The 127,475-nt window shown below is 43.0% G+C and overlaps 6 protein-coding genes across 16 annotated transcripts in view; 5 read left to right on the top strand and 1 right to left on the bottom strand.

Annotated features, from left to right (window-relative positions):
- The window catches only part of LOC120806717 (huntingtin-interacting protein 1-related protein-like), an 18,823-nt gene extending 13,266 nt beyond the window's left edge, over window positions 1-5,557 (top strand). The window contains exons 22-32 of the mRNA XM_040158095.1: window positions 112-140; window positions 513-623; window positions 717-775; window positions 876-906; window positions 993-1,055; window positions 2,478-2,578; window positions 2,685-2,790; window positions 3,605-3,728; window positions 4,091-4,152; window positions 4,256-4,867; window positions 4,959-5,557. Coding sequence (XP_040014029.1) covers window positions 112-140; window positions 513-623; window positions 717-775; window positions 876-906; window positions 993-1,055; window positions 2,478-2,578; window positions 2,685-2,790; window positions 3,605-3,728; window positions 4,091-4,152; window positions 4,256-4,867; window positions 4,959-4,994 — 1,334 coding nt within the window. The 3' untranslated portion in view covers window positions 4,995-5,557. The remainder of the gene's footprint in view (window positions 1-111; window positions 141-512; window positions 624-716; window positions 776-875; window positions 907-992; window positions 1,056-2,477; window positions 2,579-2,684; window positions 2,791-3,604; window positions 3,729-4,090; window positions 4,153-4,255; window positions 4,868-4,958) is intronic.
- Window positions 5,558-8,599: 3,042 nt separating this feature from the next.
- On the top strand, window positions 8,600-28,047 carry rilpl1 (Rab interacting lysosomal protein-like 1). Of its 5 annotated transcripts, XM_040157637.1 has the most exons (10): window positions 8,600-9,143; window positions 13,412-13,559; window positions 15,152-15,270; window positions 15,757-16,002; window positions 17,012-17,188; window positions 18,309-18,359; window positions 18,470-18,624; window positions 19,672-19,776; window positions 21,613-21,700; window positions 25,337-25,425. In XM_040157637.1, exons 1-10 carry the CDS (start codon window positions 8,856-8,858, stop codon window positions 25,340-25,342), a joined length of 1,383 nt encoding a protein of 460 aa, XP_040013571.1. In that variant the 5' UTR covers window positions 8,600-8,855; the 3' UTR covers window positions 25,343-25,425. The 5 variants fall into 5 exon arrangements, with proteins under 5 accessions (XP_040013571.1, XP_040013570.1, XP_040013572.1 ...); XM_040157636.1 differs by lacking the exon at window positions 21,613-21,700 and having other exon boundaries at window positions 25,337-28,047; XM_040157638.1 differs by lacking the exon at window positions 25,337-25,425 and having other exon boundaries at window positions 21,613-21,706.
- A 5,058-nt stretch (window positions 28,048-33,105) lies between these two features.
- kmt5aa (lysine methyltransferase 5Aa) lies at window positions 33,106-45,944 on the bottom strand. The gene is made up of 7 exons (XM_040158230.1): window positions 45,692-45,944; window positions 40,808-40,952; window positions 40,325-40,604; window positions 39,853-39,940; window positions 38,596-38,655; window positions 37,395-37,585; window positions 33,106-36,737 (listed from the first exon to the last, which is right to left on the bottom strand). Exons 1-7 carry the CDS (start codon window positions 45,758-45,760, stop codon window positions 36,527-36,529), a joined length of 1,044 nt encoding a protein of 347 aa, XP_040014164.1. The 5' UTR covers window positions 45,761-45,944; the 3' UTR covers window positions 33,106-36,526.
- Window positions 45,945-49,933: 3,989 nt separating this feature from the next.
- Window positions 49,934-68,177, top strand: sbno1 (strawberry notch homolog 1 (Drosophila)). 3 transcript variants are annotated; one of them, XM_040157290.1, is made up of 33 exons: window positions 49,934-50,055; window positions 52,858-52,977; window positions 53,076-53,174; window positions 53,296-53,523; window positions 53,605-53,743; window positions 54,784-54,884; window positions 55,038-55,134; window positions 55,517-55,677; window positions 56,187-56,320; window positions 56,446-56,536; window positions 56,634-56,795; window positions 56,998-57,133; window positions 57,264-57,369; window positions 57,460-57,613; window positions 57,712-57,894; window positions 59,128-59,225; window positions 59,316-59,467; window positions 59,659-59,871; window positions 59,964-60,134; window positions 60,226-60,395; window positions 60,512-60,643; window positions 61,636-61,771; window positions 61,883-61,995; window positions 62,115-62,186; window positions 62,274-62,373; window positions 62,584-62,658; window positions 62,792-62,938; window positions 63,173-63,267; window positions 63,359-63,445; window positions 64,705-64,842; window positions 64,946-65,022; window positions 65,488-65,681; window positions 67,449-68,177. In XM_040157290.1, the coding sequence occupies exons 2-33, from the start codon at window positions 52,858-52,860 to the stop codon at window positions 67,589-67,591; spliced, it is 4,224 nt and encodes a 1,407-aa protein (XP_040013224.1). In that variant the 5' UTR covers window positions 49,934-50,055; the 3' UTR covers window positions 67,592-68,177. The 3 variants fall into 3 exon arrangements, with proteins under 3 accessions (XP_040013224.1, XP_040013221.1, XP_040013223.1); XM_040157287.1 differs by having other exon boundaries at window positions 49,935-50,055; window positions 53,602-53,743; XM_040157289.1 differs by lacking the exon at window positions 49,934-50,055 and adding an exon at window positions 51,025-51,209 and having other exon boundaries at window positions 53,602-53,743.
- A 3,552-nt stretch (window positions 68,178-71,729) lies between these two features.
- On the top strand, window positions 71,730-76,105 carry LOC120806427 (cyclin-dependent kinase 2-associated protein 1). 2 transcript variants are annotated; one of them, XM_040157614.1, is made up of 4 exons: window positions 71,730-71,897; window positions 74,340-74,440; window positions 75,659-75,785; window positions 75,865-76,105. In XM_040157614.1, exons 1-4 carry the CDS (start codon window positions 71,870-71,872, stop codon window positions 75,930-75,932), a joined length of 324 nt encoding a protein of 107 aa, XP_040013548.1. In that variant the 5' UTR covers window positions 71,730-71,869; the 3' UTR covers window positions 75,933-76,105. The 2 variants fall into 2 exon arrangements, with proteins under 2 accessions (XP_040013548.1, XP_040013547.1); XM_040157613.1 differs by lacking the exon at window positions 71,730-71,897 and adding an exon at window positions 72,471-72,646.
- A 2,152-nt stretch (window positions 76,106-78,257) lies between these two features.
- LOC120806527 (M-phase phosphoprotein 9) lies at window positions 78,258-104,064 on the top strand. Of its 4 annotated transcripts, none has more exons than XM_040157803.1 (24): window positions 78,258-78,366; window positions 79,813-80,084; window positions 80,884-81,031; window positions 83,366-83,455; window positions 83,549-84,057; window positions 84,290-84,455; window positions 84,669-84,741; window positions 86,036-86,139; window positions 87,163-87,279; window positions 87,882-88,339; window positions 88,838-88,987; window positions 89,438-89,525; window positions 90,423-90,638; window positions 91,530-91,577; window positions 91,739-91,803; window positions 95,299-95,400; window positions 95,532-95,765; window positions 95,847-96,010; window positions 96,797-97,060; window positions 98,499-98,619; window positions 99,517-99,608; window positions 101,365-101,564; window positions 102,086-102,154; window positions 102,748-104,064. In XM_040157803.1, the coding sequence occupies exons 2-24, from the start codon at window positions 79,849-79,851 to the stop codon at window positions 102,847-102,849; spliced, it is 3,816 nt and encodes a 1,271-aa protein (XP_040013737.1). In that variant the 5' UTR covers window positions 78,258-78,366; window positions 79,813-79,848; the 3' UTR covers window positions 102,850-104,064. The 4 variants fall into 4 exon arrangements, with proteins under 4 accessions (XP_040013737.1, XP_040013734.1, XP_040013736.1 ...); XM_040157800.1 differs by having other exon boundaries at window positions 95,847-96,034; XM_040157802.1 differs by having other exon boundaries at window positions 84,663-84,741.
- Window positions 104,065-127,475: the final 23,411 nt, after the last annotated feature.

The following is a 127,475-nucleotide window of genomic DNA, read 5'->3' as shown; positions in this document are numbered from 1 at the left end:
GCAGTGATACGCACAGATATAGCGGCCAAATTGAAGACTTGGTTTCAAAACCTCTAAAACATTAAATAATCATATTTAACAATCAAATGTAATGTTCCCGGGTGTTTCCAGCGTGGACAAAAAGGAAAAACAGAAATTCTGTGAGTGGGTGTGTTGACAGTTATGTTGAAGGACGCTGTCGTGCAAAGAAAGCCAGGCCTTTAAGTAAAATGTTCAAACCCTAATTGGAGACGTAAACGACCAGAGTAAACACAAAACACTGCAGCAGCAGTTATCGTTATCATTTCTATCAAATTTTTCTTGTTTTTTCCTTTCCCCCTCTCTTTGTTTCACTCACAACCAGCCCACATCTAATGAATTTGTACCCGTGTTGTACTCATAAATTAAAATACATAAATATGTATATTTTTTTTATCCGTTGGACACACTTTTGAAACGGGTTTCTGCAAGTCCCCGACCTGGTGTCAGACTCCAGCTCTGACGTGTACTGGAACTGTGTGTTTCTTGTTTAGGATTTGCGTCCAAAGGGGCAGGACGTGCTGAAAGAGGAGCTGGGAAGCATGGTGGATAAAGAGATGATCGCTACGTCTACCGCCATCGAGGAGGCCGTGCTGCGAATGGACGTAAGGACCCGCGCATCGCGGCGGACACAAGCGTGACAAACGCGCCTACGCCGAGTGACGCTTAACGTTTCTGTTTCCGTTTTTGTTCCACAGGAGATAATGAATCAGGCAAAGAGAGACGCTACTGGTGTTAAGCTGGAGGTCAACCAGAGGTAAGACGAAAACTGTAGATCGTGCTGCGTGTTTTAAATCTCTCTCCTTCACTGTCTTATTTGCAGCCCGTAATTTTTCCTTGCTTCCGTCTCATCACAGTATCCTGGGGTCCTGTTCAGACCTGATGAAGGTAAGAAGTCCGTCTAAGCTGCGACTCATTTTCTGCGCGCTCATGACTCATTTTCATTTTCTTCTGCCCTGCTCTCTCCTCTGCAGGCTGTTCATATGCTGGTGACAGCCGCCACGGACTTACAAAAAGACATTGTGGAAGGAGGCAGGGTGAGTTACCGTTCCTCTGTCAGGCCATTTCAGAATTACACCCAAGAGCCAGTTTAGGAATTAAAAAAAAAAAAAAGTTCTTTGCTGAAAGTGACCACTAAGTCACATTTGTCAAGGAACCTATTCCTACTCACAGCCAAGTGTCAGATCGATCTCATACTGAATATGCTCAGAGCAGGAATAACCAACCAGAATCGAGTTTTTAACCTAAATTATTCATCCTAGATAAAAAAAAAAATCTTGACATTTTAGTCAATGATGCGATTGTAATTTTTTTTGAAAAGTTCAACTTTATTTGAATGAAATCCTTCTTATCTCCAGTAGCGATTTAACAATCTGAAATATTTAAATTCTATTTTAGACGGAGACATTTTCTTTTGTACTGTGGAAATGACGATGATATAAGAGTTAATTTTCAATGAAATGGCCTGAAAAATCCCTGAAGTCTTCTGGTCCACAGTCATCAAAGATTAGAATGGTTATTGGAATAGTGTAATTTTAATGTGTTTTAAGTTTGCGTTAACTTTATCTCGGAAGCCTAAAAGAACGGCAAGATGGATGATTTAATTAGTCTTTACTCTTGATTTCTCCACTTGATAGTCAATGTTTTCGTCAGCAATTTTTTAAATTTTGATGGATGAAATGAAGATCTGATGTGGTGACTTCTCTATTTTTGGACTTTATTTGTTTGAAAACGTATGTGCAGCCCTCTGCTACTGGCTTACATGAATTCATGGTGTCTTCTTATTCAGTCATATAAATATATTCATCAGGATGAAATATTAGGACATCGGCCGAGATGGAAAGGAAACCAAACTGGAGGAGCAAAGAGATTCGGCTCCTGTTTGACAGTGTTCATCAGAGAAATCGTATAATACGGAGCATCTAGTTACCACAGTGAGCACGCATGGAAGGTGCCGTTTGGAAAAGAAAAATCAATCTTTAGCCCCGATAAATCTGATCAGTTCTTTTGTCTGTGGAGTTTCAGTCGGCGCCATCAGACCCGCAGCAAACACTGCTTCAGTAGCAGAGGAAGCTCATTAACTTGTAATGAGCAAGTGTTCATTTATGCAAAAAATTTGATTAACTTAAATTGATCCATCCATCAATTCTCTGCTGCTTATCTGGGCCCAGGTCCCATTAAATGATTAACTATATTACTGGAGGTTATTGGAATAATAATGAGATATATATATATATATATGAAATAACGTGATATAAATGTCAATGAATTTATGTACGTAATAAATAATTGTCGGCCTTTTCCGTCAGTCTTTGACGGGTATGACCATAAAAAAGGCATTAAATAGCATTTTATGTGGCTCATAAAAGGGTCTTAAATTTAATGTGGTTGAGACTAAGGAAACATTGCTTTAACACGTGTTGCATATAGTCACGCATTTGTAATTGCTCTTCTCGCAGGGAGCAGCGTCTGTCACAGAGTTTTATGCCAAAAACTCTCGCTGGACAGAAGGACTCATCTCAGCCTCTAAGGCTGTGGGCTGGGGCGCCACACAGCTGCTGTAAGCACCAACACAAACGCATGCGTCGCTAGTTACGTGAGACCTCGTGCTGAATGTCAGACCGCGTAACGGACTTGTGCTTGCCTGTTTGCCCCTCTGCTGCCAGAGACTCAGCTGACCGGGCGGTGGGCGAGAGCGGAACCTACGAGGAGCTCATCGCCTGTTCGCACGAGATCGCCGCCAGCACGGCCCAGCTGGTTGCCGCCTCCAAGGTACAGTCCCAGGTCGACACCTTCTCCGGGGGGGTCTGTGAAGCTGTTTGATCACCTCAAAGGCCCCCGGCGGGGTTTCCCGCCAGGAGCGATGCTGTGGGACGAGGCTTTTATGAGCGTCTCCCGTTGCTGTCTGTACATTTGGACACGCATCCACGTCGGCAAGCGTGGGCGCGGCGTGCTGCACATTTAGTGATGGAAAGTAACTAAGTATATTTACTCGTGTACTGTACTGTACAACTGTGACTCACTTGTACGTTTTTCCGTTTCAAGCTACCCTAGACTTCTGCTCAGCTACATTTTGGAGGGGGGTCAACACATTCATTTGAGAGCTATAGTTACCTACCTCTCAGATTCAGATTTGACACAAAAACACAGGAGATGATGACGACTTGTGACCCCTTACAGGAGAAACTGTGTCTAGCTAGGGACCCCCCCTTTTTCACATTTCCGTTGCCTATGAGGTGTTGGTCGCTCCACCAGAGACACATTTCTCCCCTGAACTTGGGAGATGGTTTTCATTTCTTCAACTCTTTTGAGTCTCAAAGAGGCAAAAATCTAGTATTTCACAAAAACGACAAAGCTCAGGGAGAAGTGTGATGCGGCGACTGCACCAGGGTTGGGTTATTTTATTTTGGGTGAACCGACCCTTTGAGAACATTTAGTCCACGGTGTGTTTTGGTGAGAAATCCTGAATGCAAAAGACAAGATGGCAACTCCACAAGCTATCTATAAATGGGGTTTAATGACCACCACAGCGGGTTAAATATTCTGAAATTCGGTCAAGTGCTGATGCGATTTGGTCTCATTTCAGGTGAAGGCCGACCGCAACAACAGGAAGCTGTACACGCTGCAGCAGGCCTCGCGACACGTAAATGACATGGCCGCCGTGGTCGTCACCTCCACCAAACACGGGCAGCAGCAGATCTCGGACCACGGTGAGAGGAGGAAGTAGATACGGCATTCTAGAGTCTTTTTATAGTCCCGGTAACAATTCGTCCCGAGGGGAACGTGAACGTCTGAACCAAATGTCAGAACCATCCATCAACTATATTTCAACACATTTAAGTAAAAACCACAAATGTCAGCCCAGTGGTGTGGCTAAAGGAAAAGTCAGTGCATCACCGAAACCAGCTGGATTCATCCTCCGGGGACCCTGAATGTCTGCACAAAAAGCAAAAGTTGCTGAGATTTTTCAGTCTGGACCAAAGTGGTTGTCGGACCGAGCAGCATTTCCATCCCTAGAGCCATGTGACTAAAAATATAGATTATAGCAGCTTTAACTCTGATGTCTTCCCAGGTGTAATGGACTTCTCTGGCCTGTCTCTGATCAAGCTGAAAAAAGAGGAGATGGAAGCTCAGGTGAGCCTCGTAATGTGGCGGCATTTATGGTCTCATTTCGTCTGGTGTCTGTTGATGGCGAGTGCGTAGCCGACGAGGATGTCCTGCTCTCTGAATCCCTCAGGTGAAGGTGCTGCAGCTGGAGAGCCAGCTGGAGCAGGAGCGGGTCCGTCTGGGGGAGCTGAGGAAGAGGCACTACGAGCTGGGCGTCTCCGGGGCCGACGACGACGCCGAGGGCGCGCCCGACGACTTCCCGCCGCCGCCGCCGCCCACGCTGCTCGACTCCACGCCGTTGCCTCAGTCCTTTTCGCAAGCGCAGCCTTACCTGAACACTCAGACCTTTGCACACACCAATCCGTTCGCTCCGGCTCAAGCGCAACCCTCCCCGCTGCCTCAGTCGTACGCGCCAGCAAACACTTACTCACAGGCCCAAAGCTACACACCCTCGCAGGCCTACACACCCTCGCAGGCCTCGCAGGCCTACACACCCTCGCAGACCTACATCCCGCCTCAGCCTTTCACACCAGCTCAGCCCTACACACCCAACCCAGCGCAAAGCTACCTAAAACCTCAGTCTTATTCACTGCCACAGACCCCGTCGCACGCACCCAGCCTCCCGCAGCCTCGGCCTCCCTCTCAGCCCCCGGCGGCCCCTCAGAGCAACGCCGAGACCACCAGACCGGCCTCGAAGAAACCAAACATCTTTATCAAATCTGGGAACTTGCTGAAGAACGCGGTGAGTGCCGACCCTCATCTGCTAAAGGTGAATATTCATCTCCTGTGCATAATAAGAGGATCAATGATCTGTTATTTTTTCCCAATCGCAGTTCAAACGAGGTGAAACCGGAACAGGCGAATCCTGAAGCGCGACTGAAAAAGGAGACGTGATGATTTCGCTTCCACAGCCGCTTCCAACTAAAACGTCCTTTTAATATGTTGAAAACATGAATTTTATCTCCGGCCAGGTAACAAGCTGGTGTAGAAGCAGCATACGTGACGCATGCAGTTTGTGTTTTTTGTATTAGTGTTTTATAGCAGCTGCAGTAAAAGTGCAAATGAAACCATTATTATTTACTGCATAAGTATTTTCCCACTTGTCTTTGTGATCATATATTCTTATATTCTCTCACTAAGTGATATTGCATACAAAGGTAAAACGACAAATTCCTGCTCACTGTCAACACTGAGTCATTTATAAATACAACGTTTCGGACATGGACGTCAGTCAGGCAACGAATCAGTGCATTTGCAATGAACTCGGTGTCGACAGTGTCCGAGAATTCAGCTCTTTCTTACGCATGTTCTCATTTTCCTGTTCACCTGCCCACCGGGTGTAAGATACACACCGAGTCTGATGTTGTACCGAGAAGAAATGTGTTAAAGATCATAAAAGCACCTGAACCCAGCAGCATTTTCTCCGATTGTTCTAAATTCTGCTTTGTTTTCCTTCTGAAGTACGCCGTCGCACTACCCCACGGTATCCCCGAGAGCAAGCTGAACGGCCTCTCTGAACGAGTGCCGGGTTTACTTCAGGTACGCACGAGCGACAAGACTGACGAGAAAAAGAAACAAAAGAAAAATGGTGTGTGTGTGTGTGTGTGTGTGCGCGCGACAGATGGGTCAGAGTCTCGGTTTACGAGGATGAACAGTTCTCGGAAAGTAGGACTGTGTTGCTCATTCTCTGACAAAAACCTGGTACGTCTCTGAATATATAGGTTATGTACAGAACTTACTTTCACATCAGATCGGTATTTTTCACCAAGTATAAGCTAGAAATTCACTGAGATCTCGCTCCTATCTTTATAGGGCTCATAGGATTGGGTTAATGTATTATCTCTCTGCAAAGGCGCCATCTTTTTCCTTAAGTTACACACAGTAACCGTGTATAGGTGAACTCTTGGTGAATGATTTACTATTTTAACACAGGACACAACATTCATTATGTGATACAGTATCATGTAACATTCATAACCATAACAATACCTTTGCATTTCATATTCATGTGAATTTGAAAGTATTTATTGAGTTTAAAAAAAAAAAAAAAAAGAATACTACTTTATCTCAGTGACAACTGAAGCAAACCTGTTGATGAAGGCCATGAGAAGCAGATGAAAGCTCAAGTTAAAGACTCTGTGTCAAACTAAACTCAACCTTGAGGCTTCGTGAGTCTTCGTGAGTCTTCGTGAGGGTTGAACGCGTCTAAAAACGGTTGCGAAAACCTTCCTGCGAGCGATTTTGACATTCACATAAACAAGAAACGTTTTACGAAACAAATCTCTTGTGATATAATGTGTTCATTGTTCCTTGTCTGTCCGTGCACCGGTCGGGGATCCTTCATACAAGTTGATGACTAATGCGCTTAACATGTCCTCACATCTGTTTACAGCCGCATTATATTGTTTGCATCCTGCTTCTAAAGGCTAAACGGGGGCCCTAAATAGAAGTGTGGGCCCTGGTCTGGCGCTCTTTTGGGGAGGGGGGCAGGTGTCGGATCACGGGCTAATTAAAGGCCTGCACGTCCCCGGGTTGTGGTCGAACCGTGGTCGTAGAGCCCGTGTCGCTCAGAACAAGGGACGGTCTCTTCGTGCCGTAATAAATTCTCACAGCGACCTCATCCGTCTGTTATTTCTGACATGCGCAATGCAAACTGCAATCTCACCACCATGGAAGTGAGCGCCGCAGACTCCCACGGGGACCGGGGAAGAGGTCCGTCAAGCTCGACGCGGTCGGGGAAGAGGGGAGCACCGGAATCAGACGGCGCTCCCTTCAAAGTAAGAGCTTAACACGGATTGGGTAGGAGATGCTCACCGTGGGAGATCACACGAACTGATGAGACCTGGGACAAGTTCATCTGCAGAGAGGACAAAACGGAAGGTCCGGTGTGACCGGATTAACCTTTGGCAATATTTTAATAGCTTTATTTATATATATACACTCGTTCTTATGTATTGATTATTTTTTTAAATAAAATTTTAATCTGAAATGTAATAAGTGACCCCAGCTGTCCGGTAAATGTAATGGAGTAGGAGTATAAAGTAGCGAAGACTGGAAATACTCGAGTAAAGTACAAGTACTTGGTGACTGGAGTCGACCACAGTACTGGCACTGTAGATATACTCTGCACTAAAAATGTGTGTACAGCACAAGCAGGGAGTGTGGACACTCACAACCTCATTGTTGTGATTATTATTCAATATTGAGGAGGCAGATGTAGCGAATATGTCTAATGACGAGTCTCACACACACACACACACACACACACACACACACCCCGTTTGCCCCCATACAGTATTAAGATCCGGGACTAATCTCCAGCCATGGAGACCAAACCGTCTACAGATCAGTTGCACTGGTGTCGCAGGACATCTGATCAAATTTAACGCAATAATATAATATGATAGTGATTATAACAATAAATCAAGCTGTCAGATAAATGTAATTGAGTAAAAAGTGCAATATTTGCCTCTGAAATACTGGAGTAGCAGTACAAAGCAGCATAAACTGTAACATACGGCAGCATCTCAAAACTGTACTTAAGTACGGCCCCTGACGAAATGTACAGAATGACTGTCCCTTGGCCGGATTAACCTCCTGGGGCCCAGATGTTAGTTACTGGGGCCAGTAGACCCACATGGCAGTTTCGTTATTTCCCAAGGGGTCTAGAGCTGAGATGATGGATTGATGAATTGATTAGTCAACTGGGAAAAACGGGCAACGGTTTTCTAATCGATTCATTGCTTGAAACATTTCTAAACCAAAAAGGCCCAAGATTCGCTGAGACTGTTTCCTGTTTTTCTAGTTTTCTGTGGTAAATTCAGCAGTTTGGGGTTTTCTGTTGGACTGTTGGATATGTCAACTTTGACGGGCGTTTTTCACTATTTTCTATTTTCTATTGATGTCTTGATAATGAAAACGACTGGTTGGTTGCAGTCTCTCACTTCTCCCGTGATGGAATGACACTTCTTTGTCCTTAATACTTGACACACTGAAAAATGAAGAGGCCCTTTGGTGAAACCAGGACATTAAAACAAACGAGCACAGTGTAAAATGAAGCAATCGAGGTCTTAAAACTGGATTTTAAACCTTCTGCACGACAAGCTGGATGGAGGACGCGTCCGAGTTCACTTGAGACTTGGGAGGCCCATCCACTAGAAAACACTCTGACAGCTTCCTGTAAACGAGGTTTGTGCTGTAACACGGTTCTGCCATTCCCCAAATCAGTCCGGTTATTCTGCAAAAGCTTGAGCTGGACACCAGCAAAACCGGCCAGTGGTCTGAAGGGGCAGTCGCGATTAATCGAATTATGTGGACAGAAATGATGGGGAGTCATTGGCCCCTGGAGTTCTGCCCCCCCCGCATGCCTTTTCAAACGCTGCTTGACATCTCGACGCGTGGAAGCGCTCGGCGACTGCGTTTTACTGTGAAAGGCCTGGCCGGAAGTGCGAAGTTTTATTCTGGAGAAGTTGGAGCGGCGCAGGGAGGACAGCGATGGGACGCAGCCGATATTTACCCCGAATAAATCAAACTAAAGCCCGGACTCAGGCGCTAGTGATAGACGAGCGGTAGTCCCGGCGCCTCCGTGCCGCCTCACCCGCGTGTTTGCTCCGGGTTTCGCACGCAGACAGGTGCAGGGGAACTTCCCAGAGTTGTTCTTCCAGGGGGAGGAAGTTTGCGGCGGCGAAGGAAACATAATAGGAAACCGGGGAGGGCCAAAATATCCCGACATGGAGGACTCCGGGTCGGCCCTGGAGAAGAATGTGGCCGACCTCACGGTGATGGACGTGTACGACATCGCCGCGGTGGTGGGCCAGGAGTTCGAGCGGATCATAGACCAGTACGGCTGCGAGGCTCTGTCCAGGCTCATGCCCAAAGTGGTGCGGGTGTTGGAGATCCTGGAGGTGATGGTGAGCCGGAGCAGCATCAGCCCGGAGACCGAGGAGCTGCGGCTGGAGCTGGACAAGCTGCGGCTGGAGAGGCTGGACCGGCTGGAGAAGGAGAAGAGGCACAGAAAGGTCTGGAGCCGGTCTCCGCCGCACGGATTAACGCTGCTCCGCCTCAAAACCGGTCGCCGGCCGGTTGGTGGCCCGTTAGGGAACGAATCCACAGAGCGGGTTTCCCGGGGCCGCGCAGTTCCCTGCCGAACTGGGATTCAGGCGGGGGTGGAGCGAGCGCTCACGTTGTTTTTGTAAAAGTAAAAGTACGGATACTGCTGCCATGAAATAATACTCCATTACAAGTAAAAGTAACGATACTACCGCCATGAAATAATACTCCATTACAAGTAAAAGTAACGATACTGCTGCCATGAAATAATACTCCATTACAAGTAAAAGTAACGATACTGCTGCCATGAAATAATACTCCATTACAAGTAAAAGTAACGATACTACCGCCATGAAATAATACTCCATTACAAGTAAAAGTACGGATACTGCTGCCATGAAATATAATCCATTACAAGTAAAAAAGTACGGATACTGCTGCCATGAAATAATACTCCATTACAAGTAAAAGTAACGATACTGCTGCCATGAAATAATAATCCATTACAAGTAAAAGTAACGATACTACCGCCATGAAATAATACTCCATTACAAGTAAAAGTAACGATACTGCTGCCATGAAATAATACTCCATTACAAGTAAAAGTATGGATACTGCTGCCATGAAATAATACTCCATTACAAGTAAAAGTAACGATACTGCTGCCATGAAATAATACTCCATTACAAGTAAAAGTAACGATACTACTGCCATGAAATAATACTCCATTACAAGTAAAAGTACGGATACCAATGTAAAAATAATCCATTACAAGTAAAAGTACGGATACTGCTGCCATGAAATAATACTCCATTACAAGTAAATGTAGGGATACCACTGCCATGAAATAATACTCCATTACAAGTAAAAGTACTGATACCAATGTAAAAATAATCCATTACAAGTAAAAGTACGGATACTACTGCCATGAAATAATACTCCATTACAAGTAAAAGTAACATACTGCTGCCATGAAATAATACTCCATTACAAGTAAAAGTGCTGATACCAATGTAAAAATAATCCATTACAAGTAAAAGTATTGATACTACTGCCATGAAATAATACTCCATTACAAGTAAAAGTACCGATGCTACTGCCATGAAATATAATCCATTACAAGTAAAAGTATTGATACTACTTTCATAAAATATAATCCATTACAAGTAAAAGTACCAATAATACTGTAAAAATAATCCATCACTAGTAAAAGTATTGATACTACTGCCATGAAATATAATCCATTACAAGTAAAAGTATTGATACTACTGCCATGAAATAATACTCCATTACAAGTAAAAGTACCGATACTACTGCTATGAAATATAATCCATTAAGAGTAAAAGTATGGATACTACTGCCATGAAATAATACTCCATTACAAGTAAAAGTACCAATAATACTGTAAAAGTAATCCATCACTAGTAAAAGTATTGATACTACTGCCACAGACCGGACTCACGTCGTAAGAGCTTGACAGGAAGAGAAGAAAGAGAAAGAAACCGTACGGGGTTCAGTGAAGAGCGACAGTGTCCCTGAACTAAACGTCACAGTTAGAGGGCTACGAAAATACTCTAGCGGCCTTAAGTAGTGGGAGGTAAAGCTACGGTTACTGCCAGTGGTAAGACAAAAAAGTTAAAGTACCAATACAACAATCTAAAACTACTCTATTACCTGCAAAAGACCCGTACTTAAAGTATCAAAAGTAAAAGTACTCAGTGGTCAGGAAAATGTCCCCCGTGACTGACGCGCGTTTTTTTTCACTGGGTTCTCTTCACCTCACATGTCAGTTAGAGAGCGTGGTGCCCAACCCGGGGGTCGGGCCCCTCCAGAGGGTCACCAGTGTAAACCAGTCAGGGGTTCGTGAGAGGATTAATGGGAGGGGAAACTGCAACTGATGATCATTATTGATTAATCTGTCAGGCACCCTCTCAGTCAATCGGTTAATCGCTCGGTCTTCAAAAGCATCTGGTAAGAGTGGGGAAAAAAAAACAAAAAACGCCCGTCACAGTCTCCATCTTAGCGTCGCCGTGTTAACATCCTAAGACAGAGAAAAGCAGCAAATCCTCCAAACTAAGAAACTGGAAACAACAAATGCTTTTGAGATTTTTGCTAAAACAAGTAAACAAATAAACAATTAATTGATTATCGAAATAATTGGTGACTAATTTTCTGACAAGGTACGCTGCTTTTTTTTTTTTTGTAAAGGGTTTACGTGCCCGGAAGGTTGAAAACCACTGGTTTCATCGTGCATTCTATTACGCTTCTTATGCGAAAGCTTAAAGAGAAACCTTTTAAAACGCGAAAAGTAGCTGTATGGCGCAGGTGTCGGATAAATCCAGTGGAGCACAAGAGCACGACGTTCGGGAAACGCGGTGGAGCGGAAGTATAAGGCAGCAGGGAAATGGAAATTCACAAGGTGGGAGGCAGCGCCCGGAACACTTGAAATGATCAGACTGCCGTGTAGACACACTGCGGGAATCTTGCACTGGCTTTGTATCAGTCCGACAGTCAGGCTGCTCGGTGCTATTAAAAAAAAGAAAAAAAGAAAAAGGAATGTCACATGTCAGATTCTCGTGACAGTGACTGAGCCGCGTTGAACTCAGTCGCGGGTTCGCTGACTAACTGTGTCTCATGACCGTGATAAAGCGGGCGTTTCTGTGGGTGACGCCTGGTCGCTGCTGTGACTGAGACGGGCCGGGAGGGAAGAAGTGTCACAACTACTGCAAAACCCCTCGGTGCTGGGGAAAAAAAAAAAAACCAATGTGGAATTCTGGGACCGTTTTTTTTTTTTCTCCTCCTCTCTGTTCATGTATTTATTGATTTGAGATCCAGAGGTTTTTATATGCGACGTGATCAGAAGGATGCCGAGGCCTTCACGGTCACCAGAACCAGACCCAGCTTCCCGACACCTACGAGAGTGTTTTATCTGGTCTGGTGCGGGGGGGGGGTTTCAAACTGTGAGGCGGTCCTGTCAAAGGGGGCCACGGAGGGACGGATGTGAGGTCAAAGACACGGGTGCACGTCTGCGCAATTAAGTTACTCTCAAACATTTAGCGCCTTTTACACCGTACTCTTCCCCGGAGTCATGACTCCGTCAAATCTGATGCACCTGATGCACATATTTTTAGATTCAGTGAGACTTGCACTTCCTGAGGATATGATTATCCGTGATGTCCAAAAAATAAAAATTAAAATAAACATTATTTTAAATAAACATTTAAAAAAATCTCCTTAGAAATAATAGAAAAAAAGATGACCATCATAACTCCAGAACTTGCCTGAGAATCATCACTTTTTTATGTTTTCTTCAGTAACAAATTAATCCAGTGACAACTTTATGTACATCAGCGGGTAAACTGCAAACAGGAACTTATAATAGTAAATTCGGCATAATTTTAATGGTCTTAATTTGCTAAAATGTAAACATATATAGGCCAAGAAAAAAAAAAGTGGGCTCAAGTTGAAGTAGAGTTGACCCCATGGCAACATTATACTTCCTGTTTACATCCCCAAAAACCCCCAAATTATGGGAACTATAATATTAAATGTTTTATTTCACAGTGTCAGACTTTGAAAACCATTGCTCACCTTTCTAAGACACTTTATCTTGTTAATTATTATCAATTTTTTTTTTTCCACCCATTTAAAGTGTGACAGCAAAGGCTGATGGGAATGTCATTAGTTTGTCAGGTATTCGATGATAATGATGGCCAGAGGATGGCGCTCTATAAAGAGTCAGAGGATCACGTCGTCTGTACCAAATTTCATGGAAATCCATCCGGTAGTTGTTTAAAAAATATAGATATATTTCCAAAAAAAACCCCCAAATAACGTAAATAATGTGAACCCCACGGTGGGGTAAATGAATAAGTCAGAGGACCAGCAACGTCTTTATGATTCATCCTCTGGGGACCGCGAACGTCTGCTCAAAATATCCCGTGGCAATCCATCAAACAGTTGTTGAGATATTTCGGCTTGGACCGAAGTAGTGAACTCAGAGACAGAGTCATCAGTAGATGCTGTAGTAGCACAGAAGTACGTAAAGATGAGCCGGGAAGAGTTGAGGAGCCAACAGAAGGGAAAAGTCACATAGAATAACAGGCGGTTGGAGCCGGGCGACACCCTGAAAGAAGGTGTCGTCCTCTTAACACGGCCACGTGCAATAGATGTGGTCAGCAGCGTATTATAATGTTTAATATGACTGCGCGTGTGTTTTGTCGTCGTCTGTGTGCAGGAGCTGGAGCTGGTGGAGGACGTGTGGCGAGGGGAAGCTCAGGATCTGCTCTCCCAGATCGCTCAGCTGCAGGAGGAGAACAAAGCGCTCCTCACCAACATGTCCATCAAAGACCCCATGAGCGAGGAGGACCTGCAGAGGCACGAGGGTGAGGGCGTGGGCTCAGAAAGCGCACACAGGCGCACACACACACACACACACACACACACACATTCACGGACAGCATTCAAAGCTAATGCACCGTAGATGCTAGAAAATCAGAAAACGTTAAGTATTCTTTGGTGAGAAGACAGGAAATGTTACAGGTGTATTATAACACACACACACACACACACATACATATATATATATATATATATATATATATATATATATATATCTATATTATAATCTAACTCTCGGCAGGAAGGCAAATAAGTGTATTTCCCAAAATGACAAACTATTCCTTTAAGTAGTAAAAGAAAATGGAGGGAATTGTTTGCTACCTGCTGTTTTGTGTTCTGGTTTTGCACAAAACTTTCACTAAATATGTCTGCACCCACCTGCTTTTATGTGCATTTTCAATTGGCTCATTTAAAAAAAAAAAAAATTGTGATTAAACCGGTGGATTTGAAAAAAATGTCTTAAGTGTCGAAAAACATTTATACGCTCGGCTGAGGTGGAAAACTCGGTGTATCGATGAAAAGAAAACGCAAAAAAGTGCAGTGGAAACAGACTTGGCGAATAACTGACGACGTACATGAAGCGCGTGACTTCTATGTTTCTCAGGCCTCCGGTGAACGGCGAGTTTGTTCATTTCTAACTTCGGCAAACACTCAAACACACCACACAACAAACACATCCAGGCTTCGTCGACCACGGAAACTTAAAAACTAACACAAAACGCAAAGAACAAGCTGCTTCTCAGACACCAAACGGCCTTTTCATAGGTCAGTAATTCCCAATAGACCATATTTAAACATAGTATAAAATTAACTATCAAACAACGTTTCACTCAACTTCACATAATTACTGTCGAGAGAGTTTCACCCAAAAACACGCTGCAAGGTTTACACAGAGAGGAGCACCCTCCTCCTCTTCGTCAGCTGTCCGGTCCCTTCGCTTCTCAAAAGCACTAAATGGTCCCCGACCGGAGCTCTTGCACTGACGTCACCCCGTCGCGTCCTCTTCTTCTGCGGTGGTTTGACGGCACCGACGGGAGAATTAGCGCCACCGGCCGTTTATCTCGACGGGTCAGCTCCTGATATTCACACAGCAGCAGTTGATAGAAAAGCACATCCGTTCGTATTTTATTTGACGATTTTAGATTATTTCCGTTACATTTTGATGGAAACCTGACTGCTGACACCGGCTATGTCTCACATTAACATCCCTCTCTGTTATGCACACACACACACACACACACACACACACACACACACACACACACACACACAAAGGAAGCCTTCTCTGTGTCTGACGTCGAGCCAGTCTTGTCTCCGACTCAGAGGCTCTTTCGTGGTTCCACACAGAGGCCACAGTCACCCTGACACGCTGTGGACAGACCAGCCTCAGTGCACGAGCGCACACCTGCTGGACTCGCGCACACACCAGGGTTCCCTCTGCACAGCTCTGTCCCGTGGCTTTTTTTCTCTGACGGTGAAGACAAATGACCAAAAAAATCCAAACGTTCCCGCGTGCGCACTCCCTCACCGTCACTGCTCTGCTCTGCTCTTCTCTTCTCTCTCCCGCGGCCTCCAGGTATGACGGAGCGGGAGAAGCAGGTGATGAAGAAGCTTAAAGAAGTGGTGGACAAGCAGAGGGACGAGATCCGAGCCAAGGACCGCGAGCTCACGCTGAAGAGCGAGGACATAGAGGCAGTAAGACGACAGGACCGGGCTCCTGTTCTCTACTTACAGCTGCAGTTGAGGAAACTGTGCACGCACACTGTTTGAATTCATTACATTTGTTGATCCTGTAAAACGACCGACGTCACGTTACCTGCATATCAAGCACCAGAGGTGTAGACGAATTCAAACCCAGTGGTTAGTCAGAGGAGAGCGACAACACCGCGTTGCTGTTTCAACTGAACTACACGCAATCTGCCATTTTTAGCATCAGATAGCTAGAAACAGCAACCTCTGACTGTGAAGGAACCATGATGTACCGTGATGTTTTCCCGGGTCATAGCAGGAAAAACACAGGTGTAATTAACGACGCTAACCACGGCCGTAGTGCAGCTTTAACGGGACTGTGTTGCTCACACTCTGCATGGATTCCTACCCCTCACCCCCTTTGTCTGGTCGTACCTCCCGTTCCGCTGTCGTATCCACCCCGTCTCTGTCGCGTCTGTGCTCTTTCCGCAGCTCCAGCAGCAGCAGTCCCGCCTTATGAAGATCAACCACGACCTGCGTCACAAAATCTCCGTGGTGGAGGCCCAGGGGAAAGCACTGATCGAACAGAAGGTGGAACTGGAGGCCGGCGCTCAGGCTCGGGGGCAGGAGGTCGGCGCCCTTCGGCAGGAAGTCGCGCGCTTAAGGGAGCGGCTTCAAGGAGAGCTGCCCGCCCAGAATCCAGAGGAGCCCCCACCGCAGCCCCCCTCACCTGCAGAGGTAACACAGCTCACAAAACCACTAAAACCAGCTCGAATGTAACGCTGGAATGAGTTTGACGGTCTCAGCTCGTGCAAGAAAAATATCCGTTTTAAAAGATTGTGTCATTGTTTTAAATCATATATCAACTGTGCTGATCTTTAGCCTCTGGCCGTCCTCACTTTCAGAGCACCTGAGTTTAACTACAGTGATGGACAAAACAGTAGAATGACCTCATGCTGAAGGACTTTCATGGCGTCCTGTTAAGTCAGTGGTTTTATGTAAGTAAAGTGCACTGTGGGTTAAAGCCTGGCCCCGGACCTCTGTCCATTGCTGTCACTTTCTGTCTCAAGTCTTTCCTTACAGGCCTCTTCTCACAGCCGAGGTTTTTTTATCTAGTCGCGGCAGGAAAAGCCCAGGTGCTACTGCTACACGCGAACGATGGCTCCGTGACATTTAAGTGTCCCGGTAAATCCCGGCAGTGTGACGCTGAGCCAGCTTGCACGACAGCGGGACCCTGACACCGGAGCAGCTAAATCTGATTCGGCCATCGTTCGCTCTATTATTTCCTCCGGTGCTTTTCCTACCTGTCACCAAAAAGAAATTAAAAAACGGCCCATTGCATCTCTTCTAAAAAAGGTTAAACTGCCAAAAAACGCTGCTAAAGGGTCTTTACAGGAACAGCTCTTCCCATCTCAAGTATATTACCCAGAACGCCAAACTGCTCCTTTAAGTAATAAGCACTTAAATCACAATTATTGATGCAGCTTCACCGGCCAGTCGCATTAACTTGAATGCCAAGTAGCTGTAACAGTGTGTTCCCATTTTAAAAGAAGTCAGCTCTTCAAACCATTAAATATGATTGATAACCATTCATTTTCCACTTAAAGCCATAAGGGTCATGGCCAAATTGTAGGTGCATGAATCACCGGAACAGTTCGACGTCTGTACGACCAGCTTCTTAAGTGATATGCAGGCGTTTACTAAAAGGCTGAGTAAACAGAAAATAAACTGTCTTCTACTCCACCAGCGTGGCAAAGCTGCTACAGTGGTGGCGGCGGCTGGGGGCTGGTCAGACAGGCCTGACCTCCCTGGGCTGATGTCGGTCGGGTCTGACCCCGCCCCGCGGCCCCCGCCTGGTTCCCTCAGCCCGGGGGGACACGAGGACGGGGACGAGGAGGCTGAGGACGAGGCGGTGTTGCTCTGGGTAATGCAGAGGTGCTAGTTGGCAAGTGAGCGTGCTGTGATTGTCCCGACTCTCTAACTCCGAACCTGCACTCCTCCCAGAGGAAGAACGACCTTATAGGTGGAAACGAAACAAGAAAAGACCCCCAGTAGACTAACATTTGTCTGACACATGAGAAGTGCTGAAATGACTCTGCACGGGTGTTTGTGAACTAACAGAGTGTCGGTAGGACTCTCTTGCTCCTCAGCCAACTGGGTGAGACTGTCGGGACGACTGCACTGACGACCCTCCTAAATATAGACGAGTCTGACCGGCTCGGCCTCTAACAGCACTTGAAGTTTTCCGTTCATGTGCCTTAACCCTGAAACGCACTGACGACGACAGCGGTAGTTTAAAGTCCAGCTGAAATTAAATGGCTTTTTCTTGCCTGCTGCAGCCACACATCCGCTCTGTAAATCACTTGTCCCGTCTTCTCCTTTGAGGAAAAAAAAAAATCACAAACCAAAAAGGGAGAAATTCGATACGTTAGGGTTTCACCTTTGTATCAGTCCGTCAGGATATCGGAGAACTTGTTTCAACCAGTCAAACTGCTTGATTTTAATCCGTATTTGCAAAAAGCCCAAACGTCGGCGTCGTCTTGTCCTGCACCTCCGCTTGTCAGTAAATTAGCTGCTAGGCTGCAGGACATTAAACCGCAGGGGAACTTGAAAATGAACGTGTCACTTGGGTGCGTCCAGATTCTGGCGTGGGCCTTGTCCTTCGGCACCACTGCCCACGACAGGCTGCCGTCAGTGCTCCTCGCAAAGACCCTTTTCCTTCTGTTTAATAATAAAAAACTGTTCACAATAAATAAAAAAAACACAGACGTTATTTTGGACCACAAAAGGGATGACTAAATGTGATTTCAGTTGGACTTTGCTGTATAGAATACATATTAATAAGAGCTGTGGTCTGGCTTTTTTTTTGTTTTGCTCAGTGCATGAGAGACTTAAGTCGGCTGCATGCGGTGTTGAAATCTCTCAGAGTTTGAGAAAAACCAAAACGGTTGGGTTTAGTTCAGAGGCTGGAGGGAAGGGCGAACTAAACAGATGTATTGGAACAAGGCTCGAAGTCTGACTTAGAGTTCAATGTTTGCCACCAGGAGGCGATGTGCGATGAGGACATGCCTGCCGTGTTCCAATATTTCACCAAGGTATCCTCACTTCCTTGCTGCCCTCCCTCCTTCCTTCCTTCCTTCCTTCCTACCTTCCTTCCTCCTCTCTGGTTCGGTTTCCCGGGTGTGATGCGACTCTCTCTCGGCAGGAGGCGCTGTGCGAGGAGGAGACGGGAGGCCTGGACCCGAAGGACCCCAGCCGGCCCCGGTTCACCCTGCAGGAGCTGAGGGACGTCCTCCACGAGAGGAACGAGCTCAAGGCCAAAGTCTTCCTGCTGCAGGAGGAGCTGGCCTACTACAAAAGGTACTGAGAGACACGGGAACGGACCGCTACAGTAGCACAGCGACGGCAACGTTAACGAGGATTTCTCTCTGTGTGCTGTGCTCTGTGCGGAGTTGAATAAGCTGCCTCCCAAATATGTTTTTGATGTTTTACATTTTATTTCATTGATAACTGCATCTTGAGCTGGGCCCCACAACCATTTTCCACATCTTTTTTTTACCTGTTGGACCTTCCTGCGCGTTCGTATGGTTTCTTAGTTCACAGCCTTCTGGTCTGTCTTAGTTCCTGTTTTCTATTATTTGTCAGTGTCACACAGTGAAGGCTCCTCTCCGTCCTGTGACTTGGTCATGATTAATAATAAGTTAGCAGAAGTAATATGTATAAATCAGAATATCACCTTCTGGACTCGACAGGAATGATATTAAATTCTCTTTAAATCTCTGATGTACCTCGTCTACCGGCAGCAGAATTTCTTTCCTGCTCCATATTTTTTCTTTTCCATTCCAGCCAGTGTCCTATTATTTCATTCCAATTTATTAATCACCATTAGTCCCTCGATTGTTGTTAATTGCAACCGTAGACGAGTAGACGGTATTTCAAACAGTTATCGATTTCAAAATAAGATAAATGATAGTTTAGTTTATTTGATTGAATTTAAATTTAAAAGCTTCCCTGTAGAGTTTTCTCGTAAACAAACAAGAGACGTTTACATCAGTGTTACTCACCAAAACGCAGTGTGTGTGTCCTTGAGTTCTACTAAACGTGTTGAATGCGTTTTCTTCCTTATTAATGGTTTTAAGTGATAATATTTTTGACCATATCACGCAGCCCTTGTGTTTAGTATACTCTCAGACTTCGCTGTCAGCAGGAGGAAGTCGCTCGAACCGTTCATAGGTTGGTTCTCAAGTGTCATTCTTAGAGGTTAAATAAATACCAGCCCACGACCTTATTGTTCTTTCCCTGAAAAAGTCTGCTGTGCTGTATTTTATAACTGTGGTGGCATGTCGTCAGCAAACCAGACTGAGCTCGGCATGTCGATGGTGACAATGATTGCTCTGTCTTTCGCAGCGATGAGACGGAAGACGAGATCGCTACTCCCTCTCCGTCTCCCTCGCCCGAACTGAGGACTCGCTCCCGATCTTCTGCCCAGCCAGAGTCAGGAATCAGACGCCTGTATGTTGTGCTCACACGCCTGCACGTGCACTCACACACGCACTCACTCACTCAGACACATCTGCTCGGGAAAGAAACACACGGACTCCCTTCGTGAAGTCGCAGCTGAGTTAAAAGTCAAAAGGTTGCTTGCTTTGCATGCGCTGAGTAAAGGCTGACTATTGGGTCTCTGCATGCTCAAACATTTACATGTTATTCTTCAAGAAATACGCAAATGAAATCTTCACCAGCAGGACTAAACACCTGTCTCTATTTCAGGCTGGTAACATTAGCTTCTTGCCTGGTTTACTGTCATCGGATTATATTTTAATATTAATTTTCCAGTTAGTGGCGAAAGCAGCCGAGCAAAATGTCGTCGCACATTAGCACCAAATTTGGAATTTGGAATATAAGCAGGAGGACAGTTGTGTTTCAGCCGTACCCACACACGCCCACATCCTGTGTTTGTCCGGCCTGTAAAAACAAACGAAGAGAGATAAAACAGCGGCTCGGTGATATGTGTCGGCTCCCGGCCCGTCCTCCGTGCCAACACGCTGCTCGGGCTCATGCGAGGGATCAGAGGTGTGTGCACGTGAAAGTCAGAATTCCCCAGAAACTGAAGTAAAAGTGCTGAATTATTGTCAGCTAAATGTAGTTATAGTATCGAAGGTAAAACAGAGCTGATTAGACCGTTTTTAGATCGTTAAATACTGAGGCATCAGTGTGTGAAAATGGCATTTCACCCCTCCGAAGGGTCCCGGGTAAATCCGAGAGACGATTAGCGGGGGAGGAAAGACAGCGATCTTTGCGTTTTCATGAAATACTTTATAATCGCGCCTCTGTGAGCCTCGACCGGTTGTTTAAATGAAACCATGAGGGAAGTTCAGGGGGGAAGTGTCTCCGTGGTTGAACTAAACTAAACTAAACTGGATAAAATGAAATAATTTGCTGATTTTTGGAGTGAAAGGAAATAAATAAATACAAGTCCTGCGGCAAACAGACATTTAAAATGTCAATGCACTTTTACTTATTGTATGAACTTAAAAAAAAGGGAAAAAAATGACAGTAATTGTGGCGTGTGCAGAAGTTTGGGCACCTTTTTTTAAAAATTTTAAGTTCGTGAAATAAAAAGTAACAGCGCATTAACATTTGAAGAACGGCTCCTTTTTACTGTCTGTTTGCTGCAGGGGTTGGATTTACTTCTGTTCACTTAAAAAAAAATCAACCAAATATGTAATTAGCCCAAATCTTTGAATACAACTGTATGTAAAAACTTAATATTAAAAATAAATAGTAACTATAGCTGTTATGTAAATAAAGTGCAGTAAAAAGTTCAATGTTTCCCTTTGAAGTGTTGCTGAGTAGAAGCATAAAGTGGCATAAAGTGGAAATGCTCAAGTCCAGTGGAAGCGTCTCATCACTGTGTGTTAAGTAGAGTCATTTCCGCCTCTGTGCATGAGAAGCGCCTTGCTTGACTTTTTCTTTCAGCTCTATCAGACACACTCGCCGCTCTCTGTGCACGGCTAACGACGAGCGGGGTCGTGGGTCGGGCACAGCACTTGACCCACAGGACGCACGATCACCACGCGGCAAGCGAGGGAGAGTGTGTTTTCACGTGCCCGGCACCCGTTTGTCTTCTCTGTCTAGAATCAGACTTCTTCTTTTGGTTTGATTTTGTTTGGGAACTTTACATGAGGTCAAACAGAGGTCAAAGTTTGATGTGGTCCCTGTCTCCCCCTGTTCGTCCCTCCCCTCCCCTCCCCTCTCTGTGTATCTCTTCCTGTTCGTTTGTGTGCGTGTGTGCGCGCGTGTGTACGTGTGTGTGTGTGTGTGTGTGTGTCTACCTCTGTGTAACAGGATCTTCACAGCCATTATGCCGATGGTGGCGGCTGGTTTGATCCCAGATGACCCCACTTTACAGCCAATCAGACGTCTCATATCGCTTGTATGACTCTATATTTGGTTGGCTTCAGAGTCTGTCCCTCTTTCTCGCTTAACAGCCTCGACCCCCTTTGCATGTGCTGGCTTTTCCGAGCCACCTCCCCTTCCACCTTTGTAGTATTCTGATTGGCTGATCGTGGGGCTGTCTCATTGTCATCGTCCGCCGGGATGATCGCGGATCATGAACATCAGCCAGTCAGAATAGACACGTAGTCTGTTGTCGTCTTGTCTCGTCTTTTCCTTCACTGACCACAGTAACTACCTGTCCACCCATGCGCCTGCGCTGTAAACTCACAAAAAATAATTCAGTGGAATTTACACACTAAAGCGCCTTTAGCTCTCCTGCAGCAGTGATTTAAAAGAACATGTGAAAGACAGCAACAAGTCGGCTCATCGTTTTTTTAGCTGAGTTAATCCTAAAATCTGTTCAAATTCAATTACAATCTGTTGCATTTCTCTGGAAAGCACTTAGCTGACAAAACAAAAACTATTACTATCAAGGCCTAAGTTTTGCTAGGTGCTCTGTGTGGCAAAGGAACAATCGCTGCATGAATTTTGAGACGTTACTATCATTATTACCGACAAATGGGAACATCCTCCCACCGGCTTTGTATTCGTGCCTCAACCCTGAGAGCGAGATGAGACATTCTGAACGCAGAAAAAAAAAATTTTTTTTTTTCTTCCCCGGCACATAAATTTTATTTTCCGTAAAGTAAAGTAAAATACTTTTCATGCAAAAGGATCATTTGATTTTTTGCCCCCGATGAGTGTGTCAACCACGTGCAGTGAGTGCCGAGTAATAACCTCTCTTCGGCTCTTCGGGTGCAATCGGACGGAGGGCGTGGCGACGTTTTTCGCCTGGCGTCATTCACACGCGTTTTTCGCCGCTGTACCGACCGGCGCGCTGGCCGCGTCTGCGCCCGCGTGTTCGGCTCGGCGTCCGACCGGACTCGAGAGAACCGCAAGCTCCGGTTCCTTCTCCGGTTCCACATTTGCCTTGTTCCGTGTAAACAGCAGCTGGGCTGCCTGGTTCCCCGGATGGTTTCAGCTACACGGCCAAAGCATTACCATCGTCAATGCAGTTTATCTCCCTGCAGTTTACTCACGTTTATTTTAGACAAAACTACATCTAAGATATGATTTTGTCGGACAGAGCGCTACATCTAAAAGCATATAGCATTGAAAAAAAGCCGTGCTATAAGGTGGTTAGTACTAATTAGTAAGCCAGCTATATAAATATTACACCCGCCCCAGGGCTCTGCTAAAGGTCAGTTATTAGTGTAATGCCTTGGCCGTGTAGCCGGCGACTGTCACGTTAGCCAGTTAGCTTAGTTAGCTTAGCTAACTACTGCTTACGTGACAAAAATGAGCAAGCTATCCACCGAGGTAGCTAGGTTGCTACGGGGGTCATGTTGTGTCTTTACAGCGCTGTCAAATACAACAGGTTTGAGATTTAAAAAACCCTCGGCAGACATCTTAACTGCCACTGTAGGTCACCTGGACGCTGTTTCCGCCCCCTGGAAAGGCCACAGACGCTCGGCCAAGATCGTTGACCTCTCGCACTGTCGCTCCGAGGTCAACTGGCCAGTAGCGAAGCTTCACTTGATCACGTGACTGACACGCAACCCCCCCCCCCCCAAAAAAAACCCCCCCAAAAAAACATTTTGAATCGCAAAAGTTTTAGGTCTCGCGACATAACGCTTAACACTCGCCCTTCAAAACTACAAACTACTCACCCGTTTGCTCAAATTAAATTATTCTCTGCATCTTAATAATTTCAAAGTTCAATTTTTGTGCCCAAAAAAATAAAATTAAATTAAAAAAAATCTTTTTCCTATCCTCGAAATGTCCCATCGCATGTTCCGGATTGTGGCCCAAATATAATCCCATACTGGCCTCCTCGCTGCAGTTTAAAATATTTGCTCCGGGTCAGATCCTTTTACAGCAGAGAATCGCACCGCAAACAGTCTCGGGCAAAAGTATCCTGAAAATACTTATCTGCCTCCTCCTCAGAGCCAAAAAGCCCGTAACAGTCAAGAAAAACCATCACCGTTGCCACAGGTGACAATAGGAGGGTTTATGGGAAATGCGGTTCGTAAATGCCAGAGACAGACACTCCAGACAACACCACTGATGCCAGATAAAGGCTGCAGCCCTTGTCAACTGTGTTTTCATTAATTTACACTAATTATACCTGGGTAGTAATAGGACACAATAGTTGTGATGTACAGTCCGGACCGTAAGCGTTTGGACGGTTACACATCTTTTGTTCTTCAGACTCCGAGCTTCAGCGCACTCGATCTGAAATAAAATAACGGAGTCTACATTAAAGCGCCAGGCCTCCGCTTTAATTCGAGTGGGTTTACATCAGTATGGAAATAGCTGTGTGGGAGATAAAGCCCTTTAAACACATAGCGCCCAAATTTTAGGGGAAAGTAATCGGACGCTTGGCTACTAAAGGCTTCTTGGGCAGCGGTGTGTCGTCTCAGTGATAGTTCAGGAAAGAAAAAAAACCCCTTTAGGACTGCTCAGCAAGTCAAGAACGCTGCCCAGGTTCTGGGCGGACGTGTTTCCTTGTCAACGATCAACAGAAGACGCCATGACCAGAGCCTGGGAGGATTCCCCGCGAGACGCAAACCCCTGGTGAACCTCTAAAAACAGAAAAGGCCGGGCTGCAGTTCACAAAAAACACACAAAACGGAACCGGGGGAGTTCTGGAGCAAAAGTCTACGGACCGATGGAACAAAAATCCACCTCTGTCAAAATGATGGAAAGAGGACATTGTGGAGAAAAGCGGAACAGCTCATCTGACAACACAGTGGTTCTGCTATGGCTCGGGCCAATGGAACTGGACCACTGGCGTTTATTGATGATTTCCCTGCTGACGGAAACAACAGGATGGATGTAGACGTATACATGGGCGCTCTGTGAGCTCAGATTCAGTGGCACCGAACGACGTTTCATCATTCAGCGGGACGACGATCCCAAACATGCGGCCCAAGCAGCCCCAGAGCTTTTCGGGGGGGGGGTGGAGCATCCTCGACTGGCCGAGTCAAGTCACCCGGTGTCAGGAGGACCAGACCAGAGGCAGAGAGACCCCGCAACAAGCCGAAGAGCCGAAGGAGGCTGCGGCGAAGCTCTGGGAGGGCGACACCAAGGAAGATACAAAGAGTCTGCTGACGTCTGTGGGTCAAAGTCTTCAGGCCGTCGTTGACGGCAAAAGGATTTCCTCCAAAGCATTATGATGATTTTTTTTTTTTTTTTGACTTAATGTGTATCTGTCCAATTACTTCTGAGCCCCTAAACTCCGGGCATCATGTGTTTAAGCGGCTTTATCTCCTGCACGGTTCTTTCTATGTTGATGTACAACCTACTCAAATTAAAGCTGAGACTCTGCACTTTAATTGTAAAGAACAAAACAAAAACAAAAAAGTGTACCCGTCCGAATACTTAAGGTCCGGACTATATTTTTTTTGTCGTTTTTGTTTTAAATGGTAGTTTGCCGTAACTCTTAACACTGCTTCACACATAACTGTTTTATATCCACTGCAAACACCGCATATGTTATGTCCGACCCCTGCTTGACACGTCCACTTAAGACGCTGCCTCTGTCTCCTCTCTCCACGCTCTTTTCCCTCAGGTTTAGCTTCTTCTCACGTGACAAACAGCGGACTTCGCAGCGGAGCGCGCAGTTTGACGGCGGCTTCGGCTCGTGGGCGGGGAAAGACGACGTGTACACGGAGCAAGCCCAGGAGGCGCTGCAGCACATGTAGTGGCTGGACACCAGGCCCGTCGAGGTTACTCAAACTCCGAAACTCTTTAACACGCCATGTTCGTCGCCCGGGGCCGCCGGCTTGTGGAACCATCGACCGCGCAGCGAACCGCCGCTAGTGACTCACACTGCAGCCGAAATATCATGTGCTTGAGGTGAGAGGACTGACGGGGAAAAAAAAAAAAAAAAAAAAAAAAAGGTTTATTTAAGCACATGGGAATTATATATCTCAGTCAGTGATAGCACATGCAGACTGTTCAGCTTCAAATATGACAGAAAGAATTTTGGTGCCTGGAGGTTTTTTGCAGAAATCAGACCGATTCGTGTGATTCGACAGTGGGGAGAGTAAACTCAAGTTGTTGGATGGAAAGAGGAAGGTTGTTGCAATTCAAGTGGTTAATGATGTGTTGCTGAAGGTCCAGAGGAAACGGCGGGCGAACGCTTCTACGCAGATGAGGGTTTGGGACACAAAAGTGTGCGGTAAGTTTCTCTGTCTGGAGCTACACAACTCCAGATGCGGACTTCATCGCTTTAGTAGAAAAGTGAAGTTGAGTTTTCAAGGGTTTGCCGTGAAGGATGAGCGTTTTGTATCACAGCTCCCACAGAGACAAAAGGCAAACCTGCAAAGAAAACATACATTCGCTGTATTTTGTAACTTTCTGATCTGGAGTTTTGTTCTTTTTGTTATGTTTTTTTTTTTTGAAAACGAAAGCAACACTTTTGTGTCCCTTTTTAAATTAAATTTCTGTCCTTGTTCGTGTGGGCAGCTAGTGGGTCCGTCACCAGCATTCTGCCAATTCGGACTGTGCAGCTCTGCAAATTTAAAAAACAAAAAACAAAAAAAAAAACGGGGGCCTGTTCATGAAATGTTGCATAGAATCAAAAACCCAAAAGCTGTGTACAGAAGAAGATAAAAGCACTTACAGATGCTTTTAATATAATAGACTTACAATGTACTATACACCATGCAACAACAGCAACAGTAGGTATGGAAGCCCATTTCTGCCAAGACGATTAAAAAAAATGGCTTAGTTTAAGAATGGTGAAAATACTCATCGCAAGTCAAACCGTTGACCCAATTTAGTCCCACTCAATCCTCATAATCTTGATTTACTAAATCAACATTACGGCCTATTTACCAAGCCTTTTTGGACTTAGTGTCCCATAATGTTGACTTGGTAAGGATTCATGGTTTTAACTTACCGTCTCGTAGTTTTGATTTAGTGTCTCACACGTTGTACTTACCAGGACTTGTTTAAGACTTATTTACCAGGCCTGCCTAATTCTGACCTTCAGAGTATCTCGTAATTTTGATTCACTAATTTTTACTTAGCAAGTCATTATAATTTTGACTCGGCGTCCCACAGTCTGAACTTAGTATTTCATTATTTTGACTCGGTGTATAAAAAAATTTGAATAATCATAACGTTGACTTTGTGCCATCAGTTTTGAACGATAGGTCATAAAAATTCTGACTCACTAACTCATGATATTGACTTAGTTTCTCATCATAGTTTTGGTTCAGAAAGTGAAAATTATGAGATATTAAGCCAAAACTTATGCAAAATTTTAAATTCCCAAATAGCAAACAAAACATCAGTAATGTTAATACAGTTTACAGAGTTATATGTATTTCATTTTTATGTATATGGTTACATTTGTCATAATTAAACGAAGAACATACTGTCTGTTAAAAGGACAGTTGTTTCGCTTTTTGTCATTAATAACTGAATGAATTCTTTTTTTACATTTTTTTTTTATTGTGACATGAACTTTCCACATTACCACATTAAAAAAAACAAAAGCAAATCAAAACACAGCAAACAGAGCGAAAAGGTTTGTTTTATTTCAGCGGTGTCCAGCTGAGGACATGGTTCTGGCAATAATGAATTCAAAGTGTTATTATTAGTTTCCAAGGAGAAGTGCAAAGGAGCTTTAAAAGGTGCTTTTTAAACAATTGCGCTAAAGAATTAATTCAGTTATTAAAGACAAAAAGCTGAACGACTGTCATTTTAACATGTTTTTTATTTAGTTATGACACAGCAAACGCATACATAAAAACGAAATACATATGACTACGCATGTTGTATTTCAGTTTATTTCTTTGATTTTTTTTTTTTTGTTGGGGCATTTTAACTCTTCCCTAAGTTTTGGCTGAGTATCTCACACTTTTACTCACTAAGTCAAAATTTTAAGATGCTCACCGTCACATAATTTTGACCTCTGAGTGGGTAATTTTGACTTAGTTACTCATAATTTTGACCGTTAATGTTGTTTCGTTTATCATACCTCATCTATTCGTTATCCTTTCCTGGCAGAAATGGGGCTTCCACGATTGTAAGGCGCGCTCCTCTCTCTTACTCGCCGTCGTTATGAAATGAACACAACTGTCCGCTCAGTGCCAGAGCGACGGAATGCAATGTGCGAATTCTAATAAAATCCACCACTAACGGTGCCAGATCTGCCGCTGTTCAGAGATTACAGCAATTTCTAGTATCACCAGCCGAACCAAAGCAGGTTGTAATAAAATAACCTTCCTCTTTGGTGATTAAGAAAAAAGATGCAGTACATTGAAAAAGGAAAAAAAAAAAAAAAAGATATTCATTCTACATTTTACTCACTTTTGATTTTTAAAAAAATGCAGTAATCTGTGCAGATTCCTCACAGCCTTTGAGCACCCCAGGACACAGTAGAACTAGAGTTTACAAAAGCAGAATAGTCAGTATTAAACTTCAGAAGCTCGCTGCCTGTACGAGACTTTACCTCTTATTTAAGTTTCTAATACAACGGAGGAGGAATGCATTGATTGTAATCGTCCTGTCCCGAGAAACTGAGTTAAACCTGAACAGAGATTAAGATATAAATCTGGTAATAATAAAATATAAGTCTGGTGGTATTCTTTAGTACCTTTTCCTTAGTGTCAACGAATCCCATCACTATGAACACACACACACACACTGTGGTTTATTTTGACCCAGCCCCCCCCCACACACACACACACACACACACACACACACACATATGTGGTGATTAAACCGCCGCTGGAAATAGTCCCAGACACATGCACTGTTTCCTCCTGTCTGAGTAACGTTTCTCAAAAGCAGCAGAGCCCAGAAGTTTTAAGGAATTATTTTAATGCTTTTAGAAAATTAAACACAATATTTGTAAAGTGTTTTTAAAGATTTAGATATTCAGAAGGAACCAACAGGCCTGGAGCTGAGAGCCACAGACAGGATTGAGAGATGGACTAAAACATGGCTTTTGGTCTTGCCATCATTGGATTCGTTGACATTAACAAACATATATAATATCACCAGCCTTATCCTTTAAAATCACCAGCGTCAGTTAGTTTAGCATGTATATGAGCTACTGTTCTGACTTTTTGTTTTAAAATACAGCTCCATTTTTTTTTTTTTTTTCAGAAAAAGGGCAGTTGAAAAAAAAAAATGCACTGCTTGCGACTAAAAGGAAAAGTAAAACTGAACCAAAGACCTTTTGGAAAAAACAGTAATGTTCTGCGAGATAATACGGAGCTATCACCAAGTGAGGCAACATCAAACCTACCGTTTTTTAATATTCTACACCCCCAGCAACGGCTAACCTGAGGCTCAGATCATGTAGAAAATACTCAGCCATGTGCACTCGCAAATTTAGGTTTGTTAAGTACCTACTAGAAGGGTGAAGTACACGGTGGCTCGTGCTTTTATGCATCATTTGTACGAGGTCTCAAATATGAACCTGGATTCCAAGCTAAGGAAAACAGTTTGTTATTTTATACACGGTGGAAAAATCAGGAAGTTACTTTACAAGTATCATTTGAATATTCTTCAGATTGTGTTTAGGAGATTGCTGTGAAAGTAAGAGCATCAGAAAAAGCTCCAGCCTGGTTCCAAAAATGGTTAAAACAAAGTCATTCAAGCTGAAGTGCCGAGTGTGTTTTTAAATGCTAATCGATGGTTGATGCTTCTGCGTTTCTGGCTCGCCTTCACACTTAACACTGACTGGTGTTTTCACGCCCGAGAGGCCGCGAACGGCTCCGGTGGGACCGGTTGTGTTTTAACAGTAGCGGCGCTTCGTCTTCATTTGTGTTCACCCAGCGAGGTGGAACGAATGAATGTGAAACGCCACGACGAGGATCGTGATACTCGTCGCGTTAGAGTATCACGTTCCAGACTAAGTCTGGGGGTCAAAGGGATCCGGACGATTTACACACGAGGAATTAAAAATAATGAAACGTTTAAAGGGAAATACATTTTTAAAAAAAGGCAAATGCTCTCTCTGGTTCTTCGGTTATTTAAGTCAGTGTTGATCACCATCGCCCATGTGTTTCCTTGAGTCTTCTATGAACCCAATTAAAATGGATATTTAAAATATATAACAAATGGAACAGTGCTTTATGAAATAAACTGGATTTTATTCAAACGTGTCTCCTCAATAATAAAATCTCTGTAATGTTTGGAGCGTTTGTCTGTTTTTTTTTTTTTTTTTAATATGTTATGTCAGAGACGACGTGTAAGAGATAAAGCTGCGTTCCCCAACTCGACGGCACGTTTCCCTCTGCATCATCCTGTCAGAACCGTTAAACACACCAACTTGGAGGGTATTACCCCGCTCATACCATGGTCGCTTAACAAAATGCCACGTGTGTCGTTAATTCACACATAAAACTAATTTCATCTCGTTTTCGTGTTGTAAAGGTTCTAAAATATACGTTTTTTATTCAAAGGTTCGGGCAAATTACATATTTTGTTGATTTTAGAAGTGAAAAAACAAACGAATTAAAATGAGCCTTTCTTTGAACGTTAATGACTTTTGGGAATCGCAAGTGACAGGTGAAAAAAAAACAAAAGGTCAAAATCAGACCAACGGAGGTTGAGGTACTCTGATGGCTGTAGTTTTTTTACCCACCCTGAGCACTTTATTAGGAACACCACACTAGTACTGGGTAGTTCCTCCCTTTTGCTCTCAAAACAGCCTCAGATCTTCGTGGCCTGGATTCAACAAGATGTTGGAAACGTTCCTCTGAGATTCTGGACCATGTTGACATGATTACATCACATCATTTCTGCAGATTTGTCAGCTGCACGTTCATGCTGCCAATCTCCTGTTCTAACCACATCCCCAAAGGTGTTCTACTGGACTCGGATCTGTTATGTTCATAAAACCACCTTGAGACGGCCTTTGCTTTGTGACGTGGTCCAGTATCCTGCTGGAAGTAGCCATTAGAAGGTGGTAAAATGTGGCCATAAACCTGATGCACATGGTCAGCACCAACACTCAGATAGGCTGTGGCATTCAAACCATGAAAGACTGGTGTTAAGGGGCCCAAAGTGTGCCAAAAAAACATTCCCCACCATTACACCAACACCACCAGCCTGGACTGTTGACACAAGGCAGGTTGGGTCCATGGATCCATGCTGTTGATGCCAAGTTCTGACCCTACCGTCTGCTTTCTCAGCAGAAATCCATATTCATCAGACCAGGCTACGTGTTTCCAGTCTTCAACTCCCCAGTTCTGGTGAGCCTGTGTCCACTGCAGCCTCAGATTTCTTCTCTTGGCTGAGCAGGAGTGGAACCTGACCTGGTCTTCTGCTGTTGTAGTTCATCCACCTCAAGGTTGGACGTGTTGTTCATCCTGAGCTGCTGTTTTGCTCACCACAGTTGTAAAGAGCGGTTACCTGAGTCACCGCAGCCTTTCTTTCAGCTCCAACCGGCCCGGCCGGTCTCCTCTGACCTCTCTCATCAACAAGGCGTTTCTGTCCACAGAACTGCTGCTCACTGGAGGTTTTATGTTTTTTCCACTGGTCTGAGTAAGAACTCCAGAGACTGTTGTGCTTGAAAATCCCAGGAGATCAGCAGTTTCAGATAAACTCAAACCAGCCCGTCTGGCGCCAACGATCCTGCCGCGGTCAGAGATCACATTTTCACCCCATTCTGATGTTAACAGTGAACATTAACTGAAGCTCTTGACCTGTATCTCCATGATTTTATGAACTGCATTGCCGCCACATGATTGGCCGATTGGATAACTGCACGAATAAGCAGGTGTACAGGTGTTCCTAATAAAGTGCTCGGTGAGTGTATAATAATTTAGCATGTTTTATCCCACTATCCATCCCTTGGGTACAACAATGACAAAATGAAATGATGCTTGAGTTACACCGTGATCTTTAAAATGTGTCTGGTGGATTTTGCACTCATTCAAAACAATTTAACACTTGTAAAGGTAATGTAAGAACAAATCAGATGGCCACTCCTGTTACTTGCATATTACATCTTTATTCATCGATGCCTAAACCCCAGCATTAAGATTTATTCAACGCTACAACAGCAAAGATCTATTAAGTCCTAAAATGGCTAACAGGTCAGTTTTGCCCCTCAGGTATTATTGCATTAGTTCTACATAAAAATGGAATAATCCAAAATTTAACATTTATTTAAGAAAGGCTCATATGAAAACATTTCACACTTGTAACACAATGCTACTGTTAGAGGTGGCGGGGGAAGTGTTGGGAAGGAGGGTCCAAATGTATTTGTATGTTTTACACACAGTATTTTTCCTGGAACTTACTTTCTCACATGGGCTCTTTGTATTAGCACTGATGATACTGTTTCCTTAGTATTTGAATGAAATTAAGAAACGTGGAGTCAAATCAAACCTGGAATTCAATAATATACTGAATATTTGGGAAACTTTTAGGAACCGGGGCTGTCGTCCTTCAACGATTTTTCAAACACTTTCGTGGAAAAATCTCCTCGACGCAGCCAAAGAGATGTATCAAAAGAGGATGGATGACATTTGGTCAGGTTCCCGAGTTAGTTTTTAAGTTTGAAACAAAGCTGCTACAAGTAAGTTTAAAAAAAGAAAGAAATTCAGGAGTCTCAAAGAGATAATCTTCTCATCTACTGTCAACAAGAAAGCAAATAAGTATGTCCCTAAAATTTAACCTGTTCCTTTTAGACAGAGCCCCCAAGATCCCATGAAATAATTACACCAGATTCATAATTTAAAAAAAAAAAAAACTATTAAATATTAGCAATAATACAAACAGCACTTACGAGAAGAGAAAGTACTGTACATCGTAATTAATTTAAATGCGTTATCCTGCTAGAAAAAGCGCACAAAATGCATATCATGTGTAAACTGTTAAAACATTCGTTTTAAACTGCTACTTCATTGGGAGACACAAAAAATAAATAAATAGTGCCGGCACAGATACATCTGAATTCATCATGCTCCTGCCAAGAACTTTCAATAATGATTTTGCCGAACAAATGCTGATGAACTCTGGTGATGTTCAATATTATTTGGACTGTCAACAAATCACATGAAGAGACCACAGACAGCAATGAGTTATCTCCTATCAAGGTGTGTGTGTGTGTGTGTGTGTGTGTGTGTGTGTGTGTGTGTGTGTGTGTGTGTGTGTGTGTGTGTGTGTGTGTGTGTGTGTGTGTGTGTGTGTGTGTGTGTGTGTGTTTGTGTCCAAAGCCTGATATATCTTCTTCCTCTGTGCCAGTTTTAGGAAACAGTGGAGCTCTATTAAAAACACATCAGTGAGTCACACTGTTGCACTGGGTGACATGTTCCTTCATCACCATGAACACACACTGTAGTCTATTCTGACTCAGCCCCCACACACACACACACACACACCATCCTGCTGCACCAGATACTCACCAAAGCACCAAATGTGGATTAATCCGTCACTAAAAATAGTCCCGGACAAATGTACCGTTTACCCCCGTTTTGTTCGATGAAAACTACAGTGATCAGCTGTTTTAGGGAATTTTAGTGTCAGGAGACCAACTAACACATTGTTGGTTCGGGTCTTTTGTGTTTGATTTGTTGACAGTAACAAAAATATGTAACATCACCAGACTTATCCTTCAAAACGGATTTTTTATTCTGCTCTCAACACTCCAAGGTGGCAAAATAGAAGAGGATTCCACTGTTGCCTGGCAAGGATCAAAACCACAACTGCTGAACTGAATGTGGCCATTTTTCTGTGGTACAATCATTTATACCTAGCGGTCCGACCAAAGTAGCATGATTATTCAATGTAAATACTATAAATGAGAATATTAGATTCTGTATTATTAGACAAAAATATAATCGCTTACTATTTTGATAATCGAATAATCATTTCAATAATTTTTCAAGCATAAATAGTGAAAAATGTCAGATGTTTTCTAGTTCCAGCCTTTCAGATGAGAAGAGCTGATATTTTTCCCTGTTTTATATCATGTTAAACTGAAAATCTTTGGGTTTTGGAGCGTTGGTCGGACAAAAACAAGACATTTGAGGCTGTTACCTTGACATTTTTAAACAACATTTTAAGTAAGTGACCGGAGCACTGCCAGAACTCTTGCACCTTCTGGCTACAAAAACACACATGACCTGTCGGTAGTCCAGCTGTTAAATACTTTTCACATCGAGTGTCTGGTTGTGAACAGCGTGAGGAACAGATGTGTAGAAAATCTGCACGGATCTACAGTATTACAGCGGGAGTGTAACAGCTCACCGAACCCATGGTGGCAGAGACTGCGCTGGCGTGTGCACGTGTGCATGAACAGGGTATTTATGTGACATGTTCGAGACAAAATACTGCTCACAAGCGGTTTTCCGGCAGATGCTTTAGCCGGTTTGATTTTAAAGGAGTAATTGTACATTTTGGGAAAATCGCTTCTTACTGGAAACGGGGGGCAGCAAACCTGGCTCTGTCCGGAGGCAACAAAACCTGCCTACCGGCCAGAGATGCCAGATTGGATGCGTTTACTTCTGGACCGTTCGGGCAGTTTCCCTTGATAAAAAAAGTTAAGACTATATTCCAATGAATCTGCCCCTGCTCTCCTCCAGCGAATTAATAGTAATAATAATAATAATAATAATACACCCACCGGAAGAGTGAGCTTGGCTTCGTTCAATAAGCCCAACACGCAGTGGCAGACAGGAAAAAAAAACAGCTCGTTACCACTAGGCTCAAACTACACCCCCTGGCTGCTTCATCAGGTAGACCTACGTATAGCATTTGATTCGTTTGTTTCAAGCTTTAAGTTACAAAAGCAAGACAAAAAAAAAAAAACGTCATGCAACCTTGTACGACTGGTCTGCCATAAATTCTACATTTCGATTATAGATTATAATGTTGAGTTTTTGTTGATACGGTCAGAAAGGTGATAATTCAGCTATAAGTTTTTTTATAAAAGTTGTAGTTTGCAGGGGTGATGAACTGGATTGCATCATGCTGAAATGTTTTTCTAATGTTCTTCCCCCCTCGCGTTTGTAAAGGGGGTGGGCAACACATTAGGAGACACCTCTGGATGTACTGCAGTTCAACCCCACTGCAAACTACAACCTCAGCAATAAACATGTAGTTAAGCTAACACCTCTCAGTGTTGACTGTCAACAAACACTGAACATCAGTACCTTTGTAAAGGCTGAATTTATGGCTGAGCTGTTGAACCGGATTTGCATTAGAGATTACAGGTGTACCTAATAAAGCGAACACTGAGCGTATTTTTCCTATTTAAATTATTATTTGGTCGTAGCTTTGTGACGAAAGGCTTATAAAAAGTTTGAATCAGTTCATATTAGAGAAGACTTGTAACATTTAGCGCATGCGTTCCTGGTCAGTGGTTTTGTGTTTGCCCACATGTGTAACGAACAGACGACTGGAGGATTTGGATTTTCGGACTGAGACCTTAATTTTTTCCTCTTTCCCTTTCCTCTAAACGTCATTCAGCCACAGAACAGAACGGCAAGGCTGTGAGGGGACTGAAGTCCTTCCCAGGACCACGGGGGCAAACACAACAATGACCATTACTGACAAGTATGTTAAACTGAATCTCAGGAGAATTCACCATCGAATCCTCCTACCTGGAAATTAATTAATTAAACTAAAGCTTATTTCGCAAAAATTGTCTATTAAACTATTTCTTTAAACCAACCCCTGACTTTGCAACAGCAATTGCATAAATATATATTTACATAGTGCAGTAATACAGGCAGTGTCACCAGTTGAAGAATTTATGTTTAACTGAAATCAAAAGCAAGACTTGACTGCTGAAAACACTGACTGGATAATAATGTAACTTGTAGAAATTTAAATTATTAAATTCTTGAGTCTGTTTATATTACTGTATCATTCATTTGTTTATAACAAACCGTCGTATACATTTGCCTTTAAAGAAACGTTACAGAATATAAAATTACCTGCAGTTATCTGCATTATTTGAACATTTACGACATAATTCAAATATATTTTGCATCTTAAATATTAAAAAATACGTTCTGTACTAAAGACTAAAAAAAGGCATGAAAACGGGGAAGTTACTCATTTGAGTAATGTCTGCATTCCTGTGTAATCTTCGAAGTCTGTGTGTTGTGTCACACTCTAAAAAGTGTAATACTTCAATCCGGTGTCAAATAGGGGTTTTTTTTTTTGTAAATCAATACCCAAAACGCCGACCGAACCATGAATGTGGTAAACTATTACACTCCCACTAAACAATGGCAGATGGTGCCAGTTTTAATGGCTGAAATTAAATTCCACTCCGACAGAATATGTTGTTCTTTTAAAAAAAAAAAAAAAAAAAAAGGGTTTGTAATTTGCATCTCGTGATTCTTGTTGATCCCAAAGGGCTCCGGGGCCATAAATAGAAGTATTGCTAAGTATCTAACCACTAATTAAGAAAAAGCAGTATAAAAATGCAGAGCATTAACTACCACCTGCATGCTGTAGAAGCACTGGTCTATAGGTAATACAAAAATGTACAAAATAAATGTGCTGCAAAACAACCAGAATGTTTCATATACGCATATAAATAAAAGTACAGATGTCATCTGACAAGGCAGATGGACCTACCTCAATTGAAATGTGATAAGTACCCGATCAACCCCCCCCCCCAGCCCAATTAACAGTTACTAAACCCATCCAGCACCCTTAATATCGGAACAATAGGGTACACATTCTGTTTCTAAGGCATTTTGTACACTAGCAAACGAGAAACACAAGCGTTACTGTATGTTTCCCTTTTCTTTTCTGGAGGTCCCCTCGATCAGTATTTGAGCCATGGGTGAGCTGCGATGGAGGCTTTGCTGCGGTCTCCATAGTCATACAGCAGCTCCTCGCCCTCGTCTATGTCCCGGGAGGCGACGAGGATGAGGTGAGGGACGCCGTTGATGTCGTGGAGTTTGGTTTGGCAGTTTCCGTTTTTACTGTGATTTATCAACCTACCCATTCGACCAGTCTCTTTTGTGGCGTCCACACTGTTGAAAAACAAAACAAAGACGTCGTTCACGTCGGCCTCTATCATGGGAAACACAACATGATCAACTAAACAGCAACTCGTGAGTGTACTGCTGAATGGCCTGAAACCTTAGAGCAGCCCGTGTTGTTCCTCTTCTGCTCTTTTCCAAAAATGTTATGCACTTTTTAAAAAAGGTTAAAAAAAAAGTAGCTGCAAACTAAAACAATGTCAGAAATGTTTCAGGACACTTTTACTTGACATGTCAAAGTAGTTAGTCACTCTTTGTTAGCTTACTGGTTCCTGGTTAACTCAATATGAAACAGCTTCAAAAAACTTTGAGGACATTTTTTTGACAGGTGTCTTTATCATGAAGTATGAACTCCACAGATAAAGGTCTCCTTTGAGAGAACTGTTTTTTTATTTCTGAGGTTTTGTAACCGTCTGACTGACAGAATATTTTGATTTGTCAACATTGTATGTCAGCTGTCAACATTTAAACGTTTACCAGTGGAAGCCATTTAAGTGCCACATCTTTGTCTGCGTTTGAATTCCTGGTACTTACTAAACATCTCTGTAATTTCCACAACCAGACAGTTGAGTCCAGTAATTCAATGGCGTACGTTTAAAATGTTGAGGTAATGAAAAGCCAAAGCGGAAACGCATTGGTTCAGCCTACCAGTAGGTTTTGCAGAGGTACTGGAAGTAGTACATGTAGCAGCCAGTGGCAGGGTTTTGAGCGTATTCGGCCTCCCTCTTTTTGGCGTCGGTGATCTGCAGCAGGTCTCCGTGGTACTCCACCACATACTCGCCCTTCTGGAAACACCGCGTGGCAAACACCGCTCTCCCCTTTCCTTCTATATACTGCACCTGTAGAAAAGTGGGAGAGGTTCCCTGTAAGGACTTACAAGCTGGGAAAAAAAGTTTGTCCCTTTGCTGCGGCACACCTGTAGAACACTGCTGGACTACACAGCTGATCTTTATATAGAAAAGGCTCGTTTATATCGTGTCTCCGTTTTATTTTCAGAAAAGCAGGGTTTATTGTAAAAGCCTGAAATGCTTGACAATGTAAAGCCAATTTCACAAGTGTGATCGGACCAACTGCAGCCTGGTTGAAGAAGCTGCACGTGCATGACTTTATAAGCCAGCTGCCACACATGAAGCATAGATCACGTCGACTCACAAAGGAGGAGGTGTAAAGGGGCAGCACATGTTACACGTTACAAGATCCAGACAACACTATGTAAGAGAAAACTGACGCGTTGGAGACCGCCGATGGTCAGAATATGACACAGGTAGAGATGAACCCGTCATTGTTGGCCCCTCTTTTGGCTCAGTTCGCTGCTCTGCCTTAGTCGTGTCGCCATGGGATTGTATTTAAGCCTTAATACTGTGATATTTTCTCGGTATCATTAAGTGCTAAAATTGAGATACATGTAGGATGCAACATGGCATGACTTTAAAGTATCAAATTGGACCCTAGCTACCTTTTTTTTTTTTTTAAGCAAGATTTTAAATCATTTTAATTATTTGTTAATGGGACATAAAATGTTTTTTGTCTGGGTCTGTTGCCAGTGCACGTGTACATATGTACTAGGTAATGAATTCCACCATTACTGGTTCCGTGCCTGATAAAATAAAGTACCAAGTATACTGATTAAATACCCTTCCTAAGCCTGAGGTAAGGCTTGGCCTGAAGCCTACTTAACCAGGACACGGTTAGTCTGGAGGGAGACATTTCCATGGCTGCCACAGTCAAGACTTAATTAAACCTGCATTATTAAAAAGAGTTTCCTGAAAATAAACTGGGCTCAGTGGTTAGTGCTGCTTTATGAAAGAACCCTCAGATGTTAGAGATGGAAGCAGAAAACTCAGTGTACCTCCATTCCTTCCTCTATTCCCTTTGTGATGAGATCGTCGATGAGCTTCTTTTGTTCGCACTGGTAACAAAATGAACATGAGGTGGCATTACTGAAAAACAGCAGACAGGATTTCTCTCTCACACTCACACTCACACACAGACACACACAGACACACACACACTATGTGAACTTCACACAAAAATCAGAGTACTGTATTGGCCTGAATATAAAATAACCTGGATTATAAACAAATCCCTTTTCCAACACCTGTTTCTGAAAAAAGACTGAAGACAATAAAGTCTGTATCGGGCCAACTGGGAAAGTATCCCCAACATCCTATTAGTCCAAGGATGAGGTCAGTTTCCATCCGTGCAGCTTTGCCTTTTGCTACAAAAGTGAAAGATGTAAAACTTCAAATGACACAAAAAAATCCCACACTTGTGTAGGTTGTCCACGCAGGTTTAAAAGTGCAGCCAATTCATCATTATTTTTAATCACTGACATACTCACACACTCTTTAGTCAGGCTCATTGAAGTGGTCAGAATAATATTTTCTGGCTGTTAGCATTTTTCAGACGATCTTTTTCAGCTCCTCATTATGACATCCATCGCTCTTTCTTGACTGACTGACAGATGATTCTGTCTTGACCTCGTGGTCAAAGTGTTTTTCCCCTTTGAACGGTGTTTCGAGGGAGTCTCAGGGAAGGTTATGGTTACATGTCACCAGCTGAGGTAAGGTCGGGTCAGGCATCGCGAAAGACGACTGATTGTCGTTATTGGGCTTAGGGAGGGCTCAGGTTAAAGTAGGGTGGAAAAAAAAATAAAAAATACTTTGACACAACCCCAGTCTGTTTCTGCAGTAAAGACGTCTGGAGACGCTTTCGACTTGTTTCCACTCGTCAGAACTTTATTTCCTCGGTGGCAATAAAACACGTAATAAAATCTGTCAGAAATTTCACTCGGTTGAACTGGGAAAAATAAGGGTCAGGCGCACATTTTCAGACGGTCTCTCCTGGAAGAAACCCATAGGGTTGCATTCGGTCGTATGGATGAAAAGTGTCAGAAATAATGGCGCCAAGAAAGAGCCAGAGAGAGAAGATCAAACTCTGGCTCCTCTCTTGCCTCCACACATGTGCCTCAAAACAAAAAAAAAAAAACAAAACAAAAAAGTATGTTCAAGCCAATACAGTAACATCTGTTCCAACTATATTTTGAACAGCTCTCCCAAATTCATACAATATGCTTTCGTATATAAGAAAAATGATTTCGTCTTACCTTCAGCACTGTTTTACTTTTTCTTGAGCTTCGTCGTATTGGATAGTAGTCAGTAACTTTTCGGTTTTGGGAGTTTTTCCCGGCTGCACTTTAGTGGAAAAAGAGAATGCAACAACAAAAATTATGTTAATTTCATTCATTTAACAGGGGGCACTTGGACTGCTTTATGTCCCTTCATGATCTCCATGACAGAAGAACGCGAATCTCGGTGCGAGTAGTTTGTCAACAAGAATGCTAACAGTAGTTTTTTTAATAATCTGTTTTACCTCATTAATATGCCAATGTATGCAGAAAGGCGCACCAAGATCTACTCAGATCATCTACTCCATATGAGAACCTGTAGTGTACGTAAGTTCCTGCTCTCTATCATTCTTGGGTTATCATGTTCAAAAGAGTCATAGATGCCGGCATGACGACATTGTGCCATGGCGGCGGGGGCATAAATACACATCAGCAGTGGGGGCGTGCGTACATTCTTCGAGCTGGTTTCTTTCCTTCGACCTTGGGGCGGACCTCTCTCCTCGGGTGGCGGACTTCCCTCCTCTGGTGGCTGCGGAGAGCGCTGCTGTTGCCGGTGAGGAGAAGACTGTGACAGAGCCCGTTGCTGAGAGGCAGGGAGGGTTCGGCAGGGGAACGGAGGCAGGTCTGAGCGCAGTAGAGCTGCGGAGGTGACGGCTGTTCATCCGGCCAGCAGGGGGAGCACTGGCTCTTTGAGTCTTTTGGCGTAGCGCTGATGGTATTTGTTCTCCTAGCTGGGACGAATGAGGAAAGGGTGAATGTTAAAAAAAGAGTATATCATTCACGTGTTTCTAGTTCTCCTCACCCCCTACTCTTACATAATCTGCTGAAATATAAAAATAAATGGTGCTCTGTTTGCTTTCCTGTGGAGTGACAACAGACTAAAACCACTCTCCTCAGCTGGACGTCAGGCCGCAGAGCTGCAGCTGATACTTACCCTCTCCCTGCCTCTGAGCATCAGTTTGCTGGTAGCTTATTGGAGGGCACCTCCCCTCCTGTGTCAGCTTGATCATCTTTTCATCCTGACCTGGTGATGTGGACCTGGTGCAGCTGAATACGGTGACTGAATTGCATACAATATCCTGTGAATGAGGAGAGGAAAAAAAAAACCTCCTTAGTTCAAGTTTTCCCATATGCACAAACATTTGGTCCCTGCGCAACTTGGCTGTGCACTACGCACTTCAGAGGTCACTTTTTATGGGAAATATGCTTATTCAGTTTCCTGCTGAGAGTTCGATGAGAAGACCGACACCACTCTCATGTCTGTCTGTTAAATGTGAAGCATCAGTTAGCCTGGCCTCTGTCCAAAGGTGACAGAAAAGCTGACATTTCTGCTTTCGTACGCCGTCAAAGTCACTACATTCGCAATTCTGCCGTCAACCAGCTAATGGCTTTACTCCACCACCGACAGTGTTGAGACGCCGGGGGATCCTATCCTGTCTCCCGTCGTCATGTGGGCCTTCACCGAACATAGATGCTTCACAACGATGGATCTCTGCTAACTGGAATATATTTATTAACTGATCATTTCTATGTGTATCAGTGTATTTTTCCAGGTGTAGTTGAGACATCAATTCATAGACTAAAAATTAAATCTCTAATAACTGATTTTTTTTTTTTTTGGCCACTTAGGGGCAGTGGAAACAAGTTGGAAGGGTGTTTTTGCATTAATATCGGATAGTAGTATCCTAAATATAGTTGTCAGTGGATTGGAAAAGATTCGTGTATTACAAAAAACAGAAAATCTAACACGTAGTAAAGGACAAAAGTTACCTAACAGAGGACAGGACCAATTCATTTGACCAACTTAAACCAAATCGCTACATGTGGGACAAAGGAGTCACAGAAGGCCATGTTTTAGCCAACTGGAGTAATGGAGTTTTGAACTGGTTGAACCGGTTCATACTGTGCCTAACACAAATGGAGGACAGGTGTGATTGCCAAGATACAATAGTTTCAATAAAGTTTTAAACCCCAATATAACTTTCCTAGGCTTTTCTGCTTCTAGTACTTGTTGGTGGGTCAATATTTGGAAAAGTGACGTGTTTTTGACATGAAACCTATTTCAAATGGATTCAAATGTAATATACTATGACTAGAACCCACTGATGTAAAATACAGGTTTGATTCTACTCGTAACCCCCTAAATCCATTTGGATTTCTGCTTCAGCTTTCAGGATTTCTCTCCATTTTTCCAGTTAAAATAAAGTAAAGTCATAACTGGTGATGGCAAAAGCATTTGTTGACCAACCTCTACTGTGCAGCCAACATCCGAAAAGTGATGAGCACCCAGACACTGTATGTGATGTAGATACATTAACACATGTCCTGTTTTCATCTAGCTATTACACTGCTGCTTCTGTCATTGGGTTTTATGTTTGATCCCTTTGTCACTGCTTTTTATATGAGGTTTTTCTACGGTGATGTTCAGAATTGAATTTACCCGTCACATTTTCGTGCCCTGAAAGATCAACCGAATCAACTTTTGATCACTGAGACTGTAAAGTGATGAATTTGGATTGCTTCTGACTGTGTCGTACATCAGCTACATTCACTTTGTTGTGTCTTGAGACAGAGTTTTAAATTTAGAAATGTAAAATTAAATGCAACACACTTCTAATTAAAAGAACCTTACATGCCTAACTTCAATCTTTCCACTGGGGTTTTAAACTGAGGCTTATTTAAAGGCCACTTACACACTGTGTAAACAGTGATCTTACAGGTCAAATGCATCTTACACTATACAGAAGAAATAACAGCCAAATGTACTCAAAAATATCAAAAGGCAAAAGTACTTACTCTACAGCTACATGTCCCCTGTGACTGATATAAATTTATAATACTGTGTATATTATTTTCCAGTTGAAGACTGGAAAAAACCTCGCCTGGTCTGATGAATCTGGATTTCTGCTGAGGCAGCAGACGGTAGGGTCAGAACTTGGCATCAACAGCATGAATCCATGGACCCAACCTGCCTTGTGTCAACAGTCCAGGCTGGTGGTGGTGGTGTAATGGTGGGGAATGTTTTCTTGACATACTTTGGGCCCCTTAATACCAGTCAACCATGGTTTGAATGCCACAGCCTATCTGAGTGTTGGTGCTGACCATGTGCATCCGTTTATAGCCACATTTTACCACCATCTAATGGCTACTTCCAGCAGGATACTGGACCACGTCACAAAGCAAAGGTCGTCTCAAGGTGGTTTTATGATCATAACAGATCTGAATCCAATAGAACACCTTTGGGGATGTGGTTAGAACAGGAGATTGGCAGCATGAACGTGCAGCTGACAAATCTGCAGAAATGATGTGATGCAATCATGTCAACATGGTCCAGAATCTCAGAGGAAAGTTTCCAACATCTTGTTGAATCCAGGCCACGAAGATCTGAGGCTTTTTTGAGAGCAGAGGGAGGAACTACCCGGTACTAGTGTGGATCACGTAATAAAATGCTCCGTGAGAGTGTGTGTAACCACTCTTCCTCTGTTACAGTTATCGTAAGGTGGTACAGGTTTGGAATATTTCAGTGGTGCTCAGAGCGCGCCGTGTGTTCAGATACTTTGAGTTTTACAATAGCGGGACACTCTACTTTCGGATGTCCTAAGAAGTGCCAAGCTGGGTTAGGGGGAGCATGCTGGCTGGACGCCGACTGCCTTTTTCCCTGGGGCATCGAGTGGTTTGGCATTAAACGGTATGTGGTAAATGAGTTATGTGGGGAGAAGGGCTGTTGGGGTAAGTGTGTAAAAGGCTGATTGTGTTGTATGTACGTTTATAGTGCATTCAGAAAGTATTCAGATCCCTTCACCTTTTTCACATTTTGTTATGTTGCAGCCTAATGCTTAAATCCTTTAAATTCATTTTTTCATTTTCATCAATCTACACTCAATATCGCATAGTGGCACAGCAAAACCAGAATTTTAGAAATTTTTACACATTTATTAAAAAGGAAAAACTGAAATATCACCACATGGACATAAGTATTCAGAACCGTTTCCTATGACACTTTAAATTTAGCTCAGACGTCTCCCATTTCTCTTGATGGTCTTTGAGATGTTTCTACAACTTGACTGGAGTCCACCTGTGGTAAAGTCAATTGATTGGAAATGATTTGGAAAGGCACACACTTGTCTATGTAAAGGTCTCACAGCTGACAGTGGAAATCAGAGCAAAAACCAAACCATGAGGTCAAAGGAACTGCCTACAGAGGAGGCTACAAAAAAAAATTTCCGCTGCATTGAAGATTCCCAAGAGCAGAGTGGCCTCCATAATTCTTCAATGGAAGAAGTCTGGAACAATCAGGACTATTCCTAGAGCTGGCTGCCTGGCCAAACTGAGCAATAAGGGGAGAAAGGGCTTTGGTAAGAGAGTTGACCTGACGGTCATTCTGGCTGAGCTCCAGAGATCCTGCGTGGAGACGCGAGAAACTTCCAGAAGGGCATCCATCACTGCAGCGCTCCACTGGTCTGGGATGCGGTCGAAAAGTCTTTTTTGCTCAGGAAGGTTCCTAACTGAGTGAAATTAAGTATCTAAGTGGCAGCCACGTTAAGAGCTGGTGGAATTCTCTAAATGCTAAGCAAAGGTGCTCCAATGCGTCCTCTCTTATCTCCTTTAGCATAGGGTACACTGGACCACCCTTGACAAAAGGACAGGAGATAATGCCGCCCCACAATTCCTTGCAGCAGCAACATTTAAAAGCGACCCATGTCAATAACACCCGCAGTCGCATAATTACGTGGTCACGCATAAATGCAGTCAGATTCTCTTAGCACTGTGGTTGTCCTTTCCTAAGTCCTTATGAATTGTCCTTCATATCTTTCTTTGACCTCGTGACATTTTCCATCGATGTCGAGGAAAAGTGGTCAGGAAAGGAAATTATTTTGACTTTTCGACCACAGCTCTGGGCTTTATGGCAGAGTGGCCAGATCGAAGCCTCTCTTCAGTGACAGACACTTGAAAGCCGCTTGGAGTTTGCAAAAAAAAAAAAAAAAAAAGCACCTAAAGGACTCTCAGACTGTGAGAAACAAGAGTCTCTGGTCTGATGAAACCAAAGGTTGAGCTGTTTGGCCTCAATTCTAAGCGGCATGTCTGGAGGAAACCAGGCATCGCTCACCACCTCATCAACCTGCGACGATATTATCTTTTTTTTGGGGGGGGGGCTTCCTTTTGCCACAGAGCTGTAACATTATTTGTGGGTTGTGTTATGACAAAAGAAAAACCAATCCAATAAAGTAAACATAAAAATAAACATAGTCGGGCAATGTACGAGAACCTGGAAACGGTGCGTAAATGCGGTACATGATGAACGCATTATCCACCGGTGGTGTGGGAGGGGCACGGAGGAGGGGACCATGCTGGCTCCACACCCACATCCACTCTCCAGTCAGTCCCTTTAAATCCGGAGCCGAGGCAGAGGCAGACAGGCCTCTTCATCTACTGACCGAACTAAAACACGCTAAAACAGCTGCTTTTGAACCACAACCCCTTCTTTTAAAAAGGCCACATCCATGTGTTTGTTTGCGCCGTCTAAGCTCAGGAAATACTGTTTTATTATTGTGTCCTCAGCAGGCGGACACATGTAACGTTCATTACTAGCTAATGTTAGCAAAGCACTTCCCAACAAAAAAAAAGGCTCATTTGCAGCGACTGTAACTACACTAACTTACAGTAAAGCGTGAAATAACTGTGGCATTAATTTCTTTAACGTAGGTTGGAAACATAGACATGTTAGTCTCATTCTCAAATAGAGTAATAATCCACTTTAGCTGGCTTTCGATTGAGCTACTTCACCGATGTTCGGCGATGCCATAACAAGCAAACTTACCCCGTTCATGACTTGTTTTCGTGGCTCGTCGCTCGGCTCTAGCTTCTCGTTTCGTGGGTAAAAAAACATAGGTGAAGTTCTCCGCCGGTTCGGAGACCAACCTTGCCCGTGCTCCTACGGAAGCGCCCTCCCTACGCGGTGGCCCCCCGTCCGCGGGTCCCGTGTGCTCGTGTGTGTGTGCTGCGTTCAAACTGCCAGCAGCTCAGCCGATGCAGCCTCCGCAGCCCCGCAGCTCCGCCATTTCTCTCTACATGTCAGTGAAGGACGAGGGGCGGGGTAATGTCGCCCTCTGCAGGCCGGCGGCGGTGGCGCCTCAGTATGCGTGTGCTGTGTGTATGCAGGTGAACGGAGGTGTGTTTACATTCAGATGTGTGTCTGCTGCGTGTGGATATGAATGCGTGTTTGTATATATTTGTACATAATGTGTATATAATCTGTGTTTGTTTATACTCGCCTTACAAAAATATTGTCTAGGTCTGCACATATTTGCTTCAGATGACACCAATCTTCTTTTTTTATTTAATTTAATTTTTTATTTATCATTATTTTTTTAATTCTCTTTAACCTCTTAGTTTCTGGTATAATCTCGTTTGATACAATAAGTGACGGCATCAGGGCAGAGAGACAGCGAACTCAGAGTTTCATTGCGTTGACAACATGTTTAGCTCCGCATGTGACGGTAAAGCCTTTGAATCTTTGAATCTTTGAATCTTGAATCTTTGAATGTGCGGTAAAGAAACACTGGCACTGGCATGGCAATGTGGCTTTTTTCCATCTCATAATTAGAAATACGTTAAGTATTAGTAATCACTGTATGTGATTATATGAATAGATGAATGTATACTGTAAATACCATATGTATATTTAGTTTACATACTTATATAGTAAAATGAGATAAATAGGAAAAACATACTACATACATGCAAATCAAAGAGAGGTGCAAATAGTCATTGTCATAGAAATTGTCAGTGTCAGTTCTAGACATGCCAAGCGGCGCCATCTGTAGGCAAGGAAAGCAACAGCAGCAATGTAGACCAGCGAAAAGAAAATGAAAGGCCGCCACACTGGCGCCACCTACAGGCAATGAGTGTTACAGCTGCAGTTTTTTATTTTTTTTTTTTTTTAATAGCTGCTGTTTTCTTCGTATGTGTGTTTTTAAGATTTTATATTCAGTGCATGAAACACCTGACAGCAAAAATAGCAAGTAATTTTTAAAAAATGAAACGTCACATCACGCTAGCCTTCAGTTGATATCAAATTCTCTAACAGAAATCGAGTTCAGCTTATGGCTGTAAAACGCCGGATTTTACCTTTTCAAACCTTTTTCAATAAATTACTAATTTATTTCCCTTTCTAAACCTTTCCAAACCTTAAAGTTACTCTTATCTTAACACTGATTAAATACTCTTCCAGGTAATTGACCAGCAAGTGACATAAGTAAGTCAAAGTATGTGTTTGCAGAAATAGTCATGAGTCCAGAGTCAACTATTCTAAAATTAAATCAAAGAATCCTAGTGAATGTGAATACCAGTTTAATCTTGTTTTATTTTAGCTTCTGCTTCCTCCTTTATCGAAAGCTGGTGAGGACCCTTCCCAAACTCATCACTAGAAGAGTCTTGGAGGACAGAGGACACAAAATGACTCTGAGCAATTTGAACTCTGTACTCTTCCCAGTGTCCAGCAGACATTATGCTCCAGTTAGCCGTTACATTTTGCAGGTTTAGATATAAAACGTCAAACATAAACACGCTCTATCGCTCTCTCTCACATACACACACACATGGTCGAGAAGGGAGATACTCTGCTTAAAGCAACCGGTGCTTCAGTGCTTGAAAGAAACTCACATGACTTCTGGACTAGTATTTAATACAGGGCATGTAGTAGATTTTGAAGCAGAGGAGAATGGATTCGATTGTTTGACGAGACCACAGTTGAGCTTTTAAGCCTTCATACTAAACACTCTTGCACTGCACATCAGCATGGTGGTATCGGGTTGTTTCTCCAGTAGGCTCTGTTCAGCTTGTGAAGGCAAAGGGTAACATGAATGCAGCAAAACACAGAGACATTGCGGGGAAAAATCCGGTGCAGTCTCCGAGATAACTGCAATTTGGGAGCTTCATGTTTTTCTATATCACGTTTACATGCACTCATGAAAACCAGGTCACTTGTTGCTCTCGCAACTTGACAGAGTTTGATCAGTTTTGCTCGAAAGAATAAAAATAAAAAAATCTGCAATGCCCAGATGTACAAAGCTGACACAGACCTAATCATGTACAGCAGACTCAAGACTGTAATTACTGATAAATTATTTGACATGTTTCCATTCAGCTTTGCATAACACACAATTTCAAGATTTTTTTTTCACATTGACATGAAGCAGTTTTTCCGGTGACATATATTTTTTTTAAATCCTAATTGGTACGTCCATTGTTACAAAAAAAGTCCAGAGTAGTTTTTCCCATTTTATTTTGCAAAATTCAAGTGTAACTGATAAAGACACTTCAGGAATTATACAATTTCATAGAACATTCATGTGGAGCAGTACAATACAAGATGAGGAAACACATTTAAAAACAAATGCTCACCCCATAATCAGTATATATTAACTAAAAATGAGGATCCAGTCCAGAAAAAACAAAGTTTTTTAGAGCATTTCTGTCCCTCATACACTGAAGAGATTTTCTATATAAATGGAATTAATTCCTCCATTTGTTTTTGAAGACTATTTGAAAACAACACTCACGGGCCAATATGTACATTAAAAGGGTTATTGGTCGCAGTAATGATTCCTCCTCGCCTCGACCTATTGTGTAATCTAGGTTTCAATCAGTTCACTGATAAATTTATTGGAAATGTTTTACCGACAGAATATTATCCAAAAAAGCTGAAAAAGAAAAATGTGTTAAACAAGAATACAGAGACAAAGAGGCAAGGGAATTTAATAATTAAAAAAAAAATATATTATTATCTGTTGTATCCAATTCCATCGAGTTGAATTTTAAAATTTAGTCTTGAAGTCTTGAATGACATTTATCCATCCAGTGAATTCTTACATAAAAAACTGAATTGGGATAATAACACCTGAGGAGTCTTTATTATATTAGTAATGCTGTACACACTGAAAGTAATGTCTAATAAAGCTGGAATATTCATGAACGAAAAGAAAAAATGCGAAAATGTGACCCATCAGGTTAAAGTAATACCTTAATGCAGAACATATTACAAGACGTATGGTGTATTGTTGTGATACCAAATTAGAGCGCTCCTAAAAATCTGTTGTATCTTATTGTTCTGAGGGGCAATTACATGCACATATACTACATCATCTACTGTAGCTAATACTAATTAAAACAATAATAGAAAATTTAAAAATATTAAAAAAAACTAATAATATTCATAATAATGGTAGTATACCCCCCAAAAAAGGTATGTACACCGCTGCATTTTTAATGTGCTAGCCCTATAATAATTTCTTTAATGGTAGACCTAATACTTTACTTGACTTTAATACTTTACGATAAAGTTGTAAATGTTATAAATGTTTAGCAAGAAAATTCCATTTCCAAAGTTAACAATGAAAATTTAAACTCAATAAACAATGTTATATTTCCATCTGCACTGACGAAGCAAACAAAAAACAACAATAGCTCTGTCCTTTGCTGTACTTCCTTGGAATGATGGCCGGTTCTAGCGTCTTTTTAGGAGAATTATCTGTAAATAAAAACTGAATAATCATTTTTTTTTAACCCAAACTTTTTGCACATGCTGGAATCCCTACAGTTTAGTCATTTAAGTTCGTGAAATAAAAAGTAGCAGCGCCTTAACATTTGACGAGAGACTCATATCTATATAAATTTTATTTTTTTTTATTTTTCTTTAAGTCTGTTTGCTGCAGGGGTTGGATTTATTTCTTTTCCCTTCACAAATCGGCAAAGCATGTTTTTTTTTTTTTCCCCCCGTCGCTCCCAGCTGCAGGGGTCGTGTTATTTAACAGGGGCAGCAACAGAGGAAGAGGACGACGAAGAAGAATCTGTCATCGTCATTTCCGACGAAGCCCTGGCGGGGTCACGTGACGTTGCGTTAGCTCGGTGACTCTGCTATGTTTGTCGTTTGCGTTAACGTTTTAAATATGCCACATTTCTCGCTTTTGTCGGTTCGCCGTGGTCGAGGGGCCCCCCGCGGCCGCTCTGAGACCCGTTTTCAGCGACGCAGGGGACGGAGTCGGAGCGAGAAAACGGCCGCTGTGGGGCCGCGCGTCACGTGACCAGCATGCGGCGGAGCGTTTGATAAAAAGATGGCGTGAGCGCGGCGGAGCGGAGAGGACAACAACCCGCCGACAGACCGACCACCTAACCGACCGTCAGGTAACATCACCTCTGCGGGGGAATCGTTCGTTTAACACCGACTGAACACCCACGTCGTTTTAAAACTTAAACTTACCGTCGTGTTTTGACACCTGAGGGGTATTTTATACGCAGGTTATTTTCGGTTTTGAGGCGGTAACGGCAGCGTCGTAAACGCTCCTGGTTGCTAACATTAGCTAGCGACAGCGATGACACTGCGTGAGAGCAACAACAACCGTGTGAGCTGACCGAGCCGCTTACAGCTGGCGTGAAACCGACTGGGGGAGGACGCAGCTAGCCCTACGGTGGTGTTTTTGTTACCGGAGGTGAACGCTGTAGCGGCACGCTCGCTAACGTTTATCGTTAATTTAGTTTCAAGCGGCGGCGGCAGCGGCAACGTGACTTAGCTAACCCCCAAAAAACTAGTGTGTTTTAAATGTTAACGAAAATGCTCGTTAACGCCCTTTGGCGTTGGAGATAAAGTTAGATACATCAGCTAGTACATGCTTAATGTCACCATGTGTGAGGTGGCTACAGCGGGGTGAAAAGCGGCTGACATTTGTGACATTCACAACGCCTGTTTGATCTCACTGAGAGCCGTGGCTGCACAGTGCTCGAGATTAAAACCCCCCTTTGTGTTAGGTTGTACACATTTGGCTCCGCTACCTTGTCTCCTAAGAATGGTGAATGTGAAAGTGTCTTTGAGCTAACAGCACTGCTAAGCTGTGTCACCCTGGGCTAAACCAGGCCAGTTATAAGCTGGTATGACACTGTGCCAGCCAGTGGTTAGCCGCTGCAAATGAGCCATAACCGAACCGGCGGGTTACATGTTTGGTACCGTGACACGCTGCGAAGTTAGATGTTTGTTTGTTTATAATTATTAACCGCTTGGGTTTCCGAAGAGTCCGGGAGGGTGGGTAGGGGGAGGGAAGGGGGAAGCTGCGTTGAATCGGAGGGATCAGGAAGTTGAAAGCAGGGCATTGCAAACACGTGTCTTGTTTTTGGTCGCATTGGATCAAGACTCGGAGCAGATCTGGTGTTTAAAAGCATCAGTGGTTTATGGATAACTCCCATTCTTCTGTTGTTTGTCTTAGCTTAGAGTCAGTTTAGTTATCACGGGTCGGTGTTCACATTTTTAAGTTGCGTTTCACTTTTTTGTGCTCTTTGGAGATGCGGTGAGGCGAATATTTAAAATTACAGGCTTGATGTTTTGCTTCCATTAGATTGAAATATCTTAAGCTGTGTGTTTGGTCGTTTTATATCAAATGTAAAACGTATTAGTGTGTTAGTTATCTTTCGAGACTGGGATTTGAATTTACCTTCCATTGCTTGTTTGATCCCACACGTGTGCCATACGTGTGGGTCCTTTTATTATTTCTAATACCTGGGGCTGCAACTAACATTATGTTCATCATCAATCGACTGACCAGTTTTTTTTTTTTCTCAATGAATCGTTTTATCAATATAAATGGTGAAAAATGGCCACTGTAAATTTCCCACCCACCTAGTTGATTTCTAAAAATATCTTGTATTGTCCAAACCAAAGTCTAAAACTCAACAATATTCAGTTTACAATTAAGTGCAACAAAGAAAAAGCATCAATCCTCACATTTAATAATCCGGGGCTGGTAGGTTTTGGGGAATTTTTGCTTAAAGTTGACTGAAACGATTATTCAGTAATGAAAATAGTTGCTAACTCATTTTCTGTTGATTTGACTAATCGTTCCAGCTCTATTAATATCTCGTGATTTTTGGGTAATGCATTTATTTATACATTTAATTTTTGTGGTAACATTACGGTATTGATTTTCCTTTTGTAAGCATGGTTGCATCTTTTAACTTATGTCCACTGTAAATACCATTTAAATTTAGGGCTGCAACTAACAAGAAAAGCGGTGAATTCTCAAATTTGGGAACCTGCAACCATCAAATGTTTAACATATTTGTTTGACAAAATGATTGAAACAATAAATCAATTGTCAGAAGGGTTGGCAATTTATTTTCTGTCAGTCAAGTAACTGGCTAATCGATGCAGCTCGATTAAATCATTGGAAGTTATTTTAATTGATATGCTTTTGGTTGTTAGACACTTCTGGTTCATCCAAGCAGAGATTAGTCATTTTGACACTATTTAAAGCACACTCAGGACAAAAAGTAAGCTGATGTAGAAAAAAACAGGCAGTGGGATCTTAAAGTTAAACCTTGAACTCAAAGTCCTACATTATGTAGTGAAAATAGCATGAGATTGTAAACCTCTCTCTCGATGTGTGAATGTGCATTTAAATTTACACTTGAGTGTCATGTCAGTGAACTTTTTAACTTTTTCATGTCAGAGCAGTGGGTTATGTCATAATTTCTTGCAAAGTGGAGACCAAAGTTGACAGGACCTTTTGTAAATTGTTATAATTGCCCGCATTTCAAAATATTTGTCAAGTTGTTTAGTATGCTGCATAACAAACTACTGGTATTTTTGCAGTCCTTTGTTCCGTGTTGCAATATTTTTAGGGCTACAGCTACCATTGTTTTCATTACCGATTTTAATTTGCAGTGTCAGAAAATGGTGTAAAATGCAGATCACATTTTCCTAAATCCCAATATACAGTCTTGTAATTCCTTGTTTTTTAGAGAGATTAAATTTGCTGTCATACAAGACAAAGTTAAGATGGAAATCTTCACATTTGAGTGTGTGGAACCAATCCATTCTGAAAAATATCTTAACCATTATCAAATTGTCAAATTATCAAAGTGATTTTTACAGAACAAATATTGTCAGCACTGTACATGAAAGATGTAAAAATAAAGTGACATGCATTTGTCTTGCAGATGGATCCTGGACAGGATTTACTTCTCGCTGCCCTAAGTGAGAGTGGCATTTGCCCAAATGATATTGGCCTATTTGATGTTGATTCTCAGGATGTTGCACAGCCCTCTACAACCCAGCAAGTAAGATGGTCTTTTATTTTTTTTTGTTATTATGGAGTAGAAGTGAGTTTTTAAAAAATTTTTGTAACTTAATATTCTGGTTTCTGGACCACTTCCAGTCTATCTCCATCAGTGCCCTGGACGTTGGTGTGGGGACAGAGACAGTGGAAGTTGTTCGAACTGAGCCTCCAGCTCCAGTCCCTTTAGTCACTATCAGGGTGAGATTACCAAACATGAATTAATTATCGAAGACGCAATGCTATTTTTCTATCTTTCTGCTTGATGTTTTGTGGTACGTACTAAAATCAAACTTAACTCTCTGTCCAATATCTCCAACAGCACAAACCTCAGCCATCAACCACCACGTTTGTCTTAAATCAGCTGAATCAGTTGCCGTCGCTAGGGGCTGTTGTGACCAAACAATCAGTTACAAACCCTATCAAACATACCATAACTGTCACGAAGGTGGTCCATGTTGCTAATTCAGCCCTGCGAGGTTCAGCCACAACCCCTTCAACAGCTGTTCCTCCTTCAGCGTCCACAGTAGTGCCTTCTAACAGAGATCAGGTAAGTTTGTGGAACCCCTATTCAATATCACAGCGAAAGGCTTTCCTTTTGGGTATGATTGTACATTTTTTTTCGTAGCAGATTCAGTTGAAAGACCTGCTTAGGACCGGCCATGTGAAGAGCGCTGGCCTAAAGGGCAACAGTCTGATGGAGCTGATGAAGCTAAAGCCTCCACCTGATATTGCTCCGCCAGTAGCAACAGCAACAGCCACAGGTCCAAGTAAGTTATTTAAATGTGCCATTAGATTGGAGTTGTGATGTATGGTTTTAATCACCCCCCCTTTGGAGAGGCCTATAAGATAGTAAAGAAGTTATAAGAAACTTAGAGTTCACGTGAGGTCCAGAGAACCAAAATAATGAGTTAAAAGCTATAGAGGCAGTTAATAATTCTCAGTTAGTTCAGTGCTCAAGGTGTCTTTCCAATTTTAGAGTTACTTGATATCATAATTATTGCAGGCTCAAGTCCTAGCAGAAGGCATTTGGCCACGTGACAGCCAGAACTAAACCATTTCCCTGCTTACACCTCCGCAAAAGAGGTCGAAAAAGACTGAAAATCTACTATAAATGATAATGAAAATAATAGAGCGTTTATATAACTTACCAAAACCAGAGATTACAAAGTGTTACACAAGGACAAAATGAAAACAGTAAACTACACATACACACAAACCAATCTGCGCACACACATAAATACTTCAGTAATGTTATAGGAGAGACTTTATGTAAAAATACATGATCAGAAACCCTTTAGAGGAAAAGGCTATTTAAAAAGAGGTTATTCAAAAAGCCTTTTGATTTTAAAAAAAAAATGTTTTCGGAAGCGAATTAAAAGGTACTGATTGTTTTTTTTTTGTTTTTTGTTTTTTTTTAAGTCTGACTTCATTGGGCAGGTCGTTCAACGGTATAAATACACTAGAAAAGGCGCTCAGTTGGGCGCAAACCACTGCCAAGGCCAGTATCAAACAACATTCACCAGACTTCAGAGAAAAAAAATTCAAATTCATAGTAAACGATCCGGATCTGCCCCAAAAATTTAACGGGCTCTTCCCTGGCCCATGCCCCATCCCTCCACCATGTTCGGTGCAAATTGGTTCCGTACTTTTTGTGTAATCCTTCACATAAATAAACAGACAGATGGATGGAATTATCAACCTGATGTTTGGCAGTTCCCTCAAAATTGTAATATTTGGAAATTAACATTTGTCAGTACTTGGGTGCCATTCATATCAGTAACAACTGTTGCTTCTGTTGGTGTTTCAGGTGAAATTAACAATGGAATAAAGAAGGAAGTAATGGGTAAAGATGCTTCCAGGATGTGGATTAGTGACGACATTAAATTGCAGAACTTTTCGCATTCTCTGGTGAGTTTAATATTCATTTAGAAACATGCATAATGTTGAATGCGTTGTCATGTTTAGGGCTCTGTGGCGTTTACGGTTGGATTTCTGAAATGCTTAAAAGCCGACGAATATTGTGAGAACTTATTGTCTCTTTATGTCAATCTCTGTGTGCAGAAACCGCCGGGCATGAAAGAAGAGGATGAGCCTGAGGAGGAAGAGGAGGATGAGTTGGGTCATGCAGAGACTTATGCAGAGTACATGCCAATGAAACGTAAGTGTAACTGTTGAGTTAGCGCTATAGTGCAGAATACTTTGTTTCCTAATCTCATGAAGCCACATCTACATTCGGTGACAAACGTGTGGAGAAAATGTGATCAGTTTGATAATGAGCTTTGCTGAGCCAAAGCCAGCACTGTTTAGTTATGAGTGCAGATGCCAAGGTAACACAAAGTACCTTTTAATGGTGAGGTGTAGCCATACTAACTTAATTTGCAGTATTCAGCCAGCCACTGTGTAACCAGCCCTTATGAAAATAGACTGGATTGAGTGATAACGGCTCACTCTTGGTTGGAAGCGCTCAGTCAAATCAAGCAAAGCACATCCTTGTAATTGTTTGTGGGTTGATCCACTGACCAGTCACTCTGTCAATGTAGTAAAGATTGGCCTGCGGCATCCGGATCCTGTGGTGGAGACCAGTTCCCTGTCGAGCGTCAGCCCTCCCGATGTGTGGTACAGGCTGTCCATCCCAGAAGAGGGCATCGATCGGGGCTGCCTGTCTGCTCTGCAGCTTGAAGCCATCACATATGCAGCTCAGGTAAGCAGTGTTTCTTTTATGAACAAAAACTCTGATGAAAAATATTAACTGACAACTTTTTTTTTCACAACAAAAACCAGAATAGAAAAAAAAAATAAATTAAAGTAGCATCTGAAAATGAAAACTGTGATGAAATGTATTTTACAAAAAGTAAAAGATTATTTGAATGAGAGATGAATGGAAAAATGACCAAATTTATATTATAATGCAAAGTCTTATTCAATAACCTGCATCTGCAGAATCAAGCACATCCACCTGACTAGTAAAACACATACACACTACTCTGATCTTATATTATATAATTATTTATTGTTACTTTTCTAGGTTTGTTTTTACCTATTTAGTTTGTCATTTAAAACGTCTTTGGGTATCTTAAAAAGAGCCCCCAAAATTAACACTGCAGGTAAACACTTGGCCTGCCTTTTTTCTTTTTTTTTTTTTCATGGTTTTGTGTGGGACTCGGGTTGCTTGAAAGGCAACATTGTTTATTTCTTTTCTGTGTACCACAGCAACATGAGACATTCCTCCCTAATGGTGATCGAGCTGCCTATTTGATCGGTGACGGAGCTGGTGTGGGGAAAGGCCGGACCATAGCAGGGGTCATCTATGAGAATTACCTTCTAGGCCGGAAGAGATCACTTTGGTAAATACCCAGAATCTCTTGCATTATATTTGACACTGGGGATTACAAACATATGTTTCAAATAAATGTTTTGCCAACAGTTACCTAACTTTTTTTTTTTTTGAATATTCTCCTCTTTCGTTCAGGTTTAGTGTCTCAAATGACCTGAAGTATGATGCTGAACGGGATTTAAGGGATATTGGAGCCAAAAACATTCAGGTTCATTCACTGAACAAGGTAAGATACTTCTAAGATACATGGATGAGAACGTTGAGAAGTGTTTCCTGGCTGGTTACTGTTATAGTGTGACTCAATTGCACTTTTATATTTTCAGTTCAAATATGGCAAAATTTCCTCAAAACACAATGGGAGTGTTAAGAAAGGTGTGATCTTCGCCACCTACTCCTCCTTGATAGGAGAGAGCCAATCAGGAGGCAAGTACAAGACCAGATTTGAACAGCTCCTCCACTGGTGTGGGGAGGACTATGATGGAGTCGTATCCTTTTTATAGAAGCTTTTAGAAGGCAGTCTGTTACTAAAATAGATCATACTCATGAATTATTGTCTACATTGTTATATACATTTTTTTCATGTATCCAAAAGTGAATCAAATTATATATTAGTAATTTGAATAAGAGCATTTTATACCATCTTCTTTTCGGAAATGCAAATGACTTTCCTTAACCAAATATCTCTAGATTGTCTATGACGAGTGTCACAAAGCAAAAAATGTGTGTCCAATTGGATCATCCAAACCTACAAAAACTGGTCTTGCAGTGTTGGAACTGCAGAACAAACTCCCCAAGGCTCGGGTGGTGTACGCAAGTGCTACAGGTTAGTAGATGTAATTCACTGATGTTTGATTCTTGAAATGAATTGGCAGACTAAACTTGGGTGAGGTAGGTGACTCTTTGCAAACACTAAATACTGAAAATACTGTGTTGCCCCCCCCCCCAAAATCTAGGTGCCTCGGAACCACGGAACATGGCCTACATGAACCGGCTGGGCATCTGGGGGCACAAAACACCCTTCAAAGAATTCGGCAACTTTATCCAAGCTGTTGAGCGCAGGTAAGTTTTAGGCTTGACAGTTGGTGAGTGAAAAATCTGTTTCTGGCTTCTTGCTAACGTCTGTTTTTGTGCACTTCTTCTCGATTCCAGAGGTGTTGGTGCCATGGAGATAGTAGCTATGGACATGAAACTGAGGGGGATGTACATTGCAAGGCAGTTGAGTTTTACAGGTGTGACTTTCAAGATTGATGAGGTGCCCCTGACTCAGAAGTACATCAACATGTACAATAAATCTGTGAGGCTGGTAAGCAAATAAAAATAAGCTTGTAGAAATATTTTTGTTCTTTTATTTGTCTTTGCATTTAGTAAATTGATTTCATTTCGCTGTCCTCCTTCTCCCAGTGGGTGAGTGCACGTGAGAAGTTCCAGCAGGCTGCGAATCTGATGGATGCAGAACAACGTATGAAAAAGTCCATGTGGGGCCAGTTCTGGTCTGCTCACCAGCGTTTCTTCAAATATCTCTGCATTGCATCCAAGGTCCGCAGAGTGGTCCAGCTGGCCAGAGAGGAGGTCCAGAATGGAAAGGTGAGACCTTAGATAAGAAAGTACTTAGATTTTTCTGTGTCTGTATTCGTGGAGACATTCATCGCATCAAAACAAACGCTCAGTTTCTCTCTACGCTGTATCAAGTATTAACAAGTGTGCGTTACAGCATGTGACAAACTGTGCAAGAGAAGAGAAGAGGAGGGAAGGACATTCATGTAAATAAAGTGAACATTTGAGAGAGACAGGTGTAAAATTTTACTTTAGAAAAATAAAATGGGTCTGAATCATGGAAACCCAGTATCGATGAGGAAGGAGAAAATACATTTATTAACCTCCAGTTCTGACAAAAACTGCACTTGCGTTGTAAAAAAGTTATTTAGTCTGTGTGATACTGGACTCAAAGAAGATGATAGTCCAAAGCAACTCTGTTACTTTGCAAGCAAATGCAACGCTGCAAATTTGTACAAGCACCTGAAATGAAGAAAAGAATCATCGCAATGAAGCTTCATCGGAAAATCCTTGGCACCTGACCACTCGAACATCCCGAGCAAGACCCTTAAGAAGACATGAGAGGCTATAATTTATTACCTCAGTTAGTCAAAGATACTGTGGTCAACACTTCGAAACAAGGGAGTAATGCTTTCCTAGATAAATGCTTCTCAATGCCTTACTCTAACTGTCCTTTGTTGTGCTACCTGTTTTAATGTTATACACCTACCGTAAGTTCTCATAAATGTAACTAAAGAATAAAGGCCAGCCACTAATACAGGCCAGAAGCGGCTCGCGTGCTATATTCAACATAAGGCCTATTTCGAAAAACACTAGTTCCGACAGTACAGCAACAGCCATGTCGCACTTTGCCACCTGCTGCTCTGAAACTTGATGCTTCCATAAATTCTTCACATTAAAAGCCAAACAATTATAGGAAGGTGAAATTACTTTTAATGCGAAAAAACAGTTGGAAGTGTATGTGAGAGCAACAGAGGCGAGAGTATGAGGCGACTCTGTTGTTGTACTGATGGAATTGAGTGCTCTGGAAATCTATGGGGGAAGCATATTAGAAATAAATTATAATTATTTCTAAAATGAATTAGAAATAGGGGCCTGTCTCTCTAATATATGCTTGGTTCATTCCACCTTTGAGGTAAATAGAGGTCCTGACCATTATTTGACAATTTACAGTAAAATAGTAATTTGCAATTTCTCAGTACAACAGTGGTGCTCGGTGGTATACTCAGTGTATAACATACTGACAAGCTATTTCGTCTGCAGTGTGTGGTAATTGGTCTTCAGTCCACTGGTGAAGCGAGAACACTGGAGGCCTTGGAGGAAGGAGGAGGAGAACTCAATGACTTTGTGTCAACTGCAAAGTACGGACTGACTGCAGATGATTTTTCTGGTACAGTTTTTGGTTAGGATAAAGTAAGTGTGTCACTTTAATACAATGGTTTTTGTTACAGGGGTGTGCTGCAGTCCCTGATTGAGAAGCACTTTCCAGCTCCAGACAGACAGAAGCTTTACAGCCTGCTAGGCATCGACCTCTCAGCTAAGAAGACCCCCTCTCCCAGTGAAACCGCAGCAGAACCTGAACAGAAGGGCAAGAAAAGGAAAGGTAATCAGTTAGAGCTATATTACTTTTACTTCTTTAATTTTCATTAGCCCTGTAATCTTGCTTTGTCAGAATACTCCACGAAACTAAGAAAAAGCCGATGCCCTGTCTCTCGATTCTCATGAACAGAAACGTGCTAATCAAAAATTGAAGGTTTGTAATTTTTTTTCATCAGTCTCTGATCATCTCTCCAGGTTCAGAGGTGAAAAAGCAGCAGCAGAAGAAGAAGCCTCGCAAGCACGGCGGTCTGTCAGGTACAAGCTCGGAGGAGAGCCAGTCAGAGGATTCGGACAGAGATTCTGGTAAAGACTGTGACAGCGACGACAGCTTCAAATCTCTCAGCTCAGCAGATGAAGACGATGACTTCAACCCATTCAGAGACGAGTCTGGTGACGACGAAGAAGATGGTGAGACCGAGAGCGGCTGTGGATGTGGAATGGAAACATTTTATAGCCAGTTTATTGCTTATAGGAAACCTTTATGCCTTCCTTTGTTTTAGATCCATGGCTTATCAGAAAGGAACCAAAGAAAGGGAAAGAAAAGAAGAAGAAAAAGAGAAGGAAGAGTATTGATCCAGACTCCATTCAAAGTGCCTTGTTAGCTTCCGGGCTGGGCTCCACCAGGCCTGCTTTCACTGCCTCTGTTAACCCCCCCAGCACCCCTGCCACGGGTAAGGAAGTCACCGCATGGCAGAGCAGAATTACAACACTTTGATAGTCTTTTTAGAGTTAATGAATGCCTTGTTTTTGCTTGTTCATAAGTCAAAGCAGAGAGTCAGGATACCTGCCTAACAAGTCAGGACGCAGTGGAACTTGCCCAGAAAATGAAGAAAGATCTGCTGGAAAAACTCGAGGAGCTGGCAGAGGATCTACCTCCCAACACTCTGGATGAGCTCATAGACGAACTGGGTGGACCCGATAACGTAGCTGAGGTACAAACATCTGTGATGGCTTCTATGTAGCCTGAAGTAATTCTCTTTCTTTTGTTGTGGTTTCTAGATCAGTATTTGGTTTAACTAATTAAACTGTTCCTTCAACTGTGCTTCAGATGACAGGCCGTAAAGGTCGCGTGGTCAGTAATGACGATGGCAGCATCAGCTATGAATCTCGCTCTGAGCTGGATGTCCCGGTGGAAATACTCAATCTCACAGAGAAGCAGAGGTTCATGGATGGAGAGAAGGTAAAGGCAAAGTTATTGTGGAAATGGGTTTTACTAAACATGTAACTCAGTTATTAGAGGTTTGGTGCCATAATTACTTACTCAGGATCAGGGCTCATAGTCGTAGGTTGCTTTCACACCTGTAGTTTGGTTCATTTGGTCCGGACCAAGGGAAAAAAGTTATATGGAGTGACAGGTTATTTATTTATTGAACAGTTTTGATGGTGCCATCCTACATCAGTGCTACATGGACTCATGGGGAAATTCTGACAAGTCATGCTGCACATTACAGAACTTAATGTTTTGTTTTTCTGGTTTCACGAAGAAATAAATTATTGAGTTATTGCTCGAGACTGCAGCTTAATCTCATGATATGAATAATGATAAACAGGATGAAAGGGGCATTTTGTACAGTAATATTACAGGGGGATAGTTAGTTTGAGGTCACTACATTTCATTTGCTTTTGAATGTGGAACTAACTAAGTATGTGGACTGTGACACAAGCTTTACACATCTGTTTTAGCTCCTTCTCAGTTTGCTTAATCACAGAAAAACCTCACACTCACATGGTGAAAGGGACATGTTACCATTTTTAACAAAAGATCTTGCATAAAAACACACCAATGGCTTTTAGCCACCTGCTGATTGATTTTCACAAAATGAGCATCTGAGCCTGACTGGAAGTGGATTGAAACCCTCCTTTTCAGGCTGTCGTGGCCCAGTTGTTAAGTCTGAACCAATTCAAACTTTACCATCCGCCCAAACGGACTAAACCAAAGAGGCAAATGCACCAGAATTAATTTGAACTGCACCAAACAGATTAGGTGTGAAAACACCCCTTTGCTGTACCACCTCTGCTAAACTTGATGATGCAGCACCCGAGCTCAGTCTCTGTACTGTAAGCATGTCTCTGTTATACTAACGGCTCTGAAACTAGTGACAGCTCTGACAGAATTTTGAAAATGTAGGGGGGGAAATCAGCTGCCAACATTAGTTGTCTCTTTCCAACCAGAACATAGCCATCATCTCGGAAGCTGCCAGCTCAGGTATATCCCTGCAGGCCGACCGTCGAGTGAAGAACCAGCGGCGGAGAGTCCACATGACACTAGAGCTGCCGTGGAGTGCAGACAGAGCTATACAGCAGTTCGGTCAGTAGATATTAACCCTTGGGATCCTCTGCACTAGTCTCACGTAATATGAAATGTTGACGATGTGGTTCAGTATGTACCAGACTTTTTGTTCTGTTTGTTTGGACACAGGGAGAACTCACAGATCAAACCAGGTCACGGCTCCAGAATATGTCTTCCTCATATCGGAGCTTGCAGGAGAGCAGCGATTTGCATCCATTGTTGCCAAAAGACTTGAAAGCCTGGTAAGGACTCACTGAATTTTTAATTACGACTCATTTTATTCTGGTGAAAAGGTATTTCTCATCACTATTCATCATTTATACTACACATGAACTCCATTTGTGGTCATTCTTTCTAACAGGGTGCTCTCACTCACGGAGACCGAAGAGCCACAGAAACCCGAGATCTCAGCCGGTTTAATTTTGACAACAAAGTAAGTGTATCAAGTATTTGTCTGAGAGAAGCTCTTACAGTTGTCTTTATCTGCCAAGTGGCTCACTCAAGTTTATCTTTGCCACAGTACGGCAGAAATGCTCTGGAAATTGTGATGAAGTCAATCGTAAAGCTCGATGCTCCATTAGTGTCTCCGCCCTCCGACTTTAAAGGAGACTTCTTCAAAGGTATGACTCATGCTATTCCAAACACAGCAGCGAATGTATGTCCTTTTTAGCCTGACATTTGCACAATCCATCTTGTTTGCTGTACAACTACTTCACCCTGTAGTTTCCTGTAATTTTTGTGTATGATATTGATCTTACCATTTTCAAAAAAAAAAAAAAAAAATTGTTTCTTGTCTGTGCCTCTGAGTAGTAACTATTTTTCTTCTGTAGAAATCCAAAGTGGATTAATAGGTGTGGGCCTCATAAATGTGGAGGACAGATCTGGCACGCTGTCACTGGACAAAGGTGATTTTTAAATGATAACAAAGCTAGATGAAATTACAGCTATCTTTGCTGTTAAATTTAATGTGCAATGCATGTACAGTGATGCCGAAATTTTTCAAATAAACGTAATGCGTATACTTTGTTACTGTGACAGACTACAACAACATCGGGAAGTTCCTGAACCGTATTTTGGGAATGGAGGTCCAGCAGCAGAACGCCTTGTTCCAGTACTTCTCTGACACACTGGCAGCAGTCATTCAGGAAGCCAAGAAGAATGGCAGATATGACATGGGCATTCTCGGTAAGATAGTGTTATCATTCCTCACTTTATCATTAAACCATTCTCTCAAATACAGAAGTAAAACTGGGACAGAAGGCTTTTTTTTTTTTTTTACACTGTTAAATTATTTAAAGTTCTCTCCTCTGTGAAATTAATTTGAGTCGCAATCATCAGTCTGCTCTTACGGTTTGATTTCAGGGCTAAATTCGAAAGATATCAAATGCATGTAAAAATCTATCTCCCCTTGTGTATTAGATCTGGGCTCTGGTGATGAGAAGGTGAAGAAGGTAGACTGCAGGAAATTCCTAACACCAGGCTACACCACATCGGGACACGTGGAACTCTACACAGTAAGTTCATATATATTTCTATGCCCTCTTAGAATATGGGGAGATTGCAGTGACTTTACCTGACTTCGTATCTGCGTGTCTCTCTTCACAGGTGAGTGTGGAGAGGGGACTGTCGTGGGAAGAAGCCACGCATGCTTGGGCAGACCAGAATGGACCAGATGATGGTTTTTATGTACAGGTATGGAAAGACTAGGGGTGTTTCTCACTTAAAATTTGCTCTGCCAACTTTGTATTGGCTAAAATGGTTTTAAGCATAAGATGATTTGACATTTGTAAATTGAGATTGTTTGATTGGAGATATGTGATCTTCAGTGCAAAAAGCTTTTATCTCCGCCTTTTGATAGTATCTATGGCTGCAACTATTATCAATTTATTCTGGTGATTAATTCATTAATCCATTAGTCGTTTGGACTATAAAATGTCAAAACGGTGAAAGATGCCCGTCAAAATGTCCAAAAGCACTTTTTTTTTTTTTCTTCAACCAACTGTCCATTAAAACGACGGCTCAGCTCCATCAGGTGTTCCAGTAAGCCATGACAGTGAGCCAGCATGCACAATACCAGGATCCTAGAACCAGCTCACCTGGATTAAATCTAGTTGTTTATAATGTTCTCAATCACACCTGTGTTTTTCCTGCTATGACAAGTCAAAATATGTGCTATGAAACAAGGTTCATACCCAAAGATATTTAATTTGTAATGATAGAAACACAGATAAGCAGAAAATCTTCACAACTGACGAGCTGGAACCGCTGAGTATCTGACGTTTTTTGGTAGAAAAAAATTACTTAAATGATTACATTCAACTAATCAGTTAATCGTTTCAGCTCTAGTAGCAGCAAAATTTGCATTGTGATGATCCGTATCAGTAGTACAAAATGTGTCAAGCTCATCCTGCTACATACGGAGAGTCCGTTAGTCTTTACAGACGGAGGACAACATGTTACTGGACACTTTGGTAGTAACAGAAACATTGCTAGCATTGAGTGATTTAATAACTCAGCCAAGAAAGGTTTGTGCAATCATGCAAATCTATGAATGAGAGCTCAGTGAACACGCTCCTTATGTGTGATGTAGCAGAGGCCGAGGCATCCTGAGTTTTAGTCCCTAGTATGGGTCAAACTCCAAAAATGCTAGCCCCTACGTTTCCCACAATGCAACTCAGTGGCATCTTGAATTAAACCCTACCTGACTGGTATATTCCCATCTTTCAAACATGACGTCCCCAGTTGGCAATGCAGAGTTTCTGTTACAGACTAGTCTCCAAGCCCAAGCTGAAATTAATATTTTCTCAGACTTGACTTATCTCCCCAGAGCCAAAGAGGACATTAAACAGTTTCACATGCTGAGTAGTACTAACCATCACCAGCAGACTGATCCTCATGTGTACAATCACTGGAGTGGCCCCTCTTAAGTTCAACATGTGTTTCATTTTCAGATGAGGAACAACAAGAAAACGGCCATACTGGTTAAAGAGGTGAACACCAAAAAGAGGCTGTTCCTGGTGTACAGGCCAAACACGGGCAGACAGCTCAAACTGGAGACGTACACAGACATCAAGAAGAAATTTAAAAAGGTTACACAACATCCTTTTAATTAAGATTGCTATGAGAAGTAAACTGAATGCTTTATGTGGTGAATTACTTTTTTCTTTTCTTTTTTTTTTGTGGCTCTATTAGGTCTTGTCAGAAGATGCTAAGCAGCACTGGACTGACCAGTACAAGTCATCGTCGAAAATCTGCTCTCATGCATATTGGTATGTGCACTTTATGTTAAAGGATATATCTGGTGAATGCCTGTGTGTCCAAAGCCTTATATATCCTCCTGCTCTGAGCCATAGAGCTCCACAGTTTCCAAAAACTGTTTAAAGGCATATCAGTGAAGCCACACTATTACACCTCAGCTGTTGTTTAGAAACTTGTCTAGCCTTTTTAAAAATGAACCTTTCTTTTAAAGATTTATATCTTCAGTAGGAACCATTAGGCTTGGGGCTGAGAGCTACAAACAGAGTGTAGAAGTCTAAGTATTGAGAGTCAGACTAACACATTGTTTTTGGTCTTTTCATGGGATTTGTTGACGTTAGCAAAACTATTAATATAGTGTCAGACTTTCATCCTTTTAAGGCCACTGCTAATATTAAAGCCTCAGTGTCGGCATTGATCAGTCAACTCAGTTTTTCTTCTGTGCGGTTGTAAATCTCAGTCTGTTATTCTGCCCATAGGCGGGGTAACTGTAAGAAGGCGTCGGTGGGTCTACAGTGTGATGTTGGTCTTCGGTGTAGGACGTACTACGTGCTGTGTGGCTCAGTGCTCAGTGTGTGGAACGAGCTGGAGGAAGTACTAACCCCCGTCAGTGGAACCAATGTAAAGGTGCAGATTGTCCGCCTCAGAACAGAAGATGGACAGAGGATAGTTGGTAAGTTGAAGGGCTGCCACTTTTTTTAAAGGAATAGTTTCTCTATTTGGGAAAGATGCTTATTTGGTTTCTTACTGAGAGTCAGATGAGAAGGTTGACATCACTACTCGATCCTCTTCGTCCCCTGCGGGACACAACGCCACAATGAGCTCCGTCCATTGCTCCTTATTCCGGGCAGCGTCTTCAGGGTTTCTGTAAGTCCTGTAAAGTCTTAAACAATGAATTCTGTGTTCTTGAAGATATAAAAAAGACTTCAACGTAATTGGTAGTTGGTTTTAAAATGTTCTTGTATCCAATTGTAGGCTTTCAGGAAACGTTATACACCTATAAACTCAAAGTGGGATTTTTGTGACAGTGAATTGTTCCCCAGGAGGCTGATTAACCCCTTTTTTTTTTTTTTTTTTTTTTTTCAGCCAGCACCATCAGACCTGTAGCAAACACTGTCACTACTGTAATTGAGAGTTTCTTAATGAGAAATTGTCGATTTTTGGCCAAAACCTAAATTAATGAATCATGTTTTCTGCCACTAATCTGGGTCCAGGTCGTTTTAATTTAATGAATACTATAATTAGAAATTATTGTAAATAATAATATAATAACGATTACAATAATTCTAGGCCATCATCCATACTGGTTTTCCATCATACTTTAATACTTTGGCTGGTAGGATTGTAAAACAGGTATTAAATTGCATGATAAAATTGTGTGATGTTTTTTTTAAAAAAAAAAAAAAAATGTCTTAACATTTTAAATTTAACTTTGTAACACCTGTAGAAACTCTGGTGTTGAGCCTCCCTCTGTTAGGTTCATCTTGGTCATCTTGTCTGTCAGGTCATTTTTGGTCTTCCAGGTTTTTCTTTTCCTTGGAGGAAGTCCATCTCAGTGCATCCTGGGGGATGCAGTCTGCCCCCAGATGAAGCACATAAGCCAACTAGACCAGTCACCTCTGCCTCACCTAAGCGGTGATCTTCCTACTTTTTTGTTTTTCTGTGTAATTCCAAGGTTGTGATCTTGTTAGGTCAGAAGTTGCCACGAAGACTTTTCTGGCGTCTATTGTGGAATTCCTCAATCTTTTTCATATCGGCTTTGCTTTCCTCCCACTACTAATAACCCTGTATTGGGATAGACTTCTTGTTGCTGTTATTTTACTGTAGAGTGACCTTTGTTTTTTAGGCTGTATTGCTGCTGTGTCCTGCTGTCCTTACTGATAAGGCTGGTAAAATAGGCAGCTCTCCACAAACTCGAGTGGCTCCCCATTTTATTACAACTGAAAATCAATACAACTCTCATAACTGTTAAATATGAAGCTCCAGCCAGCAGCCGGTTAGCTTAGCTCAGCATAAAGACTGGAAACGGCTATCTTGGCTCTGACCAAAAGTAACAAAACCTCTGGCACCTCCTGAAGCTCATGAATTACTACGTTATATCTCGTGTTTGTTTTTTTGTTTTTTTTTTTTTTTTTTTTTTTTTAAAATCTGTACAAAAACCGAAGTGGAAAACCAAGTTTTGGTTTTATGGGGTGTATTTGTTTGGCCCAGACCAGTGACTTCTTGGAGTCTTTGTGTGATTGCCAGCTTCATATTTGCTGCACAGACGTGAGTGGTATCAATCTTCTCATCTAACTCTTGGCAAGAAAACAAAAGAGGGTATTTCCCAAAATGTTGGTATGTTCCTTTCATATTTGCTAAGAATGTTAATATCATTGGTCTTACAGGCTATATGTAGGCTCACATATCAATTTTAACCCTGCATTCTTTTCTTCCTCAGGACTCATCATTCCAGCGAACTGTGTCTCTCCATTAATTAACAAGCTGTCAACGTCGGACCAGTGCCAGCAGCTCGCTGTGCAGGAGCAGCAGAAGCGGCAGCAGCTCCACCCTCAAAGTCTGAGTCACGCACCCAACACATAGTTTGGGGTGGACCACTCGGCTTCATGGGCGTCAATCCCATCTCCACCCCTCGAGGTCACGTTCCCACCCTAAAGGGATCTGGCTCCATCAATGTCTATCTCTGCACTGCAGGCTCCAGGACTGCTGTCCCTCGTACTGCACCCTCACGCCCTCCACCTCCCTTCCCATCGTCTCTTGAGGGCCAGAGGTGTCGCACCAAGCTGTGGTGATTCTCAGATGTAAAGCAGTGGTTGTACAGAGAAAAGATTTCAGGGTTTCTTTCTTTCTTTCTTTCTTTCCTTCTTTCTTTTTATTTTAATCTCCAGAGACTCTGGTTTTCACCTAAAAGAGATTTGACAGGTGATGTATTGTCCTCTGACATTCAGAGTGAAAAGATTTGTGATATATTGACCCAGACAGAGTTTAAACCTAGAGGGCATGTTGGCCTGTGGCTGTTGTTATCCACCCCTCACACATGCTTTAAAGTGTTAGATCCAGATTACCTGGTATGAAGCAAAGACTTTTCTTTCTTGGTCCAGATTAAAGGTGGACGAGACAAAGACCACTATGTCTTTCAAAGTCTGGGAACTTAGATTATTCGTTTTTTAAAAAAAAAAAAAAAAGGCATTTAATGCTAAACTACAATCCCATAGTAATATATGATAACTGTTTGTCAGTTTATCTCTCCTCAGACATTATTCAGCACTAATACAGAGAGAGAATTGGTTCTTTTGGAGTAGGAAAAAGTGATGCAGACCATTAGTCCAGGTAACTGCAGGAAACCTGATATATGCTATTTTTCTGACGCTCTGTAGCCGTTGTCATTATCGACCAAATACAAGACCAAAATGTCATTATTGTCAAAAAATCACTTTCCGCGTCATCACAGACCAGTTTGTTTTGCTTTTATCTTTGTTTTGCACATGGATCTCAAAGTGATCAAAGTTCCTTGGTTCCTTTTTTATTCCTTTTTCATAATTTTGTTCCTCTTTGTCCATAACAGCCAGGAGTTTGTCAAATGTGCCTTTTGTATCAGTACAAACAGCCACTGCAGTCAGACGCCTTTTACAAAGCACTGACAAGGAAAAATTCTGTTGTTTTAGTGTCAGCTGTCCGGATATTTCTATTTATAGTGCATGAAAGTAAGAGAATATTTCCCCAAAGATAACGATGAAATGGTAAAACATCTGACGAAAGAGTTAAGCTTGTGTTATCAACAAACCCGGTTTACTTTCAGACAATGGATATTTGGTTTAGGGAGTCAGTGTGCGGCACCGTGTATTCATTAAAAATGAAAATGGAACAAGAAGTCTCCCTGTTTATAAGCATAGAAGCATCATACACTTAATAAATTCTTTCAGTCACACTATAATGTAGTTATAAGCAGATATAAGGATGTTTTAAACAATGTTCAGTATTTGTTAACCATTATATCTCCCCATGAAGACGTATTTTATATTATTACAACTGATATAATATATTGTGGTTCATTATCTCTTCATACACCAGTATCCACAGGAGGAGTTATAGATGTTGACAAATACATGAATAAACATCTGCTTATAATCACACATTATATTGTGATAAATCATTTATTAAATGTTTATATACTGCTTTTCATTGCTTGATAGGGCTTAAAGTGTTGCTGAAAATGTTGCTGCTGTTTTACTGAAGCAGTTAAGATTTGTGCTTCCTTATCCCAGTCGGTCAAAAAAAACAACCCACTTTTCTTGACTTGATGTTACAGGTTGTTTTTAAAAAAACCAAACAAAAAAACACCTTTTGGTCTTTACCTCGACTTTGCCTCAGTCAACTTACTTCTGGTCTGGTGTGACGGTGGTGGTAGCTGACCAGACGAGCCGTAATTGGAATGAGGAAAAAAAATAGTATAAAGAAGCCAAGGAATTCTGAGAAATGTGAAATGCGTGTCCTTGACAAAGACCCATCGCTTTTTGATTTTCAAACAGGTTTTCGGAGCAGTCGCTGTGCTCTGCGCCGATGTTTTGTTTTTTTATTTCTTGCCTCTGTTTTTCTTATCATGGAAATCCGCTCAGGGGTTAAACGCATACAAAGAACCTCTTTGAAAAACGAAACAAAGAAAATCTTAGGTTTTACAGTGTATCTGAAATGCATGACTATTACTCAAATGATCCTTCTGCAGCTCTACTCGGTCATGTTACTGGGGTGCGCTGTCTTTAGCTGTATTTACAGCTCGTTCTCCTCACAGTACGTGTTCCTACAACGCCTCTCTCCAATTCCTCAGCTTTCTTGAGCCCAGTTGTAATTAAAATGGATGATTGCCTCTGTCGAATAGTGTACCTCTCTGCCTCTTCGGTCCTGTCTCGCGTTATACTTGATCTGCACTGGAAGGGACAGACCAAAGTCTGGATACATGTGCTGTCCTACTAGCTGATGATAAAAGATAAGATGTCTTTTCTGTCGCCGTATGCTCGGACACATTCTTAACCTGTGGATCAGTTCATGTTATTGAGTGTGTTTTCTCTCCTGTTTTTTTTTTTTTTTTTCTTTCATTGATGCATTTAAAGACAGGTGAAATAGGAAGGAAAAAGTCTTTGTATCATACCAACGTCCATTTTGTACAATTTGTAAAAGGATCCAAACTGAAATTCTTCATGCAGCACATCTCAACTGTTGGACTGTATCGGGGGAGACCTTGATGAAAACCTTTGAGGTCTGCTCTCTGATTGGAAGTCACATCTTTTAACTTGAATGTCCACCATGTGTAAGCCAACAACTCATGTTTTGATTTTGTCTTTCGGGATGTTACGTACGTGGGCTGCTGACGTGGTAACACGTCCTTGAAGCCGTAAAATGTCACGGCAGATCCTCTGAAGTTGAAACACTTGAAGGACTTGTGGTTTTTTTGTTTTGTTTGGTTTTTTTTTTTTTTTTTTTCCTTTGATCATTGCACGAGTTGCACTACTGACAAGAGTTGTACAAAAATTCGACATTACCTGTACATGAATGAGTGCGATGCTCAATAAAGCTTGGTATACTTCTACCTCGTAGTCCCGTTTACTAGAGTATAGAACTACATCCTGTCACTAAACTACAGCTCAGTTACTCTTTCAGAAAAGTTAATACTAACATTTAATCTCCGTTTAGTTTGCGAGACATGATGTGATGTTATATGTCACTTTATATATTTGATCTGTCCTATTGAAAGTATAATAAATATTCCAGGGCACATTGTCAGCAAACATTTTGTAACTTAAATTACTCCATGTTTATGAATAAGCTTATTTATTTTTTTTAGAGAGAGAAAACGTATTCTTGAACTTTATTTACATGTTGAGAACAATATCACGTTGCACAACTGTTATAAAGAAAAATCCCTGAAAAAGGTCTGGTTTCTGGAAAATGAGTCTAGTTTAAATACAAAATAATCAGCTAGTTTAAACCTTAGTTAATGGGTGAACCAGTGTCAGTCACGATTGAAAAATCTGACTTTCAATGTAGATTGAAGTCTGCCGCCTGACAATGCTTCGCTCTTGATTCAGTCCTATTTTTCCAATGAATCCATAACAATACATCAATTTGTGTGTTGATTATATTTGCCGCATTGCGTCAGAGGACATAAAACCGCCTTCTCTGTACGAGCTGAAACTTTAAAAGTCTTGATCATTAAATCAAATCCCCATTTTCGATACGATTTTTGCTCCGGATTTCTATTTACTTTCCGTAAATTACCCCTCCACCTTTCATTTTAAGTGAAAGTTTGAATGTGTACACCTGGTAAATGTGGGGGCTAATTTGAATTATTTGCATATTCTGCTGTGTGGCTTGTGAATTTCTTAACCCAGGACAACACACGGCGACTTACCTGTTTTCATTTGGTATCACCGAGCTGAAAAGTAACTGGAAAACAGTCATCGGATAAATGTCGTGGAAAAAGTCGTGGAGCAGTAGCAGAGAGCACAGACATACTCGGTGTGGCATTTATCCCATCATCTGTTCCTCTGTGGAGGACTTCCGACTGCACCAGAGGTCCCAGGTCAGGACACCGAAGACCAGGATGGGGCCAGACCTTGTTCTTGTGCAGCCGACCGTGTGGCCTAGGGGGGTCCGAGGGGGACATAAAGAGCACTTCTTTCTCCCTCCTTCAGCCTATTTGAATGGGAGGAGAGCAGACCCACGGCCACATGGCTCCGCGGTAGTGAGAGTGGATCCTCTATCTTTATCTCAAATTGAATCACTCCACCTCCCCCGTTTTTTTTTGTTTTTTTTTCTTGTTTAATGTGAAGGCTGCCACAAGTTCATTTATCAGTAGACGAAGCAATGGATGCGCCCCCACAGACAAAGACAGGTATCTGCAAACTGCTTCCAGCTCCTGTTCTTTTGTGTGTGTGTGTGTGCGTGTGTGTGTGTGTGTTCGGAGAGGAAAGCAGTGTTCAAACTTGACTGAAACAAAAGCGTCTCTAATTTACTAACTCATCTGGGTTAATGCAGAGTCTAACCCCTAAAACGACACACGCCTACATTTACCCTGTTAATCTACTTTTAAACCAATTTTTTTTTTTTTTTTGAAAAAACGTCTTTTAATTTTTTTTTTTTTTTAATAAAAGAACAGACTTTAAAAATGTGAGCGATAAAGTGAGAAACACACGTTCTTAAAAAAAAAAGTTATCTTTAAAAAAAAAAAAAAAAGTGTAAAAAGTGTAGTTTAAAGTAGGTTTTCTGATCAACGCTAACGGGATTTGTTACACGTTTGTTAAATCGATGGAGACCGCGTGTGGATTCCGCCGCTTTATCGTAGAAAAATCCCGTTTGTTGTTTTTTTTTTCGTTTTTTTTCTTAGCTTTTTTTTTTTTTTTTTTTTTTTAACCGTTTTCTTGATTAACCCGCAACGGTACAGTTGCAGTGTTAGAAACCATAGTGGGTGTCAATATAAAGTGACGGCCATATTTGCCGGTGCCGCTGTTGTAAACAAAAAGTGAGAGACAGACGCTTCACTGAATTTCGGGTCATTTTTATTTCTTTAATTTACAATGTCTTTGGGAATGTCTTATAAACCCAATGTCCATCAGCACATTCCGGGAACTTCTGGGAACCAGGGTAAGGAGAAAACGTGGGAGAAAATCAAAGTATCCGTCGGTTAAATCGAGTGTTAAATTCGGGGTCTCGGAGAATACCTGGAGAAAGACCGTGTCTGTAGTTTTTGTCCAGTTATATATATAGGGTCAGATCCTGGGAGCTAGGCTAATTCATATCCGCCATTATTACTAATGTAAAAGAGCGCCATCCGTGAGATCGGTCGGCGGAGAAAGACGGTTGGGACGCGAAACGAGAAGGCGACGGTTCCTAAAATGCGGTTATCCGTCGTCCCGGGGTCCCGGTCCCGCCGGGCGGGTGCCGTTACACGGTGACAAAAATGTATCACTTCTGTCTTCTTGAGCCAGCCTTGTTCCGTTTCCTCCATGATGCTCCTCGGTCGGAGCTGCTGATCGATCTGCCTCGGAGTCTTTCCTGCGACTCTTCGAGGACACCTGGCGTTGGAGGCTGAACACTGCAGCCGAACAAAGCGGCGGTTATGGAGGATAAAACCTACAAAAACTCAGCGGCTTCTTTATTGATTTTATTTAGGGTTTTTTTTTGTTTTATTTTTATTTATTTTTTTTTTACCGACGGTGGGGAGGAAGTATTTAGATCAGAAGCGACAGCGGCAGTGACACAGTGTGAAAATACCAGTGTTACAGGTAAAAGTACTGCGTTACCTAAACCCATGGATGGGTTACGAGACGATGTGGCGCTGGGCAGGTTCACGTGAAAGGCCCCCGCCGCTCCAACATAAGAGCGAGGGCTGTAGATTCAGAGACGCGTCCTTCGGGTCATATTGTGTCTCTTTGTCGTCGTTTTTTGTTTTTTTTTTTAGCTTTTTGGATGTTTGTGTCTGTGGTTGTTTTGTGCCTTTTTTGATTGTTTTGTTTCTCTTTGTGGTGATTTTTCATCTTTTTTGTCTCTTTGATTGTTTTGTTTCTCTTTGTGGTGATTTTTCATCTTTTTGTAGCTGTTTTGCTTCTTTTTTGGTCATTTTTGTCTCTTTTTGATTGTTTTGTTTTTCTTTGTTGTGATTTTTCATCTTCTGTAGTCGTTTTATGTCTTTTTTGGTCATTTTGCATCTCATTTTATTGTTCTGTGTCTCTCTTTTAGTCATTTTTTTGTGTCTTTTTTTTGGTCATTTTTGTCTCTTTGATTTTTTTGTTTCTCTTTGTGGTGATTTTTCATCTTTTTGTAGCCGTTTTGAGTCTCTTTATAGTTGCTCGATCGACTTCCCAGGGAGAAATGTTAATAGTCACTTCAAAAAGAGGCCCTGGCCCAGGGACCCAAGGGGTCAGAGGGCCCCTGGGCCAGAGCCCCCTATAACTCCCCTATAAGGGGAATAGTGGAACTAAGTACCAAGGCCCAAACATGAGAAGGGCCCTCAAAAAACCTGGAATTAAAAGTTTGATTTTTATCTGAAATTTTGAAATTCTACTGTTAGCATTAGTAAAGTGCTTCTGTTGGCTGAGTAAGTAGTTGACAGAATAAAAAACAAGACACTTGAAGATGTTACCTTTGGTTGTGAAACATTGTGATGGTGTGTGATTTTCACAATCTTCAAACATTTTCTAGACAAAATGAAATCCAAAAAGTAATCAGCAGATTGACCGATGATGAAAACGAGAGTAATCCACATACTGCAGATATGGCTGTTGTGGGGCTCTAAGTCTTGACTGATGCCAACTTTTCATTTCTTATGTGTCAACAGTTGGAAACCTCCAGTCTCCCTCGGCAGCTAACCTGGCCACGTTGCAGTCTTACAGGCCCCTTCTGAGTGACTATGGACCTCCGTCTCTGGGATTCTCACAGGTAACTGCGATCAAACTGCTAATCTGTTTGTCACAGACATTTTTCATGTAGTTTCCTCTAACTAAATACTTTCTTAACAATGATTTATGGGGGGGAAAATTGTAGTAAAATTACCTAGAAAGTGAATAAGAGTGTGTTTCTTTTGCTCTATTACCACAGGAATCAAAGGCATAATTTCCACCAGGGGCAGGGTGGTTGTGGACAAGGATTTGTCCACAGTGGAATAAAGGGAGAGAGGGATTTGTTGTGGCCTAGAAGTCTTATGAGTTTGGTTCCATATGTGTAAACTGTGTGATTGTTTTTTTTTTTAATTTAAGTAGTCCAATATACAGTATATGTTTGGAGAAACATCATGTTAAGACCCCCATTGTTGTATGGAAGTACCTGAGAACTAATCCTTGGAGACTTACTGTTCCACATAAAGGAAGAAATGAGACTGTTTTTTTGTTTTGTTTGTTTATTTGTTTTAATGGACAAAGGTGGGGAAATTGGCAAATGTTGAAATAGATGTAGGAATTTACGTAAAATACACATTTTAATCGTGTTCCTTAGAAGGGAAATTGAAAGCTTCCAAAAGCCTATTTTTACCACCCACTTTCCCAGTTTCCGGTTCGGTTTTACTCACTGAAGTCTTTCTAAACAGTGTCCTCCTACTGTCCAGCTGCAAGTGAGAGAAGGGACGAGCTGATAAAAATGTTGACATTCTCATCTAGTGGTCTCTTAATTATTACAGAGCTTAAAGAGCAGCAGCAAGTGCTCTGTTGACTTTCTTTTTTTAACCTGGAATTTACCTGTAAGGCTACATACAGGCTGCCCTGTCTTTTTGTGAAACCTTTTTGGGGCTGTTCATGGCTGAAGAGCTGCGAACATTTTCAAAATTTCTGGGGCAGAAGATGAAAGCATTTAATCTATATTTTGATTTACATTGAACATTCCTCTAAAAAGACACTAGAATTGAACATCACTTATAAGTGAGTCAGCAAAAGACATTGGTCTTTTTTAGATGCAAATAAATTATATAAATTACCAGTGAAACTAAATGTTATTTTTTGGGTGTTTTCTTATAATTGTTGGACAACAATTTAAGCTTCTTCTCCTTTTCTCATTGTAATGTTCTATGCAAAAGAGTGCGTTTCACATTCCAAAAAAAAAAGAAAAAGGAAAGTATGTGAAATGTATTGGACCTGGCTTACCTTGCTGCGTTTGCTCTAACTTCAGGGCTCTACTGGTAGCCAAGTGCCTCAGAACAAATATGCAGAGCTGCTGGCCATCATCGAAGAGCTGGGAAAGGAGATCAGGCCCACATACGCTGGAAGTAAGAGTGCGATGGAGAGACTGAAAAGAGGTAACCGCACAGCTGGATATGCAAGTGTAACACATGGTATAGGTGTGGGTGATTGAACAGTCTTTGTCTTTTCTCATAGGAATCATCCATGCAAGAGGGCTGGTGCGTGAATGCTTGGCGGAGACGGAGCGAAACGCAAGGTCCTAGCTACGAACCCAACATTCCTCCCCGCAAGAAGAACTAACAGTGTGCGCCTCATGACAAAAAACAAACAAAAAAAAAAACAAAAAAAACAACTTGCATGGCATTTCCTTTGAGAGGAGGAAGTAAATGAACAAAGGATGAAAAAAGCAAGCTCCTACAGGAGAAAAAAAAAAAAACCAATAACACAATTCCTGACTGGGGGTTCTGGAGGATCATAAAAATCATGTGTGAGTTATTGGAATTCAAATGAGAGATCATGTGTTTTTATGCCCCACTTTTGGGATCTTAGTTTTGACTTCATATTTAAAGCATTGGTTTATGCATGCGAATGGGCCCGTGGGTTAATTGTAGACACTGCATGGCTTGTACAGGGGTACATGGAGGGCGACTTCTTTTTGATAGTATTTGGTCTGTTTTTCAGACCCCTATAAAACACATGACTGAGTGAGTGAGGGACAGAGATGTGCCAAATGCATCGGTTCATTCGTGTTTAGGTGGGTTTTGGTATTAAAAAAGGAAAATGCTGTTACTTGCATCTTTGTATGTATTTATTACTCAGTGTAATAAATTGTATTTTCAATACAGTTGTCATTGTGATTCATTGCGTTTGTAGGCATTCAGCCTACACTTAAACACTTACAGTGGTAGTAAAACAAGCTCTCATTACAAGTGAAAATAGGGAAAACCGCAGGCATTGTTCTCTTTGCCCTGTGGACATACATCTAACGGTGAATCGCTGTTCACGTTCGGTCTATTGGAGGGATTTAATAAGTGATTTATTATTAGCCCTGGTAGCAGCATGGCTCTCCGTGGATGGCAATACTGGTCCAGACTGAAATATCTCAACAGTTACTGGGTGGATTCCCGAGAGGATGAATCCTACTGGCTTTTGCAGAACCTCTGACTTTTTTGGCTTTTTACTGCAATATCTGAACAACTGTTGGGCGCGTTTCCATTAACTTTGTTGCAGCCCTAGCTCTGGACTCTTAGCCTTGTTAACATGCAGATGAAGAAGAGCCTTTTTTTAGTGACACAGTTTAAGTATAACTTTAGGTATTGCAATAGGATATAACAGAAGCTTAGCCACTCAAATCGGGGCCCAAAATACATAAATATGTCACCTGCAGAGCACTTGGTGACCTGAAAGGTGGCATTACCGTGACAGAACTGCACTGTCCTGGTAAGTTTTCATATTCTCATATACACTCATTTCATGTTTTATTAGACTGGAGGTCAGGTGATTAACTTCAATGAACACCACTGAGGAAGTGCTCTGCAGTTTGTGATCTGCTCAGCGATCTGTCTGAGGCAACCCGAGCAGCTGCATGGCAAGTTCAAGTCATCAGCGTTTCATCAGCCCGTTGTCCCACTGACGCTTTTGATCCTCCAGGCGAGATACACAGTGTGTGGTGTACAGGACAGTCTGCCGTATGCACAGTACATCACCTGCAGTACAACTGCGGCATCGCTGAGGTGCACACAGCAGGCGAGAGTAAGTGTGGCGTCAGCACATCTTTGTGTAGTAGTGAGAAATGATCAGAAACGTTTAAAATAAATAGCAGTATAAGGACAGATCCAAAACAAGTGTGAAGTTTTTTCCACCAGGTCCACAGAAAGAGCAGCTACTATCAATGTCATTAGTTTGTTCTTTGTTCTTTTTTTTTTGGCCTTGGTCTAGATGTGGAGAAAAAAAAAGAGAGAAAAGAAATAGAATTTTTTCTGAAACAAATAGAATAAATGTTTCATAAGTCTGAGACTGTGTTTTAAAAAGTGACTGGGGGGGTACTTGTTAATCGAGACCAGGTTTGATAAGTATAAATATTGGGGTTTTAAACTAGACCTGGTCTGTTGTCTAGATGGCGAAAAAGCAGTGAAATCGTTTTTTCTTTCTCTCATGAATGAAATAAAGGTTTCACTAATTTGAAAGTGGGTTTTAAACAGTGTTGAGCCTTTAACTTCACAATGATAACTGGTGTAAAAAAAAACAAAAAAAAAACGAGAATTTGCTCCTTCTTGTAACTTAAGTTCTTAAGTTTTAACTTCAGCATTGTTGTAACATCTGTGCATTAAACCACGGGAGACAGTATTAGCTGGCATTTGAATGTTTTTCCGCTTGTTCTACAATAGATGTTATTGTTGAGCTGACCCGTTTCTGAGTAGCCACACAGCCGCTTCGCTGTCGGTTTTTTATTTATTTATTTATTTTTTTGTCCCAGCAGATGTGTACGCTTCGTCCCCCGGACAGCCAATCGAAACACCGGGTGAAAGCGACGACCAATCCTCGCTCGGCATTTTAATCCCCCTGCGACCAATAGCCTCGCAGGCTGTGGTTGTCACAGCGGCCAGCGATCGCTGCAGTGCAGTAGCCAACCAGCAACCAGCTAGCTAACGCGTCTACTCGGAGAAATATGGATGAAATAATGATACGAGTCAAAGGGTAGGTTCACTGTTATTTAATGTAGGCTCTCTCTGCTGCTCGCTCTTCCGTTATACAGTGTTTGTTCCTCGGTTACGTGTGGTACAATTTCACCCGCGCTGCCTGCGCGGTGCTTAAAAACATGTAATAAACCAACTTAGCCCAACTTAGCTAGCGAGCTAACCATTTGAATTCCCCGTGAGCGGTAGCTGTAGCTGTTGGTTTAGCTAGATAACTAACTAACCCAGGCTCCGGCGGAGTTGACAGGCAACTTTAACCGTCTGCAGCATCCGCTGGCGCCGGCTGACACCGTCGGTAGAGCAGCTAATGTAGCCGGTGTTGTCAAATGGTCCAAACCGCTGCAGAGCTAATGCTACCTGCCTGTGCTGTGTTGATTCTGTTGCTGTTGGTGAAGTTCATCGGCCATTCAGTCAAGCCTAGACAGTTCAGACCATTTTCTGCGTGCAGTTTGCAACCCGTGGTTCAGACAGGCTCTGACACACAGGAAACGCAGGTCATGACAGACAGACAGACAGACAGACAGGATAGAGAAGGGGATGCTAATGCGAACAGCGGACACATTAGCTTGAACATTTGTGTTTATGTTTTGTTAACTGTTGAATCTTGACGACAGATCAGCCTCGGCAGTTAAGGGAAACCTAAGTCAACAATAAATAGAATAAAAGTTCTACAATTCTGATACTGTGTTTTAAACAGTCCTTAGCTTCTCTGGGTTAATCTAGTTCAGATTCGACAAGTCTAAGAACAGTGTTTTTTTGATCTGGTCCCGGTTTGATGTGGTCTACATGTGAAAAAAGCAGTGAAATGTCCCTTTTTGTGTGTGTTTTCGCAAACAGAACAGAAGTTTCACAAATCTGACACTGTTTTAAACAGTCTACGCTTTCTGTTAATCGAGTCCACATTTGTAGTGGATCTTGATTTGGACCCGGTCTGATGTGGTCTATATTAAGCAATAAAGCAATGAAATCGCCATTGTTGTGCTTTAACATACAGAATAAAGGTTTTACAAATCGACCGTGAAAACACTCTTTACCATCTCCCTGTTAACTAATATGGATTTGACAAGTCTAAGTACAGTGTTTTTTGAGCTGAACCTGGTTGGTTGTCAAAACTGTTCCTGATTATTTTTTTTGATGATTGAGTCCTCAACTAATTGTATAATTGACTAATTGTTTGAGCTCAAATTTGACAGATTGATGGGTAGTTTAGCTTTTTTACAATGCATCATATTTGAAAAGTTCTTCACATTTTCTTTATGTAAAATCTGAATCTGAGTAAAAAGTGCAATATTTAACTCTGAAAAGAAATGTGGTGGAGTACAAGTAGAAAGTAGCAGAAAATGTAAACACACAAGCGTACCTGAAAACTGAGGCACATGAGTAAATGCACTCAGTTACTTTCCACCTCTGCTGACTGCTTCTTGTTTCCCCCTCCCTTTGTTTCTAGCTGTCTGACTGACCCCCTCTGCATGGGCCCATAAACATGTCCACAGATGACAGTATCTCTGAGGATGTGTCCAGCTCGGGGGCTTTGAGCCATTGCCATGTCAGTGCTGACGGGGATGTGGGTAAGGAGAGTGAGACCTCTTTGGTGTCCTCCGAAGGGACGTCAGCCTCCGGGCTGGCCGTCTCAGAGGACAGACACACAGCCTCCCAGAAAACAGGAGGCGCCGTGGAGAGCAGGCCCATGGACATCACACCAGCGTGCAACAAGATCAGGTGCAGCAACTGTAAACACACTAAACACACTGTTGTATGTGGAAAATAAGAAGACAGTGGTTCCTCTGTCCAAAGTTAAAAAATAAAACTCTGGACAGTAAGGCTGCAACTCATGATGTTTTTCATTATTGATTAATCTGCTTATTGCATGTTTTGCAGTTAACCAATGACTATGAAACTTTAAGAAATTGTCATAATATGTCCATTACAACTTTACAGAGCCTATGGTGACGTCTTTTAATGTTTTGTTTAAAACCCCAAAATATTTACTCTACAATTATATGTGACAAAAGCAGCAAATCCTCTAATTTGAGAGGCTGAAATCTGAGAATATTTGGCATTTTTCACAATTTTTGCTTGAAAAATTACTGAAAATAGTTTATTATTTTCTATCGATCGGCTAATCAAATGATAAAACTAATTGTTTCAGCTCTACAAGGGAATTTAAATGTTCTCCGACAGATAAATGGTGTCAAATCTAAAGAATAATGAGAGATACAGTATGTTGTAAAGTGTCTAGTCTTGTATAAGTGTAGAATATATATGTGTGTGTGTGTGTGTGTGTGTGATAAATAATTGATAAATAGACATGTTATCGGTGCCATTAAAGTTTCCACCTTGGTTTCTACACATTAATTTGGTCACTGTTTTATATAATTTTGTGGCATCCAGAATGCTCTGCAGCGATGTCCTAGTCTGATATTCAATCCCGGCTGAAGAACCGTGTTTTTATATCTGTATCATATATTACAATACTTAACTATGGTATGTGATTTAATATTACATGATTTTATCGCAGGAGTCTGTGTCTGAGCACAGATGAAGCATTTGAACAAGGGAAGAACCTCCCATTCATCAACCCAAGCTCCCTTGAGACGCTTAGGGCTTTGGTGCAGGAGATCCAGAGCAGTGGAGAGACAGACCCCGAGCTCTGGAAAGATTGTGAGGTGGGAAAATATCACAGAAGCTGAAAGGCAGGAGTTATTGTAGGATGTGCAAATGAGATTACAAGTGCATGCTGATGAAGTTGAAAGTGAAGTTGGGGTTAGCTGCTGTGGCACTTGTTCTTCTGGGCTGCTTTTGGCAGCTGGCAGCCTCATTTCTGGGCTGTCACTTTTATTTTTTTGTGTGGATCACACCTGACAGTAAGACAGACTAACACTCACACACACGCGCACACACACACAAAAGCCCCAACACTGCACACAGCACCAAAATGCAGCTGATCTTTTTAGACACTGGATGTGATTTGTATGGAACAGACAACTCTGAGGCAAAGGCACTTTACTGCATAGTTTATCAGACTTGAGGCTTTCTAGTGTACACACCTGGGGAAAATGCATTCTTCTCTGATTATTAAAATGTCTGTTTTGTAAATTATTGTATGGCAATATTGCAGGACAATTATTGTTTCTCTGTGTGTCACTTCTCCCTCTCTGATGGGAGTTTGCATCAGAACCGCAATGGTGCACAGCTTCTTCCCTCGACCCTTCACAGATACACTCATGCGGTGCAGGCAAATCAGTTAAGGAATTACACATTTTTAGATTTTTTTTAAATTTTTGCCTTATTGGACAGTGAACAGTGAAGAGACAGACAGACAGACAGGGTGAGAGAGAGGGATATTCGCTGGAATTGACCTGGGGATGTTGCGGTTATGTGGTATTTGCCTTAACTGTTCGGCTACAAGAGTGCCCGCGAATTTGATATTTTTATTTTAACGGAGATCACAATTGTCACATACCCACTTAGTCATTCCCCGTGTACAGTGGGCTTTCTCCAGTAAACATCATGTAAGCAAGAAAGAAGGTTACCACAATTGGGTAGACAACTAGAAAACCTGATTTCCCAGCTAAATTATTCCCGGAGAGCCAAATATATGGGTTATAGGGAGGATGTAGGCCGTGCACATGGTTCTGTTTATACTGTGTTGCGTGTCTGTATACATAGACATGTCCACACATGTTGGGCCTCACACAGCCAGTCCACGTGGACCCCCATGGATATGGGCAGATAATGAAGTTCCCATCGTGTTGACCCCTGTGGCCCTGGGGTGCGTAAAGTATAAACTGGCTTTGACTGGGTTTCTTATCGACTTTCTACACGTGAGCGTGTGCGAGACAAAGGCTTCAGACAGTGAAAGTATTGCTGTGACAGCAGAGCGGCAGGATGAAAGGAAATGTCATTACACACGATCTTACATCCTCGTGTTCTGAATAATTACGTCCAAATGCAACTAAAAACGACAGAAGTCTAAATGAGTTGGTTTACACCGCTGAACATTTGACTGTGAAATTTAAACACATTCACGCTGTAAGAAAAGCTGGTTGTCCTCTCACTGTGCTGTCAGCCCTCTAACATATACACTTACACACTCACACACACAAAATCACAACGTAGTGTGTTGTATCACTACAACAGTCAAAGATCCCCTCCAGACATGTTTTAAAACCAAAAAACTCTTGCTTGGAATAATAATTTTTCTGATAGGGTTTTTCCTCAGAAAGTCAATTTACTGTGATGAAAATTCTTAAAATCACATCTGCTCCTTCTCCCTCGTGTAAAAATCCAGAATTTATGAATAATGCAAATATTTTCATTTCGAAAGTTTAACTGCTGGACACAAGATGTCTCCCACTTCATTAAAAAATCCATATTCAGTGTTTGTGCACTGGAAGCTTCGAGTTTCACATCACACTCGTGTAAGTTTCATACTGGGCCGTGACTGGCGTCCAAATGATTTCTAATGTCAGAAAATCCGGCTCATGAAACTGAGATTTAAGGTGAGCACTAGAGAAACTTTCCCCTTCAGCAAATGAATTTGAAAACAGTCTTCTAGTGTCAAACTCTGCACATACATCATTGTGCACAGTGAAGCTCAGACAGCCAAGTGAAGAAACAAGAAGCAGAACATTTTTTTTTTGAGTGGAGGATGTCTCCAAAATAAAGTTGGTGGCAGGGGAGAAATGAAATTACTTTCCTGCTGCAACTATGTGCAGATTTACAGTAACTGAGTCGCCACAGTGCATGTAAACGCTTTGTCTGGTTACCAGTGTAATCCGGTTTTTACTGACTCACTGGGTAAGGTTCCCTATTTAGGCCTGTAGATGGTATAGTGGTTCATACATTAGTTTAGGATCATTAGAAGACATGTTTCCACGTAACCTCTGCAGTATAAAGATGAAAAGCCTGGTCAAATATGGAACGTCAGTATATGTTGACAGTGTCTTTCTGTGAGTAATGATGGTACCTAACACTTGTTTTTTTTCCCCCTGCAACAGGGCCGATGGCTACATCTGTTTCAGCTGGTTGAGAAGCAATACCAAGAGCAAATACTCGCTCAGCAAGAACAATACCAGTGCCAAATACAGGTGGGCCTGCATTTGGTCATGTACTATCACATGAGCCATTTTAAAGTATTTGTCCATCATCACCAGTGAAACAATGACGTGCTTTTTTTCCAGTTGATTCAGGATGAAATTAAGGCCCTGGTTCAGCTCCAGTACCGCCAGGCCAGCGTCCAGCCACACACAGAGTTCTCTCCAACGCCGCTGACCAAAACTACTACTGACACAAAGGACTATATCTTCCCCCTCATCTCCAGTGACTGCACAGTCCCCAAAAATGTGCCCTGTGACAATGACAGCCTGGCAGCCCCTGCCCATACCCCTTTTAGCTCCCCTTCACCTCCGCTCCACAGATCAGAAACCGCCATGCATGGGGAGGAGCGGGCGACTACAGTGCTCAGCAGTGGATACGGGACTCTGTCTGCTTGGGAAACAGGTCTGGAACCTGCTGGGTCTCCGGGGGATGATGAGGAAGGTAGTCAAGGGAGGGAGAAGCATCACTGGTCCCCTAACTTCCAGGAAGCCACACAGACAACTGTGATTGGACGCCAGCAGGATTTTTCCAACGAGAGGGCTCCTGGAGTGGAGGAACTTAACCCATTAGTCTACCAGCAGAGAACTTCTGGGTATGTCTGAGTCGTTTAAAAGACTAACCACAACTCCTTAAGGCAGGGTGTCTCTCTTGCTTTGGCTGGTATGACTATGAAACAAGTTTAAATTGCATTGTTTTTGTATTAAAAATGTCTTAAATAGTCTTAAATTTAACTTGGTGAATCCTGCAGAAAGCCTGCTAAGATCTAGTCAGCATTGTTCCTGAGGAATCATACGTCTCCTGACCCTGACCTGTTCTGTTGGCAGCACCAGCCAGCCTTTGACCTCCTGGGCCCAGAGGCAGAAACTCAGGCCCAAGAAGAGCAAAGCAGGACAAGCTGCGTCCCAAATCCCAGAGTTCCAGGAGCTGCCACGCAGCCCCAGAAAACCCAACAGACAAAACCCCCTGGAGAGCACAGACTCCCAGGACCAGGTACTACTCACCAAGAGGTAACAGCTGCTCCTTTAAGACAGACAAGATTTTGGAGGGATAGTAAAAAACAAAACAAAAAAACAAAACATCACAAGGTGTTTATCGCTGCCCTGCATCTTCATTGTTTTTGTTTTTGGTGCATATGTCTGTTGTGGTTCTCCTGATTACATTCCTGCTGCTGAGTCTAATCCACTCATCTCTATCGAGTTTCAGCATCGACCGGCTGGGCCATCGTCCAGCTCTTTGCCCCTGAGGAGGAGTGACAGCCTCATGTCTGAGGCATCAGGTAACAATACACTGAATCAGACAAAACACAGAAGCGCATGGCCTGGACAGTGTAAAGAAATAACTCCCGATATGACCATTACAAAATGAACAATACAGGATATTGCACTTTTTATGAAAGGTGAAGCCCTGCTGCAATTACAACAAATGACAGTAAAACGGCACTGTTGTACCAGCTAAGGCATTTATTATGAAGAGATGGAGGAATCTTAATTTATTTATGTCCTCAAATGTGATGTCTGTGTTTGCTAGTTATGTTTTATCAGTAGATTAAGTTCCCAATTGGCACGACCGCCTTTTTGTCTGTTGTATGTCACAACATAGCAATTAAGATATTCAATAAAAATAGATAGGAAAAAAAAGGAAGAATAAAACTGATTGAAAGTCATTTTTTAATTCAGTCCGTACACCGAAAACAGATCTCAGTTACATTTGCATACAAGTTGTGTGAATTATTCAGCCAGCGTGATTATGATACTGGAAACTGAGTTGTTGCTTCTCTAAACTTATTGTAAAAGGTTCATTTATTTTGGGTGTTTAGCATAGTTTCTGGCTGTTAAAAGATTATTCTGTATTTTCCTAAATAGTCACAAAATCTCATAAAAACACTCAAACCACCAACGCGTTAATTGGTCTCTGAGTATTATCTGACTTCCTTAACCCGTCAGTGACACTCAGCCCCAAACCCATCTGTTCCCACTGAAGATGTAAATGTGAAAAAACTGCTCACAGACATATAGTTTCATTTAAAGAGGAAAAAAAAGCTAAGCAATTTCCTAAAAAAGAAAAAGGGCGACACTAGTTTTTAGCGTTCATCACTTAAACAAGAGGAAGGAAATAGTGCTTTTGTGAGCGCTTCGAGGGGACTGTTTTCAGTGGCAGATTAATCCACATTTGGTGCTCTGGTGAGCATTTCTGGCAGCAGGATGGTGAATGTGGGACTCAGTCAAAATAAACTACAGTGTGTGTGTTCATGGTGATGAAGGAACGTGTCACCGAGAGCAACAGTGTGGCTCACTGATGTGTTTTTAATAGTTTTTGGACGACAGTGGAGCTCTGTGGTGCCGAGGAGGAAGATATATCAGGCTTTAGTAGTTAGTAGAATCAGTTTCTTGTTGATTTTCTTTCTTTCTTTTTTTTTTCTTTTCAGGGGATTTGTTGACAACAAGAAAAAATGACCCGACTTAACCTTTAATGTGGACTATATTAGGGTGGACTTCACTGCCAGAAAGATATGAGAAATTAACCAACATTAACCAATTAAAAGTCACACCGCAATCCTCTCTGTGTCTCAGGCCTCACTTACTGGCGTCTGAATGAGAGTGAACTGTATCGGCCGTTACCGGACAGCTTTGACAGCGGCGCTTACCTCCTTCTGCAAGAGGCATCCATGAGTCTTGTGAGTAAACTCCCACAGTTCTCAGTCACACTGTGACTCGTCTGGTGAAGGGGTGGCGCCACAGTCACTTCTGCCTCAATCAGTGGTACATTTTCTAGGCTGCGTTATCAAGACACGAAACTAACCATCGAAGCTGTTTAATGCAGCTGTGGATTCCAGATTTCACTTCCTGCTTTTACCGTACCAAAATGTGGTACAGTCAAAAAAAACAAAACCTAATCATCGACATTAACATTTCTTGACAACAGGGTTCACCATTTAACACTTACAGAGTGAAATCGTAAGAGGAAAAGGCAGGAAAAAAAAACTGCAGAGCCCCACATGATACTAAAAGAACATACTGCACTTGCATTTACAGCGCGTGCTTTAAAATTGAGTACAAAAGGTGCAACAAGTGATTCTGCATGTTAAACAAATTGAGTAAAGGTAATAACCTCGTAGGGTTTTACTGGGACAGATGTCCTTCTTTGGCAAGATATGTGGGGACCGGAGTCCTTCTGTTCAAGAACAGGTTTCATTTCATGTTTTTCCATTTTATAGCTATGTACCCGAGTCTTTCCTTCCGTTGTTTGATTTGTTTTGAAACCAGCGAAGAGTAGAAATGTTCCTTGCAATTAACAGTAAAGTTCTTAAGATATAGAGTTTGTTACCACACGGCACATCAGCTGGTACAGCTCCTGGTACAGAGTACTAGTAGCGCAGAGCCTAAGGTGTATGCCTTCAGAGTATTTTTGTTAATTTTGGACAATCCCAAAAAGATATGGGTTATGGTCACCAACTTGCCCACAGTCTCTCCAGCACGATGGCGATGACCCTCTGGTGAATGTGGATGTCACTTTGGGGGTTCTGCTAGTAGTCAAGCACATCTCCTACCAGCCCCAAATTGTGTTTTGAGTAGAAAAAGACATGAAAGCCACCTGCACCAATTTGTGTTTGAGGAGATTGACTGATGATAATATTCAGAATCTCCCTGCATTCGGCAGTGCGTTTGTGTTAACCCTTCTCCTAAATGTCCTATGGTAGACTCCATCCCAGGAGTCTCAGCTGTCCCTCAGAGAGATCTATCAGAACAAGCAAAGAACAGACTCTAAACGCTCCGACTGGGAAGGCTCCGTGACTTCCAGCCCTTCGTCTCCACAGGTATTTCACATGACTCGCACCTCAGAGATCGGTTTAGTCCTCGGCATTAAGAGAAGTACACTACATAAGTGTGCATAATGTACAGTCAATCCCACCAAATCTTAAATGTCAAGATTTGTAGGCATCATCAACAAATGTGATTTTTTTTGGAATGAAAAAAAATGAAGGAAGCAAAGAAATTTTGGGAAAATATTGGAGGACCGTTAACACGCTGATCTAAATGTTCTAAATTTGTCCCATTTATTGAATTATTCATTATTGAAATTGGAAATTGCATTGAGTGTGTTAATGAATAATAAGAAATGAGTGCACATAATTAGCCTGCTTTAGAAGTTATTATTCATGCATTAGTTATTCAAATAGATTTAAGAAAATGCTTTCACCTTTATGTTTTTTCACATTTATGTTTAGTTATTTGTCTGCTTAACTTTCGTATTAAAAACAACCATAATAATTTATCCTTTCTCCAATTTCTGTTGTCATGTCGACCCATGTTCTGTGTGATGCATGTGCTAAATGAAGTTTGAGAAAAAAGAGAGAAGAAAAGGTTTAACTTTTAAAGGCTGAACCTCTAACACGTACTCTTCCTTCTTGTACTTCAGGTGTTGACCTTGGACCCAGCAGTGAACATGCGGCAGTCAGATCGCACCTCTGGCTTCACTTCTCCCTCTCACTTCAGCAGCCCTTCGTTTGCCACTCAGCCCAACCTCTACCCCAGAGTCGGGACCCCTGTAACCCCTGACAGCATGGTGGAGTGCAGTCCCAACCCCGGAGACACAGACTGTAACTCGGACGCCTCCAGTGTTTCAGTTGCCGGACCTTCCCCCTCTAAGGTGCAAAGCTTGTGGGGAAGCACATCCCGGGATAAGACCCAGCCCGGCTCTCACTCAGCCAGCCAGCAACGCAGAGCCAGTGCCCCCCTAGCTAGTGAGGAAGAGGGAAGTCACACCCACACCAGCACCCTGAAGCCTTGTTCAGCCTCTGGTGCTGCTCTGCGGCCTGCAGTCAGTCCACACATGGAGAGAGCTTCATCACTAGAGGATCCTGTCGTCCTTTCTCTGTGAGTGTCGCATACACAGGCAGCAGTCACCCTGGGGTGCTCATGTTTGATGTAAAATCTTTTTATTATAATATTTTATTGTATTAAAAAATATATATATGATATTGTTTATTTCAGACTTTTCAAAAACAAATTTAGATTTTTTTTATTATTATTATTTGGTTCACAGTGAATCAAGGGAGAAATAATAGAATCCAAGATGTAAAAGCCTGGCAGCAGAAAGGAATAAGTCACTAAAATTAAGTAGAGATTTCCCTCAGCGGCGGTGATTTATATGCTCCACAACAGCCAGAGGCATGCAAAGAAATGACATGTCAGATCCGAGTAGCGCTGCCTCCATTGTTTTTCATTTTGAATCTTATTTACTCAGTATTTTTGATGCTGTTTTGTAAGCATGGCTGTAGTATGGTACCTCATCACGCTTAATGATAGCACACAGAAATTGTCCACTTTAAACAGATTCATTCATTTATTCTCCTTTTTCTTTTTTCTCCTCAGACTGCGGCAGAACCTGAGAGAGAAGCACTCTCGACACGTGGCTGATCTGAAAGCATATTATGAGTCTGAGATCCAAATCCTGAGGGACAAACTCAAACTCAGAGACCCGCCCCAGGATTTAGAGAAGAGCAACCAGGCCCTCGCAGAGAGGTTTGTGTTTACTGTAAATTATTTATCTATAGTATTTTTTTATTTTATTTATTTTTTCTATTAATTGCGTTTTTTTCCTCAAAACATAAGCAAAATATACAACATAAATAAATAAGGTAACACAGTATAATACAAAAACAATCAACCTTGATTGAGTATATTTACAAATGTCCAGATAAAAACATTTTAGCTTTGTTGCAGGAAAATTGGGAAATATAAGTAAAATGATATAGTAGACACATTTTAGATCTCAGGTATTAACTTGATTTTAAGGATATAAATGATCGTTAATCATACTGATTAATGCATCAAAGTTGTTGAATGTCAAGACACTCAAATTAAGTCTTGTAGGACTCCACATTCCCCCAGCACGATATTATACCTCTGTTTTGGGTCCATTTTATTATGTTTTTTTAACCCTGTATTATTGTGATGTTTGTTTATTCACAGGTGCAAACGTCTGGAAAAAGCTCTGGCTGAGGCCACCGGTCGTATTCAAGAACTAGAGGCAACAAACAGCTCACTGGAGAAAAAACTGGTATCATTCCTCAAATTTATTTTCCCAATTTATTATCATTATTATTGATTTCTCTTATTATAGCAAAAAGAATCTGTAATGTATGTGTATGTGTGTGTATGATTATGTACTGATTAAAGCATTCCGTTACTTAAAATGTACTATTTCAGAAAGGAAAGTTTCCTATTTGGAAAAATATAAAAACCGGACCCACATTTTTTGTTTCTGGCCTCTGAAAAATCCATAAAATGCCTTAAATACAATTCATAAAGATCTTAGCAGTCACTAAACTGTCAGATTTGAATTTATGAAGTCTTAATTTCGACCTAGAATCTTTTTTTTTTTCTCTGAGTAATGGGTCAAATCAATAAAAAATAATATCACTAATTAGATACTTTTAAGTTGAGCCAACTAAACTAGAGCAACTTTTTAAAATTAAAATTTTAAATCGGCCCCTGTCATGTTGTGACCAGGCTGTGAGCCCTAATAAAAATAAGAATAAAAATAGAATAATGTTTTGCCACTTGTCAATTGAATTTTTCTTAAAAATTGCTTTATATTTGTTCTTTAAAAGAGTCTTAAAATCATTAAACACAATCTACAGACACCCTGTAATTACCCCGGTAGGAAGATTTGCATCGACCCTAATTAAGAGTTGCCAAATGAGGCTCGTGATGTTGGATTCATACTTTGGAACCTGAGAACTCTGTTAGAACGTGGGCACCAGCAGAGTCACATCTTATGTCTGAAAACTAAACTTTTAAAAATAAAAAAAGGTTCATGTAGCAATTGGCCTTTTCCTCAACTCACTTTGTAAAATGGAGTTAATGTTAGTTAGTGTAATGTTAAGCATATGCATTTGATTCATATGTAACCATTATCCCATTCCTTAATTTTGATGTGACTTTCCTTCGTTAGGCAGAATGGCCGGAGCGGTACGCTGTAGCGGGCGCCACTGTGAAATCTTTGCAGCAGCGACTGGAGGAAAGCAAGCGCTCCGGCAAAGAGAAGGACGCGCTGGCGGCGCGTTTGAAGACCCGCGTGCGGCAGCTGGAGGAGGCGGCGCAGAAAGCCTGCAGGGAGGCGGACGACAGGGAGGCCAGGAGGGAGAGAGAGTACAAGATGCTGCAGGATGTGAGTCATATCGCGAGTACCCCCAGAAAATCATATAATGGAACCTTGTTAGGATCATTATTTTGTGTTTTATGTTAAATCCTTTTCCCAAACAGAAATGCTACAGAGTTGCTTTCCGTAATCTGTACTTTTTAAAATTACTTCACCCACACTGGAATCCTCTAGCTGATGTACTCAGGGGATTACTCACCTGATCGGTATCTGCTCCGATATTGATCTTACTAATCAGATCGGGTATTAGCCAGACGTGACTGATTCACATTTCATACTTTCATTCTTACTGTGGAACCCGAAGTGTTGACGATGCTGTTTATCTTTAACTGACGTTACCAAAGATTGACTAAACCCAGATGTTCTCAAAGTACATTTTCCGCATCTTCCGTGGCGATGTCGTTTTGAAACACTGGACCAAGTAACGTTTGATTTTACTACATGTTTCACAAAGCTTGATAAAAGAAAGTGCCTTGGAAAACAAAGCCTGACCGTACATCTTATTACCAACGAACTCTTAGCAGCCGGGGTAAAATGACGCCACGGAGCTCTTAGTTTAACAGGTTGGTCTTGGTTTCTGAGGAAAAAGAATGAAAAAGAGCCTCGTTTATCCCAGCAGCGTAGCTGTGTTTGTTGGGAAGTGACGCATTATAGTTACAGCATCAAGATAAGTTACACAAGAATGATCCCAATGCATTCCAGGTAGCAAGACACCATTGTGCAGATCTTTAAATAAGGGAAAAGGTGCTCTGTATTTGTAGATCCTCTGAGGTTAGGTTTTGTATCGGGGGAGAAAAACGCTGGTTGGATTGGTGCATCCCTAATTCCATTCAACGTAACTGCCTATCAGCACTAGTGTCAGCCTTCATGATTAAGTTCTCTGTTGCTTTGTTTCCTCAGCTGCTTGGAGAGTATGACTCCCTGATGAAGGAGCATGAGGGAGCAAAGGTAATGGTTCTCTAACTGGAATTTACACGCAGCATTTAGTTCGACTATACGATTATCAATGAAATATGTAAAATATTCCAGCAGTGACAAACAAAATCACTTCTCAATATGCCATGTCTTCCTGCAGCCTCATGCAGTTTTTAACATGTTTGTATCTGCAGAACAACCTGGTGTCGGCAGAGAACAAGCTTGTTGACGCCACCGATCAGATATCTGAGCTGAAGAGGTGAGTGGATGTAACACAACACCAAGTGTACATTAGCTTTGGGCATTGTGTGAATTTTGTAAATTCAATTTTTTTTATCCTGCGTATCAGAGTTCAGTTTCTTATCAAATCTCATGACTAGTTCTTGTTCTTCTATTCTGGTAAATATTGAAGGAGTCATGAAAGAGCACCCTTTTCTGTTCTATTGCTAAACTACTTAAACTCAGTCCTGTGTACCGGGACTCGCCACACAGTGAAATATTAGCTTATCATAGCATAAAGACTGGAATCGGGGGGAAACAGCCAGCCTGGCCCTTTCCAGAGGTTAGAAAATCTGCCAACAAGCACCTCTAAAGCTCCAAATTAACACATTTTAATCCAAGCTGAAGTGTAAAAACCACAAGTTTAGGTTTTACAGGGGGGTTACGTGCTGGACTATTTCTCTTTTGAGCGAAGTGACTTCCTGGTGTTTTTGCTTGTTGACTGTTAATTTCACGGTGATGACAAGGTTATTATTATTATTTTTTATTTTGTTCTTTTACCCTTGGACAGAGCCAGGCTAGTTGTTTCCCACCTTTTCCAGTCTTTATGCTAAGCTAAGCCAACGGTTTCCTGACCCCAGGTTAATATTTTCCCTACAGACGATAACGTGGCATCAATCTTCTCATCTAACTCTCAGCAAGAAAGACAATAAATGTATTTCCCAAAGTTCTAAACTAATCTGTTAATCATTGCCAACTGAATAGTTGGTTGAAAATCAAATAAAAAAAAGATCACGTCTTGAGCAGATCTAGTACTGAACACAGCTTCACACTAACGGACAACTACACGTAAACAGTCAATAGCGTCTCTCTGAGTTGCTGTATTTGCAATTTGCAATTTTCAAGGCAGCAATGTGACGTCATAGCTGTAGTCTTGTTATTGGCTTCAGGTATATCGCTGTCATTGGCTGGCTCAAAAAGCTGCAGTGGAGTGTAGGCGACGGAAGCGAGATGGAGAAAAGAGAATTCATCGACAGAGACTAATGACGGTCCCTGCGCTGTTGAAAGTAGATGATAGCGCTGCTGACACTACGCAGAAACTTTCCTTTGCGGTATCAGCTATGCCTGCAAATTGGTCCCAGTAGAGCCAGCGCATGGCCTCTGCATTGATGAAGTCTATCAAGTCGATTCAGCGAATTCACGGACGGATAGCAAACTGCAGCTTGGAGAAGATCAGTATGTGTGCAATAGGAAGGCTTAAGCACTGAAAGAACTTCCCCGTGGGGGGGGGTGGCAGGTCTGGAAGCCAAGGGGAAAAAAAAGATGGCGAGGTCCAGACGCCTGCAAGTGGCCTTGTTGAAAGAAGGGATGGGAAACTGGGAAAGAAGTTACTACAAAGTACAAGCAGACTGGAACAGTTATCAGTTTATTGGATGCACCGTGGAGGTCAGGGAACTCTGAGAAAGAACTAAAAAGAGAGGTTGCACCAGGACAGCATTTTAGTAAGAATGTATTAAATTTAGCCAATTCTCTTGTGCTGAGTCAAAGAACAGCACAAAAGCTAAGACATAACCCTGAAAAGACCCGCAAATTGGTAAAAGGGTAGTGACATGAGGATCCTTCTAGGCATCCTATCAGTCAGAGAGCCAAAACAGTGAGTCGATGTTAGACCGTCAAAATGGAAAAGGTTGTAAAATGCAGTAAGATATGCAGGAACATTTCCAGCTTCAGGGTCTAATGGAGTCGCACAGCGAGTGCAAAAACCTCCAAGAGATGTCTCAAGATTGTTCGTATGACTCGTCAAACTAAAACAGGAGAAGCGAATCGGAGCCGGATCATGGCAGCAGAGAGAATTTTTATAATCCACACAAGACAAAGCGTCGAGCTAAAGGTCAGCGTTGGGTCATGTTACTTCTCTGTGAAGAGGGAAAGAATCTCAGTGAGGCTAATTGATTTATGAGCACAGAGAGAAGGAATTCCTCAGGATGCTTTGAGCACACACACCCAAGTTGTATTTCTAGACCTGAGAAATGCAATTTTTACTGTTCGCCCGTCTGTGTCAGACGGATCAATAAGGTGTAACAAGATGAAATTTTTAAAAACATTTTTTGGTAAATATTAAATATTTCACCAGGGTTTTTTTTTTTTTCTTTTCTATTTAAACAGGTTTGCAAAACCTCATCCTTTCCAGACATGTACAGTACCTCGTTACGTCAATGTGATTGCGCTCAGTCTCACGTTTGAACTATCTCCCTGGTCACGTTAACGTTAAAGTCTCATCGGCAATCTCACTAGTCCCGACCTAGCAACATCTCCGTAATAAGTCTGGACTGAATGCTGTCATATTAAGGTAAAGGCTGCAGACGCACAAATTTTAATTCCGGTCTAATTCGCTTCGATTAAGATCACTCTACTAAAGGTACAGGAAGTAAAATCAGTTAAATAAACCAAAAAAATCCAGCGAAATTAGCCAATTTTTAATCATTAAGAAGAATCTCCTCATCTCAGATCAGTCTGTGAAAAATATTTTTTCCCTTCTTGGTGCAGCCACAGTCCTTATGACCACAATATAAACCTGACCAGCATTCATGCCAGCTGCACGGATGACCAGCCAAATGCTTTATGAACAGCATGTTAGTAGGCATAGGCATCGTAGACATCATTCTTTGCTTGTGCGCTGTCATTATAAATCATTAAACCTTATAAAATGCAGCAGAATTTGCTGTCTAATGGGCCCAGTGCTAGAGGATGAAATTGAAATGGAATTTTATGAATTGAGTCACTGTGAGGAGCGAGAGCGAGTGTCCCTCGTGCTCATGAGTATGAGGGACACAGTCTTCTTCCTTGATGTCATTTTTTAAAACTCTCCGCTGTTCTCAAGCAGCGCCTTCGCCCCGTCCCGTGCACCAGACGCCAAATATCTTACTAACACTGAGACTCTTTTTGTTTAGGTCCCGTTGTGTGAAGATGGTCGCAAGGAACATTTACGTAACTGACACCTCTGTCCGAGCGAAAAAAGGCAGCGCTTGAACAGACCGATGAAGCCAGCTTGTTTTATGTATTCCACACTCGCTCTCGCTTGTTGTGTCCACGTGCGTTTCCCAGTTGTGCTACTCGTTGTCTGAAGATATGTGTCGTTTTTGCCATTATGAAGATTTCTCCCACAGCTCCACCTTCCCCCTGTTTCTCATCATGGCCTTTTTTTAAAATTGCTGTTAAGAGTATTTTAATCAAATATCTGAGGCGTCCCATTACACTTTCTTCAACAACTCGTATGGACCTAAAATCCCAGCATTTGTTGTAACACTTTACACATGTAAGAGCATTTCCCAAAACACTATAATTTCATTTTAACACTATCACCCTCCCGCAGATCTAGAAATCTTCAACTATGTTGTCGCAGTATATTTTATGCCTGCCTTTGGTGAAGAGGGCACTTTTGATGAATGAATAACAGTCAGTCATCTTAATCACCTGTCTCCCCGTAATTAGTAATCTTGCCACCACGTGTGTCCCTGTGTCTCTGTCCCCTCAGAGGGATCTCCAAACTGGAGTCTCAGGTGAAGCAGCTGGAGCATGAGAACCAGGCCAGGACCCGTTATGCTTCCCACAGTAACGCACAACCCTCTGGGGCTGGGTAGGCGCTCAGAAGCTTAAAGCCACTATGACGCTGAGAATTTTAGTGTTCATCATTATGTCTGTGCCCGTTGGGCCTTCATAACAACCGATGCCTGCCAAATATTGAATTTCCGCTTGACGTGTCCACAGTCTTTTCCACCATCCTGACCTGCTGCTGTCACCCAGTAAATGCAAGGCAGAGCCAGACGTCACCCGCAGGAAGTCACCCTGTCCTCTGTCTGACCAGCTGAACGGCGGCAGAAAATCCCAGTTCCCTCAAACTAACCAATCAAGTATCCACAAGAAGTCACTGTATACATCAAATGATCGATCGTCAGGACCTGGGAGCTCTGTGGACTCCTCTTCAGGTGGTGGGAGCTGGAGGTAAGTTTCTATCGTTGCGGATATGTCCTCGGCCAAAGCTCGTGGAGATTTTAAGTGATTTATCGAGATCCTGCTCCGCAGGTGTGCATCTCCCCCAGAGTGTGAGCAGTCTCTGCCTCAGACCAGACACCAGGAGCAGAGCCAGTGGGAGAGCGGTCGGAGAGAGGCATCCTGTGCCCTGACGCCCATGATGAGGGCCCTGATAGAGCTGGAGGAGACCAGAGCCACAGAGAGCCGGGCCCCCTGTAAGAACAGCTCCACCACCCACAGTATGACTTACACTCACACACAACACTCAAATTTAAAAACTCATGCCTGTCTTCGTTCTTCAAACGTCTTACTTGAACACAGAGAACACAGTGAACCACTAACCGCTGGTAGATTTTGTGTCTTTGTAGTCTCAGTTTGAAAGATGCCGCAGTTTACACTCTAACACTTAAATAGTTGTGAAGTGTAGATTATAAATGGTCCTCAGTCGAATGTGGTCGGGAATTTGGATTTAGCCTCACCAGCAGGGGAAGAAGGGGACGATGGCGGCAATCAGTTTTTTTAGTATAGGATCCTAGACCTGGTTGTGAAGTGGCTGGGACCAAACCAGGACACTATTCTAAGTGCTCGGAGTGATTAATCATAGCAACGCCGGAGATGTGAAACAGTTACTTTTAAAAAGAGACTGGCTATTTACAGAATAACTAACTGTACTTACTAAAAATGTACTTTATCCACAATTACGTTTCATCTGCATCTTAACAATCTTGACTTAGAGACATGAAAATTAGTTGTTTCAGGCCAATCCTCCAGTTACTTTCTAGATTAATCAAATGTTAGAATATTTTAGAGATGTCAGGAAACAGTAAATCATGCCCGTCTTCATTGACTAATCGATTAATTAAAACGGATCGTTACAGCTCATTGCAGGCAGATGAAACAATGAATTTCGTTATGCCGCACACGTAACGACTTGTTCCTCGTGCTGTGTGTGTGATGCACATGTTCTTGAATCTTCACGACCGTGCGGTTTGTCTCTGCAGGGGTCGGCAGTCAGAGGACCACGGTGGGTTTCGTGGAGCGGAGACACAAAGAGCCGATTCAGGAGCGGGTCGGGCTTCAGGCGGACAGAGAGGCGGTTAAACCCAGAAGAGCTGTGGAAGGAGCTGAGCGAGGAGGAGGAGGAGGAGGAGGAGGAGCAAAAAGTTGCAGCGGCGCAGAAAGAGCTGCAGCTCTGTCTCCAGAAGGCCACAGATCCTCCTCGCTGCCTCCGCCAGCACATCGAAACGTACCCACAACTACACCCAGTATGTTCTCCCAGTGCTCTCCCACTCACCTTGCCTTCAAGTCTTTACTTCTGCTTCTCTATGAGTGTATGTGAAGACAGGTTATGTGTTAAGGGAAAATCTGGAGGTCGGCTGCTTAAGGAAGTTTGAATCTAAATGCCTTTTTTTTTTTCCTAAAGCAAACAGACTTTCTTCTTTCTTCATAGCTTAAAGTGACAGAATTACATGCAAAACATACATACTTCTTTTTTAAGTGACATTTTTACATGTTAAAATGTTTTGCATCCACATTCGCTTCCAGGTCGTTGTAGTAGAGACCCTCTGTCCACAGCGAAACACCCGAACAACATGAAAATCTGTCAAATCTTGTCGTCTTCGTCCTCTTTGTCGAACGGGCAGCTCAGATGACCCAGCTGTTGTTTTCTGGTTGGTTGTTGTCTGACAAAATCAGCATAAATACAGGTTTAAACACACACCCGGTAACTCTGCAGAGTGTCGGCTTGTTCACCTCCGTCGAGTGTCCACCTGCTCCCCTTGGTCACACACATAGTTTTTCAAATGCAGCCGGATTCACAGTATAGTTGCTCTCGTTGACATATTCTTCTGTTGATGTCGTCAGACAAAAGAACACACAAACACTACATGTTAACCAGCAGTGTAAAGCAGTGACAAAATCCATTTAATACTTGTAGTGTTGTCTTTCAGATTCAACGTAAATCCAGGTTTAAAATGAATGATCACGGAGAAAGTTAGAGGCGACGTACGGTCGTCTTCTTAACTTCACTGCCAAACAGCTCCAACCCTCCCCTTTTGGCCACTGTTAGCTCGCCCATTGCTTTGGAAAAGCCATGTTTTCCCCGAACCCACCGAAACACCAGGACGATATTTTAATAAAGCTCCATTTTGGGCGGGGGGGAAAATGCCAGTTCAGTCAAATGTACCCGGTTTAGTGTGAAGGTACTGTTAGCTGCAGATGTGCTGTCCCCTCTGTGGCCCTTTCTTCCTTGTTGAAACATTATGGACAGATTACTCAAATGAACTGAAAAGGAATGACTAAAAAAATTAAACACAGAAGGTTCCACAGATTTATTTTTATTTTTTTTTTTTTTTTTTAATGCTGTACTTGCTTTACAATAAGTTTTTAAATAAACCTTTAGCTAGCGAACTCCACAGTTTCCAGTTGTGATGAATTAGGAGAAATACTATTTGCTTAACCAAAAACTCTTAATGGTATATTTGACACTGCAGATGTATTGTAAATTTGAGACTGAGAGATTGTGGATAATGTCTCTGTTTTTAAATGAATGGCCCCCTCAGTAAATCAACAACAAAAGCAAGACTGTTGTCTCTTTGAATTTTATCGGATCACTAACAACTCTCTGGAGAATGTCGTTTTTAATTAATGTTGCGTTGGTTTGTTGAAGTTTTAATTAATGGTGTGCTCTTCTCCTCCTTCCAGCAAAGAGAGAAACTTTACTCATGCCCCTGTCTGCCAAGTCCAGCCCTAAACGCTGCCCCACCGAGAACTACTCCACCGCTTTTGGTCACCCGATGCCACGGGAGGAACACCTGCTCAAACGGTGAGAAACCCCTGACGTCTCATCCGGGGCAAAGGGAGCAGTTGAATTTCTCTCCTCACATCATGGCCTGTTTCAAAGCCTTCTCTGCTCGAGGGATGTCACTAAAAAACCAACAACTTGCAGATTAAACCAACAAGGTACAACATCTGAACCGAACCTTAGGAGGTGCTGGAAGGCAAAAGAACGCTCGAAGAGTTACAGCGGGGTGAGGCGCTTTAGGAATTTTAAAGTCCAAGAGCAAGTGTGGCGTTTTTGGAGACTACTTTGCGTAGATCAGGGGGACAAACGGCAACAGTGTGAAGAGCATCAGCGTTGGTTACAGTGGTGATTTGACGCTGGAGAAGGAGAAGAGTGTGAAAGAGGAGACACCTGAATTGGATTTAGGGCTTCCAGTGTAAAGATGTGAAAAATGTTTCATTTGGTGGCTGCTGTTATCCAGAGTGCCTCGTACGTTTAGCTCGGTTGGTGCCAGTGAGAATTTGGTTTCCCATCTTGAACATCTTAGTGCTACTGCGTTTTTTTTTTTTTTTTCCTCCACAGCTGTTGCTTTAAAGATCATCATTTTTAGTAAAGCGCAGCCTGTTGAAATGTACCACAGGGTTCAGCCTGCAGTCATCTCTCACAACTTAGACCTTTTGTTTACTCAGCCGATAAAATAACGCAACGTGGGCGACACAGGACTCACGGCTTGTCAGAATTCACTGAACACGTCGAAGCAGGAACTAAACCCAAACAACTCACTGAGTCGTGGATTAGAGACGGAGCTGCAGCGTCTCCAACAAACCCCACAAGACAGAGAGGGGTAGCATTCAGGGGTTCAGTTATCAATGTGGCCCTGGATGTTCCACATTGCACTTGTTAAAGTAAATATAAAGTCACATTGTGTGTCGTCTACAGGTGTGATGGACAAGTTGACCAGAGACGTCATTCATTCCACAGCAGCAGTCCCAGGAAGAGACTCCAGTTTACGTCAGCGGACAGAGAAGATGGTAATTCATTCATAATCCAACAGATGTTTAAAAACAACAAAAGTTAAAGTAGAAAAAAAAACTTCTGCTTGATGCTCAGATCAGGTTAGACTGTAGTCCTGGTTTTAAAGTGTGTTTAACCTCAGCTCTTATCAGTGTTTCGACCTTTTTTGTGTTTTTTTTTTTTTGGTCTAATATTGACACCACACCAGTGTAAATAATTCTCAAGGATACCGTGAGAACCCCGAGTTCTGCTGTTTTTGTGCTTAATATCCTTTAATATGCAGGACTAAAAAAACCAGTACAGCACCGGTATCGGAACCACATTTTAATCATTATCCACAGTTTTGGAATTGATCTTGGCGGAGGCCTGATTTATTTCACGTGGTTTTTACTTGTTCACAATAAGGCCTGGATTTTATCTGAAGCTCTGGGTCATACTGGGGAATATTTGCTCAGGATTTTTCTAATCCTTGTTTGGCCGCTAAACAAACAAATGGTTCTTATTTACTAAATGGCTGCACTCTGGTTTTGCTCAAGTGAACTGGAAGAAAAGCGACTTCGCTGAAAATCGTGTGTGTGTGTGTGTGTGTGTGGGGTTGCATGCTGAACGTATTTTGAGGTGTTGGCGTGATTCATCACTGCTGACTAAACACTGCTGCAGAAGAAACTGCATCTGAAGTGTAACGTCTGGGAAAAGCAGGTGTAAAACCTGCGGCACCGTCTTACCAGACACGTACAGAGGGAGAGAGACGAGGCAGGTCCAAGCAGAGGGAGACAGGGAGACGTTGATAAAATCCAAATAGTTTAGACAATGAAACCGTAAATGCTTTATACAATGACTCTACAGTAGCTCTACGCTCTCTTCCACGACACAAACAACAACATCCTGTTTTGTTTTGCTTTTTACCTTTGTTTCCCTCAGTGGCCTCCTGCTTGAAAACGTATTTTTTTTTTCTAACTTTTAAAAGAGCACTCCACCAATGCAGCGTTGCATTCCTACAGCGACGTCGGGAAGAAGAAAAGGAAAATCGACACAGCAGAAAAAATATTATAATTTTTGTAGACGCTGTCAGAAATCTGATTGTAAGAGCCACTTAAGCACATATAGTATTTGTATGTGCTAATTTTTTTTATCACGTGTTCTGTTATCTAAGCTCATACAACAATTTCTGTATATTTTGAATAGTGTATTACTGGTGGACTGTTCCGTTGTGTTTTTAAGTGCTAGAATACAGGTGTATATGTTTTTCTTATTTACAACAAGTTGATAGCGCCACACTGCCGTTTGTAGATCAGGAACAATGTGGTGCCAGCAGGCTGCAGAGACGTCTGCAAAACAAGCTTTTGACTGAGTGAGAAGGTGTAACAACGGCTTCCCAGCGTCAGGTAAATAGGAACCTGAACATCAAGTCGGTTATGAGCCGGGCTGAGATGCAACTTTGATGTTGTCATCTGCCGTGATGTTAATAAGCCCTCGTTTCCCTGCCTCCTGGACTAGTGAGTACGTTGGGTTGGATTTAATTCAGCGCACCACGTGTCAAACTAAGGCACTATGCAGACAAAGTGGAGCACGGTAAAACAGCCACTACAGTGATAACCCTGTTCTACGTTCATTACTGAGGTTCGCAGTGGCTGGTGCCGGTGTACTGGAGCACATTCTGTTGAGAAGTGTTTCTAATGCTGGATGTCAGTGGGGTGGAGGAAACGGTGCAGCCCACAAAGTGGCCAGCGAGTTTAAATGTCTGCTCAGACTCTGCGTCTTCCTCCCCCCCAGAGCTGCGCCAGCCGGACTCCCCCGGGACCGTGAACCCGCCTGATGGAAGCTCCCAGCTGGGCTGGGAGGAGCAGGGAGCCTGCAGCGGGTCTGGCCCGCAGGACTCCTGCGAGGACGCGGCCCCGCTTCTCCTGGACAAGCTGCACTCACTGGCCGACGCCGAGAAACTGTTTGACGAGCTGACGCAGGAGAAACTGCAGGCGAGCCTCTCACCCCTTTCAAGGGCCATGACTCACTTCCCCCTCGTCAACCAGGACATTTATTCATTATTTATCAATTAAGTCGGCAGAGGAAATTTACCAAAAGGGCTGTGTGTTGTGATACGCGTGTTCGGTTTAGAGAGGTTTGTATCTCTGGCACACAGGCCCAAACTGAACAACTCTAATCTCCACCTGATCTCTTACGTAACACAGACTTCATCGTTTTTATACCAACCCTGAATTACTTCTATTTTTAGAAAGTTCATATCCAAAATCCCCCCCCCCCCCCCTCCATCACTCTGTCCTGGTCGCATGGGGACGTTTGCCTCCCCATCTGCACAGTACACACACTTCACAAACACACACACCATCTCCCAGCCAGCTAATCTAAAGAGTCCAGTAAAAGTGTTTAAGCCAGTCATGTGCCAGTTGTTTCATCAATAGAATTATTTTTGTTAATAGATTATTAAAAAAAATTTTGTGTGTGTGTGTGTGCGTGTGTGTGTGCGCGTGTCGGACAGATTGAGGCAGCTTTGAGCCGGATGCCTGGAGCAGGAGGTAGAGTGACTCAACAGACCAGGTTAGATGAGGTAAGACCGATCAGGTATTGATTATGTTTATATAACATTCCCCGTGTCGTTTGGTTTGGAATTAGAGCTGAACGGTTTGTAGATAAATGATTTAAATCATCTTTCAGGCTAAAAGGTCGAACTTGAGCTTGTTCCAGCTTCTCAGTTGTGAGGATTTGCTTCCGGTCCTTGTTTTCCATCGGTGTAAAGTGAGAATCTTTAGGTTTTGGACAAAAAAAGCCAATTGAAGACGTCGCCTTGGGCTCTGGGGAATTGCGACGAGCGCATTTTGGTTATTTCCTGACATTTTTCAGATGTACGGATTGCCGCGAAACTTTGTACGAATAAGGGGGTGCAGTTACACGCACGTCACCTACAGGCGCGGGGCTTTTTAAAAAGCAGCTTCACTGAAGGAAGCTTCGCCCGCACACTGGCTCCAAGCTCCGTGATTAGGCGACCGTGATGTCTGTACCAGGACTTCTTTGGTAGCACGGCGAAACGGCAGCGGGTCTTCACATTGGAGAAGCTGGAACCAGAGTCCTTTGAGAATCTGGCATGAGAAATGAATTGGACTATGAATCCTGCGTTAATGTCCGCTGCACCGTCCTCCTCAGGTGGCCTTAGAGAATCGTCTGGAGAGACTGAATCGTGAGCTGGGATCCATCCGCATGACCCTGAAGAGATTCCACGTCCTCCGCTCCTCTGCCAACATATAGCAATGTCTGTCTTTTTACATCACAGTGTAGATGGTACAACTTAGCGTCGTAGGTTTTTTACACAGCACTGATTGTCCTTCGGTCTCTCTCTGTGCCATGAACCCCTCTGTACAGTGACTCCACAGCATCCTTTTTTTATACCTATTAATTATTACTCGGGGATATTTTTTATATGTCGGAAAGATATCGCAATTTTTGGAGTATATTTTTAGTAACACACAGATTTGTAAGGTCGTTTACTTTTTTAGTCACGCGGAAATCTTACTATGATATGTTTTACTTTCCATATTCAGGTGTAGATTTTTAAATCAGCTGCGTTTCATTGTAAACGTGAGCGATTAAAAAGACTTCCCAGCAGAGACGTTCATCCACTTGACAAGTACCACTGCCATTTTTGTTCTTGCGTTGATGAAAGTGTTTCATATTTTTCCATTTGACATGGCATAAAATGTATTTATTTAATGTTTTTATTCTTCAGAGATCTTTGATTTTGGCGCGTTTTAGATGCGTTTTTCGCTTATTTGTAGGTTTTTAATGTTCGTTTTCGGCCAAATTATCGAACTTGAAGGAAATATTTCTTTACTTGAATCAAATTGCCTTTTTTCTTCGTTTCCTTTCCACTTACTGCCTGTCACTTTTTTTTCGCTTGCGTATTCTAAATTTGGACTGGAACAGGACTGGACCTTCTGGATTAGAGCCACTTGTAAAATCCAAACCAGCTCACTTTTTCAGTACACACACACACACACACACGCATTTTCACACAGTGTCAAATCCTCGGTCCGTTGTTTCTCCTCGAGCGATGCTTTTGCATGGGGTTTCTTGCACTGCTTCTTTTTGCCCCACAGTTTTCCTACAATGACATGGACTTCACTGGAAACTATTATATTGTTGTTGCACAATAAATGAAGCTTCTTTTTTTATAACTAGAAGTGTTGCTCCTCTATTATTCCCTTCTGTGACAGACCAGTTTATTATTCCTGTAGTAGAACCCAGTGGGTCTTGAGAACTGGGACAAAACATATCTGACACATAAATCAAAGGGTTTTGGTCAAAATTTACATATTTAGTATGTTTAAAACAAAAAGGATGTTAGATTATATATAAAATAATTGTGATTTAATGTGATTTAAATGTATGAACTGTTACCAAAAAAAACCAAAAACAGTATATGCACATCCACAACACTTCTACAGGTGTTGGATCAAAAACAAACTGAAGGCAAAAGTCTGACATTAAAACATATTAAATCAAATTCATCCCTTTTTTTTAAATTTTGGTTGTTTAGACCCTTTTGGACAAGTGATATATTTGTGATTTCCTGTGTTAAACTCAGTTTTCTGTGTTTAAAAGTTGTGTAAATGTAGACACTTCGATAGTGGGTAATAGACACACACACACTCGGTTGGCAGTTTATTAGGAACACCCAGGTAAAACTAACAGTCCAACGCAACGGTCCCGCACGAAAGCCTCCCTCCACGAGGGTCGTAACGCTCAGTGTTTGTGGAAACTGTTTCGGAGAGGTGTTGATTCACCTGTGCGATCATTTCAGAGGATGCGGTTTGTGCTGCTGTTGAAGTTTGTTGTGTTATACTGATTGTTTCTGTTTGCTTTTAAATGACTTTGTCCACGTATATCGTTGAGGCTAGTTGAGTTTAAACAACTGAAACATCTCTCCGCATGGACGGACTACGAGACGAGGGGCCCCCTCGGCACCGACATGTAAAAGACCCCAGAACACGTCCACGTCGTTTGCAGTCATTTTGCGTCTTTGCGGTCGTGTTGTGCCTCTTTGCGGTCGTTTTGTGCCTCCTTGCGGTCGTTCTGTGCCTCTTTGCCGTCATCTGACTGCCTCTCCGACAGGAAGTGCTGACAGTCCCTTGAAACAGAAGCTCCGGTTGAGGGCCCTGTGCTCCGTAACCCCTCCAGGCCTCTCTGGGGCAGGACCTCTGCGGGCATTTCTACACTGTGGAGTTGCTACCAAGTAAAAGATCTGGGTCCTTCCTCATTCTTCGGTGAATGTAACCTTTCAGCAGGATTTCCATAATCACAGTTTTTAACCCCCCCCCCCACCGAGGGCGGCTGTGCACCGCTGGGGGGCGCCTTTCTCCCCCGTTGTCCTGCAGAGGGATGTCCTGTCCTCTGATGTAACCGCCAACCTGAGTATATCACCGTCAGCCACCGGGTGACACGCTGAAGCCACGGCCCCGGACAGGACGCCCGGACGACGGAGGCGCGGAGGAGACATCCCACCACAGCAGCGGGACCGACCGGGGAACGCAAGCCGAGGAATGAACGCCGGGACGGGCAGCGGAATATAAAACGCCACCGCCGACGGCGTCTCCTCGGCCGTGAAAACGCACGTCTCCCCGACAGCGATGCTGCACACGGGGCTTCTGCCTCTACCGCGGAGATCCAGCTGAACGACCGGGGCTGCGGACGCACTCGGAAGCCGCAGGTGAGTCGCCCGAGCCGGCAACGCGGCGTCGCCGCTGCTTAGCTCCCAGGTCTCCCGCGGATCTGACTCCGTGCCCGTGTCAGTCACTTGCACCGTCATTTACCAGAAACACAACCAGCCGGTCCGCCCTGCTGCCCGCATCTGCCTCCCATCTCATAGCAGGGACGAAAAATAACGTTGTTGCGACCGCGTTTCTCTCCCGTCAGCCACCAAGCCGTAGAAATTCACCGCGCTTGAACCTTTTCAGACAGGACGTTACACCTGAGGCCAGGTGCTGGGGTCTGCAAACCACCTCAGTTCTGCACATAACACACCCAGTGTTTGCACAAGGTCCGGACTGCATGGAGGTTAAACGGCTGTATTTCAGTGTGCGCTGCTGGATTCACTTGTTGGTGAGTCCCGGGGCCTTTTTTGTTTTTTGTTTCTTGTTGTTTTTCGTTGTTTTTTTTTTCGTTTTTTTTGCTGTTGGGGCCCCTGATGAGTTACAGAGCCCCACCTCCAGCCCTCCAGCCCTCTGTACCTCGGTTTATGTGGTCCCGGACCCACCCTGTGATTGAACAAAACCTCACTAAGGAATGTGAGCACAACACATCCCAGAAACAATTAAAGGTGCCCTGTGGAGTTTTTTATTCATTTATTTATTTTGGTAAACAGACAAAAGTTATGTTGTATGTGTCCTAAAAAACGTGTTGAGCGCATTTCCTTCCTCTTAAAACATGATTTTTCTGAACATTTTAACCCGTGCGTCGTCTACATGTTAGCTAGCTTTTCCCCCGTCTTGTTCTTCCTCGCCTATGTCAGCACGTTGCCCCATTTTCTAATCAGGCTGGTGGTTGGCTACGCCGCCCCCCCCCCTTCGCACGGCACACGCGTGTGCGTCATCTGATCCACGCACCGTGCGGACAAAGCAGCCACTCGGCCCGTAGCGCAACGGGTGGCCCCCCTAACTCCACGGGGCACCTTTAAAGTCTTCAAACTACAATACGGAAGAATGCATCAAATTTGCAGCTAATCAACGCAACCAAAAGCCGATGGACGGGCGGTGGATCTGTGCCTTATTGTGTTTGCCCATTTGGTCCGGCTGGTGATCCGGTTTGGATCTGCTTCACACTTATAGCCATTTAAATGCTGTTACAACCATTATTATAACCCAGGTATCTAAACCAAACTTAGCCCAGTTTTAGTCTGGCTGTCTAAATGTCTTTTTTTTTTTACCTGAAAATCGCCAACCTTACGCTCACTGTGTGAGGTACGTGACAATTTTGCCAAAGTGGGCATTACATTTTCATTATCAGTTACTCTGTCGATTTAATCATTTGGGATGTAAATGATCAGAGAAAAGGGAGAAATGCCGATGGCCATTTCCCACAGCCCACGGCGACATCTTCAATTATCTTGTTTTGTCCAAAACATAGAGATGTTTATTTTACAGTGACAACAAAACAGGGGAAAAAGGGGCAAAATGTGTGGCGCGAAACCAGAGTATTCTTGGTGTTTTCGCTCGATAAGTGGCATAAATGATTAACTGATTATCAAAAGAGTTGAAGACGAATTTTCTGCCCGTCGGTTAATCGATGAACCGAGTTTTCATTTCAGCTCTAAACTGGCACGAGGATTGGACCTGCCCGTCAGTCTTCTGTCCCAATCCATCATATCCATATTTACCTGTGCGTCCCGCAGGGCCAGAGCTGTTCGTAGACAGCGAGGGTGAAAACCCGAGGGGAGCCTTTTCCACGCTCGATTCCCCCGCCCAGCCTTTAACCTTCTGGGAAGCGCACTTGAAACCCGGAGAGCCTTTCCTCCAGCCCTGACAGTGACCCCGGCGCTTTAAACAATCGAGCGTATCCGCACCGCGTCGGCGCTGTAGAGGGTAAGAATTATATTAATCTTACCGTAGGTGTCCAGACCGTTCGCCGACGAGGTTGGTGCACAGAATAAATGGTCCCTGAAATGTGGCCGGTTATGATCATTTATTTTATTCTGTGGTTTCTCTCAACGGCCAGTGCTGCTCTTTTAATGGGTATATGTGCACTCGGGACCCTACAGCGTTCCAGGCCGTTACAGCCTTAATTAGCTTCTTCTAGAATTTGTTGGCATGTCCGTGGGTTGTTGTTTTTTTTTTTCACCAAGTGGGAGAAAATCCCCAACATGAACGCGACTCGGAGTTACGAGTCGTGAGCTAAACATGGGCGGTTCATCCCGCTTGACCGGTCGCAATTACAGTTGAAATGATAGGAGGTGAACACAGCATAAGGCTGATGGAAATTACTATCATTAGCTCTGCAGGTGTTTGGTCATAAAGCAATGTATCAAACCAACTGATGTTTTTGACCTTATGGTGGCGCTAGATGAAAAGTTAAGGGATCACTGTTATCACAATTCATCCTGGGGGGGGGGGGCACGGACGTCTGAAGCACATTTCATGGCAGTCCATCCAATAGTCCTGGAAATGATTTCACTCAAAACCACAAATGTCAACCTCACTGTGCCGCTAGAGGGAAAAAAATCAGGGGATTACCAAAAGTCAGCGGGATTCGTCCTCTGGGGATCATGAATGTCTGAAGCACATTTCATGGCAGTCCATCCAGTAGTCCTGGAAATAATTTCACTCAAAACCACAAATGTCAACCTCACTGTGCCGCTAGAGGGAAAAAAATCAGGGGATTACCAAAAGTCAGCGGGATTCGTCCTCTGGGGATCATGAATGTCTGAAGCACATTTCATGGCAGTCCATCCAGAAGTTGTTGAGATATTCCAGAGTGGACCGTGGTGGTGGACCGACCGACCGACATTGCCAATGAAAATGCCAAAACCTTTGCTGGTTCCATCTTTACAAATGGGAGGATTGGCCGCTTTTTCTGGTTTTACATAGTGAAATAAATATCTCTCTGGTGATTTAAGGTGTAGTTAATAATTAGGAAACATAACTTCGGGCGTTGGGAAATTGCGGCGCACTTGTTTTAACCGTGCCAGCAGCGCGCGTGGCTCTCGGGATGGCGATGTTGGCCTGTATCAAATGTCCCGCTAGTTGCTGAGAGGTTTCTCTCGACATCACAGACCCAAACCTCACGGTGGCGCTGAAGGAAAAGCTTCATCAAAGTCGTTACGGTTGGGAACCCTGAATGTCTGCAGGAAGTTTTTCGTGGCAACAGATGTCACATTGGTGGAGACATTTCAGGCCGGTTATCCGGGGATGTCACCGGCTCCAGCACCGGCTGTGCACCGTGCGGCCTCCCCGCCGCCGCAGCCCTCGGATCCACGGCGTAATGCGCCCGTCCTGCTTCCTCCCCTTTCAGGTTCATCGTGCATGATTTTAATGTGCGTGGCGGGGGATTGAAGAAGATGGAGCCTGACAGGATCTGATTATCGGGCCAAAATGATTAGGTTTGCCTTAATGAATGCTGTTAGGAAGTAGCCACCGCAGAAAGAATGAGTCATAGTATTGATTGCCGCCCCCCCCCCACCTTGCTCCATCTCTCTACACCCCCCCACCCACTCTCTCTCTCTCTCTTGTCTCTCTGTCCATCTACCCTTCCCTTTTCCGTTATCTCACCCCTTAAAATTCACATTTTGCTCTCATCTTTCCCATCCTCGCTTTTTGCCTGTTTTTTTTTTCCTCGAGGGACCTGCCGGATTTCTTCATCCCCTCTTCTCCCTGGAGAAGAGACGGACAGGACTGGGGGGGGGGGGGTGGCACGCTGCCGGGCCGAGCGTCGCATACCTACAACGGCATGACTCCTTCGGCGCTACGGCCCGGATGAGAGGAGGAGGAGGAGGAGGAGGATGGAGGAGGAGGGTGGAGGGTGGTGGGGGGTGGGGGTCTTGTCACGAGATGCCACGTCACCGCGGTGTGTGAAATCTATTTTTAGCAGCGTAAACAGAGGGATCCCAGCCCACCGATCACGGCCTCACAGTCGGGACCGTGCAGGAGACACCCGCTCTCTGTGGTGTGTGTGTGTGTGTGTGTGTGTGTGTGCGCGGCGCCGGATGTGAATGAGCGACACTTGTGTTCAGCCCCGTCTGTCTGCCTCCGCCGCCGCCTCCGCCCGTCGGGGGCAAAACGCGGCGCCGCAAATAGACCGTGGAGCTCACGGCCTTTCCGTGGCTTTCTGCTCCTCACTCTGCCTCACGTGCGTGCACATCTGCACCACCACGTCTCTCGTAAGGGATGGTACGCGCACCGGCGGTGGAAAAAGTCACCTCAGTAATTGCAGATAAACGTTTTTTTTTTTAAAACGCACAAATCAGCCAAGCAGCGCGTGTAATGTACCCAGGGCGTCTGGCTGAGGCAGATTTTCAGAACTAGGCTTTTAAATCTAGATTAAAAAAAGCCAAACAAATGAGCCGAAACAACAGAATCAGGACAAAAACAACAGGACAGAAAGAAGAAAGAAGCGAATGTGTACATTTGTGTATTCACGTGTCTTTGTCTGTGTTGTGTGTCTTCATTACACAGATAAAAAAAAAAAAACCAACAGTTTGTTGCAGTGTATTTTGTTAATCCCATTTATATCAGTGGGTGGGGGTAGACTACGATACACACACAGCTCTCTGTGTAATGCAGCACAGTTCAACAGCACCGCAAACTAAATCCTTTTCTTGTGTAAGAAAACACATTTTCTACATTGTTATAAAAAAAAAAACGTCAGTTCTTTGAGCTTTAAGTGCGAATTAAGGTGACAACGGTCACTTTTGTTGCTCTGCGAATCTGAAGCTTTCAGGTTAGTGCACTTACTCTAATTAACAGTCCCCGGGCTTTGTTCAGATGCAGCGAGGCGTCGTTTCCTCATTCAATATTCAGATTCACACACACACACACACACACACACACACACACACTCGCACACGCCCTGCTTACTTGACGCTCAGAGCCTCAGCGGTAATTAAAAGTAATCTCTCTGCATCTGTTTCCTCCGAGACCAGACGGATTGTGGATGGATTGAGAGCTCGTCCCACGTGGACATGCGGGAGACTTTTCGGTGAAGTCTGTGCACATTTTTTTGAGACATTTCCATCCGGTCGACGTTTAGATATTTCACAGGGTAGAGGGCAAACTTTGAACTGCTAACGGCAGCAGATGAAAACCACTGGGATCGGAACGAGTCAGTGGGATTCATCCTCTGGGGAGGCTGAACATATTTGTACCAAATTTCACGACAATCCGTGTAATAGCGGCCGAGGCATTTTACTGAAAGCCGATAAAACTCACTTGTTCAGTGTAAACTTTGATGTGCTGGCGGTGCTGGTTGAAAGGTCAGGGAATCGGAAACATGAATGGAATTCATCCTCTGGGGAAGCGGAACATTTGTACCAAATTTCACGACAATCCGTGTAATAGCGGCCGAGGCATTTTACTGAAAGCCGATAAAACTCACTTGTTCAGTGTAAACTTTGATGTGCTGGTGGTGCTGGATGAAAGGTCAGGGAATCGGAAACATGAATGGAATTCATCCTCTGGGGAAGCGGAACATTTGTACCAAATTTCACGACAATCCGCGTAATAGCGGCCGAGGCATTTTACTGAAAGCCGATAAAACTCACTTGTTCAGTGTAAACTTTGATGTGCTGGTGGTGCTGGATGAAAGGTCAGGGAATCGGAAACGTGAATGGAATTCATCCTCTGGGGAAGCGGAACATTTGTACCAAATTTCACGACAATCCGTGTAATAGCGGCCGAGGCATTTTACTGAAAGCCGATAAAACTCACTTGTTCAGTGTAAACTTTGATGTGCTGGCGGTGCTGGTTGAAAGGTCAGGCAATCGGAAACATGAATGGAATTCATCCTCTGGGGAAGCGGAACATTTGTACCAAATTTCACGACAATCCGCGTAATAGCGGCCGAGGCATTTTACTGAAAGCCGATAAAACTCACTTGTTCAGTGTAAACTTTGATGTGCTGGTGGTGCTGGATGAAAGGTCAGGGAAACATGAATGGAATTCATCCTCTGGGGAAGCGGAACATTTGGAGGCATTTTACTGAAAGCCGATAAAACTCACTTGTTCAGTGTAAACTTTGATGTGCTGGTGGTGCTGGATGAAAGGTCAGGGAATCGGAAACATGAATGGAATTCATCCTCTGGGGAAGCGGAACATTTGTACCAAATTTCACGACAATCCGCGTAATAGCGGCCGAGGCATTTTACTGAAAGCCGATAAAACTCACTTGTTCAGTGTAAACTTTGATGTGCTGGTGGTGCTGGATGAAAGGTCAGGGAATCGGAAACATGAATGGAATTCATCCTCTGGGGAAGCGGAACATTTGTACCAAATTTCACGACAATCCGTGTAATAGCGGCCGAGGCATTTTACTGAAAGCCGATAAAACTCACTTGTTCAGTGTAAACTTTGATGTGCTGGTGGTGCTAGATGAAAGGTCAGGGAATCAGAAACATGAATGGAATTCATCCTCTGGGGAACATGAATATCTTTGCCGAATTTCACGGCGAAGCGGCCAGTAGCTGTCGAGGTGTTTCAGGGTGGAGGAGAGGGATGGATGGACGGACCAACAGTGCCATCACCGGAGCCACGCGGCGACGGACCCGTGCCACGACTTTGTGCGCGGGCGAAGCGTTTTGCCCTCAGCAGAGGCTCCTTTTCAGTCGGACGTGATGGATGTGAGCAATCACGAGATGGATCTTTGGTCCTAATAGACGCGTAATCTCCGTGACAAATGGAAGCGGGTGAAAGGAGCCGGTGCGGCTGCAGTCCGGCTCCTGACAGCGTGCTCCGTGTCACCCGCGCTACACTGGCCGAGGTCGGCTGTATATTAGCCCGCGTCGGAGGTCTGGCGCGGGGCCAAACGGTAATGTTATCGGGTCGAGGAGGGGAGCTTCCCCCGCTTTATCTCTGGGCCCTCGAGTCTCTCAGCTCAATTAACAGCAGTGGTGTCCCCTGCTGTCCCGCTCTTTCCTTGTCTGTGTCTCATTAACAGCGACCCCCCTCCCTCTCTGGTCTGTCGGGAAATAGGCTCATTCGCTTTCTTACCGAGAGTCATGGCCGGATTCGACTCCCAGGGGGGGGGGGCCCGGGCCGCAAATCTGTCGTTGGGCCTCTTTTGACCCCTCACTTTACCGTGGCAGTTTTATCATTTCCTCTGACACGAGCAAAACCAGCCACTAGTCCAGAGATTAAATAGTTGATTGGTCGACGGACAGGGAAATAATTGGCAACAGTTTTTGATAAATGATGAACCGTTTGGGTCCATTTGTTTAAGCAAAGAGAAAAAGAAAACAAACATTCTCCGGGGGCCAGCTTCTCAAATGTGAACAATTGCCAGTTTCTCAGTTGGATGTGTTAATAATGAAAATAATCGTTGGTTGGGGCTTTACAGTTCTCCCGCGACGGGATAGTACGACCTTTCTTGAGGGTTTCAGTGGCTGAATTACTTGACTGAGTTTAAAAAAAAATAAAGCAATTGGATAAAACACAACTTTACACCCACTCGGCACAATCTGAACTAAATATATAATAAACAGCATAAACCAAAACCGTTTACGCTCCTTGGGGACATCACTTCGCCGTCAGTAGCGCGACTTTACGTTGAGGAAAAGGAATTTGGGCAGTCAGATTGATCCCTTTGGGAAGGGATCTTTCAATAGCTGGTGCAGGGCGTGTTTGATTCACAAGAACCCGTAGTTCCAGTTCCCATATCGAAATCGTCCAGGCTTATAGATATTTAGGGAATTTGGCCGGACCGCAGTCTCGCGTTTAAACAGCGTGTGGAGCAGCTGGCTTCGAAACTAAAGATGGAAACGGGTTTCTCATGGCAGAGCCAGGTGTGTGTGTGTGTGTGTGTGTGTGTGTGTGTGTGTGTGTGTGTGTGTGTGTGTGTGTGTGTGTGTGTGTGTGTGTCTTGAGGACAGGAAACTGATTGTACAGTCAACCATGAGGTCTGTACTTGGACTATATCCTTCATTCTCATGCCGCACCATCCTAAAACTACTGACGTTGCTTTGAGTTTCGTTACGGGAGATGAATATCGTACTCATCTTGTTTTTTTTTTTAGAAACTCTGACATGTTTCATCTATAAATGTCTCCTGCAAAAGTTGCCTCAGGTCATCCCTTCTCTGCCCACGTTTAAAACCCACTGCCCGCCAGAGCAGACCTCAGGCCTGTCGGGTGAGACGTGTCGTCCCGCTGGGTCAGTGGTGTCTGGGCTTTTGCCTCTGATGCCGTTTGTGATCTTCTTTGGTCCGGTTATGTTTCTCTCTGCTGCTCTCTGGGTCCCTCAGGCAAAAAGAGATCTTGACCTCGGTGGGATTAAAGATTAAATACCGTGCACACACCTGGTGATACGTTCAAGGTTCAGCTTTAATGTCATTGTACAGGACCGGATTGCACAGTGAAATGCAGCTGTGGCCCCCAAATATTCAAATATATTAAATTAGAATGGAATAAAACAAATAGGCGATAAAATGGAGCAAAGCATTTACAAGTAGAAGCAGAAAAAAGGAAAACGGACTGAATTTTCGAGGAAGATTTGCAGTTACTCATATACACGTATATATGCAGATATACACTCACAACGATGTACAGCAGTGGAATGAATGTTGCGTTTACAGCTTCTTCCGCTGCTTCGCGTAACCCACATCTGGGAACCCGCTGTAAACCACCGATCGATACATAGAAACGTTCAAGTGAAGCGTGAACTTTATTCACTTATTTCTTTCAAGTCTCCCGAAATGCCGTTGCCCTTAGTGACCTTACATCCGTCGAAGCCTTCGAAGACACCCGAGCTCTGTTTGGAAATTAGCAGCCGACATCGGGGGACTCCCGCTTCCCTGCTCCTCCGGCGGCTGCTGCTGAGTGCGGCGGGCACCGTCGACGGACGCGCGGAGCAACCGCCGGCCCAGACGATGCATCGCGGTCATTCACCGGGGCTGCAGGGCAGGCATCGCAACCAACCCCTGCTGGCAGCCCCCACCCCCGTCACGCCGCTCCCTGCGCCCGACTCCCCCCTTCTACCACCACCGCCGCCTCCTCCCCCTCCGCGCCGGGCTAAAAATAGCCCGTCCTCTCTCTCTCTCATCGCCCGGCCACCACGTCAGGGCCCCGCTCGCTCTCGTCGGCCGCCCACGCCTCTTCGCGTGTTGTGATGCTTTGACAGTGTCAGGTGATCACATCAGCCGCGGTTTGAACATGTTTGGCGTCCGTCCAGGAGAGGAGACTTCCAGCTCCTTTCAGACACAGATTCCGTGTTTCGACGAGGTGTCCGTTTCCTAACATTTCATCCTCTCCTCCGCGAGTCCTGCCGCAGGATCCTGGATTGAGGAAGGAAACTGTTTCGAAACGTGACTTCTGCTCGGTATTGTGCGGAGTACGAGCGCGACATTTTCTGAAAAACGCACTCGGACTCGTCGAGAGAAACGCCAGCGGGACGTCCGCTGCCCGTTGAACCTCATCGCGGCTGTTTCTCGTTCACAGGAAGGAGGCTGGGAACCCGCCGCCGGGGATGGAGTGCAGGTCGGCGGCCGCGACTCGCATCTGCGCCTCGGGAAACCGCTCGCGACACATTTCCTGTCGGCTGAGCAGCGTCGGTAAGTAAAAGTACCAACAGAGCAGTGCAACAATACTGTGCCAAGTAAGAGTCCTGCGTTCAAAATCCTACTTAAGTATTTGTCAGCAAAATGTACTCAAAGTATCCAAAGTAAAAGTACTCGTTCTGCAGTAAAGTGTGACTGGTAGGATGTATTATCATATCTGACATTATCAGCACATTGATCCTGAGTCATCGGTGCTTCAGCAGCATTTTACTGTCGCAGCTGCTGCAGGTGGAGCTGCTTTTAAGTCCTTTCTGCACAGGGAGGTAGTTTTAGTCCGCCGGTCCCCAACCTAGGGGTCGGGCCCCCCCAAAGGGGTCACGAGATCAATCTGAGGGGGTCCAGAACCAGAGGTCCGAAAATTTAACTCGTAAAAAAAATATTGGTAACGACAATTACATGAAACAATCAGTACAATCACATGGACAAAAAACGCACACATCTGAGGGCGCCAACGCAACATCAAACCACCAGACTACATCAAACCACCAGACTACATCAGACCACCAGACTACATCAAACCACCAGACTACATCTCTGTGACGAGAATCATCTGCGCTCAACTAACAAGAAATAAAAATGAAGTCATGAAAACAAGAAGGAGATATGAGTGAGTTAGGCAGGTTCTTCCAGTCTGATGGTGCTTTGAATTTAAGAGATTACTGAAAAAATAAAATAAAATTCTGATCCACGAATCCACGGATTCACGTTTGGGACTTTTCTCTAATCTTTGATTTTTGTGAAATATTCTGTGATCATTTGACCTCTCATGGCCTCAAACGGGACATTTAACAAAAGTAAAAGATCAGAGTACGTCTCCCGCCATCGGTATAAAAAACAAAGGAGTTGGAGCCATTTCACCTCACTGTTCCGCATAATAATGAAACCGAAACTCAGCCGAAGTGGGGGAGAAAAACAAAATACAGCGATCCACCGGGTATTTGACCAAACACATCCTGCAGCAGCCAGCGTGACGTCCCAGGAAAATACCGTCAGTAACGCGCGGTAACCTGAGACCCGGGTTTTGATACTGGGTGTGTGGGACGAGTAACAGGAGAGGCTGGTGAGGAAAGATGCGTTTGACGAGATCACAGATTAACGGCCGTGTGCAGCGGGACTGTGGTGTTTGCAGACCGGGGATTGATTCTGTTAGCGTGTGCTCTGCTGATGCTCAGATAAAGTGCGTGTGTGTGTGTGTGTGTGTGTTTGCTGGGCGGAGTACCCATCAACAAGTCATTTCATTTGGAGGATGCACATCCCTGCAGCTCGCAGATAAAAGCAGAGGCTGAGAGCGAGGAGATCAATGCACCGCAGGGCTGATGCTGATGCTGCCGCCGCCGCCGCCGCCGCTGCACGGATCTCGGAGCTCCTTCTCATTCTGAGCCCCGCTACCCATCCGTCGGCGTGGCCGTTCATTTCATCCCGGCGCAGGTTTGCCTCTCTGTGAACTCTTGTCGTACATGTCTCCGGGTTCTCCCCCCGAGCCCAAAGGACTCGCAGACTCTCCACTCTCCAGCCCTCACGATCCCCCCCGTGGAAGGGGTCTGGCTGCAGGTGGGGATATTTTTAACCTCGGGCCCACGGAGACGTCTCGGCTGGATGTAATTAAAGGGGCATTTATAAAGCGTGGACACGCGAGTCGCAGAGTTTAATCCTACGCCTGCAGCGCTCGCTCGGTCTCGCTCGAGGAGAACGCTCCAGTTTCTCTCTCGCGCGTTTCGCCCTTACATCCGAGTCGCAGAGCGAAACGTCCGAGGCTCTGAGAACTGAACACCGATCGATCTTTGAAGGACCCAGCAGGTTGTTTGACGGAACGCGAAGGACCCCGGTGCGGTTATTTCCAGACTCCTTAAAGAGGTAGCTCGGCATTTTGGGAAACACGCGTCTTTCTCTTTCTTGCATAGATGGTAGACGCAGAGATTTGGTGCCGTAGCTCATATCCCACATCTGTCCCTTCACTGTGAGCCGGGAGGCGGTTAGCGTAGCTTAGCATAAAGACCGTGAGCAGGGAGTAAACAGCCGGCCTGGCTCTGTGCAAAGGTAAGGAGAGCCACCTGCCAGGACCTCCGAAGCTCACTAACAGGAATAAAGAAAAAGAAGTGTCGAAATACAACCACGCCCACGAAATGATTAGTTAATATACAACTCATTTGCAAAACAACCTTCTCGAAGGAAACGTAGCGCCGACCGGAAACGTTCTCTGTCAACACGATGGGGACACGTGGTTAAGTTAACGTATTTGGCAGGTTGCAAAAATTTGTTGATACTGAACATAGAAGTAAAACGTTCACTGACAAGGAATTGAATTCGTTTTCTGCCCGAATATCTGATCTTGCCGTACAGTATCCACCTGCATTCTTCAACTGTTTCATGGTCGTGTTTGGAGTCTCGCAGCACTTTGGGCTAAGGTAAAGATCCTGGTCTGGTTTCATACAGAAAAAGTTCACGGTGACTTCGGACACAACCTGTTTATTTGTGTCCGGTAATTTTTTGTCAAGTGACCCCCGGGGTTTTACAGAGATTGCCGAGGATTTGTTCTTTTCCAAAACTGGACGCTCTCTGACTCAAGTTTAACGCATTTGAGGCACAGGCCAGGGTTATTATCCTGGCTGACCACGCTATCTGGTCGTATCAACACCAAACTTTGATTTATTTTTCTTTGCATATGGTTTTAAATCCTGCATGTTGAATTACTGTGTTGCTAGAACCTGATGTTCACGCATTCGAGTCTAGAAAACCTGCTGCAGTGCTCGTGTGTGAATGTAGATTGGATCCACTAAGGCGCTAGAGTGGCGTCTGGAATAATAGCGTTTGTAAAGCTCACAGTTTTCCTCTTCCACTGATTTGTTAGTCAAAAGGAAAGACCTGCGTTCACACCACTCAACTGGCTCATTCAAATTCAATGCAGGTGAGAAAAACACGCAGCAGGAAGGGGAGTGCGGCCACGACGCCCTGCAAATCGATGAATAAGCATCAGAGCCGGGGATGAGATAAGAGGGCTTCGTGCACGTCTTCTGCGAGGCTTTACTACACGTCTGCACTGTCACGTAGAGGAGATCACGTTTTGAAGAAGGCATTGAGGATTTGTTTGAGCGTCAAACCACGTTGAATGTGCAGAGCCTGAGTCTCAATTTTATGCCCATTTTTTTGGACAGTTTAATAGCTAGAAATGGTATTTATAACTATTCTCGATCACTGCTTTTAGATTCCCAATGTAAAAGACGAGAGCTTCAAAGATAAGTTGTGGAAGGTTGATTGTCATAAAAGTCCCCTGACAACTACTGAGACGGTAGATTAATCGTTGAAGTCATTTTTCAACGCAGAAAAGCCAAAGTTTTTCTGGTTCCAGCTTCTCCAGTGTGATGATTCGTTGGTTTATATCAGTGTAAAAATGAATTTCTTTGGTTTTCTCTGGCGTTTGCTACGAGACCAAACCATTGATCAAAAAAAACAACCTGCAGATGAATCAACACTGACAGTAACTGCTAGTCGCAGTTCTGGTTGCGTGTCCAGAATGAGGCTCGCTTTTAGAACCGTTTGCTGCAAACTTAGATAAGTTAAGAAAGGTATTGATATCTATTCCTGGTCACAGCTTCCTCTAGGTGTTTGATGAAAAGGAGACTATGCTGCAACAATAAGTCGATTCATTGAAAATTAATCGGCAACTAACGGGATGACGGATTAATCTTATAAGTCATTTGAAAACGTCGGTTTGGATGACGGACACTTGCCAGTGTGTTCTGGCATTTGATAGACCAGATGATTAATTGATTCATTGAGAAAATAATAATCAATGCTGACAACAATCTGCAGAATGTCCATTTCTCTGCTTCCAGCATCTCAAATGTGAGGACTTGCTCTTTGTCCTGCTGTTTTACATCGTTTAGATCGTCTGTAAAATTAATCTCTTTGGGTTTTGGACTGTTGGTTGGACAAAGAGAGAAAGAAAAAGAAATTGATGTCTTTTTGCTTTTTACTGAATATGAGTTAAATAAATAATGATTAAATAAATATGTTAGCAATAAAAGTAAAATTCTAATCAAATAGTACGTTAAAGGAAAACCAATAAAGTCACCAAACATTTCTTCATATTACAATAATGTATGTAGACTTTTTTCTTTGTATAAAAAAAGGTTTTGGTCTTAAAACCCTGAGAAAACACAACCAAATGCAGAAAAACTGTGTTTCTGAATTTGGTCTTGTCTTCTCACTTTGCAGCATTTTTTTCCACCACTGGGTAAATAATAAAACACAAGGCGTTAGTGTTGAATTCAGATCCATTAAAACTGTCTCTCATTGAAGACAAAGTCCCGTATGTCTGTCCAAAACTGACCCGACGAGATAAATCGTAAATAATCATAAAACGAGAGGAGAGCTGATTCTGGATCAGTGTTAGAGAATGAGGAACACTGAAAGGAAAAGGCAATCAATCTGGTGGGCTGCGCCACCGACTCGCTGCATCACAACAAACCTCACCAATCAGGCCCCAGCCTCATGCATCTCCATGGTAACAGAGCTTCCTCAGTCCTGGGGAGAGGGGGGGGGGGGCAAGGGAAAACAGAAGAGAAAAGAGGTGGATGGGAGGAAGAGGAGAGGAAGAGAAGGAGGAGGAGGAGGGGGGGAGAGAATCGATACCTTCTGCTATTTCACAGTGAGGATTTAAAAAGAGGCTCCCTTCCTGAATGGAGGGGGGAGGGGTGGGGGGGAGGAGGGTGAGCCGGTGTGGATCGGCTGACCGCAGACGGCAGAGGAAGGAGCAGAGAGCAGGGATGTGGTGGAAGGATGCCTGGGCTGGGAGTCTCCGCGGGACCAGGATCTGCAGCCACCCCTGAGCCGCTGCTCAGTGGATCGGCTGGGTAGCTGTGTTTAAGGTGGTTCCCTCTGCAAGGTAAACATCCGATTCCTTTCACTCGCACTGCCTTAGCTCACAGGGTCGAACCACCCCAGAGATGTCTCCTCATCTGCACTGTCATGAAAACCACAGGTAAATTAGAGGATGGCAACATGGATGCCTGCCTGTTGGACCGTGGCACACGCCACTTCAGGTCCTGATGTGGATGCAGAGAGGGAGGGAGACACGTTAGGTGCAGGGTCTGCAGGTGGCTCCTGTTTTGAGATGTGTCATTTTCTGCATGGAAGTTTTTGGTTGGTTTTTTTTTTTTTTTTGTGGCTATTTTGTCGGGGCCAGTGCGAGCGCCTGGGTGGTGAAATGTGTTGCTGCAGCAGAGCTTCTGTCTCGTGTGCAACACATGTTGAATGGTCATGGTGGGTGGTTGTGATGTGCTGCAGGTTTCAGTGCATCTCCGAGGAGAAGCTGTGAAAATCAGCCCTCATGGGAGGTGATGCTTTGCACAGAAAAGACATAAAATACCATTTGAATCTGGTCACCTTTTGATTTTTTAACGCTGTTGTTTAGCCACAGCTGCCGCACAGTAGCGTGTTTAAATCTACATTTCCGTGTCGTTCGTCCGGCTAATTTGATTGAAGTACGCAACAAGAGCGCGCAGTACAGTGCTTGACTCTTGGGGGATTTCATGAAATCCGGAGAAACTGTACTCACCGCCTGCGTAGTCGCGGCGGGCGTCATCTAACTCCTTCGGCACGCCGTCGTTTTTCTTCTTTCGGACGCGAATGAAGCTGTGGGGTGTTTTGAATCTGTTTGTGTTATGATTATCAAAAGGAGAGACAAATCTCGTCAGGGGATCTTGTTAGCGCAGCACGACTCATGTAGCTCCTCTAACCGCTGAAGAATTGAATCAGATTCATCCTGGTGCATCAAACTGTGATGTGTAACAAAGAGATAATGCATTGGCTCCTTGCTCTCAAATTTGCTTGTGCATATGAGATTACAGTGCGACATATACTGTACATATGGTTCACTTATATATAATTTTCCTGGGTGTTCTCGTGAGGTACTTAATTGGATGTGCATTCTGCCAGTATGTTCTGAGGAATTTAAAGTAGCTTTGATTTTCATGAATTAAACATGACTGTCACACGTTGCACAAGGATTTACAAAACCTCACATATGGTTTCAGAGCGACGTCATTGTGAGATGTGCACGCATGCAAAGAGTGGAAAACAAACCAAAATGAACGAGAGCTTATGAGGGGATCAAAAAGAGGAGCTGTTTTTGTGCCTTAAACCACACAAATCGCCAAGTAACAGGTGGAAAATGTCTAACATCTCCAAAAGAAAACGTCCCTTTCAGCTCAGAGTGCAGAATTAGCTATTAACATGCGGCGATCTAGTCAGAGCCCTAGATTTTCATGAGGCGGTGGATGGATTGGTGCAGAAGTGGGTGAGGAAGAAATCACAAAAGGGTGCAGAATCTCTTTTCCCGATCCCCTACAGCTAATAAATAATGCTTTCTATATCCAGTATTGACATCATTTCTTATGAGTAAGGTTTGGCCTGTTCACACTGCAGACATCAAAAATATGAGTTTGTGCACTAACATAATACATCTGGCATATATCCAGTGTCTGGTATATTTATGGTAAACTGCAGGAATGTCATACATGCTAATATCTATACCATCTACCCGTTACTTTTTCTTTATGCAAATATTACGTTTTTAATCTTAAAATTTTTTTTGTTTAATGCTAATATTACTTTTCTTGATGCCAATGTTACTTTTCTTTATGCAAATATTACTTTTTTTATGCTAATGGTGCTTTTCTTTAAGCTAACAATACTTTTCTTCATGCTAACACTACTTTTTTTGTCTAATGTTAAATTCGTCATGCTAACACTACTTTTCTTGAAGCCAACATTACTTTTCTTTATGCAAATATTACGTTTTTAATCTTAAAACTGTTTTTGTAATGCTAACATTACTTTTCTTGATGCCAATGTTACTTTTCTTTATGCAGATATTACTTTTTTATGCTAATGGTGCTTTTCTTTAAGCTAACGATACTTTTCTTCATGCTATCATTACTTTTTTTTTGTCTAATGTTACATTTCGTCATGCTAACATTACTTTTATGCAAATATTACTTTTTTATGATAGCCTTACTTTTCTTTAAGCTAACGTTACGTTTCTTCATGCTAAGGTTACTTTTTTCTTGCTAATATTAGTTTTCTTAAATGCTACTGTTACTTGTGGAGGGGGGCTTCAGTACTTTTAACCCGTGCTGCCTGTTGATGGTCTGGGATGCAGACACAGGTAATTTCTCACTAAATTCATGGGCAAATGTTGTGTATTCTTTTTTAGTCTTGCTGGAACTAGCTGCCATTTTTTCCCTGGATTTGAAAATATTCATATGTAAACGATCATGACATCATGACATTTTCTACCCCAGCTGTGCGCTTCACCAAGATTGTTTGTGATCGGGGAAACCATTTAAAATCATAGTTATATTAAGATAACATTTAACAGCGCGTACTTTATGTAATGAGTATCAATGTGCTTGCGGTGAAAAAAAAAAGTTTAAAGTGGGAGCTAGCAATTTTTTTATAATAATCTGACTTATTGTATGTGAAAGGTGTCGCTCGTATGTAACTCGTACTTCTGCGTTTTAGCGTCTTTCAATTCAGTTCAAATGTATCTATATAGCGCCAAATCACAACGGAGGTTATCTCAGGGCACTTTTCATATAGAGCAGGTTTAGACCTTTACAGGGACCCAGCATTCCCCTACGAGCAAGCTCTTGGCGACAGCGGCGAGAAAAAAACGCCCTTTTAACAGGTAGAAACCTTGAACAGAACCCGGCTCATGGTGGGCGGCCGTCTGCCTCGCGTCTGCCTCACAACTTTACTGTTTTGACCCCCTCTCACCGGTCTCATATCACCGTTTACAGCAGCAGCAGGCAGCTGTTTTCAACGAAAGTCATGTGATAAACTGTTTACTAGTTTCTGAGCGGGTTGTCCGCTGATCGCAGGGGTGGCGGTTCGATTCCCAGCTCCTCCTCTGCGTGCCGAACGCACTTGGCGAGACAGCGAACCCTTACGTGCCTCACTTGTAAGTCGCTCTGCAAAATGAGTAAATGTAAAATGCATTTAGCAGCTATAGAGCGTAGGGATACGTCCCTCGGGAGTCGGTAGAGACCACTGCAAGTAAATGATAACGTAGCTCCGTTACTGCTGGATGTGTAAACGTTTTGCTAAAAAGTTTGCAATATCAATTAAAAGGTGATATTATATGTATTGTGTTTACAGCTTGTGTCTGCTGCCCCCGAGTGGCCAAAAAAAAAAGCTGACCCGACCTGACTCTTCAACTAGTGTTGTATGTAGTCCTGTACACCACCGTGGTTTTATTAGAGTTAGTAATAATAACTATGGCATCTGAGCACGCCAGATCCTATTTGCAGTTTTTCTGAGCGGTGGGAGCTGCAGAAGATCCGGCAAAGGGCATGCAGGTGCGTGAATATCCAGAGGTAAGGGGTCTCAGCTCTTGACTTTCAGGCTGAAACATTCACAGTCCATCTCCGTGGCGGGACGGTGCACGCGGGGTTTGGAGTTCAATTTGAATGTGTGGATGGTATGCTGGGGTGTGCAGAAAAGTCGGCCCACGGGAACAAGCTGCTGGCAGGCAGCGCTGCGTTTAATGGACCAGAGCTGCTTTCCTCTGAGTCGGTTGCCTCAGAGTGGCCATCACGCAGCACTTTGATAAGAGGGCAGCTGGCAGCCAGTCACCCTCTTAGTGGTGCAGATGAGACATTTACTTTCTCTGCGGTGGCGTTACGGACACTGACTGTGATTTTTTTTGGCTGAGAGGTCAATTAGGAAGCTTTCAAATTTAACCAGGAAACTATGGGGTTGTTTGAAATTTCCCAGCAATGACATTAAGACAATCTCCTGGTGGATTTTGTTGGTTGGATTGTGAAAATGTTTTCACAACATCGAGGCAATTTGAGCCACCCAGCAGTGCTCGCAGTGGTTGATTTTCCATAGAAGCCAATCTTCCTCAGGATTGGCCCCATGTCTTATTCCTTTTTCCACAATAAAGGTGCAAACTTCATCAGTTAAATGGATTAGAGAGGATAGAGGTACATAGGGAAGACATGCTGTGGTTTGATAGCTCTGTTGGAAATTGGCCAAAAGCCCAAGGGATCTTTGTTTAAGTTTGAGCTCAGCAGTGGACATTCCCAGAGTAATTAGAGGGGAAAGAGCCATATTTTAGGCCATGAGAGAGAGAAAGAGATATTGAAGCATGCTGAGATGCTGAAAAGCATTACATCACATCTTGATAAATTGGTCTCTGTTATTCTATAAAAATAAAAATAAATAAATAAAGTATGTGGTTGTCTGCCAAGTCAGAGTCCAGGATTTTAATGTTCAAATTTCAGGGCTAAGTGCTCAGCTTATTAGTGAGTAACAAAATGAAGCCTGTGGTTTACTGTATGTTTCCATGGGACTTTTGATCATTTTGATAATCGATTAATCGATTAAGTTTGCTGATTCCACCTTCTGAAATGTGCAGATTTGCTGCTTTTTCTTTGTTGTGTGTAATTGTGAATTGAATATCAATTGAGTTTCAGGGTATCTGCAGCTTTTGAAAAGTCTTACAAAAGAATTGATTTAGGTTTCGTCCAAAAGAAGTCTTAAATTTCATTTACAAATGTCTTAGATAGTTTTTACTAGCCTGCTGTAGGCAGCAATGTTGGTTATAAAATGTTTTTATGTGTGATTTTAGCAGAAACTGGCAGGGAAATTTCCAGTGCTATTGTTTCAGACCTCTGATCTTAACTAAATTAGCTATTTTGTAATTGGTTCATCCATCCATCCATTCATTCACCAGTTTTTGGCTGCTTATCTAGGTCCAGGTCATATTTAATGATTAATTCATTATATTAGTAGGAATATGTCAAGAAGGAATGACAAAAATGAGAAATACATGTAAATAATTTTGGCATTGGTAAATAATTCTAGGTCTTATCATCCCTACTGGTTTTTTATTGATATTGTTCATGCTTTGGGTGGTACAACCGTGAACCAGGCATTAAATTTCATTAATTCTATGTGATATTAAAAGGGTCTTAACGCGGTGAACCTTGTGGAAGCCCCGGAGTAAGAGACTCAAAGCTGTTTGTCAGACAGAATAAGGAATTCACATAATAGCCCTCCGGGAAATTGCGATGGACATTTTTTTTATTATTTTATAATGTTGTATAGCTTAAACCAACATTAACAGAATTTTTGGCCACTTCGAAGCTATGGAAATAATCTGTGAATGCGACACTTGACGTTTCGTCACCTTTAAGTTGAAAGGGCAAATTTAGGCGTCCAGCAGACACAGAGCGACATTATCATTCATTTGGAGTGTTGTTTGTGTTTAAGTCCAGTATTCCCTCTCTACTGGCTCTGGTTTTGGTCTCCACCACCTCCTGAGTGAAACATCTGGCTCTTTAGCTGCTAAACGCTCCACTTTCTTCACCAACTGTTTGGTGCTGAGCAGGCACTTCTACTGTGGGTTTTTACAGCTTTTTTTTCTTTTTTTACTCAAAGCAGTTGCCACCCCTGTCTGGGAATGACACTGACGTCACCACAAGCGACACCTCTCACACATAGTCATGTGATCCGTCATTAATATAAGAATATTTACTATAGCAGCTTTAAATAATTTACATCAGTTAATTCAAAAGCTAAAGTAATTACCAAATGTAATTTTGCCTCTATTAGATGGTTTAAATAGCACTCAGGTTTAGAACCAGACCATGTACTGTATGTAAGGACACCTGTCAACCAACGCCAACATGGCTGTAAACATGCCTCTCTATAACCTTAATATCTTATTAATGACTCAGTAAGTTTCAAAATGGCCACCAGCACACTCACTGGAAGAAGTGAATTTAGTGATTGAGACCGTAATGACTTGTGGAAAATATCACTCGGTATTTCTTGAGAGAAGCTGGCCCTTTTTTGAATGGTTGTCAATTATGTTACAGCCAGTATCTAACAGCCAAAAGTGTCACTGCACATTAAGGCACATTTTAATTGGCTTCAGCCTTCGGCCACGGTAGTTGCCACTCTAGATTATTGGTTTGGTCTATTAAAGGCCGGAAAACTGTGGAAAAATCTCCTCCACATTTTCCCAGAGTCCAAGGAGATGTTTTCAGGTGTCTTATTTTGTCCGACCAACAGTTCAAAACTCAAAGGTATTCTTTCTACAATGACGTAGAGAAATGTTGGCAATGTTGGCTTAAAGAATTGACTTGACTAATTAATCCTTTATTTAAATAGTTGCCAGTTGATTTTGTCAATCGACCTATCAATTAATGGACTAATCATTGCATTCTTGCTCCACACCGGTCATCCTCTTTAGTTTTTTCAGTGAATGCAGGCTGCTGTTTTTGATGGGCTGACTCATCGCCCACTTCGCTGGTGGAGGCACATAAAAAACAAAAAGCTCCGTCTTTCGTGCACGCCTCTGTGTTGCCTGTCTGTCTATGCATGTGTCAGTTTTCATCTGTCTCTGTCTCACATTTTGCTTTATGGGGATTACTGTGTCTCTATTTGTGGCAGCTCCTCTGTAGGTCAAGGACTTGTTCTTCGCAGGATTCGGTGAGAAACGCCACTCCATTCCTCTCTCTCTGCTGTAATTGTAACAGAGCACAACACCTTCTTCTGGTTATCTGAGTCACCATAGCCTTTCTGTCAGCTCCATTCTCCTCTGACCTCTCTCGTCAACAAGGTGTTTCCGTTTGCGGAACTGCTGCTCACTGGATGTTTGTTTGGCTCCATTTTGAGTAAAAACTTTAGAGACTGTTGTGCATGAAAAACCCAGAAAATCAACATTTTCAGAAATACTCAAACCAGCCTATCTGGCACCAACAATCATGGCACAGTCAAAGATCACATTTTTACCCCGATACTGATGTTTGATGTGAAGATTAACTGAAGCTCCTGACCTGTATCCTTGCAGGATTTTATGAACTGCACTGCTGCCACATGATTGGCTGATTGGGTAATGCATCATAAGCAAGTGTTTTCTAATAAAGCGCTTGTTGAGTGAATTTCATGTCTATGTTGTGTTTACACCAAACGGCCACTACACGGCTACTACACGTTTAACTTGTACAAATGATCTCACACTAAAGCTCAAAGTCATATACAGTATGGGTAGATGACGTACTCGTTCACCATGACTGTATTTGCAAATTCATCTCGCTGGAATATGAAGTTGTTCAGCTAAGACTGACGTGAAGAAGTTTATAAAAATGACGTCAGAAAGCTAATGAAGCCTCGTGTCGTTTGCAGGAAGACATTTTGGGCTGTCTCCCCTGACATACTGTACATCCTGACCTCCACGGTTCGTCTGCTACAGCAGCTTGACCAAACATGCATAACCCAATCATGCACAGATGGACAGACTGTGGGACGCACACACACACACACACACACACACACACACACACACACACACACACACACACACACACACACACACCACTCCTCATTTGACATCTCAGCTCCTCCTCTTCCCTCTACCGTGTTAAAACAGCAACAGATTTACGGTCCGTCATAATCTGTGTAAGATTAAGCAGCCATTGTCATGTGACCCTCCCAGTCTCATCCCTGTCTGCTTGTTGGTTTGTGACTTTTGTTTCACCAGCAGCAGGTGGACGAACAGTGCTGCAGCCTCACAAACGTCACACACTACTTCACTACTATTTGGATAGA

This window comes from Xiphias gladius, chromosome 20 (genome assembly GCF_016859285.1).
Source record: "Xiphias gladius isolate SHS-SW01 ecotype Sanya breed wild chromosome 20, ASM1685928v1, whole genome shotgun sequence".
Taxonomy (NCBI): domain Eukaryota; kingdom Metazoa; phylum Chordata; class Actinopteri; order Istiophoriformes; family Xiphiidae; genus Xiphias; species Xiphias gladius.
This window is presented reverse-complemented; position numbering and strand designations above follow the sequence as displayed.

Bases quoted from the DNA above. Each gene is read 5' to 3' on its own strand.
- LOC120806427 (XM_040157613.1), top strand. From the start codon at position 72,580: ATGTCTTTGGGAATGTCTTATAAACCCAATGTCCATCAGCACATTCCG. The intron at 74,441-75,658 runs GTAACTGCGATC...CTCTAACTTCAG, and splicing joins CGTCTCTGGGATTCTCACAG to GGCTCTACTGGTAGCCAAGT. The intron at 75,786-75,864 runs GTAACCGCACAG...CTTTTCTCATAG, and splicing joins GATGGAGAGACTGAAAAGAG to GAATCATCCATGCAAGAGGG.
- LOC120806527 (XM_040157799.1), top strand. From the start codon at position 79,849: ATGTCCACAGATGACAGTATCTCTGAGGATGTGTCCAGCTCGGGGGCT. The intron at 83,456-83,548 runs GTGGGCCTGCAT...CTTTTTTTCCAG, and splicing joins AATACCAGTGCCAAATACAG to TTGATTCAGGATGAAATTAA. The intron at 98,620-99,516 runs GTGAGAAACCCC...TGTCGTCTACAG, and splicing joins GAGGAACACCTGCTCAAACG to GTGTGATGGACAAGTTGACC.
- rilpl1 (XM_040157636.1), top strand. From the start codon at position 8,856: ATGGAGGACTCCGGGTCGGCCCTGGAGAAGAATGTGGCCGACCTCACG. The intron at 13,560-15,151 runs GTGAGGGCGTGG...CGCGGCCTCCAG, and splicing joins GGACCTGCAGAGGCACGAGG to GTATGACGGAGCGGGAGAAG. The intron at 18,360-18,469 runs GTATCCTCACTT...CTCTCTCGGCAG, and splicing joins TGTTCCAATATTTCACCAAG to GAGGCGCTGTGCGAGGAGGA.
- kmt5aa (XM_040158230.1), bottom strand. From the start codon at position 45,760: ATGTTTTTTTACCCACGAAACGAGAAGCTAGAGCCGAGCGACGAGCCA. The intron at 38,656-39,852 runs GTAAGACGAAAT...TTTTGTTACCAG, and splicing joins AAAGTAAAACAGTGCTGAAG to TGCGAACAAAAGAAGCTCAT. The intron at 36,738-37,394 runs GTAGGCTGAACC...GTTTTTCAACAG, and splicing joins TACCTCTGCAAAACCTACTG to TGTGGACGCCACAAAAGAGA.
- sbno1 (XM_040157287.1), top strand. From the start codon at position 52,858: ATGGATCCTGGACAGGATTTACTTCTCGCTGCCCTAAGTGAGAGTGGC. The intron at 53,175-53,295 runs GTGAGATTACCA...TATCTCCAACAG, and splicing joins TCCCTTTAGTCACTATCAGG to CACAAACCTCAGCCATCAAC. The intron at 56,796-56,997 runs GTATCCTTTTTA...AAATATCTCTAG, and splicing joins GGGAGGACTATGATGGAGTC to ATTGTCTATGACGAGTGTCA.